The following is a 116560-nucleotide window of genomic DNA, read 5'->3' as shown; positions in this document are numbered from 1 at the left end:
CGTAGTAACGCCTCCGAGTCAGATAGCTTACTGAAAATCCTCACACCTGGATTTGTGGTTAACTGTGCTTCAGGATTCTGGGATCGAGACTGTCTGGTTCTTCCAGTTGGAGCACAGCAGCCTCTGTTCTGCTCTCCACGTGTCTGCCTTCATTTATTGTGTTGTAGCCATTTCTCCCTTCTCCTTCTCTTAGACATCCTCTCTTTAACCCATGGTCTAACATGTTCATCCTCAATGAAAATCAGGGAAGCAGTCATTTAGGCTTATGGGAGTAACTAGTTTACCTTTATTGTCCTGTTCGTATATTAGTGATACTTTTTTTTTCTTTTTTTCCCCCTAATTTTCTTGTGGCTGCGGTACCTTTCACGTATTTGCCTTAGCTGTCTTTTGGGTTCTAACTCTGGCTGATTTTTGGCAATACCTATTTGTGGCTTCTAGGATATACTTGAATTCCTTTATGAAGTGATTATCTTGCTATGTCAGAAGGCCTTCCTTTCTAATTCATCCATTTGTCTTCCTCTACCTATACCAGCTTTTCCAGTTCTGCTTTGTCTGGGATATCCCTTCTCTTCTAAAGTCACTTTACCTAGTTGTTAGTTGATTTACAACTGAGAAGAATGTATGTTACCATGGAGGTCCTGATCTCTCCACCACTTCATCCCATTCCTAGCACTTGCAAGCATAAAACAAGGACCTCAGTCTTGCTAGACTGGTCCAGATTATGTGGACATGGGTGCATCTTATAATGTGTGAGACTTGTACTCATCTACCAAGCTCTGCTTTACAAGTGAAGTAATTCACTGCTGCTGTTCAACTCATGCTAATACCTTGTCACTGACCAGCCCAGTGGCAATTCCTTTCTGCCATGGTGATCTGATGGGAATGGTAGCCCAAAGCCTCATCGTTTCTTTGAGAATCCATTGGCAAAACAAAAGAAACAAGAAACACAGGTAAGAAAATAACTAAAAATGTTTGAAACATTGCGTAAAGAGAGATTTGCATGAAACTGAAGTCAGAAAAATACAGTTTGGGTTCTGTACTGAACCGCCACAGGTTCTCATTATAAAAAAGAGCCCTTCTACCAAAGGAGGTTAGATATAATGACCTGTCAGTTGCAAAAAACAGATGTGCTTTGTTCCTTGCCGCTGAGTGATGCTTGTGAGATGTGTGTCATGGTCGGAGAGAGATCATAATAGCTGTGGTATGGAAAGGAAAGTGCTGGTAGGTGCTGAGTAGGCCTAATGCTGCAGGAATGCAGAATGAAAGGAAACCGTATAATGTAGTTCTGTCATTCTGTATTACGCTGGGTTCGCTGAGCATCTCGTTCCATCAGCAGTCTCAAGAACGGATTAGAAAGTTTAATTCTGCACCCCAGGAATCTATCCCTACAGGGGCTTTGTATGAATGGGCCTAAACTTCTCGTTCAGAGTTGGGGTTCTGGACAACAGCATCTACACTGAGTGTTAACCTTCGTCTGCTGGGATAGAAACTGAGCACTTGACAGGAACAAAGATCAAGAAATGTTTTCTCCCTATAAAAAATTTTGTTTCTGAAGATTTTGAATATAAGAGGCTTCTAAGACAAGGCCAGTTGGGTAGACTAATGGGCATTTAAAAATATATGACTAGTGTAGAGCAAGTGGTATTTTACTACTGTCATGGCGAGACCAGTGATTCTGAGAAGAATGTTAGTATTGTAAGACTGCTTTTATTCCGTGGCTCAGGTATATAAAATTGAACACGGTTTTCAGGGTGTAAGTTCCAGGAAATTCTTCACTTGCTTGTGTCTGTGCTACTTGTTACTGAGAACAGAACCAAGACCAAATCTCCATTATTTATAACATAAGGTAACTTATAGCATCAGGTTCTCCTCATCTGTCTGGTGCCTGTTCCGATACCAGAGGTCCTGCCTTCAGTAGAGTAGACCAAAGCAAGGATGTAGGACGTTTCAAAACCATCCTGGTCCCAGCATGTCCTCAATGATGGTGAGCAGGTCAGAAGCCTCGTTTCATTAAAAATGAGTGACAGCTTTTAATATGCCGGTGTTAATTCACCTGGGTTGCAAACAAGAAGGCTGCAAATGCCAAATTTTTCCTTTTATGTGTCCTTTGTGATCTTAGTAGCAGCAGTAGATGCTCAGGAGGAGAGCAGTCATCTGTCACGATTGACATTGATTTTCTGCCTCAGACGGCTTCTAACAGAGAAAGCTCGTAACAACACAAACAGAATGGGGTGAGCAAATGAAGGGCATTGTTCTTGCACATGGAAGATGGAGGCTGGGTTTGTTTTGATTTCTTTTAAGTGACTGACTTTGATTGTAGGGATGGGGCCAGCTTTCCTCACTTGTACACATAAGGAGTTTTACTCTTCCCATCAGTTTTCTGCTATTGCCTTCCATCACAGTAGCAGGAGGTGGTGTAGACAGAGGGATGGCAGTACTTGAAATGTGACAGGGTCTCTCCAGGGAAGCTTGGCCCTTCCTCAGCCTGCTTGTCCTCTTTTCCATGTTAGCTTTCACAGATTGAACACGAAAAGTAAAGCAACAGAAGTTGCTGAATGTGGAAACATTTCTATTTTCTCTCTAGGAGTATCAGGCAGAGTCTTTCCACTGACCTCAGGTGGCATTTGATCACGCTTTGGATGGTAACAGAAGGAAAAGATTCACATTAATCAATGTGTTTAAACTATGAGATACCGATTAAACCTTTATCACAAAGTCCAGAGACAGTTATACAAGGTGCATTCAATGTGTGTCTCTTGCTCTTTTTCAGTTAAACACTTACAAAGTGTTAGTACATTTCTCTCCATTTTGCTAATATGCAAGAGGTTTTACATGGTGTTGTTTCATTTCTACACTTCTTCCCATTTGCTCAGGTCCTTGTTCCTGAAAGAGTAAGTCCAATCTGATGGTGCTGCTGGGGTGGATGAGGACACCAAACCACGACCTGCACATATTTGCTGTATGAGCAAAAGCCCAGCTAGGAGATTGGCAGTAACCCAATGCCACTGCTGGTGCTGACCAGCCCTGGAAAGGTCAGTGAAATCTCTCTGCTCCACCTGAGATTTGAGGTCTAACTTGCTCCTAAAAATCATCAGTGTTATTCCCAGCATGATCAGTCCTGCTTTTGCTCTGACACCATCAACGACTTGTCTTTCATAAGATGTCAGTGTGTGCAGGAAAGACCTGGCACTGGACACAGCTGTGTCATGTACCAATCTTGTCTCTCCCTTTGATTTATTCTGAGGCCTGAACAACTCCTTCCAATTTTATGGCTTCATTTCTGCTTTGTAAAATGGGTAGGGTCCTTATCTACCAACCCGGTGGTGGTACTGTAGGGGTTAGTTTATTATGAAACACTTCAGCATCGTAAAGCAAAATGGAAATGATGGAGGTTCTTTCCCTAAATCAGAGGAGGCTGGGCTACAAAACTAAGTAGCTTGAGATCAGAAGATTGTCATACTCTGCTGTATCTTCAACATCAGAAAAGCTCCCAGAGCCGGAATTCTTGCAATTTTTAGATACTTCTCTGGGTAGGATACAGGAAGTTGGTTCACACTCCATAAAATCCTTATTTGTGTTCTACAAACTTCAGCAGTATAGCTCCATCAAACCATTTGAACTGATCCAAGGAAACTAAAAGCTAAAAGATGAGTTTCACCTTGCCTTGCACTAACAGGTATTGCTGCACATACAGCATTACGTGTTACATATCGGGTGGTACAAAGATTTAGTGCTTTTGCTGCTTCTCTCCCTCTTTTTCTTTGCACCGTCATTGTGGCGAGTGGGCGGGGTGGGGTGGGGGCTGGGGGAAGCACTAGCTGATGCAGTTCTCATTTCCGGGTATTTTTTACTTAGGTATTTCTACAACCTATTTATTGGTGTCCACCAGGGTAATATATACATGGAGACCTGTGTAAATAATTGTCACTTTCTGAAGATTCTTTAATTCCCAAGTGTCTTTTTGTTAGATGTAGCTAGAGGTAGCTGGACTAAGCAGAACATGTGACTGTCTTGCTCTCTAAAGGATTGGATTTACTCATGGAAGCGTGAGTCACTGTGCAGGATTCTCCAAGCCAAACCCATTCCTTTTACATTAACTGAATATTTACTCATTTACTTAGGAACTGCAGGAAACGGGATGCTCGGATAAATCACATGGGCAGAGAGAGATAGAAAGGCAGCCTGGTGGACAGGAACCACTATTCAGTCTTTGCCTAGCAAAGTCGCAAAGATATCTCAGCCGGTTCAGCACCTGCCTCCTACTGACTGCCCAAAGGAGTGTTATCCCTACTGCAACCCCACTGATGCTGTCTGCCTTCTAAACTAGCAGCAGAACTCTTACTGTTATTTAAGTTGTTCTTGAGTGCCTGGCAGGTTGCAGTAAGTGGAGACTTTCTATAAATTACAGTAGGGAGCCAGCGGGATATGAGAGGAGGGCTGCAGACCGCTGCCACTGCTGCTTGCCAATTCAAGAGGGTAGGCAGGTTCAGCAGCAAAAGGTCAGAGGCATGTCTCTATATTCCATCTGGAGCAGAGACCTCCTTGCCCCTATTTTAATATTCATATTCATTCTGCAGCTGTAAGTTTTGATTTTTCCAGGATCCCTTCTCAGCACACCACATGCCAACAAGCTGGTTAGCTCAGTGTAAAGAGCAACAGAGTCCTGCAAAGGCAGGTTTTTTACTGGTTCAGGCCTTTTGGGACACAGTACTTAATGACACAATATTGTCTCTCTCACAGTGAAAAGCGTAAGTAAATCCTCCTGTAAGAGGGAAGACAGCAAAGAAGATGGTATCAGACCCATCAAGGGACGTGGAAACAGATGTGGATGTTGTGTGGGTTAGCATATTTCAAGGAATAAAAGGAAGATGTGTTACTCAGGACAGCAGAGTAAGTAATTGATCCATCCTGTCTCATCCAAGTGTTCTCTTTCTCAAAGATACTTTTCCAGCATTTCAGACCTTGCATATCTGATTGACCCTCAGTGTATTCAAAGTGACAGAAGATTATGTATTCTCTCCCATGCCAAAATGACTGTGGCCAAGCTCTCATTTCTACTAAGGTCAAGGAAGTCCTAGAGAATGAAAATTTCATGAAGGACACACTTGAGCGTGGAAGATACCTGTCCTCAAAGCTTTCACTGAAAAAATCAGTGCTATAAAGCACAACTTTTGCACCTCTTGTTGTTTCCTGGAGCTTGTAAAATATGGCTTAGTTCCTGTAACTCTTTGTGGGCCCCAGCGAATAAAACCCAGTTCTGTACCTGGAGTGGGAAGGCCAGAGATCGAGACATAATCACATTCTGGTTTTGCACATTCTCTAGCGTATATGGAAGATGTGTGCACCTACAAATGACTGTATGTAATAAATGATTATCCATTCCCTGGGGAAGGCTGTGGGAGAAAGAATATGAAGCATAACTTGCAGTTCAGTAAACTTATCAATAGCATGGAGACAGGCAGCCAGTTGCTTTCATTTCAGTCCCCACATTTGGGCCACACCTGAGGCTCTTTAAGAGCTGCAACTGGCCTGGCTCGGCACTGTGCTGGTAACAGCCCTGAGGGGTGCCTTCAGCTTCTGTTACAGAGCTGAACTCTTCTGCTGCCCTCAGAGGGGAGGAATAACTTCACTGTCTCTGCACGAGGTACTCTTTTACATCTTTGTTTCTGTGATGGTGGTAGCTCTGTGGGTGAGCACAAAGCCCAGGGGGGCAGAATATGAGGGGCAGGTACTGTCCTGAGAGGTTATTACGCAGAGTTCTTAAATACCATCTATATCGTATGTACTACCAGGAGAACATGCTGCTGGAATGGAAATAGAGCTAGCCCCAGGAAAAGCTGATGTCTTGTCTTTTGGGAAGTTCTGCTCCTGGGCTTTTTAATTTGTTTTAATTTATTTTATAGGCAGAAAGTTGCTAAAGAAAGAGACTTTTTTTTTTTTAAAGACCAAGTTCTCCCAGCTCATGCTACCTGTTAGGGATTTATGTCATCATCTGGATATGCAGTAGCTTTGTTTTAGTTGGCTGCCATGGGTGTTCAGGGGCCTGCACTTTCCCCAGGGGTGCAGGGTTGTAGCTGGAGACATCATCCTATCCACAGCAAGGGTAGACGTGTGCATTGAGGTTAGATATAAGTTCAAGGCAGGAAGAAGAGGGTGACTTCTAATGATTTTTTAAAAAGCTATTTTCCTCCATATCTTTTTTTATTTTGAATCCCCGTGTTTCCTAGTTGAAACATGATACGCTGCACCATGACTCAGTGCTGAAGGTCTAAAAAGAGGCAGTGTTTCTGAAGGAAAATAAGACTAGAGAGACATGCAGCCTGCGTGGCTAACCAGCAGTAATCTCAAGCAGTAATCTGCTTCATTATGCAACCATAGAGAAATTATTAATGTACTCAGAGCAGGTATCAAACTGAACATCTCTGTCGGCAGCACAGCTTCACAGTGCAGGCGTTGTACAGACACACAGTAGCTCTCCTCAGCAAAGAGCTCACAAATCGTAGAGTCAGAGCAAAGCAAGGAAGTGAAAGTAGAACCACAGAAAGGCAGACTGATTACCAAATACGATACTTGTGTTATGGCGCTGTGTTTTTCCAAGAAATGTCGCACGAGCACAGACCCGTATTTCTATCAATTCACTTTTCTTATTTACATTCAAATTTTAAATAGAAAATGAAATCCTGCTTGCCTGCAAACTGCCAATGAATCATTTTCACAGTGCTATGCTAAGCCTGCAGTTGCTGGTTTGTGGTCCCTTTATTCCTGTGTTTAGGTGAAGCTTCACCAATATTTAGCAAACTCTTGCAGGGCACAGCCTTGCTGTTTTGCAAACTATGATGAATCTTGCTTAAAGAGGAGGATGTTAGGAAAGGGAACAAGAGCTTGACTTTGAGCTGCTATAGGGGCAGCCTTGATTCTTGCAGAATCTGTTGTTTCTTGACCTTGAATGTAAGAAGAACAGCATGCCTGTGTCCTGGGTCACAAATGCAAGGTACACCATTTCTCACTGGCACACCAGCCTCATGTTGATTTTCTCACAATTGTCCAGATCCAGTTGTATTCCTAGACCCTGTGCAGTTCTGTCCTTAAGAGGCAGTGTTTGAGCGCAGGTTCCCTTTTTGAAAGATACCAATGTGACAAAAAAAGTGAGATGCTAGGAGATAGTGTCATTGATTCTGTGCATGTATGCGCTAGAGCTGGATTTCTTGATGCTGGGTCCCCTGATCACTTCACTGCTGGTACATTTTTCCACCTCCTTTTTGCCAATTGTACATCATTCCTGTTTTGTACATCCTATGGTCTGTGTATGATTCACTGTGTGTTTGTGGGAGGTCTTTGAGATTTAATGCTGGGATGTCAGGAGGGAAAAGATACCAGCATGTTCCATCTTTCGCTCACTGTGAGGATGAACAACTTTTGGAGTGGTGACAGGGATGTGCAGTCCCTTGGTACACGTCAGTTCCTCACCATGTGGCAAGCCTTTGGACTGGCCCCTGGGGCAGTGGGGTTCACCCAATTCTTTGCTCTCATTCTCTGGACTGAAGCATTTGCAGACAGGGCAGTGCCAGACTGGTAGCAAAATGTCAGCATTAGAGTTTGTGAGGCATGGACAGAGCTGAGCCCAGGCCTCTGACCTCTGGGATGTGGTGCGGTGTATTTACGCATGCAGGCAGGAGTGAGCTCTGCTGCTTTCTTGTGGAATATCATTGTCTGCATGTTTGGCTGCCACCAGCCCAGGATTCTTTCATTTTTAATCTTACCAATTTTTTGTGCCCCCAGTGCATGTTGAACATACAGTATAATCTATATATTTTAACAAATGACTAGTAATCTGTCTCATGGCCCCTTTTAAAATATGCTCTCTTGCAACTAGAACATCTGGGCATTTGGAGTCAATAGCGTGTTATGTTAAAGAGACACAATTAAAATATATATATATTTTTTTTTTAAACAAGGGGCAAAAACAACCAAAAACCCTTGTGAACATTTTGTGTCTTGCATGAACTGACGGCAGTTAATTCAGTGCATGACCTCTGTAAGAGCTCTTAGGCATATAAGAGTAGCCAAAAATAGCTCTGTGGAAGGTCGGAGAAGACATCCCTTCTGCATACGGGAAAGCTTTGCACTTCTGACCTCAATCATCTATCTATATGGTAAGCAAGCAGGAAAGGCTGAGTATGAAAATGGTCTTGGTAGGCAGTCAGAGCCTGTGTGTTGTGTTCTTTATTCATATGAACATGCTGTCTGCCTTGGAGATTTTCCCACATGTGAAGCAGAGAAAGCCTGTCTTAACTTCCAACCCACGCTTCAAGGTGAGCCTAGCCAAATAAAAGCTGGATTCAAACTGTCAATAGATGAACAGCAGCAAGAGGGACCCTTATGTTTTAAAATGGAGCCATAGGCTCGCATCCAAGTGATTTTAAGCTTCTGACTGACCCTGGAGTAGGGAAGAAATTTCAGCTTGTCAGACCGAATGTTCTCTTTCTTTTGATGTCTACATGCTGAGGCAGAGTTTACGAGAAGCTTTTATAGCAAATTCCAAAGTCACTGCAGAGCACTTTAGTTATTGAACAGGCAAGAGCTAATGCAGGAGGGAAGGGCTCTGTATGTCTGTGGGTATTAAGCTCCCTTCCTCCCGCCCCCTCCTGCCCAAATCCTCTCGGTTAATCAGGTTATGTTTGCCCTATTTCTTCCTGGGAACGAGCAGAATGCAGCACCGATAGAAATGGAGGAAAGGAAGGAAGAGAAGGGCACGCTGAAAGCAAGAGTGGGTTGAGGATGCTCCAGAAAGGAAAGCTTCCCTTTGGCAGTGTTCCCAAGATCGCAGCAGGATGCCTGCGGGCTGTGGGCTGTCGCTGTGACCTGTCACTCTCGCTGACATGCTTGATCTTGCCTCCCAGGCCGTGTGCCAAAGGACACTGAAGGGGGCTTGCCTGTCAGTGCTCAGTCCGGAGGCATTGGTGGTCTCTGCAGCCAGCAGCCCCCTCCCCAGACTCTCAGCAGCCTCTTCCAGCTGAGAGCCCATGTGAGGGAGCGAATGATGTCAGGCAGAGCGAGTTCCCCCAGGGATGTTTGCCTGAAATGCGGTGGTTAATGTGGGGGTGGAGAGGCACACACAGACACAAACTGTGCACCGAACGCCTCTGCGCAGTGATAGAGCTTTAATTCTTGCTGCACTCATCCTCTTGAACGCATGGCTGCAAGCCACAGAAAAATAGCACAGATGGACCTGCCAGAGTAAAACGCAGCAATGAGAAACAGGGAGCCAGCACGCACACAGCCAGCATCCCTTGCCTGCTGTGCTTTTGTGTCAGGTTGTGCTGGTGAGTCCAAGCTTCCCTTAATAAGATGGAATTTATCTTGGAGTGCTGAGATCTGGAGGGGTCTTGGAACAGGCGTGTGCCTTGGAAATGCTCTCATCTCCAGTTTTAATGGACAATACCAGACTGGGAGATTGGGGACCAAAGCTCTTCTGTGACCAGTCTTTAGATCCAAAACTTGCAGCTGAAACCCTTCCTGAAATGTGTTTTTGAGGTCTGGGTCTGGGCAGGCTTAACCAAATACATGATGTCTTATGGGAGATGCAGGTGCAGTGACTCGGGTGGTTCTGGGAGACTGACAGACACTTTAGAAGGATGTAGACCTGCAGATCTGCATCTGCAGTCTGTGTTTTGAGGTTGAATTTATCAAAAAGCTCAAAATAAAACTTTTCTAGACCACACTGTGAAGCTTCAGGGAGTTTATGCATAACCCTACTTCTCTAATGCGCAGGTTCTGGCTCAGGATCAATTGATGTCAGCCTATGCTTGCATTTCAGGTCTGGCAGGAAGTGCCAAGCCACACAAGCGCTGCTTAATGCGGTCTTGGGTGCTGCTTTCTTTGCTCAGATCTCAGGGCGCATTGTTCCGCTGCGACGCAGGTATTAATTAGAAAAGATCTTTAGCACCCCTTTTTGCTAACAGCATGGATCAGGAACATTTTTGTAGCTCAAAGCCAGGCGAATGCTAAAACATTCTTCCGAAAACATAAATGCTGGCAAACGCAGACCTGAGCTAGTAAATCCTGGAGCCGTGACATGATTTTACACGTTTCCCAGTGCACAGCAGAACTAACTGGATGGCCACAAACTCCTCTTCCCATAAGAATGAAGACAGACAGGAAATGAACCACCAGAAACCGTTCCTTGGCAGGGGAGAGCTGGGGAAAAAGCAAGGCAAAGCAAGCCCTGCGCTGCGGTAGAAGCAGGCCTTGCAGGTGCCTGCAAGCCGCGTGGGGATCTCGGGGCCGTGTTCCCACTGCGTGGTGCTCACTGACCAGCGTGCCTTGTGGTGTAGGTCCAGGATCTGCCGATGCCCAAATGCAGTGTGCTGCCACAGCCCGATTGCTCATCTGCTGGTGCTGCGTCTTACAGAGACTTGCTTGGATCTCCTCTGCGCAGTCCCTCTTTGCAATAGCAGGGAGCAGGAAGGCTGAGCTGTTCTGCAGAGCTGCTCTTCGGTCGAACTGCGGCAGGCGGGAGGGGATGGTCACAGCATCCCTGCGCGTGAGGGAGAGAGCTGAGCTGTGCGAGGGAGGGCTTTGGTTCAAGTCGGCGCCAGGTAGGAGCCTGCCTTGCCAGCCTGTGCGTGGGAGCGCTGCCGGGAGCAGATGTCTGGCAGCCCTGCTGCTGCAGGGTTAGCTGGCTCGTGGGGAACTGCCAGGCCTGTGCAGGGAGGAGGGCATCGTGCCCTTCGGAGGAGAGTGGGGTGTGATGCGGCAGCCTGGAGGCTTCCCCAAGCACAGCAGAGTCTGACTTGGACCACGCTGCTACTCAGCCTTCAGAGATGTACCTTGTTTTCCCTCTGAGGATTGCCCAAAAGAGCAGAACTCTTAAATTGTTTGCAGGTTAATGGGAGGCTTTTTCTACATCTTTCTGATACTGCAGGGTGAAGTGCTGTCAGTCACACAAGTACACACACACAACTCATCTTCTCCCCAGCCCCCGGACTAGACTTGGGCTCCCAGAATTACATGACTTAAAAAACCTGGCTTAAAACATGGCTTAAAAAACCTGAATTTACCATCTGGTGTACTCCTAATTGTCTTTATGTCTTCCAAAACCTTAATTCTAAGTCAGGAGCTATTTTATTTTTTTTAATGAGAACTGTTTTGGTTTGTAACCAAGTTCCAGGACTCCAGAAGGTGGAGCTTTAAGGGAAGCCTTGGGGGGGTTTCAGCTCCAGTAGCACTGAAGGGAAGCTGAGAGGCAAAAACCTTAGTGGAGAAGATGGGCCAGAAGGCACTGAAAAGGTAACTCTGTTTGACTTGAGCTGTAGCTGGTGGAAATGGCTGCGTGTTCCAAGGAACTGCATGTTACAAATGCATGGCTCATGGCATGCAAAGCAGTCAAATCACGAGGTAATGACTAGACCAGTGGGAGAGGCAAGCAGGCAGTATAGGTTGTTAAATCATTAAAAAAATAAAACCACATGAAAAATCAACACTGCATTTTCAAGTTCAGAACTTGGCTCCCATAATCTGCTTTTACATGAGGAAGAAATTGGAAGTTGAAGGGTGAAGAGTCTTGAAAATATCTGCCTCAGTTTTAATTGCTAATAATGTTTTTGACGGGCAGTGGCTATACTGCCTCCAAATAGTGATACACTTGACCGTTTAAGACATTGGGCATCTAATGCATTGGAAGTCTGACTGTGCAGAAAGTACTGCTATCAAATGCCCATTGAAGTCAGGGTGCTGAAAGAAAATCTTTAAAAATGCTGATATGACAGCATGAATGAAAGATTGAATTTGGCACACCGTGTTTTGTCAGGGATCCATGGGTCTGGAGCTCATTGACTAATATCGGTCAGATAATTCTGATCTAAAATCTTTCATTCTTTCCCATATTGTTCTGCTGAACATATGACATGGAATTTGGGGAAAGAAGAGTAAAATGTTAAGATTTTAAAATGTAGCTTTTATAGCATATTAATGTCTATTCTCATATCTATTTCGAGGTATCCTATGGAGTTAAGGTTCTTGGAGCTTGGATGCTTCTTGACCGGACAGCCAGCGTTTCCCCTAACCATAGTCTTTTAAAGCTGTTGCATGGTATTTCCTTGAAGCTTTTTGTCCCCAGACAAGCTTACTGTGTTTGTTGCTCAAGCAGAGCAGTAAGTTGTTTGTTTCATATGGAATCTTGAATGTGAATGGGGGTGTGTGATAAAGTTGGTAGGTGCCTAATATTGGCTGATTCATTAAATAGCTTGGTGCATTTCTAGTACTTAGGATGCAAGCGGCTTGCTTTTGATAAAGCAGCTTTGAGAAATTCTTTGTGTCATACAGAGATGAACTGCTTTTCGTCTGATTTTTCTTTTTGAAGATATAGGACCTTCTAGTTTTGGTGAAACAAGCATTATTGCTGCTATCTCCATTGATAAAGAAATGTGAAAAAGAAAATTTCCATCGAGTATGGATGGTCCTGCCCAGAGCACCTGAAAATGCTTGTAATCTCTGCCCTGTAACTGGACTAAAGATGTCATTAAAGGCCTGCTAGATAAACAGTTGCGCAAGGCCTTTAATAGGGAAATTAGTTTGAACTTTGTGCTGACGCCATTTCCTGCTATTATTACATGCAAATAAATAAAGTGGGGGGAAAAAACAACATGCCCAAACGTAAGATCAGCCATTGGACTCTGTACTGCTTGATGGAGTGGCCGCAAACACACAAAAAAATATTTCAAAGTCAAGGATTTGTCTTCTGGGAGATGCTCGAAAAGGTTATCCTCCATACAGCTCTTTCTCTAGGGCTCCTTCTCTAGTTAACCAAGAGTTGTTGCATGCAACTTCAGCTCCTTTGGAAGAGCCAAACTTGGTCTCTCTTCTTCTCCTTAGGCAGATTTTCAACTACTGTGGTTTTGGAGATTCCGCTGTGCACGCGTGCATCCTTGCAGTGCAAGTGGAAGATAAGCTGCTTCTTCCTGAGACTTGACATCTCTCGCAATTAACCTGAGGACCTTCAGGGGTCACAGACATAAAAACATGGCTTCAGAGGAGTCATTTTCTATAAGGCTGAGGAGGAGCCCTTTTTTGAAGAGCTGAAGTTGGCCTTTGTTGATATCCCTTCTGCTTTTCATCCTATCCACTCTGTCTGCTATTGGGTAGTCTTAAGTATGGTGCTGGAAGTCAGCAATGATTTAAAAAAACAAAAGCAAAGAAACCTCTGTCAGTGACCTAGATCCAGTGAAGTTTTCCATTATTTAGATCACATCTTGCAGATAACGCAGAAAGCTTGTGTTTGGGAGAAGGCTCTCAATTTTAGGTTGAATTAGGTAATCGTCTCTTTAAAAAGTAGGATTATTTTAGGTAAAGACAGCTGAAGGGCTCCCTTTGACCACTGATACTGCTCTTTTGATTGCATGAATATGCTTAGCAGTTTATGGTAAACTTTAGAAGTGACACGTTTAAAATGTTGACCCAGTTTTTTGTTTTGTTTTTCCTCGTGCTGTTCTTTGGCAGGTGCAGACTCCAAAAGAGCCAAGCAGGCGGGGTGTGCAGCCTGCGAGGTCTGGGCCCTGTGCTGCCCAGTTAGACCTCAGCTCTTGCCAAGTGAGGTCAGTAGGAGGGATGACCCCGGGGTTGAATTTGTAAAGAACCAGCACGTGTTTTAATCCTGCAGATTCCTGAGGGAGTTGGATGCCCCAAAACTTGGTAACAAGCTGTACCAGACAGGTGGGGGGCTGCACACAGGCCTGCGGCTTCAGCTCACACACCTTATGCACAGTCCTTTAGAAGGAAGAGAGCTGCCATCACATTAATGAGCTGAAAATGAGAGTAACATGAAGTATTTGTCCAGTTTATTCATGCGAAAGAGTGAGTTGGCACAGCTACGCTGATGCCTCCTGGTGCTGCCGCAGGAACAAATCCCGGCAGAAGCTTGCTCCGTCGCTGCTGGGAGGCCAAAGCAGAAGTGGGGCTGAGCACTGAGGCCTGGCCGCTGGGGGCCTGGCATTTGTGCTGAGTTGATATTTTAGAGAAATGAGGCGCTGCCTGCTCTGGCAGTAGTGCCTGGCACTGGGAGGTCCGCAGGGCTGAGACCAGCTGTGTGCGCGTTAGCAAGCTCGGGGCAGGAAACAGGGGCAGCTACTGAGCAAACGGTGCTAAGGAACTGGCATCCACTCTGCGTGAGTGCTGGAAACTTTGCTTCTGCCTAACTCTAGTCTGCACCTGTGGACCAACACTCACTGGTGACTAGAGTTCATTTCTGGTTTAGTTTCAGACTGGGGATATCTGTTTACGTGCTCTTAGACCGTCATCTGAACCAAAACATGGTAACCAAGAACACTTGGGAGATGTGCTTTAAGGGTGTTCCTGATGGGAGTCCGATGCTAATGTAGATTCATCCAGGACCCAGGAGCTCACAGCTGTGCTGTGTAACACAACAATGTGTGCTTTAGAGGTGTCTGATTACAGCATCAGAGTCTGATTTCAAACAGATCATTACTGTTTATTTAAAAGGGAGGTATGTTTGGGGGAGAGCAATAATGAAATAATGTGCCTTCAGCTTAGGCAGTAACACAAGTGCTACAGAAGCAGAGCTGCCTTTCTAGGCCGTGCATTGCTGTGGTGGTGTTTCTTGCCTGCCCTGATCGCTGAGCAGCTGCAGGAGGTGGAGCATGTTTGCCTAATGGAAAGAGACTGGCTTCCCATTCTCAGCCAGGGCTGGAGGGGAGAGACCTTCCAGCAGGGACAGAGCACAAAATGTTGACGTTTGAATGCTGAGTTTCAGGTCGTGGCAGTGCTGTCTCCTGTGGAGTTAAATAGGAGTCTGACTAGGACAGAAACAAAACCGAGTGCTGCTTCTGATTATTTTTGTGAATTTTCTCCTCAATTCTGTGAGTTTTTCTGTGGTGGAAAAAGCATCGCGTGGCCCTGCTTAGAGACGTGAAGCACGATGCTCCTCCTGTCCTGTGAGCTGCAGTTTAAGCACAAGTGAATCAAGTTCTTCGGAAATCAGCCACTGTAGTGTAATGAGCAGCTTAACAATCCAGCACTTCTAGTGGAAGACTTCCTGGTCGCAGTCAGGGTTACTGCTGTTGAGACTGTCACATCTGATGTGTGTGTGGGCAAAGGTTTTGCAGAGCAACAGGACAAGTTGGAGCCCTTCTGTCTGCTAGCAGGGACCTGGTTCTGGCTGCCTGCTGCCAGCTGCAGCCTGTGCCTTGAGCAGAGCACCAAGCCTCCCTTGCCAGAGCCAAATCCAAACCAGTATAAGGCTGCAAAAGGGGCTGGTAATGCTGCAGTGTCTCACTGCCCACATGCGCTGCAGAGCCCCAGAAGTAGGGGCCGTGTACACCAGTGCCTGTGCTGCAGAGCTCCCGCTGCACCCTGCGGTGCCTGAGGAGACACAGGCAGGGGATGTCTGCCAGGTCAGCATCACTCCCCCCTTGCTGCTTGCATGCCTGCCTCCCTAGGGATACGCTGCTTCTGAATGTAGGCCAGTGCTTCATAAGCCTCTGTCATTCTTTGCTCGGGTACAGCAAACAGCTGCAGGGCAGAGAGGGGGCCTTATTTTGCACTCGGATGGTGTGCTGCGGTAGTTTGCTGAGAAATAGCTGTGCTCAGTGAGAGGGGTGTCTCTGGCTGCTCTCCAAGCACAGTCAAACACAGATACTGAGGCTAAGGAGACCAAGCTGCGTCTCTGGGTCTCCTTTCCTTCCATCCCAGGCAGCAGAGAAGCTAGCTGCTTCTTCTGCACCTTCTCCCGGGCTTTGCACATCGAGACGAAGAGCCCAAGATACAGAGTCTGGGCACTGGCAGTGCTTTGTCCCAGCTCCCAGTGCGCACTGTGCAGGGCTGCAAGGGAAAGTGGCCTTGGGAACCAGGCTGCCCACATTTTAGCAGGGGCAGGCAAGTCCTGGGCTGTCTTTGCTTTGGGATCATCTTCCTTTGTAGAGCTAAATGGGGTTTGTCCACCTCATGTGATATTCGGTCTAGAATTCCTTCCTAATACGTTTGAATGACATGAAATGCTTTGTGGGGGGGAGCATGCTGAAGAGGAGGGTTGTGTCTGAAGGGATTTCCTGGTGAAAATGGGTCTCAAATCCCTGGATAGAGATCCCTATTACTTTAGCTGAGTAGGGCCTCATTTAAGGATTGGATCTCAGGTCTGACAGCTGGTTCTTGTTCTATCACTCTAGGGTTTTGCTATAAAGTCGTGGTAATCACCTAAGAATGGTTATTGTAAAATCTAGCAGTCACTCCTGTGTTCGTCTTTGGACTGCTGTATGTGTTTGCTTTTGTTAAGGTAAGTTGAGGAGCTGTGCCCTAGGGAGTGGCAAGCCAGGAAGAAAGGCTGCTCCATTTCTGCAGCGCCCAGGATCACCTTCCAAGTATGAGGTCCCTAAATAAGCGCTCCTCTGTCCGCTGTGAAACAGCACTGGCCATCTTGAGAGACTGAGAATTTGGCACAGGGCAAGTGACATTTTAGTAAACGGGCTTAAACCAGAGGGTTGGAAAGGAGAACATCTGATCTCTGTGTTTTCCATAGCTCCCAGTGTGCTTTTAATCAAAGCAGATTCTAAATTCTGTCAGGTCTCCTGCATTTGGAGTCTGAGCTCTTTCTTTCCTGTCCCTTTTTTGAGGGACTGCCATCTTACCCCATAACTGCCCCCTTGCTGTCCACATCTGTGCCATGCGGAGCAGTGCTGTGCTCAGTGCTGTGCTCAGCCTGTGCGACCTGCAGATAGAAGAGGTGCTAGCAACCTAGGCAAGGCTTGGGAGTCTGAGCGAGCTCATTCCCTGTGGGCGCTCTTTGTCAGGCACTCTTCAGTTTAATTACTGAAGTGCAGGGCAGAAGGAAGTGTTCAGCACTGGGTGACATCGTGTCACCATACAGAGCGTGCTGGGAGCACCCCGGTGCCCATGCCACACTGCTGTAAAGCGTTCTTTATAGTGGGGTGCTTTGTGTGGCCTGTTTGTGCAAAACAGGATGCTTGGTACTTTCCAGCTGGGCTATCTGCTATCTGGTTCAGCCTGTGCAATCTTTGCCCCCGCCGAGTGCACACCCAGAGAAAACAACCAGGCTGATGCCCGCGTCCTTCCTGATCCCCTGCTGCTGCTGCTCCGTTTGGGGATCAGCTCGGGGCAGCTCGGGGCGAAGAGCACGGTGCCAGCACAGGCAGCAGGCAGCGCCCACGGCTCAGCCATGCCTGGGCTCAGGGCTTGTCAGTTGGGAAGCAGGTGACTTTACAGCTCGGCGCTTATTTCCCGAACTTCTTATCTGCAGAAGTGGGGCAAAGGTAGAAACGGGGGGAGTGCTCACCGGGAAGTGGGTGCTGCGGGGCTGTTGCATCAGAGTTGTCAGTTCTGATCACGGCACAGGCCACGTGTTCGACCAAGTCATTATCAGCGACCTCTTATCTGGGTCTGCCTGTCAGCTGGGGATGGGGAAGGTGGCAGGTTAGGTCAGGGAGGTGGGCGTGCTGCTGTGATGCACCTCGCTGTCGGGCTGGAGGTCCCACCTGAGGCCACCGCTCCTTGGGGGGTGCCTGGAAAGGGGCAGCTCCTGCCCCTGCCCCTGCCCCCCTGCTGATGTGTGGCCACTTCCTGGAGTAAAAGAAGGTGTTTGGGTCTTGTCTTTTTAGCAGAAGCACAAGCTTGGTATGCTCAAATCCCTTCCCTTTTTCTTTGAAACATGCAATCCTGTTGAGCTGATGGGGACTGGTAGTTGTAGGGCAGAAAAGACAGGGCATGAGCACTGCTGAGAGCAGGACACTTTCCCTTATGGTTTAGGGGCTGAAATGCACACCTGTGAGCGCGTGTAGGTTGTGTTGGTGGCTGAGTCCCAGGGAGGGGATACAGCAGGGAGCTGTGATTTCCAAGCCATAAGGTGCTTGGGCATGAGTGAATATTTGGGCAGTGTCGAGGTGTGGAGAAGGCATCGCTGTGGCAAAGGGATGGGGCAGTTGTGTGTGACAGTTCAAAGGGCCACAGCTTGCTCCAGGAAGGCAGTGCATGGGAGTGGGGTGATGGCTGTGGTGCTCTGAGGACACTGCAGGGTGCGGTAACTGCAAGAAGGTGACCTTGTGTCAGGTGGGGCCTGCGAACGAACTGAGGCTGGAGTGGGGCTGTGCAGATGCAGGCACTCTAGAGGACAAAACTGGGTCCAGGATTAGTTTTTTTTTTTTTTTTTTTTTTTTTTTGGCAGGGGACTGCCTTTGAAAGCTCCAGAATTAATCTGGGGTTTGTGAGGGCTGTGGGTGAGAAAGTAACAAAGCAGCCCTGTTAAAGGGGACCTTAGCAGGCAGGGAGGACAGGGCCTGTTCAGCTCCAGGCCAGTGTTTCCCTTGAGCATATGCTTATAGCTGAACTAGTGGAGCAGTCAGGCTTAACCAGGATGAAGGATGTGGGGGTCTCTGGTTGGCAGAGGGGTTTGGAGGGTTTGTCAGGGTGTTGGAGAGGATGAGGATGGTCATTGTGTGGGAAAGGCAGCAGCTCAGGGCACGTGGGCTGGGAAAATGCTGGCAAAGTGCCCCAGCTGCGTTCAAGTCATCTTTCACATCACTGCCCTAACTGCTGTGGCACTGGGCAGCCCAGCCGTGACCCTAAACCTGCCCTGAGGGCAGAACAGGGCTGAACTGGCCCCGTATCTCTTGTAGGGCATGGGGATGTGAACGTGCTGGCCTCTGTCCCCAGCAAGCTGTGGCTGTCTGCAGGGTGCCCACGGCCCCAGGCTGCAGGCAGGGAGGCGCCCGGGCTCCACTAGCACTGGGCTCAGCTCCGTTAGCCTGACCTGCTGCCAAAACCTGCCTTGCCTCTCGCCTCTTCCGCTGCACACAGGAGCCCAGAAGAGCCCTGGTGTGTTGTTTTCTATTTAGGAGGTTAGCAAGGAGCATGGTGAATTCCCTTGCTTGTAGCATTTCAGACAAGCACTTGGATATCTCATTGAGGGATAATGTGTTTGGAGGTAGCTGAGGGGAAAAGCAATGTCTTGAAAAAGATAGAGGAGTTTGGATTAGGTGACTTCATGGTTCCCCAGGCTTTTAAAACTCTACTGCAGCAGCGCATCTGCCATTAGTTACTGGGGTTTATGGAGGAGCACCTCCACTGATGACCAGTGATGTCTCATAGCTGTTAGGAACGGAACTTCTGCATTGTGTTTGGATGGTGCAGCTCTTGCTGCAGGGTAAGAGAGAGCCTGGGAACAAGAACATTGCATCTCACGCTCTGAAACTGCTGCAATACAAAGGCTCCAAATCCACTTAGGATGCTGCCTGCAGGTAGCAGCAATGTTGGGTAGGTTTTTCCCTAGAGAAAAATATGATGGATAGCGGCAAACTGAATCTTAGGCTTTCTGGCTGTCACCTCCCCTGCTTACACAGTGACTTTCTGGATAAGGCAAGTGTTTGATAGGAGCTTTGGCAAAGGATAAGGTAAGCTTTCTAGCCAGCACAACTTCTAACTTGAAGTGTTGTTAAGGATGTAGTTAGTGTAAATATGGGAAAATACTTGCAGCTGTAAAAACACCTTAAACAAGGGGGTGGGGAGTAAGTCACATCATGCTTTGTCACACTGCACAGTTGAAGATCACAGTCCTAAGAACTACGAGTATGCAAGTAACTGCTCGTAGGAATGGCTCCACTGGAACAATGTAGCTTCCCCTCGTGGCCTGTGCTAGAGCTCTAGTTGTGAGAAATGGCCCAGCCTTTTTTGTGGTGCATCTAAGAATTTTCATCTGCTGAAATTCCCAGGCTGCAAATAAGCTGAGCCAGACTTGTGTTAATATCTGCTTTAAGATATCCTGTCTCCATTACTAGCAAAGCTTGGATTTGAATGGCTGACAAAGCAGCCTGTGCAGCTCTCCTGGAACAGCAGCTGCTCTATCAATGTATGGAACAAGCTAAGTATTAATCCATGGAGACTTAAACTGGCTTTTGTATGAGCAGGAACAGGGGCACAGTAGTACCAGTGATGGTGTGAACTCCCCATGTAGCAGAAAAAGCTTTCAACCTCTAAAAATGAATGAATTTAACAGTAACTGTATTGGAACCCTGCGCGTGAGGGGACAGCTGAGCTAGCACTAAATGCAGCATTCTTTTATTTTAGACCTGTATAGACTGGTTGGGATTTGATTGAACGTCAGAAAATACACAGCCTAAGCACTAAAGAAGACTTGACTTTAGAATTAAGTAGGGTTTATTCTACAAATCTTAGATCAATGCCAATGATACAAGTTTTATGAATTCTCATTAAAAATACAAGTCAGTATAAAGATTCCAATAGTAATATAATGCATGATGATTCCGTTTCAAAACTTAAGGAATGAATCTGGGTTTTGGACCATGCTACAGAAAAGGGGAATATAACATAGGAGAAAATATTTAGTTGACCTCCCTTACTGTAGGAGGGGCCTGTGCCTTATTGCCACAATACCTGAAAAAGCAATATGAAGTGCATAGCAGCCTTGCCTGTACAGTCTCTAGGCAAAACTGTTGAATTTAGCATCCTCCTCCTTCTCTCCCACACAGTTCTAGTAATTAAGTAATTGATAGCCTGATATCGCACCAATAACTTAAAGCTATAGCAATACCACCCCCCATAATGATTGCAAACAGTCCTTTGAACCGTAAAAATCTTCTTGTGATGCACTGAAACTTTTTACACTCTGCTAAGCATTTTGTCCAGTGTTCCAGGAATCCTAAATACTGATTCAAGTCAAAGATTTAGTTCCATATTCCAAACTCTGGTCTATTCCTTTTAAAAGGAAATGATTATTGCAAAGCCTCAGTGCGGTCTAATACATGTGTTGTTCATAGCTTCAGGCACGGAATATAAATCGGACTTTCTTGAACCTAGCCCTCTGATATGATGAAAGCCACTACAGCTTTCTCTAAATAGTTGAAATTTGGCCACAGAATTACTAGAGTGAATGCTTTGGAGTGGGGCAGAGCGAAACTGCACTTGCTTTCTGGGAGCTGTCTGCACTTTTAAGAGTATTAGACTTAGTAAAGCCATACCCTATGCCTAGGTTTTAGAGAAACTGTTTATCACAAGAGGCAACTTTTGACAAGATGTGCACCTCTTCCCACTAATGCTGTACGTATACCTGTTAATGTCTAGTGAAGCTTTTACCCCGCCAAAAAAACATATCCCTCTTGCTGAGCCCAGTCACTTCTTGTAGCAAACCACATTAACATCACAGAGCAGGTATCATGCATCTATCTGCAAAAGCAGACAGGGAAACTAGGCTTAACAATAAGCATACATTTCCAAACAGAATTTGGGTGAGGACAGTGACGTTTAACTGAAACTCGGCTTTTATCATAATACAAAAATCCAAGAACACTGGATATACAGAAGCTGCTGGCTTCCACACATTAGTTAAAGAAAACCCCTTCTTGCATAAATGGAGCAGCAGCACAGAACAAGCACAGACTTGGCTGTACAAATACATCTCTTCTGCTGAAGGAATTTACAGGAGTTTTCCACCTGGAATCATACTATAATGTTTTAACGTCATACCAGTGGTGGCAAAACCTTAGCCATCATGCAGGCTAATGGGAATTTTTTCTGCCTTACAGAACACTGCTGTGCTTCCTTTGAATAAGTATAGTCACTGATTTGTCTTTGTAGTAAATGCCTCCTATATCTAACAGTCACGTTTAGTCAGAAGTAAAAAAAGCTCAGTAGCCCATCCTGGGCCTTAGTACAGTCAAGATGACAACAAAATACAAGGATGTAATTGAACTGCATATTATCATAGAAAACAGATTTACTCTGTATTTAAGTCACATTTAATACAAGACAAGTTGGTCTGAAATGGTGAACTGGTTCTATTTGGAACAAAGTATGGCACAGATTCCCAATAGCTATGGACACTGTGTAAATAACACATTTTTCTCTTTGCAATGATTATCAATTCGCCAAAAATAGTGTAACAGTCAAACGGGAAGAGTGAAGGAAAACAGATTTAAGGGAAGAAATAATAAAAAAGTCTAAATTGAAAATAAATGACTGCTTTTGTAAGAAACTTTATTTAACTTCATTTTTAAAAATGCATTCTCTCCTCAGAACAAATGCCACCTTAAAAAAAGATTGCAGTAGCACACGCTTGCACTCAAAGGAAAACATGCAAACCTGATGGCTGAAAAAAATCTGCATAAAAATCCAAGACTTCAGGCAAAAGTTTGCCCCATGTGCCTTCAGGGACCCCAGACCATAGACAGCTTTCAGTGCAATGCCTCTTGCTTCCAATTGGTGGGGAAAATATATGGCAGAAGCTTGTCTTCTGACAGCTACACTCTCCCAAATGTTTGAAGCAAAACCAGTTTCTGCTATATTTTAAAATATTGTTAAACGGTTGCAGGAAGTATAAACAGAATTCAATAAAATGTCAGAATCCAGTGAAGAAAAACTTTTGATTTCTACCCTGTGCCATACATTTCTTAAAAAAATTAGACAGAAAAACAGATTTTATTAATACACCCTCTTTAAATTTTTTATTTCTGAAAGCAGCTCTTTATGCAAATCATAAGCAGTTCCTGAGTAACTGCAGTAAACAGTGTCTTTTAAATATTTTTGCGCCTCAGCTCTTCTGTTTTGGTTCTTCCTTGTTTTTCTCCCTACTTTTCAAGTTTAATCTCAGTTCCTTTTTCAAAAAAAATGTGCAAGTTCAGTTAGCATCATTTCCAGAAGTCCACAGCTTGCAGGTCCTCCTGCAACAACTATAAGATCTGCACGTGTGCTAGGTTGTATTCCTATACCTATTGCAGATTTTGCTCTCAAACCTGTACAGCATGCATTTTCACGTCTTCTTCAGCATACGGCGGGACTGCCATGTATGGAATTTATTGTAGGCCGTCTGCAGCATCTCTTCTATATGACTTATCAACTGAAAGATTAAGAGGAGAAAAAAATAAATGTCTCAGCTACCACAAAATAGATCCCCTCCCCTGCCTTTGATCAAATAGATGCTCAGTTGGATTATTCCTTTCATTCACTCTGAGCGATCTCACCAAGATCAAGGAGGCATGCCAGATGAGGAGAGAAAGGACCTAGAAGCTCTATGCTAACTGCAGAGGTAGCAGTTCAGAGAGCTACTAAGCTGAACAGGTCCCAGGGACGTGACACTTGGTTCTGCTGTTTGTTCCGGTATTTAGTCTGTAACCACTTAAAGTCTGATATGGTAGGAGATTATTCTGAAGTAGCTCAAGTTCTACTTCATGATGGAAGTAGAAAGTGAAACAACTTGCCCCTTTCTGTTGTCTCACTTGAGCAATTTCCAAAGTTATAGCTCCAGACAAGTTTGTTGTCATTCAGCAAGGTAGCCAGGGAGAGTCAAGGAGAAAAGGCATACCTAACTTTGTACCTAATTTCCCTCTGCCAATTTCCTCAGTAGTAATAATAATAAAAAACCAAAATGACATAGGATAAGAAGCAGCAAAGCCACCATCCTTTGATAATTACGATTCACATTATCAATTATGTAATTAATATAATGTAATTAAAGTTAAGAGTATTTTTCCCTTACATTTGTGCTTAAATACTGTCTGCGAATCTTTTCTTGGAATGGGCAGAGCTTCGTCACCTGAAATCTTTCCAAGTTGCTCCTCATTTTCACAACCTGAGAGAGAGACAGAAACCAATGTTGTAACTGCTTGCACAGAACACCTTGTAACTCATTCTGGGGGATACTTTAAGTATGTACAGTTTGAGGAAGGAAAAACTCCTAAAACATCTTTAACTTAAAGCATATTTATTTTTGAGTACAACATGCCTGAAAATCCACTGTGGTGGCAAGGTGATTACTATTACTTGGTCAGTGACTTCTATAGATATTAACCAAAACATCTGTTTTGTTTTTTTTTTTTTGCTTCATGCAAAGACCGTATGGTGAATTTCAGGCCACATTTTGCAGCAGAAAATTTAAAATGGCTGAATGCAAGTTTTTAATCTTTGTGATCCACGTGAGGTCAGAGGTTGAGAATGGCAACAGAAAAATTGTAACAATCCTACCTGGTTATAGCCAGACAACCTTTCATTAAGGCAGCTATGTTCTAAAAAGCAGTGCATGTTTTGAAGCTGAGTGATTTTTGCAATGGATAGAAGGATAAGGAAAACTTCCTTGTAAACATTGTTGCAGACATTAGGTCTTAAAGTTGGGAAAGGGGGGGCTATAGTTTGTGTGTGTTAAACTGACAATGATAAATCTGCAGCTGGAAAACAGCTGGCCATTCTGCTGGAAACTAGAGCACAGTAAGTGTTCCTGAAGGGGGTTAAGAGGCCTACAGGGATAAGTATGATTTTAGCCAATAGTACTGAGTTGCTGAAAAAAGTCACATTTTACAGTGTTCTGTGAACTTCAGTTCTAGGGATGAGTTCTGTGTGTCAAGTTAATGATGGTCATTTTAAACCATGATCTGGCCATGTCTTAACCATGCCCACACTAGGAAGGCTCCACCTTACCTTTTCTTCTAGGAATGGCGTGTTAACTGGAAAGCAGGACCAGAAGTGTCGTAGCAGTTCCCCTACTGCCACGTACAAGTGTTTTAGTTCAGACTGAACGTCATTTGGCACCATCTCTGCAACGGGAAAAAGGCTTTGTCGCTTCACTCAAAACTAACATATGTAAAATGAGAATGCTAGGCTAATGAAGAAGCTTAGTAATATACATTTCATAGTAGAATGACAGAAAGGTTGGCTGGGAGGGAACTCTGAGGTGCCTCACACCTGAAGTAGGACAATCAGTGGTATTAGATCAGGTCAGCTGCTTATTTGTGGCTATGCACGGAAACTCATAATATTGAGGCAGATCTATAGCCAGGCTAACAATGGACACCATGCTTTAATCCAGAATTAGAAGTAATAATTAGAAATAATTGTTGTTGTTACAGCGGGGCAGTACTGACTGCTTCTGGGACCAGAGCCTTGTTCTGTTCAAAGCCCAGTGCAAAATGGGCTGTGAGGTGTATGGTGAATACTGCAAGCTAATGTAACTTCTAACTTTCCCTGCTGTTACATGGGCAATGAGAATAGTCACAGCACCTGTCAGTGATAGGACACACAGAAGACAAGAAGTTTAGGCAGGAACAAGAAGTTTAGGCAGGAACAAGGAACTTTCTCCCCAGCAGCGCTTTAAAGAAAAAAATGGCTACACTACTCAAGAACAGGGAGGGCACCATAACTGTAAACAGCAGGGATAAAAAGCACAGCCTGTCACTGAGAATGGCAGGAGCAGTCACTTGAACAGTATATAACAAACTTGAGGATGAAGCTGTTAAAAAGAAGGTGGTTAGGTTTGATGAAAAGGAGTTTAGCACCCAGTCTGTCAGTTGGGATGGGCAAGAAAGCCTTGTTACTGGCTTGCCGACTCCTTTCTGTTTATTACCATGAGAAATTCATACTTCTTCAACAGACTGCATAGTCTCTGCTGTCCTTCAGATCAAGTACAAAATGTGAACTAGAGAACCGTACTAAACCCTGCCTTGTGAGAACAGGGATTCATCTGCTGTGAGACTAAAGGGAAGGGAACTCAAGCTGGCACAAATGTGACAACAGGAAATAGAGCAGTTGAATGGAGATGGGAGAAGGAGGGGTTGCCTGTTTGCCCTTGTAGTCCACAAGAAAAACATCCTTCACAGGGAGCTGTGGATCTTAAATGCAGGCTGCAAAAAACCTAGTTCCAAACAATTACCTAGAACACACTTCTTTAGAGCTCTCCCAGACTATGCCTTTTATTTTCTAAAATCCAGGAAAAATACAAGAGTGCTGTGCAAGCAAACCCTTTAACCGTACAAGGACTTAGTATCGGGTGCATCCTTTATCACTTGCTCTGTAAAGTTCCGTCATTCACTTGCTGCAGCACTGGTACAGCCAGCGCCGCCCTCATAGGGTGCCTGGGTTGTTTTTTTTCTTGTTGCCATAACCAGTCTTACTCCAGCTACATGTTTCCAGAATTTCCTTTATCAGCGTAACATTCTAAGAGAGAGATGAAACAGCAAGCTGCTTTAAAAAGGAATAAAATGTGATTCAAGTACTATACATCCTAAGTCCTTACGGTTTATGGCTTGCTGTGTTCCACCCTGCATAAGTGCTCCTCCAGGTGACAGGACTGCAATAGTGCTAGTAGCATCACCACTTGAAAGAACCTGAAGGGAAAGAGGTAACAATTATTTCAGACCACTTTTTCCAACAATGTGTCCTTAAAATAAATTGTGTAAGAAACCTAATTGTAGATATAGTTGGGAAGATACAGTGGAAGCTCTGATGAAGAGTTTGTTGTACTGAAGAATTAAATGAGGTGGCTTTGTTAGCTCATGTTTTCAATGAAATCTCTCCAATTATGAACCAACAAACCTTTCCTTTACCTAGTATGTGAACTGGCTGCGCAGCTACTCCTACAGGATAATCCTCACAATACAGAGATGTGACACATTCACAGTTTTGACCCCTTTTCTTATGGCCAAATTTAAGAAGGGTAGTTCAGAAACTGGCTGGTGAGATGGCCATACTATCCTCATGCTGCTAAAAGTGAGCTTCTCTGCAGCCCATGCTTAAAAACAGATCCTACCTAAATGCATTTTGTAGCAAAAGACCCATTCAGTTATATGCCTGCTTACTAGACCTCCTAACACCACGATATCTTAATTTTCAGAGGGTGGCATCAATAATATTTGCCAGTATTCACGTTGCACGATTGTCCTGCTTTACTATTTTATGCCTTTACTATTTCTTCAGAACAATATGGTAATGGTAGAATATAACCCTGAGTATCAGCAAAGCTTCAACTGTCTTTTTTTCTTATTATTTTCTGTGTTTATATTTTAAACACAACAGCTGAAAAGGTATCACCTAAAGCTGTAAATTATGTTTAGGCCAAGTTAAAATTCCAGTAGCCAAAAGACAGAAAACTAGATGTTAACATTAGGAAAGGAATTTTGCTGAAAATTCTTCCATACCTGAGTTAGTTTGGGTACATATGCCTCCATTTCTTGCCTAATACTATGAAAAGAACTAATTATATCCTGACTGGTTGCATATTGCTGTGATTGAATTGGAGTTGGACCATGATAATACCTGTGAGAGAGAAAAGTATATTAATAGGAGTGTTGGTAAAAATGGAAAAAAATCATTGGACAGTCATTCATATCTTTGCAATTTTAGATGCTTTGCAACTGTTGACTCCACTATCTAAATCCTGTTTGTTGGCATGAAAAGTAAATGTATTGCCATGTGGAAGGAGGTTGGGTTAGAGATGATATGGCGCCAAAATAAGACGTTTCTATTGTTGAATCTGCGAGCGTCATTCTGCCAATGAAAAGCTACCTGTGCCACCTATTTTCCTCAGTTCTGGGAATATCATCATAATGGAGGAATTGACACTGCTTTTATTTGAACCTCAGCTAAACGAAGTTACACGCACATTTGGATCTGTTCTCCTTCCTGTGGTGTCACTCCTTGTCTAAAGTTACTGCTATGGTTCTTAAACTGAAGAGTCTAAAAAACAACTACTAGAAAAATACAAGACCAGTGGCCAGTCCAAACTATCCCAACAGCCCTTCTTTCCCCTGGGGGAGGGGATTTTGCTTGGAATTGTATATAAACACATGCTACACATGTTTTTCCACAGAGCTGCAACAAAGTGCTGAACCTTTAAGATAAGTCTGTTAAGATTTTCATAGAAATTATATCAAAGCCCTCCTAGTAGGTTTACAGAGGCTTAACAAGCTGAGAAGCAAGGTAAAATCAAACTACAAATTTAAATGGGAATTACTTGGAAGTTGGTTTATGCAGGAATTCATGTTTTGTTATTAAATTTAGCCTAAACACACTTCATTGCGGCACAGTGGAAACTAAATCAGCCGATTGTGTGCAGGCTGTGATGAGACCTGCTAGATAGAATATGCTGAAATAGCCCAGCATATTTGGTTAACTTACCTGTCAGATTTCTTTAAGTTTAGTGCAATAGTTTTAACGCTATTATTCTTTGCTAAATCTTCATATTCAATGGACTCCTGTAGTTTCACCTAAAAATAAACCAAAGAATTGTACACTTCACTAATTAGAGCACAATTTGGCACATTTACTGCCTTTTTTCTCTCACTTAACTGAGTTTATGTGAAAGGGCTAGTAACACCTTAATGAAAACAAAATTGGCCGGAATGGTTTGTGTCTACCCTCCTAAGGGAGGTATGCCCAGTACTGTTTTAAACGTGCAGCTTGCAAGTCTTGGGACTACTGCTTTTTCTGTAGATTCTGACCAAAACTCACAGTCCCCGACACTAGAGAAATTATTCTGCTATACATACATCATTCTTTTTTCTCTCTACTTAAGTCCAGCTATCTCCAGATTAACAGAAATAGTAACAATGTAATGGCTGGAGTACAAGAGTGTAGGACTAACACCCTAACAATTGCTCAAGATATTTGGTGACAGTAGAGCTAGAGCATTCGTGGTGAGAGGTGTCACCACAGTGGTGACAGACTTTTTCAGCATGGGTAACACCACAGGGGTAGTTTTCCTTTTGTAGGCTCCCACTCTTATGCTACTTTCTCATTCGTCTCATCATCACATTTGTTCTTGTCCTGGTCTATTTACTTCCTCAGTAAAAGTCTGCAGCTTTCAGGAAGTCAAAGCTGTTGACCACTGCAACGTTTAACAACTTGTGTATTTTACAGCCTTTTCTCACGACATATGCAGGTTTTGAGTCAGCTTGGCATTTTCTATTTTGGCTGTCAACTCTATCAAGGAGTATTCAGTTAGTTTTGTAGCAGTTATAGTACTTCTTCCCCACTTTGCAAGCTGCTGTTGTTCATCTGAAACAGGCTGTTGCCCTAGTTCAATGCACCAGGCATCACTACTCTTTCAGTTGAACCTTCCTCCAGCTTCTGACCTTAAGATGAAGGCTGCTGCATGCCAGTTCAATCATCCCCTCTATAAACATACACTTGACAAGTTAATATTGTCTCCTGAACACCCCTCTCTCTTTCATATGTATGTTTTCTAGAAGTGTTCAGGCAAAAAGCAAAAATACATCTGCACAGCATGGAAAGAACCTGGGTCCAATTAGAACAATGTTGGAAACTTGGCTTTCATGGGGCATAACTAAAGAGATTAACAGAACAGTACTTCAAGGTGTAGTTCATTCATGTTTACTAACAGACATATTCTATGCACAAAGCTTTTCACTGGCCCTCAATTGTTATTCAATATACTTTTAAGCAAAGCTAACTTACGTATTGTTTTAGATACTTCTTAAAACACATAATGAACCTTCAGCATTGTTTTAAGAGACAGCATCCAATTCCTTTCAACCAGAATTGCATCAGCTAACTATACCTTTTTCATTGGTGGTTGAAAGAAATCTGAATCCCTGGAGTTTCCATCCATACTGCTGGTCTCACTGTAATGGTCATTTTGTGCTTCTCTTAAAATAGAGAAACAGCATTAAAAAGAATCCACCTCAAAGGAAGTTTTAAATACATGCTAGAGACAAGGTAAATACATTTATTTCAAAAGTTCTATATGCGTCTTCATACTGTATACCAGCTTCCCCCCTTATGTCTTAACTTATAGAAGTTGATCTAGATAAAAGGAACCAATTCCTCAAATGACCCTGTTTGTCAAGGGGGAAATTCAACAGCAGGGAACGGTACTTCTGCCTCTCTGCAGAAATAGTAGCGTGCCCACAATGCAAGTGGGACACAGCAAAATCATGCAAAACAAACACTTTGCATACACACTGAGGCCAATCTTGTATTAGCAGAGCTATGGGAGCTCTGAAATAGTACTGTTTCAGAACGAGAGCTACTGTCTTGTCTCACTCTGAACTGAGGAACAGAAACACATATTACCCAGAACGTTATCTGAGGCCCACTGCTCATTCTGGGTGAGACAAGAACAATGAGAGGGAGCTCAGCCATGCAGAAGAAATGATTTAAATAAGATCTCTCACAGGTAAGGCCTGTAGGATTTTGGTACAGTAATAATCTGTTGTTTAGATGGTTGTCTATAAACAAGTTGTACCACAGACCTCACAACAAACCCATTTCATTCCTCTTCTAACAAGTTTGTCCACTACAAATATATGTAACCAGCTGATACCTTTAAGGCATGGTCAGGGACAGGGTGCTGCACTGGGTAAACCTCTAACGTGATCCACCCAAGTCACAATGTTCTTCTGCTTCTGCTTTGACCTCTTCCCATGCAACCTGCTATAGGAAGCCCCAGCAGGCCTGCTCCTGGAAGGCAGGCAATAGGAACTTCCTGTACCAGACCTCTCCCCCCCCGCACAGCCAACAGAATTCTCTCCTGCAGCCTTCAGCAGGGCTAGAGAGCTAAGGCAGAAACATCCTTTCCTTTTCTGTATCTGATTTGTATGATAGCAACCCAGCTAAAAATAGCATTTATTTCAGACAGCTCTGAAAAAACTGTATGAAGTAAAATGGAACCTAACGGTACTTTCATTTCTAGAGCCTAATAGTTCATTCATAAAGAGAGGCTGGATGAGGAACTGCAGATGTATTTTCCTTTTGGAAATTCCTTAAGGTATGCAACAAAATTTAGCTTTTAGACAACATTTAAACTTACTGTTTTCTGAGGCCAGCTGCAAGGACCATGGCACTATGATGATTAAAGCGTTTTATAATGGCAGCATTGCTACTTTCTCTAGCAGATTTTGAGGCATTTGATGTAGAGGCCACAGAAGCAACACCGTAGCCCTACAAAGAAAATAACACTAGTTACCTCCTCTCTCAAAGCCAGAGGGACCATTCTGTGTTTTCCATTGAGTCAGGAAGCCTGTGTGCCACCTCCTTGGAATTTCACTGGGTGATACTGCACCATCATCTGAAGCAGTGTTTTCTTACCTTCCCCCCCACCATCACCCACATGTGCTCTGAAAAAACTTCAAATGCTTGAACATTTAGAGGTGTCAAAAAGAGTCTTGAACAAGTAATTTTATAAGACACCTTGATCTGTTGTATATACAGGACTAGCTTTAAAAAAAAAAAAAAAAAAGGATCACCTGTACTAAACAGACAGGCACGGATGGCAAGTAAGAACTAGCGATTGTGTTACTGACCTCTTTTTAACTTCTTGTAGAACACCAGCAGCCCGCAGGCTAAATGACACCTGTCTGGAGGATGTGATAGCACTGGGAATTCAAAAAACCTCAAGCCTTAATGCTGGCAGTGTTCCCCAGTTACCAGGCGGCTGAAGGCAAAGCGAAGTAATTCCTCTTAAAAAGAGAGAAGTCTGGCTTTATACCCAGCACACTAAGGCAGGCATCTGAGCATAGGCTCCAGTTCTTCACACACACATAACTGTGTAAATGTTGAGCACTCAACAAGCACAGCAGCCTAGTAAGTGACCTGTCTTAGAATAAGCATTTGTAGTAATTTCAACAGGAGAAAGACCCACTTTCCCCTTAAATGAAACGATTTTTTTTTGTATTTTTGCCAAATACTTACTTCATCTAATGTTTTATCTTCCAAAGCTGTTAAATCTATCAGAGGGTTTTTTACTCCTTGAGATACCATTGTTTTTAACCCTGTATGAAAGAAACAAAAGACCATGAAAAAAACCAGAAGTAATTATTACACTGTATTTAACCTTTAAGGAAAGGCCAAAGGTTCTGTAGATGTCCAAATATCACCATGACTAGAACTTCCAACCCTTTTCAACGTTCCTTTCAAAATAAGCCATAAATTTGGAATATTATTGCAAAAGAGCAGCCTACTAATTACAGCAGCTTTCAACAACTTCTACACAACTGAACGCTGTTCTATATATAAAAAAGAGGATGCATTTAATATTAGTTGTATTAGTGGGAACTCGGAGGCCTTAGTTTTGTTTCTTCTAATTTTGGCACTGTATTGCTGGACCGTCTTGGGTAGAATGGTAGTTTGTATCTGGTGATAGCTTTTACTTGTGAAGGGTTGTGGGTTCCTAATAGAACGTATTTACTAGACAGAACATGCACCAATGAATGGTGTTAAATGATCTTATCTCTTCACATTTGAGGTAGGTTTGTAATCATATAGAAAAGTTTAATATGAAATCTTAAATATCATCTGACTTAAGCTTCTATTAAAATGACTGACAGAACAGGTAACAGGATCCACATTTGTCTATTGTGAAAAACTGATCCTACTACGAAAGCTATACCTGCTCTAAGTTGTGCACACAGCATGAAATGAAGGCTTATGTAAAGGAAGTTATTCCATAGTAACTGATGGCAGAGCATAAGTATGCTATCATGATCACTTATTTTTGGAATTTATCACTGATTTATTGTTGCCTGAGTTGTGATAAAGGGTATTTCTAGTACTAGCACTTCCCCATTTGTTTCAAGGAATGCATTTGCTATCAGACAGCCTAAGAATAATAAAGCTATAGACAACTTCCAATGTCCATCTCTACCTCTCACAGTTTGACAAACAAGATGTCCAATAGATGGACATGAGAACTCTGACTTGAGTTTTGCAAAGTTCACTAGCCATACCTCTTGATTTGTGCTCTATAATACTGCTAAGTTAACAGCCTATTGCAGAAAAAGAAAACTTACCTTTTTCATCCAGTTTGGCACATTCTGCAAAGAGGTCTTTTGAGCCTGTATTGAGTCTGTCCCGATGGAAATAATGAGACTGAAAAAATCGTGTCCAGAATTCCCTCTCTGTCATGTTATGTGGAACATTTTCTGCATATTTCATTTTTACTGTGAACAAGCAAGTAATGATTACAAAGTATTCTGCAAATCCTAATACAGTACTTTACATCAAAAATTCCTTGCTTGCTTCCTTGCTTTCTGTCTAGTGCTATCACCATTGGTGCCAGTTAAACGTAAGGGAATGCAGTAGTTGAACATCAGCAAACTCTTCTATGCCTTGCAATACTACCTAGTGCTCTGAAAAGAAATGTACATCACAGAAACCAGAATATTCTAATCTGAATCACACACGCGCGCACACATACGAAGTCTTATTTACCAGAATTCTAGTTATTCTCAGGATGGATCTAGCATTTTTAACCTAGAGCCAAAAGGAACCCTTATCAGGGTTCAGCATAGTGCAAGGGAAGGAACTGTCTCTTGCCCTCCTCTAAAGGTGGTATCATGGAGGGAAAAAAAATGACATGATCAGTAGGGGCGTATTATGGGAGCCAAGTAACTGCTTACAATTAAAAAAAAGTCAGTGCAACAAGTTGAAATGCTTTCATCTAATGAAATCAAGTTTTCATTTCAAAAGCATGTCTTAGCACATACTTCTTTCAATCCCTTCTCAAATTAAGGAAATAAGGCAGGGAAAAATCATCCAAAGAGACTAAAGATACAGTCCTTTATACTTACAGGCTCAGGCTTGCAATGTAGTCTTCCTGGAGTAAAATGGTAGTAAACAAATCTTAAATGAATGTATTTGTAATGCAAAGCATGATTCTTACCTGCAGGATATGTTCGAAATATGGATTCGATGATATCTGAAGTCAAATTGTACCTCAGACCATTGCAGCCATCTGTTTGAGGCCGTACATCAGCCTAAAAAAAAAGCATACAGGGAGGAGAAACAGTTTAAGTCTGAATTCCCTCTGTAAATGGAGAAGGAAAAAAAAAAGGCATAACTAAGTCAAATTCTGCTGCAGATAATCCTCCTCCTCCAGTAATACATAGCATATTTGATCATAAATAGCTATTTTTGGAGTGGTAAATAAAAGAGCACGCATTAATTAGTTTATTATACTTGCCACTTAAGGGATGATTCAAGAAGTAGACTGTAGATTTTAGAAGATGAAAAAGACCATCAATCAAGGGAGATATACTTAGTTTAATATAACCTTGTTCCAATGTAAGAAAAGGCATGTTTACTGTATATGCCCTATCTTTTGGTGTTCATTCAAGAATTCAGATAGTGAAGAATCAGTGATAACTTATGGTTGTTACACCTTATTTTCTTAAGCACTAAAAGCATCTCAGTATAAGTGATAAATAACATTGCATTTAAAAACTGACCGTAAGCCTTAGTCAGAACTTGTGAATTACAGTTCAGTGATCATTTTAGGAAGCTCTGCATCAAGCAAGCAGAGTCAGATTCTCAGTAACTGAGGAAAGCATATGCTGCCTTTTCTTCCTTTTCCTGTACACTTAAATTCTAGTTTTTAGTACTACCTTGTCTCTAGAGAAGCACTCATTCTCCAGATAGTTATTTTTAACTTGGATGAGAACACACACACCTAGAGATTTCTTCTTCACAAATGCAGTGTACACAAACTGGTTATTAATGTAACAATCAGTTACTTTAAGAAAGCTTCACTTTTTTTTAAGGTGTAAGAATAGTGCGGTGACAGAAAATCAAAACAAATTCATCTAACTGATTCAGGTATTTATAAAGGGAAAAGTGAGCATTTGTATAGCAGGTAGGCCAGAAAACAATTCCCATCTCCTCTTTCCCTCCCAAACCTTTAGCGTGTGCAAACAGTCGTTACAAAGGTAAAAATAGGATTCCAGCTAGCAAATCATAATTTGTATGAGTTTTGTTGCAGAAGTAAAAACACGTCCCTGTGGAAGGAATCTGAAGATTGTACCTAGATTACTTTCAGATTGCATTCAGATTACAAAAGCATTGAGATCTTACGAAGGGATAACATAACTGAAAGTTGGGGAAAGAGATAAAACAAGCTTTCAGATGTACAAGTTGTTCTTTGGCTAGCTGAAAGCATGTACCAGCTTAGAAAAACAAACACAGGGAAGGAAGAAGACTGCTTTGTGTGGGTGTCTTCGCGGCTTCATTTATGCACATGGATGTTGCAACAGACACTCTTTTATTGCATTAATTAATTGCATTAATACACTATAATCTAGTGACTAAGTTAATCATTTTTTCTGTTACATGGAAGACAAAGCAGCAGTATAAAGAGCATCTGCCTATTGCCTCTTTAAGGTTAAGTTCAATCTGAGCATCTTAAATTGACAGAATTTTGAGGTTGCAGATTTGCACAAAATCTTTACTTTTTTTCTCCCCTTTACACTTGCAATATTTTAACAAACAGAGAAAGAAGAACATTCAAGTATATGGGAATAAAGTATAAGAGCAGAAATCTTTCCCCAATTCGTTTGCTCTAAAGTGTTTTAAATTAGAGGTTCAACATACCAGAAATGCTGCAGAGATGCCCACATCCTGCTTACTAGGTGCTGCAGAATTATCCCCTGCATTCAAGCTTAAACGGTTGGCCCAGAATTCTTCAGCACTGATTACTTGGCTCACAACAAGGTCTTTATAGAGCTGAAACAAAACAGGATCTTCTTGCAGCATTCTGGTAAAAGAATGTATTGAATACAATTGAAATACTGAAGAATAAATCACTAGGATTTCCATAACTAACATGAGTTCACAAAAGGAACAGAAACTAACTCTTCTTTCAAAAAATGCTGTGTATTTCTTAATAAGATTGTGTAAATAACCAACCTCAATAACGATACTTGTCTCAAAAGAATGAAGAAAGGACTTAAAAAACCTTGAAGGAATAGCATTAAGTGCTAGAAAACAGTAAAGCCTAGGAAAACATTAATATGGGATTAATGTCTTGTCCTTAAATATTCTGTGAAGCTTTTGTGTCTTTGCATGCCCAAGACTAGAGTCTTGTGAACTGCAAAAGCACACTGACTCTTCCTGAACTACCATTACCAAAGTCTCGTAGTAGAAAAAGGGGATTTGGGCGCTGTCCAATTCTTGTTTAAAATCTTAGAATTTGGTAGTTACAGGTCTCTACTTAAGTGCAAGAGTACAGATAACAAAATATGCATGGCATAAGATAGCTTAAAACACACATGGTCTTGAGATTTTTTTTCATTTACATTTCTCTTGCTGACAGTAGGACCTTCACCACTTAGCTACTGCATACAGTGCAAGTGCTGCAGAAACGTTCGGTGTCACTACCTCCACCAGGGAGTAATGTTTACAGAAGTTAGAAACCAAATATCAAGCAAGTACCCTTACTATACACAATACAAAAAAGGTATGCACCAGAAACTTCAGTTATTTCATGTTCTCTTTTTCATGCAGCTGTATACCAATTAGGAGCCCACACTAGGTTATCTGCTGGGAACCATGCATGCACGCGGACAATTAGCCAATAACCTCAACAACCTTAAGCACGTTCCTCAGGGTCCTGGTTGTGAACAAAAAAAAAAATGAGGCATCTTATGAATACATAGCACATAGTCTAAGGAAGAACGTAGACAGATTGCAATTTGGACTGAACCAAAGTCTGTAGCAGCTCTGAGGACAAAGTAGGATGAGATAGAAGTGGTAACCTTCTGGGACAGGACATTGCTAGTATGTTCTTACCAAGGTTATTTTTTATGCTTTTTTTTTTTTTTTTTTTTTTTTACAAATATGGATTAGTAGCCATGACCACTAATTAGTGCAGCAGGAAATAATCTTAATTTGAAATAGCTCATTTAATCTTGGAATTTTGGTACATACCTCACCCCAAGTATCAATAAGCAGAGGAATGCCACAAGGACTCTGGATGAAGTACTGTACCAGAATAGGCTAGACTTTTTGGCCTCATCTGTTCCAAATTAGGCTAGTGAAGCCCCATCACTGGTCTTGAACTTTAATTGTTAAAAGAACAGACTAGAACAGTCTGTTCTAAAGGTTCTGTCTTTTCTGATTCTAGTTTTCTGTAACTAGAAAAGCTATTAATGCCACATAGCATAGTACTGTAAGACTCCATTTACAGCTACAAAGATTGAGAGCTAAGACTGTCCACCTACTTGGTGGTGTTACTGTTAGAAATAAGGAAGTAGCGTAAAGAAACCAGTATGGTAACAGTGCCAAAGTAGCCTGCACTACTGTAGAGTCTAGCTGTCACTGCAGTACTGAAAACAGTTCATCTCAGATTTGTCAGAGCTCCAGTGCAAGGACTCTTGTCTGTTTGGGAAATCCCTTTGTAAAGATCTAATCTGCCCAGTGAAGTCCTATTTTTTGGTTAAAAAATATAAAGTCTACCTTTAACTTAGATAAGTTCAAAGCTACAACAGTCTTTGAAAAGGGAAGCTAACAGATACGGGATTCACAGGAGATGCTAGTGAAAATCATCTGGGGAGTCACAGAGAAGTGTGCCCTAAGCCCACAAGGGCTGGTTTAAAACAAATATTTTATAGGAAAGGAAGCATATCTTAAAAGCCCTTTTAAAGAAGGACTTAGTTCCTGAAACTCACCTCTAAATTCTTTTTAGAATAAACATCCTGCTTGCCAAATAACAAACTACTACATGTCAAGTGAGATGTATGAAAAAATAGAGTAATTTAGTATAGTATATAAAAAACAGGAGAATATTTGGCAGGGGCAGGCAGGAAGGAAAGGGTTATGCAGGGAGGAAAAAAGCAAGCACAAATCAAGGAAGGTGAGAACTTCTGGAAAAAAAATCTTTCAGGCAGCTTTTCTCACTGGTACTTATGTACTTAAGCACACTAAAGAGACAGACTGCCAGTTGGGCACTTTCATCTCATAGAGATAGGTAACAAAGACTGGGTAGCAGCTGGGCTGGCTGCCTTTACACCTCGAGAATGTGTCACTGAGAACACAAGCACAGTCTCAACATGTTAGAGTTATATAAGTCCTGAGGAACTGCCTCTAAATTGAAAGCAGAGAGATTTTTACAAATGCAACATCGCAAACAACGTTGCAATACAACACAAGTTAGACAAGACTTATAAAACAAATAAAAACAGCTTTCAGACTCCTTTCTCTTTACCTGTTTTTCTCCTCAAGTTCTTTATTAGCTTTCCTTTTGAATTTGGGCAACAGTTGTTGAAGAAGATCCTTTACAGCATCTCGCTCCTTCACTGCTGTGCTTTCATTGGAGAAGTGAAAGTTGGTTGTGTCCCCCGCATGCAATACTAGCTGAAGCTGAATTTTAGCTTTACCTTCTGGACTGATTTTCTGGCCTAGATTACACAGAGAGCATTAATTAGCAACAGACAGTAAGCTTATATAAGAAACTGTCTACCCTAGAGTATTTGGTTATAAGCAGTTATCCACATCATCCAATTAAATGTCATTATCCTACGTGTGAACTCCAGCCATGCAAGTAGAACAGAGTCCTCCCCTTAAATTAGTTGGAACGCTGCACCTCGTCCTCTCCAAAACCCAGTATCCTTCAGCCACAGCTCAGGAGCCCAGATTCAGCTTGGTATTCACTACATTCTCTGTTAGCAAACTCCTGTGAATTAGCTTTTCATCACCTGGAGACTTCAACCTGGTACAAGTCCAGGTTGCTGCTGAAAGGTGACAGCCTTGTCACTTCACCCTTGCCCCTTCTTCCCACTGCCTCTCTTGCACTGGTGCTAGCGTTTGTGCAGCAGGCCAAGCCAAGGAACCGAGCCACTGAAAAGTAATCCCCCTTCTGTTTTTCCAGCTGGGCCAGCTCCCACAGAAGAGTAGTAAGAAAGCAGATGCAGGGTGGGGTAACAGGATGTTGACAGCAAAATATGCTGTTTTCAAGTGGCGTGCTGTAAGCACAGTTAGCCACAGTACTCCCCAAAGGTGATCCCCAGGTGCCTCCAAGGTGCTACTACACCCTAATGACTCATAAGAAAAAGCTAACTCCTGCTTCTTGTAACCAGAGGCTAGAACAACTAAGTTTATGGACGGTAAACAACTACATCTACGGATTGTTTTGTTATACTGACTTCAGCATAGTCCTGCAAATGGCACCCACCTAACTTCCATTCTTGGCCCCTTTCTCCAATGCAACCTGAAGACAGGAACCAAAGGTCACCCCTAAATCACGATCTTTCTTACAAATTTCTTATCCCACTTTTTTGATTTTGAAAAAACAAATAAGCGCGAGTCATCTAAGTTATAATGACTTATATGCCTGCACACTTTAATATGTAAGCTGCTTAAGTGTGTATAAGCTAAATGGCCGGATAAAACCTTCACAAAATTGAATATAAGTGAACAGACCTTTTAAACTTCTTGTCACATTTGTATTTCAGAAAACAGCATATTAGTTTTGATTCATCACACACACTTTTGATCATGCTGCAGTACTTGTATGTGACTTCTGACAGCAGTAATCACTAAAGCTTAACCAAGTGATGCATACAACATTTTAAAATTCTTTTCTGGCATTACAACACATGGAACACGAGTACTAATTGGAGCCAGAAAGGCAGCATAGAATAGACGTTTCCTGTTCAGTTTTGACTTGCAAGTACTCTGCTATTGCAACAGCAAACACTTATTGGGTGCGTTACAGTCAGGCCAAACTACAGAAGCTAGCACTTGTGAAGCTGTGGTCTCTTGGATGAAGATAAAACAGTGAGGTTCACTTTATATGAAAACTGGAACAGCTTTAGATGCATAGTTTAACAGACAACATGCCAGATAGCTTCTGTGTTAGACCGTGAAAATCCTATACTCTTCCTCAACCCTCCTCCCACCCTTCCCTCCACAAGCATATGACATAGATAATTTATGTTTGATTTATTGCAGAAATTTTTCAAAAGTTAATAGAAAGTGCAGTGTAACAAAGATCTGAAGAGTACAGAAGTTCTGCAATTACATCCTTTATCAACTGTTAAGCATGTACCATGGTCCTGACCACTGCTGCTATACAGAATAGCCTAGACAAAGCCCCAGACCCTTGCAACCTTCCTGAATTACCTACCAGTGTTTTATAGCAAATAAGCTTTGGACTGTATTTAAACATTTCTTGAAACACCACTTACTGAAGCTGGAATAGGAAAAGTCTTTACTTACATTTTATGTCTGCATACATATGGCTGACTGTGAAGCGGTCTTTGCCTTCAGGTGCCCATGCTATCCTTTCAGCCATAAGGTAGAGAGCCCCATCCTGCTTCTTCTGACGTACCTTCTTTACAATCAGTAACACTTCTTCAGATGATGTCGCCATTGTGGCTACAAGGAACTATTAAAAAGAGTAGAGTTGATTATTATCATCATCGCTTATCTCTTACTATTCCTGTCAAGGTATTACAACCCAATTTACTCATTAATGCCTACATCATTTTTGAACTAATGCAGATAGACGTGCTCCCCTGTGACAATGCAGTTAGCAAATTTATTTAGACAAAACAGTGCGAGCTACTTAAATAATTCACCTAATTATATTGCCGAGACTCCTCGTGCTCCCATAAAAGACCTGCACATCTTAAACTGATAACCAAGTTCTCCTATTTTAATGTTTCTTTACTGTTTTTTCAAGCTCGGAAGAAAACCAAAGCTACACAAGGAACACAAATTCCAGATCTCCTCTGGCATTTGGCAGCATTTCCCTTCTTCAGTACAAACAGCAGATGCTAAATCATTTCACAAGAGGGAGGGATACAAGGTATGTGAAAAAACAAGGATTTTCAGTTCTCCTCTGCACTAAAGATAACAGTCCAGTTACAGTCCTGTTCCTACTGTAGTGATTTTTGCCCAAGGCTTGAACGATATTTGGTATGCTTGATCCCAGCTGTCCAGTCTCCTATCCCCATCCCTCAGAGGGACTGGACTGTGTTATACCTGCTTCAAAAGATCGGGAATTTTTTCACTAGCCTCTCATCGACTAACCTTTTGATACATGACAGCAGTCCTTTTGCTACCCTTTTGATAATCTTCCCAGCAGTCACCATCCCTCCTCTTTTCAGGTTCACTCTACAGCCTTAAATGTCTCAAGAGAATATGTATGCCATAGGTATGTCTAGATTTTGTTAACATACTGTTGCACACTTATCAAAAAATCCCAGGTTTAGTATGTTTGCTGTAAACGTTTAGTCTGTCCAATTGCTGTATTTTGTACACCACAAACTTTTCTGTTGATATATAGAACAGTATTTTCAAAAGGCAATACACGTATTTTATGTGTTTTATAATAATGTTTGCTGGTGTCTGCATCAAACTTCAAAATTTGCAATTTGCATCACCTATCACACTAATAATAGGTATCACAAAATGACACTTCTGAGTATTGAAATTCAGATAGCAGTGTTTTTTTTTTTTTAAAGGCATCAGCAAGATAGGAGATCTTACTCTGACAATCTAAATAGTAGGACAGCATTCCCTTCGGCAAGTCAAAACCCATCATTGCAATGCGTTAAGTAAAATACTGTATGGGAAGATTCAATGGTAAACGGGCTCTGCACTTAAGCTTTGCTCATTTATCGCGTCACTCAGCCAAGGCTTCGCCCAAGACTTCAGTGATGCTGAGCTGAATGTGGGGGTTCACATCAGCACCACTGCAGCAGCCACTAGAACATGCTGTGCCACATTCAGAGCAGCCCTGCTAATACCGCTCTCTCAAGGAAAACTGCATGGCATAATTTCAGGCCTGTTTCCTAGCATAATCCATTACAGTCTCCCCAGCAGCATTATTCTCTTTCAGTGCTATTTGTGCTACCATTTTATGGAGAATTTCCTGTTGCAGGTCTGTAGTCTCTCATCAGCACCTTATCCTTACCGGAAAAAGGCAGCTAGCCACAGAATCCAATAGACCAGAAACCTCAATATACACAAGACTACAGATTTTGACGCTTTTCTCCCCTTGTTAATTTACAGTCCTTTGAGGTCATTATTAGCAAATGCAGTAGAGACAAAACCACAGAATGCAAAGGAATTAAAATCGTTCTGAACAGAAAGAAAAGGAAAGCATTTCCATAGTCAGGCTTTCTGATGCAAGTTGCTTTGCTTTTAACCATGCTATTTCACCCACCTACAAGCAGTCTTTTAACTAGGGAGGAAAACGATCAGCAGCTAGCAACTTCTCCTTTACAGACGCAGTGCTTCTAGCACAGTACCCTGCAGTGTGCAATCTGTGAACGCACAATTATCCCACAAGTGGCTCATTCTACCTTCTGGGAGAGCGAATGCATGAGCTTGCTGCCATTCTTATTTGTCACTGCTCTGCTTCCTTTTTCATGCAGTAATTTATGGTGGCAGTAGGATGATATGCACAATAAGCATTACCCAAAATGGAGAAAACCCCGAGCTGTCTTTTAAACAATACATCAGAAAGAGTAAAACAGAGTAATAATCAGGACTTACAAAAGTTACCGGCTTTCACTAATGAGAACAAGATGGCTTCTCTTGTTACAAGAAGTCCAAAATTCTAAAATAGAAATCTCACCCAGCTGCTAGAAAAGTGTGAGGATGGTCTCCTACTGACTGCAGAGGGGAAGGCGATATCCTCACCATGCACATGCAGGGAGCCAGTCACTTTCTCTTTTTTTTGACACTTAAGGCTTACGATGAAAAAGGGTGAGAGCCATCAATGATCTGCTCACGCCTGCCCCAATATCCTAACATCTATATTTAACAACTGTGCTGAAGCTTCCAGGAACCAGTACTGCAGATGATGATATTGCTGCTCAAAGAGGCAACAACTGCAACATTCCTAGGGAGAAATTCTCTTATTTTACATCTTTGACTGATAATTTTAATCTGCTGCTAAAAGAAGCAGTGTTGGAGTTGTTCAATTGCAGATTTTGGAAGACAAGACTTTTCTCTGGCTTAAGCATCTTCCTGAATAGGAACCAGACAATTTATTTGAAAATTCTGTAGTGACAAAGCTTTTAAAGAGATGGTTGGTAGCTCTGAAAACCATCTGGATAAAGGGGTAGGCCTTAACCCATGGGTATAACTTATCATCAAGCCTGTCTTGGGGATGTTAATGTCAGCTGCAATTTACAACTGGCAAGATCAATCAGGAAGCTTCAGCTTGGCGTAAAACAAAACAAAAGGTCCTGTTTGCTTATCTATGACTAACTCCTCCTCTCCCAGCTCTATGGGAATCTTAGAATCATTAAGGTTGGAAAAACCCTCTAAGATCAGCTGGTCCAACCCTCCCCCTACCACCATCATCACCCACTAAGCCATGTCCCCAAGCACCACATCCAACCCTTCCTTGAACACCCCCAGGGATGGTGACTCCACCACCTCCCTGGGCAACCCACTCAATGCCTGACCAGCTTTTGGAAGCGAGCACAGCTTTTTGGCAATGCCATTACGTTTCAACAGTTACCTTGCCTTTAACGCAGAGACTCTTCCTAACTGATCGCAAAGCCGGGAGCCTGCCTCGTAACGCCCCGCTGAGCGCTCTCCGTTACCAGCACTTGGCTCCAGCCTCCTCCTGCGGGGCTCGGGGAGGTCTGAGCAGGAACGGAGGAAACCTTTACACCGCTGGCTAACTCAGATGCGGGCAGGGGCCGGCAGCCGGGCTGTGCCAGCCTCACCGCTCGGTTTCCGCCGCCGCAGGGCAGGCCGGGCAGCCGGTACCGGCGGGCAGCCGGCGCTAGCGGTCAGCAGCCGGTCCCAGCGGGCAGCCGGCCCGCCGAGGCGCGGCCCCGCCACCCCGTCACCTCAGCGCGGGGCCGGGAGCCGCCGCAGCGGCGCCCTCGGGGCGCAGCCGCCACCGCGCCGGCCTGCCCCGGACCCCCGCCTTTGTGCCCCCCGCCACCTTCCCGCCGCCCGGGCTCGGTCCCGGCGGAGCCCTCCCGGCCTAACGCTCCCCGCCGGGCCGGGCCGCGGCCGCAGGGAGGGCGCCTGAGGGCCGCGGCCCCGCGATGCGCCGCAGCCGCGGCCCCGCCGCCCCCCCCAGGCGCTTACCGTGGGCGGGGGCCGGCCGGGCGCTAGGGGGGTCGGGCCGCCGCTGCCGGGGCCATGGGGCGGGCGGGGGGCGGGCACGTGACCGGAACACGCCGCGGAGGGGGGGGAGGAGGGAGGGAGGAGGCCGCGTCACGTGACGGGGGAGCGGGCCGCCGCCGCGCGGGCCCGGCGGTCACGTGGCCGCCCCCCCGCTCTCCCTCCCTCCTCCTCCCGGCTCACGTGACGGCCCCTCCCCCGCCGCCATGACGGGAGCGGCCGGAGGGGGGGCGGCGGCGCCGGTGCCGCGCCCACCCCGCCGCTCCCCCCCGCCCGCCGCGCCCGGCCCTCCCCGGTCCCCGCCGTCACCCGGCCCCGCGGGGCGCGGCTCCCGCTCGTCCCCCGCCATCGGGCCCGGCAGGCCCCGGCCGCTCCGCTCCCAGCTCGGCGCCGCCCGGCGCGGCGCTGCGGGGGAGGGGCCTCCCCTCGGCAACGGCCCGCCGCGGGGGGAGGGGGGGCGTCGCGTCAGCGTCACGTGCCCGGGGCCGCGCGTCACGCGCCCGCCCGCCCTCGCGCGGCCGGCGGCCCGCTCGCCCCGCCCCCCGCCAAGGGTCACGTGCCGCGGGGGGCGGCCGCTGGCGTGAGGCAGCGCGAGGCGGCGGCTGACGGGGTCGGCGGCCGAGGGGGGGGCGGCCGGGAGCCTCCCCTGCTCCTGCTGAGGGGGACTCGGGGCTGCTGCGGTCTCTGTACGGGACCCCCTGCGTCCTCCCTCCCCCAGTTGCCCTGCCTTTGGGTTTTTGGGCAGCGTACCCATACGGAACTTCTCAAATTCCGCAGCAAAAGTGCTTCTGGCTCCCTAACCCTCCCCAAAGGTAGGCTTCTGAGGGTTGGCGTAGGTACTAAACATCAGTGATAAGTGTCTACCTGCAGAACTTGGGCAAAGGAGTTTAAAACCGGGTGCATGTATGCTGTTGGTATGCTGAAGTCTAATGCTTCTTGAGCATTTTCCTCTTGTAATGGTCTCTTTAAACGCAAAAAATCTGTTGTAATACTAAAAAGTGGACTAATTGAGAACCTACCTTCTTTTTGGCAGGTGCTGCCAAATGCTGAAGCTGTGATGTACCCATGAGTGAGTACTGCCAGCCTTATGCATCTATGGCCTCTGTGCCAGTCATTCCAGACTCTTACAACCATGTACTGGCAGAGTTTGAATGTTTGGATCCGTTGCTTTCTGCACTCAGGCTGGATTCTAGTCGTCTGAAGGTGAGTTTGTGATGTTCATTTTTGTTATTCAATTAAAAAAGTTACCCTAATCATTTTGTTATTCTAATTAGCCCACAAGCTTCATCGTGTTCTTTGGGGGTTTGTGCATGCTAGCTTATGGGTGGTGTGCTATGGAGAAAGAAGAAGTGAAGACAGAATCCTGCTACAGTGTTTTCTTAATGCAACTGCAGGGTAAAAAATACAATTGTAGACGGTTGCTATCTTCTACAGCTTGTCTGGATCTCAGACGAAGCAATTTTAATTTCTTTAGTGATGGCTCTGCTGCTAGTGTTTGAGGAGTGGCACACAAAGTTGGCAAGCAATGAACTCTTTAAAAAGCAAACTAATAATGTAAAGGAAAGATATTGTACTTACTAGTGTCTATGTTCTGCATTATGATTTTTATGCCTTCAGTGCACGTGTATAGCTGTGTCGAAGAGATGGATAGCTCTAGGCAGCTCAGGAGGAGGACTGAATCTTATACAGAGAGATGGTTGGAAGCAAAGGCTCTTTCTTACTCATAAGGTAAGGGTAAAATATTCTGGACAAAAATATCCAGGGGAATTGGGACTGGGAAAGAGGTGTTTTCATGTTAATTTTTATTAAAAGAGTCAATAGGTATTTTCAGCTTGTTTAAATTGTCCAAATAAGGTAACATTTCAGACTGCTATGTGTTAAAAAGGGTTGTGGTACTGGTCTGTGTCCCCAGAGTGTGTGGTGTAACGTGTTTCATGAGGTGTGAAAGAAACTGCTTGAGAGGGACAGAACTCTGCTTATCCAATTCTTACTTTTAACAGCAGCAGCGAAGTTACCCCCTGAATGTATGAGTCAAAAGAAAACCCTCGAACATGTAACCAGAGCACCTAACGTGGATAACTACTAATGTTTGGGTATCCAAACTATGAACTACCTGAATAGGCAAAGGAAATATAGGCTTGCTTGTTTTTTCTGAAGGAGGTCAAGGAATAGGGATTGCTGTTCCTACCGCCCAATAGTGTTTCCTGGGAGCCATTGTTGTTCCCACTATAAAATGAATGCAACCATCTTTGGAGGTTGCAAACACCTTGCTTAGTTCTGGCAAAACAACTTCCATAGGTACAAGGACAGGTGACTGATTTCTGTGTTCCCAGGCTGGAGGATGAGCTGTTGATTCTCTTGATCCAGTCGTGTTGTTGGCTGCTTCTTCTTAGAGTAAGCTCAGTGTGTGCAAACAGAACCCAAAAAGCACCCGTATCACCACAAACTGGTAGCAGCTGTTGACATTAATCTGTTTTATTTCATAGAGATAAAAGTTGTGTTCTGGCAAAGGTAGTACAAGAACGTTTATTACCCATGCTTACTGCCATACTTGCTTTCAGGAAGGTGCCATTTCCCGAGTTGCCTGCTGTTTGCATGATGAAGACTACGTTGCTGTTGCCACCAGGTGAATGATGTACTTGGAAAGCCAAATGGCGGATAAATATTTTGAAGTAACTTCTAAGTTTCAGACTGACATCTGCTGAGAACTTGGAGGGAGGCAGAGAATTAACTGGTAGAGGCTTCAACAGAATAATTCTCTGTGTAGTTTGCTTATTCTTTTTTTTCTGACATAATTATTCTAGGAAGAAGCTGTATTCCTGTAACAAAACATCTATGAGAGAGCTAAACATGCAAAGTTATGATAAATGTATCCTTGAGACCCTTCAGCATCAGAAGAAATGTTTTCAGTGATATGGCAGAGTGAAATTTGTAGCTGATATCACGTTGTTTAAAATTTAAATGCATATTTTTCCTTATGCTTAGCATCCTTGCTGGCAATGCCAGCTCTGAGGTGGACTTCTTGCTTAGGTTTTCTATTTCTTTGGGATAATGCATTTTTGTCGCTGGTAAAACACTGAATGCCTTTAGAACACTTATGCTCAAGCTGTGTTTTCTTTTAAATGTTGCAGCCAAGGTCTCGTAGTAGTCTGGGAGCTGAATCAGGAACGTCGTGGGAAACCAGAACGGATTTATGTTTCCTCTGAGCATAAGGGCAGAAAAGTCACAGCTCTATGTTGGGATACAGCAGCCCTCCGTGTTTTTGTAGGAGATCATGTGGGAAAAGTATCAGCCATCAAGATTAACACATCAAAACAAGGAAAGGTAAAACGTCACATACTTCGGGATAAAGAGGTTCCCAGGGGGTGCTGTATGGATTTTTTTATTTTTCTTTTAAGAGATGTAGAACAGAGGAAAATTTCCTTTGGCTGTTGGGAAAGCAAACTTTCTGGGTAGCTTTGACTGCAAGAGAAACAGTCTACTGAGATAACAGTAGAAATCCTTGCAATTCCATACCCAAACCTTTTTAAGCTAATTTACTAACTCAGTGTAAAATTGTTTTCAAATCTTTAGAACTAAAAATTTTGTGTGATTTAGCAACACAGAGATGCTGGATTCAGACTGACTTTGCGCGGGTAGGTTCTGACAGAAATTTGTCGAGACTTCAGAGATTTGAGCAAATCCACAGTTCATCTTAAATTTGTTTGCTATGATCAAGATCAAGCATGGTCTCGTAGAATTCCCTTCGGTACAGGACAGAGCAGTATTAAAATAGTGTGTTTGTACTGGCTGAGCTTCTTCTTCTTGGAGTTGACAAGTATCCAAGTGCTCAGTTTTGGCATTTCTGAGCCTGGTGGACTCCTTGGACCCCTTAGACTCCAGGTGCAGTGTCAGCCACATGTTTTGTGGCTGTCAGCTCATCTGTCAGTCTGAGAAAGGGCAGTCACAGACTCTGATTTTTTCTGGGCTTCCTGGATCAGTATGAGAGCTGTGCATGTTTATCCTTCTTCTTAAATGTGTATTTCTTGGGCTCTGTCTGGATACTCTCATTCCTGAAGATGTGCAGTAGTTAAAACAAATGGTGGGTGGACACAAAGTTTAAACCAATTACACTTCGTGCAAAAGGCATGCACGTTAATGAATAGCAGCCTGATTTCTAGTCTTTCAGTGTTTCAAGTTTTATCATGACTAGGTCATTTCCTTCTCCTTTTAGTTGGTAAGATGCAGCACAACCTGGAAGTAGGCATGTTCCTTCAGGTTGTTTCCATCCCTCATGAGAGACTTCAGAAGGAAAATTGTCTTAAAAGTAGCAAGAACATTGCATTTAAAGAGCAAGAAAATCAGCTGTGGAAGGATAGGGGAGAAGGGCAAGACCCATGAAATATGTGCCTGCTTGGCCCTGTTAAGACTGTTGGATCTCAAATGCAGTGCAGTTTGTTCAAAGTAAGCAATTGACACCTTCATAACAAACAAGACAGCTTTAAACTGTCAAACATGGTGATTGTCCACTAGAAAATGGGAGCGCACTTTGCAGTAGTTTCTTATTCATAAGAAGTCTGTCTAGGACTCTGTTCTGGCACCCATGCAAGCTGAGAGACTTGAGTAATTAAGAGCATTTGAGTAATTCACTGCTGGATAATAGAAAAAGTTTGTGAGTGTATATAAACCACCTAAATCTGATGGATTTTTTTTGTGTTCAGTAATCCCTCAGATCTGTCTCTATAAGACTTGGCTGAAAGTACCCGTTGGGAGAATTGAGAGAATTGGCAAGTGAACAAAGCTTACAAAAGAGACCCTCGTAAAGTTACAAAAACACTCTCTTAAAAAAAAAAAAAAGTCTGTGTGTTGTAGGATAAGATTTCTTTTCTTAAAACTTTGGTAATGGAAAACTTCAGTAATGTTTTTGGGAAGAGGATGATTTAGATTCCTCTATCTCTAAGCATTAGAACCTTGTTTCATGGGGGAGAGAAGAGAGGAACTGCATTGCCTTGCTTTGTCTTAGGCTGTATATTCAAGTGTATGTGAGCCTTTTCTGAATTTTGCAATTTTAACTTAATGAAATAATCTTTATGCTGAACTGGGGCCCAGTATGCGTTTTTTTCTTTTTTCTTTAAACTGTAGGCTGCTGCCACTTTTGTGATGTTTCCCGTTCAGATTATAACCACTGTAGATTCCCGTGTTGTTCAGCTCGATTATTTGGATGGAAGACTGCTCATATCTTCACTTACACGTACTTATTTGTGTGATACAGAGAGGCAAGTTATGTTTTTCTTGTAAAATATTGGACTTGCAAGGCTGCTCTGCAACCAGGTGGGTTGACTGCAGAAGGCTTTTTTCAGCAATTGCTGAAAGAGGAAAAAAATCTCATGATCTACGGTTTTACTTAAACTAATAAATATCGCTGCACCCTGTATGTTATAAACTTTATGCAGGCTTCAGAATTTAAATTCTGCAATGAAGAAAACAAACAATCAGTTCAGCAGTTAGGATTTAGTATTTTTATTCTTCAAGAACAACATAAAATTAATTAGAGCCTTTGTTAATGCTGCCTTGACAAATGCATTTTCTTCACTAGAGAGAAGTTTTGGAAAATTGGTAACAAAGAGAGAGATGGAGAATTCGGAGCATGTTTCTTCCCTGTTGGAAAAAACAACGGGAATCAGCAGCCACTCATATATTGTGCGCGGCCTGGCTCAAGGATGTGGGAGGTGAACTTTGATGGGGAAGTGCAAAGCACGCACCAGTTCAAGCAGCTGCTCTCATCACCGCCTCTCCCTGTTGTTACTCTCAGGTAATGCATGAGCCTTACCGGTGATAAACAAGCTAGGGACCTCGAGACTAGCTGAGAAGATGAAATAAACTCCCAGTGCAGTCAAAATTTAATCCTAGCTGTCATCTTAATGTGTTTCCATCTAATAATGAAAACCAGTAGTTAATTACTTAATTAAAAATGCCAAAGCCTTGGTTCTGTAGGTGTCTCTGTGACTATAGCAGTGAATTTTGCTGTCATAAGACTATGTACATTTAAGCCAGGTTTAGATTTAAAGGATTAAGAATGTGATACTATTATAGTTATATCTTGTAATAGATCATTTTTCTTTACAGAATGGATCCTCACTGCATGACTTCCAGCTGCTCTCCACAATCTTTATCTTTCCCCAAGCTACTGTATTTGACGTGAGTGTTGGTTTCCTGTTGAAAAAGTAGATTTAAAAATCCTTTAATAAGTTGTGTATACTCCTAATTTGTATTATCAACTTAATGTTTTTGCATAAGAATTTTCCAAATATCATGTTAAACAACTGTCTCATTTGCTGTACTTTCATATATAAGGATGACGTTGGCTTACGGTGACTACTGCGATTAACTTTTGCCTGGTTAACATCTGCTTTGCTTGCAGTGAGCACTATGTCGTGACCTGGACGGAAAGAGGCATTTATATCTTTGTTCCCCAAAGTGTTCAAGTCTTACTCTGGAGTGAAGTAAAAGGTAAACTTTAAGAATCTTAGTCTGTAATGTAGTTTGTTACGTTTGTCATATCTGAAGTCCTTGTCTAACACAGAGCCTTTCAGGCTCCATTTCTACAGCTGGATTGCAGAACATTTATCAGAGAAATCATTTTTGTTGTCATCTGTCAGACATACCCTTGACCTAGTAACCTTCTCTCCACCCCTTCCAGCCAACTCCTCCCTCCATATTTCTGAGAAACAAAACCTGGCATAAAGTGAATCTTAAAATACAGTAACAAAATACTGTGAGGTAGTAACTAAACCCACAGTACTCTTTCCCCATTGCTGTTTATTCCCAGGTATCCCGTGAAGGATAAACTGCTGAAAGCTGAAAAAACATTTTTCTAACATCTGTCTAACCAGTGAATGTATTTGTCACACGAGTGATGCCTCATAAATAGTTATATGTGTATGGTTGTAGGCACAGTCCTACAACTGTTGGTGGTTGTCACTTGACTTCTTCCTTCTGTCTCTCTCCCACCTTTTGGTGTTAAGTTTCCGATGCCTTTGTCTTTGAGTGTTTGCACATAGCGTAACTATTTCCTTTGGAAACTGCTGAAAGGTCAAAGAGGTTTCCTGCTACCAAATCTTTTTGTTCTTTTTCAAAGCTAATAATGGTGCACCTCTCTCATATTTATCAGTCTTGGTTTCGTTTTTCATCCTTCAAAGGAAAAGGGAACTTTAAGTAGCTTAAATGTACTTTTGGATGCTGTCTAGAAATGCAACTCTGGAAAATTTTGATACTTGAATTGTGCTTTATAGTTGTTAGATGCTAGCTTAGTGCTCTTTAGTGTTTGTTCACCATACCACTTGTGCTACATGTATTAGACTGTTGCACATGCTTGCGCTCAAGGAAATAGGTTTTCACCTACCTTCAGGAACAAAAAGGAATCCTGACGAACATTGTCAGTCCTTAACATGCTTCTGTGCATCTGGTTTTGCAGATATTCAGGATATTGCAGTTTACAAAAGTGAACTGTTCTGTCTTCATACAAACGGAAAAGTTGTACGCCTCTCCCTTCTGCTGGTAGACCGCTGCGTAGATCGTCTGATAAGAAGAGGGTTCTGGACTCTTGCTGCCAGGGTCTCTTGCCTCTTCCAAAATTCAATAATTTCTTGCAGAGTAAGTAAATACCTTTTTGTAAATGTTCCATGTAACTCCGTTTTGTTCCTTATTCTCTTACAATAAGTTCCATGGGTTTCCAAGGTTTGTATTTTCAGAGATTTTAAGAAGTCTGCTAGACCTTATACTTTTAGTATGAAAATTAGCCTGCATATTAATTTTTTCATGCATGCATTAGAAATAATAATGCTTCTGTTTACCTGTGTATTTTTAGGCAAGGAAGAATTTGCCACTAGACAAGCTGGAGCATTTGAAGTCTCAGCTGGATGCCTCAACTCAACAGGATCTCATTTCACGTCTGGAGGAACTGATCTTGAAGGTGGAACCTCTAGATTCTGCGTGCAGCAGTAGGAGGAGTAGCATTTCATCTCATGTAAGTGTATTAGTAATGCCAAAAATGTTAGCTAGAAGTTTTATTTTTGTGTCTTACAACCATCTTGTTGCTCTCTTTGTAGATGAGGCTTTTGATTTTACTGTGTCTACTATAGGCGATAATACTGGTATTTAAAGTTACTTGGGGTAGGGAGGTATGAAATACTACTACTTGTGTTCTTTAGGCTCTTACACCCCTGTCTTTGTATTATTTTATGGCTAATGGTTGAGGTACGGACAAAGATAGATACAAAAAAGGCTTTCTCCACAGCTGAGTTTTGTACTTCGCCGTGCTTCAGTAAAGGTCATCTTGATTATAACTGTGGTCTTATCTGGTGAATGCTGAATGTCTGAATGTTCAGAGCTGTCCTAGCCCTGTTTTAAAAATGGTCTCACCCTGCAGCTCAAACAGAAAGCTCTAAGGAAAAAATTAAGCGTATTTTTAATACTCTTTTATACATAGAGCTGCTTGGCGTTGACTTCCCAGCAGTATTTCAAGAAAGGGGAAACATTCCGTAGTTAATACAATATGAGTTGCTTTCAATCTAAGTATTTAAAAAGTGAAGCTTAAAAACCAGTAACATAAATTCCATCTTGACATGGTAAACGAGTTTTTTACATTGGCAAATGGGAAAGTAAACTACGTGGACTGACCATGAGCCAAAGGTTGTACATGTGTCTAGAAGCAGACAGTGTTAGAGGATCCATAGTTGTGCTAGCTAGGTATGGTTTACTGGTAGAAAGAACATGGACTCATCTGGATGCAGGTAAATGGGGTGAAGTGGCTGGTTCACATACGAGACTAAAGCCAAGATATTTTTGTCTCGTGGTCTTGTACTGAGTATGCCAGTTGTTCCACAGGCTGCTTTCCTAAAAGCAATTGCAGTGTGTGTATCTTTATAATGTCACTGGACTATGCATTTAACAGCACGTGTGTCCTTTGCTGTTCTGGATCTGTCAGTAATCTGATCTTCCATAGGGCTTTCTCAGATAGTGAATTATGAAGTACTGTGAGGTTATTTCTGTTGGGATGGTTGTTTCAATTCATTGCAGGAAGTTGAACAAGGAAGTGCAACTCGAAAAACATCTGGCCCTTCTCCCTTGTCTGACAGGAAAGCTTCAGTGTCTTGGACTCTGGTATATATCGTGTTATTAGTCGAAGAGGCAGTCAGTCCGATGAAGACTCATGTTCTCTCCACAGTCAAACATTCTCAGAAGATGAGAGACTTAAAGAATTTCCTGCACACCAGGAAGATGAACAGGTGGAACTTGGTAATGTTTCTTAATGAAAATATGTTCTTCAGATGCAGTATTTATATATTTTACAAGAATTGATTTGCTCTGTGCTCTTATTTTCCACTATCAAGTTATCTATAATTAAATTTTCTGATTTGTTCAATGGAAACACAGTCACCCCACCCTCCAGTCAAACTCTTTCTTGAAACATTGGGGTGAAATACTGGCTCCACAGAAATGAACACATAAACAAAAGTGAGAAAGAATACAAAAGGTCCAGAGGGCTTTTCTCAAGCTGGAGTTTCACTCAAAATTTTTTCCCCCTCTGTGTGCAATTAATACTGAGACTGTCTTGGCTGACTATGGCAGTGTTAATTGAGCTTCAAATGAGATTCGTTTGATGTCCCTATCCTTCCAGTCTTTTTGGCTACAGGAAAGAATTTATTAGTCTTGTCTCTGGCGTTATGTCTTCAGGGAAAACAAGTAGGCTTAGGGGGAGTAGGCTTAGCTTTCTTGCAGGATTTCGTCTGTAAAGGGGATCACCTCTTACACATTTATACATTAGCATGGGAATGATATAATTGTTAATATCTAACATTTTAACTACTCAGGGAGTTTATTTCTTAACAAATACCTGTTGCTAGATGAAACATAGTGAAACTGTGTCTTGTTCTCTGCTCTGAAGAGGAAGAAACCTGGGATGATAAGGAGCTCGTTTAGTTCAGGGTGCGGTAGAGAGGCTTTCCATTAAAAAGGCTGCTCTTAGCTGTTGCAGAGATGTTTGAGGAGGAAGACAATTTGGATGCTTTGTTGGAGGAAAACCACAGTAGGGTGGGAGAATTTTTGCTTCTCTGTTTGTCAGCAGTGTGTCCTGCTGACTAAGGTACATGATGTTTGTAGCCCTTATGCTTACATTTGTCTCTTTACCTTTGTTCACCAAAAAAATGACAAGTGAGAAAATGTGCAGGAAGGATACAATTTCTAACATTAAAACTCTAAAATGAAGGGTCATAGTTCTTGAACATTGTGAGTTAAAACTTTTCTATCTGTTCATTAAGTGATAGCAGATTTGTTGATTGTTCCAAGGTAGAGAGGTTCTAGATGATTCCTGAAGCACATGTACTTCGTTTGGTATTTAAGAGCAATAGACTTATGAATGACTTCATTTTTTTTTTTGCTGTGCTGCAGCTGGTTTCCCTGATCATATTTACATAAGATGTCACAAGTTTTTAGGTTGCTAATTTGTATAATGAACAAAAGCAACCTTTTGGTCCCAGTCAGTTGTGACCTTGAGGCCTTATTGAGGGAGAGTGATGAATTCTGTTAGAATTTCTGTAATAGCACAGCATCTTTTCTTCTCAGCAGTGCAGATAGGTCTGACTGTTGCAAAACAGTGTCATTCTTACTCAAAAGTATCCTTTTTTTCTTCATCACACCCCTTAAAGATACAGTGTGCTTGTACAAGGAAATGACTAATCAAAACACCCTGTAGATACAGGTAGGTATATAAGAGTGAAGAGGAACTAGTCAGGGGCTCTGTATTTCCTGTGATTATTGTCAAAAGCCAGAGAGTTATGGGTTTAATTGTGTTTTGAAGTCCCTTCAAATAGGAGTGATTTACACCTTAACCATGATTTGTGTTTCTGTATGTTCAGATATAGTTTCCCTTTTAGGAAATAGGGCTGTGTGAATTGATGCATACTACAACATTTAATTTTCCTATCTGCTTAAATAACTGACAGTGGATTAAATCAATTTTTTTTGTCTTTGAAATGAACTGTAAGGTTATGTATAAATGGTAAGTTTTCAGACAGTTATTGCTGATTGTCATTTGCCTTGTTATAGAGCCTAAAGGTTTTAAGTCAGTAATAAAATGGTCCTTGAGACTAGGTCGTGCTTTTCTGTCTCCCCACAGTCTTCAACATGATATACTGAAGAATATGATTATTCCACGCAGATTATCTAGGAGTGAATTAGTGACTTGTGCTTTGTTTCACTGTTTCATTTTTGCCAGGCCATTGTTTCATGACTCTTTATTTCAATTCCATTTGTTAGACAACGTATCTCATGCATCTGTGGCGGTTGAGGCTGACCGGAGTGAGACTTTCCTCCCATTCAGTATTCCTTTGTCATTTCGTTCCCCATCTCCTCTCGTCTCTCTCCAAGCTGTGAAAGAAAGGTAAAACTTGCAGGAGGTTCATTCATCCATTACATCATTCCCTTTTATGTCCTGTGAATTTGTAGCATTGTCTGATTTAGTTCATACTCTGCTCCGCAAAAATGTAACACTTGAAATGAAACACTGGAGATGCAGTGAAGCTTGCTAGGCTATTTAAAGCTTTCATCTTGACTCTAATGAAGATACGAAGAGCTGCTGTAAGCTTCAGTGCAGCCAAGATTTCAGCCTTAGTTTTCTGAATGTTTGCTAAGAATATTTAACATAACCTTGTAAACTGTGGCTGTGGTTTGTACTTAGAAAGAAACTTACTCAAAATATTGTTTTAGAATTTAGCTTTTGTGCTACTTGGATTTCTGAATGATAAGGGCTTGTGGGCAAAAACTAAAATATTTGAATGGTGCTAGATATTACCAAAACACACTTGTGAAGTGTACTGTCTAGCTTGCCATCTTTCTCCCCTCATGCAGCACCTTTCAGTAAATCTAATGAATTTCTCAAATGTTCATGGAATAATGGTAGCTTATGCCAGGTGCAAGTAAATATGGTAGCATCCATTTTGTGCAGAAATCAAATTGCCTTTTAAAAACTCACTTCAACATATAAAGCAAATGGTGTTAAATACATAACTTAAATAATTCTTGTGAAGCTGATGTGTTTCTTAATCAAAAAGTTACTGCTCCATAATGACGGTTTGAATCATTACTTCTTCTTTAATCACTTAGGTATGTCAAATATATTCTGCAACAAAAAAACCATAGTTGATATCAGTAGTGTAAGTATCTCAGAATAGCTTTCAGACATACATGCATTGTTATGAGTTCTTTCTAAATCATAAGCAACTTTCAGGAGTTTGACTGTAAACAGTAATAGTAATTAGAACTTAGTTTTAAGTACCCTCTATGTTCTATTTATGATTAAGTAAAGTCATATTTTACAGTTACTTTTTTAAAGTTTCCCTATAATTCTAAAAGAAGGTGTGGTGGTTTTTTTTTTTTTTTTTTTTTAATGCTCCTAAACTAGTTCTTAGTCAGAAAGCAAGAGGCTGAGTTCTCTGTTCAGCTCTTGATAACATGGTTCTTCTCATGGTAGAAATGGGTTTGTGTGTGCTCGTTAGGATTTCTCTTGAATAAAATACTTGGGAGGAAAAAAAAAATCAATGACAAGAGAAGGATGTTTTTGGTGAGCTTTATAATCTGAAGAATTAACTTTGAGTGCTGTAAAACCATTTCTTGCTACTAAGAGGGCCATCGTTTCCTAATGCTTTCCTGATGCTTTATTAGCCCTAAAATGAAATGTAGCCAATTTGCATTTATTTGTGTACAAATATATCAAAATCTAAGCACTAATGTTAGTATGAGAGCCTGTTTTTTCAAGCAGCAAAAACCCCAAGTCTTAAGTACTTCAATTTTTGATTCTTTGTGCTGATATTACGGACCATGACTCAAGTACGAATTCTGAGCAGTTTCTTAGGGAGTTTTGTTCTCGTTGTCCATCACTGGTGAGATCCTTTTCTCAGAAGTTCTTCAGGTTATAAAGACATCTGAAACGATGGTTTGAATGGAAAGAAAGTGCTTGATTGTTTCAGTTGTGAACTTTGAATTTCACATGGTCAAACTTCTGACTTCTAGTGTTTCCAGCTTTGTACGCAAAACTACCGAAAAGATTGGCACACTTCATGTGAGTCCTGATATTAGAGGGAGGCAAGAAGCAAAGGATGACGAGCAGCAGCAGGAGGTGGCTGTCAGTCTTCTAGCATCTCCCCAGGAAGAGAGAGCGTGAGTGCAAAATCACGTTGTCTTAGCAATTGCATTTGCTGGGTGCTCTGAGGCTAGCAATCTAAAGAAAATGTACCGTTTCAAGGAGAACGGAGAGCTCAGTTTGTTTGTTTGTGTTTTTCCAGCTGCTGTTTGTTACTCTGGTGGGTTTAGCTGGTTCTTGCTGGCTTCTTACCTAGAAGCTGGTTCAGAGCGTTGGAGCATGCAGTCTCAGCAGTGCTGTAGTTACTGAATTGTAAGAATGTAGCGTATTCAGCAACTCTTATGTAGCATACCTGTGATGCCTGCTTGGGGTATGAGTCCAACAGTTTATGTCCTGCACTTACAGAGTGGGGAGTCAACACACTTTTCTCCCTCAAACCGTGTTTTATGGTACCTATAAAACATAATGGCTGTCCAATTAACACAGAGCTAAATTGTTTCATATTCCAGTAATTTTATAATGTATGGTAACTTTCATATGGTGTCATTATATTTTTTTATTTAGTGTCTTCAGAAATCTGCTGTAGTAAGAGCAGAAGCCATAATAAAGGCCACAGAATTATTATTATGGTTGTTCTTCATGTCCAATTCATCTGTAACTTTTGCTGAGCTGTTCCTTCTATAGAAATGGGAGCTTTATTTTTTTAATAATGGAATTAATGTTGTTTCCTGACAAATCTGAGGAAAATCCTCATGTAAATTATTAAATACAATGCTTCAGTGAAGGCTGAGATGAATGTGTTTTTCTAGATCAGAGCCACAGAGCTGCCAGCTTCCAGAGGAGGATCATCTAAGAGATCTCAAGGCTGCAACAACAGAAGCTGTGTAAGCTGGGCAATTTTTAGTGTCTAGATATGTTGGGCTTTAGTAGAAAAATGACTGATATTTTTTCACTACAAACATGTAAAAGTAATGTTGTAAGTGTCTATTAATGCTACCTGTAAAGCTCTCATTTTGGTTAATGATTTGTTTCCCCTGTTTAAAACCAAGCAAACCCACTATAAGCTTGGTTAGGACAAAAGGGTAACACTGAGGAATTATATCCTAACTACAAGCATGCTTAAAACAAACAAACAAACAAAAAAACATACAACAATGGCAAAAAAGAAAATCAATCACAAACACAATGCACACAAAAAAAACCCCACACCTAACAAAAATCAGTTCTGAAAGAAAGCCTGGGGAAATCAGGAGGTACTAACAGCAAATGCAGATGGTACAACTAGCCTAAATTCTGTTCGATGCATTCAAAACCACAAAAACGGCAGCAAACTGTAATTCAAGTTCAGGAGTATACTTTGAGTTGCACAAAACATATATAATGTTTCACTTTTGATGTCTTACAGCTGTGAAGCAACTTAACAAGTTTCTTTTTTCTACAGAGCCAAACTCCAGGATCCCCTGGTTTTGTTAGAACCACAGTGCATGAGAAGGGTTTTACGGGAATGGCTTGTCTATCTGGAAGAAAAATTTGGCAGGAGAGAGCATTTTGATTCCTCTGTTAGGAAGAGCAAGACTGTATGTGCTGAAGAACAGAGGGAAGTCCTGGAGGAAAACCTGCAAGTAAATCTAACTGGTGGAGACCTAGCAGAAAAAGAACCAAATAGTATCTTGGAAGACTACACTGAGAGTAATGATGAAACTTGTGAAAGCCAAAATGTATGTGAAAATAGTACTAATTTCAAGGGACCTTTGGGTGGCTGCTTTCAAATATCTCCTCCATGTGACCTAGAACCAGATGTTCAGAAAGATCTTGTGGAGCTGACAACTCTGTGTTTTGAGCTGAGTGTATTTTCTTGTGGAAATGGTGATTCAGAGGAAAGCTCTGATCAAGGTCTGCCACTAGCAGCTTTGTCGACCTTGGCTTGTAGGTTTATACAAAACTACTTCTTTCTTCTGGATTTGAAAAGACTAAAGCAGTGCATTATAACCACGTATGCAAACAGCCCTAATGTATGGGAAACATATATCGCAGGATTGAAAGGTAACTAATGAAAATTTTATTACTAGTAGACTGAGAGAAAGACTTTGTTTGGGAAGAAAAAGAAAATAAAGTTTGAAGATTCCCATTTATGCCTGCAAATTTTCCTTCTGTGGATATAGTGGGGGAAGGGGGTTGGTGGGTAGAAGGTTTTGTTCTGTTTTGGGGTGGTTTGCTTGGTGTTCCCCAGAAGGCTAACGTAGGGAAAAACTACTGGCTTCTAGGAGAGAATGGTATTCCCCTCACTTTGCAATTCCACAGAAACTACTTCTGAAGCTGTTAATTTATATGGAGCTTGTTGGTTGAACGGTGTGGCAGTTACAGACCAGATCTATGTAAAAGCAAATATATGCTCTTCAACGAGCAGAAAAATCTTGTGTAAAATCAAATATCTATAGAAATAAGGCAGAAGGTAGGAGATGGGGCTTCAGTATTTGCATTAGAAATGGAAGGCCTGACTTAAAGAGCATTGTCATTAGTGTGAAACAAGGCTGAATGGTCCCATGCAAGTGAATGGCTTGTGATCGCTTCAGACTTCCTTTTTCTGCAGAAATCCTTCTGACATTTTTGATTTCTCTTTAGTCTTATTGAAGTAAAGCTTCCTGATTATACTGGAAAACAGAACTACGTCTGTTCTCTGCATTCAGCTTCTGCTTTGTGTTTTCTTTTAAGAGTGACTTAAAGGCTTAGCATTAATTTGGCACTAACGGAAATCAGTCAAAGAACAGAATCTTGCTTTGATGGTTGGCATGTGGTGTTGGGCTTCTGGGAATTTGTTCATAATTTGTATCTTCATGAGAGCTTTAAAGTAATGTATACATTCCCAGTTTGCTCTCAGCTGGACTGTACTCGTGTTTGTAGACTGTTACCAACATTTCATCAGGATCTTGGTTTATGATGAATTCTGATTTCTGTGAAGTCAGTGACCAAACTAAAGTTTTTAGTTATTAATAGAAGCAAAACATACTATACTGAAAACTGCAGACCTGCATTATATTTAGCAAGCCATATGTCCTGCAGTGTGTTTTTGTTTTTTTTTCACAAGAGAAAAACTGCGTCCTCTGAAGTCCAAAGACTTCAGAAATGAGAAATATATCAAGAATATTGTTCCGTGCCTTCATTGTATCATTTATAACTGAAACTTGAAAGCACTGCCTCCAAGTGATGTTGACTTCCATGACATTTCATGACTTGTTCATTAACAAGTGTTCACTTGTTGCTACTGTTCTGAGGAAGTACAAAAGGTAACTTGTATCTCTACATGTAACAACAGCTCTGTGTGTGTTAAGGCAAAACACTGTCTGTATCTTGTAACATGTGCACTTATTTATTTCAGAACTAACTTGTCACAGTTCGGTTGCTTTGGCAATGGAAAATGAAGATATGTTGAAAATACTGAAACTGTTGCATGACCTGGGGCCCTGGGATGATGGCCCTCTGTTACTGGTACATGCTCAAAGGTAGCCAAGTCCTTTTTTTTTTTTCCTCTTCTCCATGTTGTCAGCTTGCTAGCAGGAATTGGTTTTGAGAGCTTCACACTTCATGAAGCTTTCTGGGAATCTCTTCAGAAGATCACCTTTCTGAAAATGGTTTTTGTTCTGCCTCTCTTTAGGCTTTATGAAAAATTTGGGGAAACAGCTCTTCGGCCCTTGATCAAGTTCCACCCCTCTATTTCACCTTCTGATATCAAGCAGCTTTGTAGGAATGATCCAGCTCACTTTTTAGCATATTTAGATAGCCTGGTGAAGTCACAGCCAGAGGATAAAAGGTAAAGGGAATAGAGAGCCTTTCACCTGTGTGCTGCCTTCATCACGCGGATGTGATTTTTTTGTTTGTTTAACCGTTTTGATATTTCTGTGCTTGGTGCTCTTTATCATTAGTTTCCAAATCATTCTGCCAGTTTTAGTTGGTTTCTCAGTATGGATTTTATTAGCTTAGGTGCTAGTTCTAATATTTTTTTTTCTGCAACATACTTTCAAAATAACCTGATATTTTTGTTCTTGTGCCTACTGTTCAGCATACCCAGGTTAGACAGTATTTAGGGAAAAAAAAAGCAAGGGGAATACAACCTCTGTCAACTTAATGGTTTTCTGTGGTTCCCTTCAGTTCCTAGGAACGTAAATGATTCTAGTTTTTTCCATACTTAATTTTAATCATGTTTTACTTTTTTGCTCGTGTGCAATTTTTACGTCTCCATGTATCTGGTATATTTAAAATCAGTATTTTTTTCCCCATGTGCTTTGTTTGGTAGGTCATCTCTTCTTAGATCTCTTCTGCAGCCGGAATCAATACGACTGGATTGGTTGTGCTTGGCAGTTTCTCTTGATGCACCACAAAGAGCAAATACTGTGGATGTGGAAGGAAATCCCAGGTAAAGCGGGGTTCACTAGAGGTTCTGAGTGCAGCAAAAAGCTGTTCTGCAGCCTTAGGTTTTATATGACACTTTGGATGTCAGTGAATCCTTGGAGCGTTTTGCATATTGCAGAGTTCAGCAGAAGCAACCAAAGGATTAAATAACTACCTGTAATACCTTATTGAATGACTGTTCTTGCTGAGACTATGCCATGTCTCGTTAATGTTCCTACTTCTATTTCATAAACCTGAATTTCTTGTAGAGAGAACTTTTTTTTTGAAGAAAACCATTAATGTTTTAAAACAAAAATTTTCTTTGTCTAGGCCACGATCACATTTGTTTACATGGGGCTACAGCCAGCTCATTCTGCTTTTGGTTAAACTCCCAGCTGATTTTGTTACAAAAAAGAAAATGGCAGACATCTGTAAATCACATGGGTAAGACGAAAGCTTGTTAATTCTTTATACTTGCTTAGTTGGTACTCTTACCCCAAAAAGATACAAATGAAAAACACTTACCTGCTCCTAGCTCGAACAAGTTTCACTCAAAAACATTTCCTGTTTTGAGGATGAATTTTAACAGTCCAATTTAATGCATCTGATACCCCTTGTGAGCCTGCTCTGTGATGAGCCGTATGATTGTTGGCATTCAAGAAATTCAGTTGCTTCTGTCTTCATTTAGTGAATATTTAATTATTGTTCATTTCAGTGTAGGATGAATATTTGATTCCTGGAAATTTTTACTCTGTTATTTAAGGTTTTGGCCTGGGTACCTTTTCCTCTGTTTGGAGCTGGACAGAAGAATAGAAGCCTTTACTAATATTGCTCATTTGGATGATCTGAGCCTATTGAATGAAGAAGATGGTTAGTGAATCTTAAGCTATGTATACCTTTCTGCAACATCAGAACTGCCCTTAGTCTCTACTGATTAAGTTTCTCAAAAGTAGAGTTAAGCTGTTTTTGTTGGTGGTGGGTTGTTTTCTTTTCTAATTTTTGAAGTGTTTTGGTAGCAGTTTCACTTGCTGGGTATACAGCAGCATATTTGAAAAACCGAAGTGAGAGTTATGCTCTTGCATCTTCACATGGTGTTTCATGAAATCAATAATTCTAGAAAACATTTAACATCTCAGGAATGTAGGGTTGTTTATCAGGAGTAAAAGCTAGGTTTGGAAGAATAGCTAACCTCCCCACGCGGCACAGAACTCCCCCCACTACACACGTTTATACACACACAGTTGCAACGAGCAAAGTATTGTCCCAGTAGCCTTAAGATGAACAAAACAATTATTTGTTTTTTGACTTGACAAAGCCTCAAATGCTGAAGTATTGCGAAGCTTTGCATATAGTTCAGCACTGAATCTTGACACTGAGTCAGTCAAGGCAATATAATTCTGTATGCAATTTGCTTGTTGATAACACTTGATTTTCTTGCATTTCTAAAGAGAAAAATAGAATAGCTAGCTTCCTTTTTAGGTATGGATCTGTTTAAAACAATAGGCTTGTAATAAACCTTGTTTTACAAACAACGTAACAAATTTGTTTTTGCATCTAGGTTCAATTCCAGAGACCATAGAAGAATGGAAGTTTCTTCTGCATCTTGCACAAAATCACAGCACTGTTTTTCACCAACATGGCCCACAGAATGGGAATGCTGCCAGCAATGGTAGCCCCAGCTGGCCAAACTGCATCACTGTGGAAAACATAGCTCTCTTATTAGCAAAGGCCATTGGCCCAAATCGTGCCTTGCCTCTATTGCAAGAATGTGGTGTGATGCTAGAATTGTCTGAGAGATTTACTGGAGTGTGTGAGATACTGAGAATTGCTGAGAAAAGACAAAGGTAAGATGATGCAGCAGCAGCAGCAGTTCTGTATATGCACACCATTTATCTTAGATCTTTTTGGTGCTTTAAAGTTTCTTTTCAGTTAACAAAAAGATAAAATACTTCACACTTTTACCTTGAATTTTAAACTCACTGAAACATGTTCTTTTATTTAAGAACTATATGTTATGCAATATAGGTACCTTAAAATGGGGAGACAAAAAGGAAATGGAAAACAGTACATTAGATATATGTGAAGGAGGTTCCGTGTGGAGAGTCTGATCTGACCCCTCCAGAGAAGGCATGCATGGTGATGTCATGATATCATGTAGTCATGTTTTTGACATTTGACAAACTGCTTTAAAAAACAAAACCATTGTTGTTAGTTTTTTTTAAACTGTTTAACTGTTTTAACTGTTTAAACTGGTTTTAAACTGTTTAACCTTTTCCTTTGTTTTTCTTGCAGAGCCCTGATTCAGGCCATGTTGGACAGGTGTGACCGGTTTTTGTGGTCTCAGCAAGCATAGAAAAAAAATGGGAAAACTTTGGGATCTGTAATGTGTATATTAAAGTGCCTCTTAAACTTTCAGGCTCTTAAAGAAGTGAACTTCTCCCTAAAAATTCAGTTGTATTGAGTCAACATCCATCTGACAGGTATTTGACTGGGAGCTGTTCACAGTTCTTTCTTATTCATTAGAGATGAGTTTTACACTCCAGAACTTCAATCAAAAGAACCCAGTATTTTATCTCAAAATTAAGCTCACAGATTTCCAAGATGAAATTGCCTTAATTTATTTTCTGAGTCTGCATGACTTAAGCGTTAAGGGTATGAGCCCCTAAGGATCAAGTCATGGTGTATAGATTTTTGTTTTCATTGTTTGCAGACATGAGAAGCCATTCCTGGGAAAGATTTAAGCATGTAATTTTTCATTTTCCTGTAAATAATACTTACTTTTTCAAGTAGCTGTAGAAGTACTTGGTGTGATATGTATTTTTTTCCTCTTAAATTATATGCACAGTTCTTACCCATTTGCAATTAATTATTTGTGACAAGTCTTAAAATAGTGAGAAAATATTTCTCAGGAGTGGGTTAATGGAAACCTGATGAAAAGAACTTACTAAATAAACTCACTGTTAAACTATAAGAGTGATATTTCTAAATTGCCTATATCTGCTTATGAAATATGAGTAGATTTTGGCTGTGATATTTCGACAGACCTCAGGACAGCAATATTCCACAGTGATTTTTGACCTTTTAGAAAGCAAGAGGACTACATATCTTATTCTAATATTTTCTTAAAAGCTGAATGTTTAGAGTATTTTAAATCAATGCCATCGAGCAAGAAATCTTTAAATATCTGTTAGAATACGAAGACTCATAAAATCACTTGGATTTAATTTCTTGTTTACAGAACTATGTTTTGTATGAGTACTGTTTCTGCACTTAATGCCTGTTTGAACAGTTTTCTTTTTAGGCTACTAGTTTTGACCCTTTTCACTGTCAGATTCTCACAATTTTAGCAGAAGGCCACGGTGTCTGATCGATAGTTGATTTTTGTTAAGTGTCATTTAAACAAAAAAAAAAACCTACTGCATGCATTAGAACAAAATTTTATTCTCTTCAAAATCTGTAACTTGGTCAATAAATGCCTTGAAAGCATTTCTTTATACAGATCTAAAACGAATCTTAGGTAGATTTGCAGGATTTATACAGTTCCCAAATAGTGCTTTTATTTTCGTCAAAACAGGACTATAGTAATACAGCTTTCAGACTTGGATGGGTGCAGTCTGACTCTTTCATCTCAATTGCAGGAAAGACTTTATTGTGGAGAGTTGGTTACTTCACTAGAGGAAATGAAGCTACAGATAGAGAATTAGTAGCAGGCTTTCATCTCTTAATACTGTTGCTTGTGGAAAAGCCAATAAGTAAGTACTTCTAAAAAAGAAAACTTTAAACATTTTAGGTTTTATATTTTGACATGGAAACAGCACAGATCCTTCCATCAGAAGCACACTGTGCCCTTATGTTACATTACAGTAAGACTGTTGGAGTAGGACCCAGGCACTTGCAGTATGTGGTGAGGTTAAACAAGTCAGATGATGTCAGTGTCTGCTTATCTGCCAAATGAACACACTGCTACCTCAGTGACTGTTAGGCCTAACTGTTTCATGCAGTACATCAAACCTTTAGCTGAGTACTAGTGTCCCCTTTCTTAGGGGAAGTTAGTTGGCTTTGTAAGAATATAGCTGACTTATCTCTAGATTTAACTGTTCTACTTTATTTGTTCCATGTACATTGTATACATAGCAGTCTTTTTCACTTCTGTGGAAGTTTTTTACGCTCGATTAACTTTTGTTGAGTGGTGTGTTTTTTTTGGCAATAAATCATAACTTTCCACTCAAAGTTTTTCTTGTTCTTAATTTTTTTGTTGTAGTAATCATACAGCTAATGTAACAGGAAGTATTTGTTAAAAGCTGGTATCTAAAGTGAGCTTGTGTCGATGACTTCAGTTAACTTGGTTGTCAATAAAGAGTAAAAGTTTACTTTTTGAAGAAGAGTCGGAAAAATTGCTGCTTCCTATTCTTAATGCATATGTTTTCATCATATATGGATAATGTGGAGGAAGTGTGATATGAAATGGTCTCATGTTTAGAATTTAGTTGCACAGAGCAATGCTATCATCCTAAGGCTTCCTGAAGGATCCCCCTTACCAGCTCTTCATCAGCCAGTTAAGCGTACACCACTGGTCGATTAAGCCAGCCTGCAGTGAAGCAGATGAGCTGTGGCTCGTCTGTTGTTCTGGTGACAGGTGGTGGCAGGGACCCTCGAGAAGTAAAAATCAATAAAGGAAGGCTTTGCCCTGGAGTAAGTGTAGCTAGCTTTTTTTCTCGTCCTCCTCAAAAAAAACAAAACTCTACCTGGCTCAAAACGCTTATTTCACCATTAGAATTATCAAAACCTACCAGGAGCTGTGTTTTATTTAAGGTAAACATATATATGTACAATCTGTTTCTTGAAGAGGGGCCATGTTTGCAGTTACTAAGTCTATAAGCCTGATGTCAATGCTAGTAATTATTGCACGGACCAGCATGGCAGAAGTCCTGAAGTGAATTCTTGCTTGAGTAAGCTAAGACAAGGCCATCTTCAGAGAATATGGAAAAACAGCATGTATTATTGTTCCTGAGCGGGGAATTCACCTCATACCATTTCCCAGTCAGAGGCTTATTGATTTAGATTGCAAAATACCGAGATTGCAGAATGACTGCATTTGTACATACTTAAGATTAAAGGACAGTTTGAGGGATAGAACTTCTGAATAGTGTTTTGTTTTAATTGCATCAGTGTGTATAAAGTCAGAAGACAGTCTCAGAGTGGCTCTTACATATGCTACCTTTACCTGGTGTGCACACGCAGCCTGTGCTTCAGTGCTAGAACAGAAGGGAATATTTTGCTCAAACACTTTTGCTTGTTGAGTGGCAGCTTGCCTATGTCTCTGTGAAAAGGAGCAGTTGTTGGCTGCAACTTTTTTCTGTGGGCCAAGGGCTGTGACTGGGAAGGCAGGCCAAGAGGAGACAGGAAAGCAGGGTTCAGGCTGTTACCTGCAGGAACAGAGTCAGGAGGATACACTCCATGATCTAAGGATATGCTCCAGCACCTGTCTTCTTGCAGTTATTCTCATGTTTGTGCTATTTGCAGAAAAGCTTGGTTTAGTGAGAATATGAAACATCAGACCAAATCATAAATCTCAGAAGATCCTTTTGTGCTCAAAAAATGTCTGAGCTCTTGTATGGAAAAGGTCCTTAGGTTAGGTCAGTTTTGCAGGTAGTGTTCTGTTACAGGTCCCTGGACACAGGGGCATATGTGAGAGTTCTAGTGAGTGAGCTCTATCTCAGTTTATAGGAATCATTTTCCAGTCATGACTTACTTTACTTTAAATCAAAACTAGAAAGGAAACAGACAGGGCTCTGCAGCCAGCAGAGAGAGAACTCAAGCTGACAGGTACTGGAAGGGGCATGAGTCATCAGTAGGATGTGAACAGAGTTGTGGTAAAACTTGGCACTCCAGTCCCTACAGTAACTGAGATGTTGCATTGGTAGACGTGAGGTTCATGGGTGGCAAGGGCAAAACTATGGCTCCCTGCTTTTTGTAAGGTTTCCCTTTCTGTTGGGTTAAGGTATAGATTTTCTTTGTCTCAAATAATTAAATTTAGAGGTATGGCATAAAAGAAAATATCTGTCCTTTTGCTCCAGGTCTGTCTTTGGAAAATGTCTCTTGTTCTCATTAGCTAAGTTTTTCTTTGGAGGAAGAAAACCAAGGAAGACAGCTGCTGGCACTTTATTAACCCAGTTTGTTATTGTACGTCTTTTACCTCATGCCCCTGCTGTTAAACTGCAACTGCTAATTAAGTGACAGAGTTGTGAATGGGGCAACAACACATACCTCTTCTGCACAGAATTTAAAGAAACTCTCTGGGGTTCAGACTTGTTAAATTGTGTATGAGAGCGCACAATGGGAGACATTTTGCTTGCTCACTCTAGAGCCTTCTGCAGAAGAAACGTGTTAGTTGTTATTAAAAGGGAAGCAAGCACCAAGCACTTTTTGAGCTGATCCCTAAGCAAGTTTGTGGGCAAACAAACTATGAACCATGCTGATAGGGCTTGACAGTTGATATGGCAGTCTTAAAAAATCTAGCAGAGATGTGGCTATATGGATTTGAACTTCCCCTTTGGTAGAACACTTACTACTGCATTAAAGCATCTCCTTCCTTTAGCCTCCTTGAGTCCCACTGAGCTGTTGTTGCAGCAGGATGGCTGAAAGTCCCTTGAGAGGAATCTGTGGGAGCAAGCAACGGAAGGACAAACCATCTCGGCCTTCCTCATGGTGGCACGAGTATGTGCTATCTTAAAGCATTACCAGCAAGAACATACATGCTCAGAGTTTGCTCTTAACTCCATTGTGAAGCAGCACTTCCATCAGCTCTGGGATCCATCTTGTCAGCCCAGCACCTAGCAGTTCCCGCAGCAGTTCTGGTAATGCAGCTGACTATTCCTTGCAGTTCCACACTGGTGGCTAGCTAAGCTCCTCCATGCTGCTCTCTTGCTCCCCATCCTTAAAAGGACAGGAAGAAAATAAGAAAAACAGCTCATGGGCTGAGATAAGGATAGGGAGGTCACTCACCAGTTACTGTCATGGGTAAAACAGACTTGGCGTAAGGGAAATTATTATAACTTATTGCCTGTTGACAACAGGCTAGAGCAGTGAGAACTTAAAAGCAAACTAAAAGCACCTTCCCCTCATCCACCCTCTCCTATCTCCTCCACCTTGAGTGGTGCAGAGGAACAGGGAATGGGGGATGCCGTCAGTCCCTAACGCTTTTTCTCTGCTGCTCCTTCACGGTCACTCTCTGCCCCTGCTCCACGTGGGGTCCCTCCCACGGGATGCCGTCCTTCCCACACTGATCCTGCGAGGGCTTCCTACGGGCAGCAGCTCTTTAAGAACTCCTCCAACATGTCTCCGTACCATGGGGTCCATCCGTCAGCAGCAAACTGCTCCAGCACGGGTCCCCCACGAGCAGCAGCTCCCCCCAGATCCCCTGCTCCTGCGTGGGCTCCTCTCCACGGGCTGCAGCTCTGGCCAGGGGCCTGCTCCTGTGGGGGCTCTCCATGGGCCGCATCCTCCTCCAGGCCACATCCACCTGTTCCACCATGGGTCTTTCTGCAGGCCGCAGGGGAACTTCTGCTCCAGTGCCTGAAGCACTTCTTCCCCTCCTTCTTCACTGAACTTGGTGCCTGCAGGGCTGTTTCTATGTTTTCTCACGCATCTCTCCCATCTGCTGTTGTGCAGCAGTTTTTTTTTCCACACCCTTTTTAAATGCTGTCTCAGAGGCCCAACCAGCGTCACTCACTGGCTCAGCTCTGGCCAGTGGCAGATCCTTTTTGGAGCTGACTAGAGCTGGCTCTGGTCTGACCTGGGGCAGCTGCAGGGCTCTGCTCACAGAGGCCACCCCAGCTCCCCTGCTACCAAACCCTTGCCACACAAGTCCAATACACTTGTGCACAGAAACAGACCCAATTTTGTGCTCCAAGGTAAATGCAGGTGATCAGGCAGCTTCCCCTCCAAGCTCTGTCCTGCACAAGTCCCCAAAAAAGTGTGACAGTTCAGTCAGCCATAACACTTCAAACACACAGAACACTTCAGTCCTTGAGGCAGTTTCTCAGTCAGCTTGGTGTGAGGAGCAAATAGTTCCACGGACAGCAAAGAAGCACCGTATACTCTAAAAAGTTGTGTAACAGGATCCATGAACTTTAGTCAGGACAAGGGCAGGCTTACTGAAATTCTGTGTTGAAACGAGTGGTGCTGGGGAATTCCCACCCCTGGGTATTCTGCCCAATTTCCTCTTTTTGGGGCCTGAACCACTTATAAATACCCTCTCTGAGAGCACAGGAGACAAGCTTCATCTCCTGGCTTTGCCTTTCTGGAGTGGTGAGTGATACTCTGAATTTACAATATGCATGCAATGTGTTTTTTTCTGGTATTTGGGAAAAGAACTAATGTCTTAATGTGTGGGACTTCTCTGTACTCATGAAAGGAGCTGCAGGAAATGCTGAAATGCAAGTGTCTGCTGTCCATCTGTCTTTGTTGAAGAATCTTGTGTTGAGCACAGAAGGCATCAGTCCTTGTGGGGCAAGAAGAGGGCTCGTGGGTTGGCTGCTAGCACTGGGTGGCTGCATAACTGCTCCTGCAGCTGCCTGGGCACGGTTACGAGTGCGATGAATGCTGTGTCAGAAATCTCTATAAAAGGTGCTCTAGAACTGCTAATCTCTAATTTTCTCACAGCTCCGTGTCGCACTTGGACAGGGAACCATGAGGCTCTGTATCTGCTTCGTGTTGCTCTCCGTTATTGTGTGTGCAAGTGCTGACAACCCATTCACACGTGGCGGAAGATTTGTCTTGGATGCAGCTGGAGGTAAGCTGCTCTGCTGCCACAGGTCTTTCCCTCAGGACCCCTCCCCGAGCATGGGTTATGTGCAGTCAGCGGGTGCAGCCCTCCAAGCAGGGAGGTCTGCAGCTCCAGATTAGGGACCCCTGCTGGTTGGTGCTGGGAAAGGGCCCTGGTCAGCCCCCGCAGGCACTTTCTGTTGGCAACTCCCGTGCAAAGGCCAATGTGGAGGAGCACCTCTGCATATCTTTTCCTCGGGCCTTTCCAAGCACAGCACAAAGGATGTGACAGGCCAGAGCTCAGGCTTGGGCGCACCCCTGCAGCCAAACAAAGCACAGGGACTGCAGGAATAGTCACTTGCTCATGGAGAGCTTTTTGCGGACAAGCTGGGTGCGCAAACCCTCTGCTGGTAAAGCCCCAAAGTGCAGCCGGTGCTTTCTCTGGTGCACAGCGTGGAACTGAAGGTCCACTGCCTGCTTGCTGTGAGACAGAGCTTCACCTGCCCCTACAGTGTCCCAGCTGAGCCGTGCAATACTTCCATGGCTCCATGAGGGTCTCCTCAAGGAGCCCCCTTTCTTCTGCTTTGCCAACCTCCCCTAGCTTAGCAAAAGAGTTTTCTCAAGGGAGCCTTGGGGACACATGGAGCTTTCTGGCCCAGCAGCAGCCTGTGAGCTTCTGGCTGAAGTGGTACTTGGCTGTTGCAGGGATGAGATTTTAAAGTTAACATCGCCTCTGTCTCTCTGCTTTCTTCAGGAGCATGGGATATGCTCAGAGCATACCGGGACATGCGCGAGGCAAACTATGTTGGTGCTGACAAATATTTCCATGCTCGTGGCAATTACGATGCTGCCCGAAGAGGACCTGGTGGTGCTTGGGCAGCCAGAGTGATCAGGTAAGGGAGCTTCTCTGGTTGTTAACAGTGAGTTCCTAGGGATCCAGGCATCCCAGTCAGAGTGAAGTCCTTCTTGACATACACACAGCTTTTGGCCCAGAAGGAGAGGGGAGGGGAAGCAGATTGTGCCTGAGCGAGCTGTCTCCACATGGAAAGGTGCCTCCCTTTGCACATTGCAGGGAGCCTTTCTTCTCTTCCCGAGCAGGCAGATTTATTATCTCTGCATTTTTGGTGGAAAAGCACTATTTTTCCTTGCTGGCTCACTTCCTGACATAAGTTACAGGTTCCATCACGGTGCTCAGATAAGGACTTAGCATGTGCGTGCACCTGACGCTGAGAAGTCCTGCGGAAAAGCTAGTGTTAGGCGAGTGAGGAAACGAAAGCGAAGCGATGCCTGTGCGGGGAGCTACGTGCTGGCTGGTTCACGGGGCTCCTTTTGTTCCCACTAGTGATGCCCGGGAAAACTGGCAAAGCGGCGTGAGCGGCAGAGGCGCAGAAGACACCCGTGCCGACCAAGAGGCGAACGCATGGGGCCGAAACGGGGGGGACCCCAACCGCTACAGACCCGCGGGCCTTCCCAGCAAATACTAACGCGCGCTGTGCCCCTTCCCCCTCCCTCATGCACCCCCAATAAAGAAACCGCCTTATTTCCTGAGCCCTGCTTGGTTTACACTCAAGTGCCTTTTTATGAAGGGTGGGGGGCCGGGGGGGACCTTGGGGGCCGGGGCGCGGGGAGCTCCGGGCCGCCGGGGGGCGCTGCGCGGCGGGGCCGGCCCGGGCGCCCTCTGGCCGCCGCCTCGCTGCTCCCGGGGAGGCCGCCATGGACCGCAACCCCTCGCCGCCCTCCAGCGAGGCGGAGGAGGAGGGCGACGCGGTGGGCAGCACGGTGTACAGCAAGCACTGGCTCTTCAGCATCCTCACCCGCCTCATCGAGGTGCGCCGCGGGGCGGGCGGGAGGCCGGGGCGCTGCTGGCGGTGGTTTTTCCGCGACCGAAGCGACGGGGCGCTGGTAGGGGTGTGTGGTGGCCTTTCCTCACCTACCGTCCCCCTCCCCCGGTTTCTCTCAGGTCATTAGCCCCGAGAAGACCGAGCCCAGCGTGAACCCTGAGGAAATCCAGACGGAGCTGGACGAAGAGATGGAGAACGACATTTGTAAAGTGTGGGACATGTCCATGGATGAGGTAGGGGCACCGCGATGAGTGACTGCTGCCGTGTTTCTGATGCTGCGTGTCTTCAGTCTAAATCCTGTCCCCAAAAGGCTGGGGAAAGGCATATAACTAAATGTGCTGGGCCAGCTTTTTGATGTAGGTGGTACTGCTGCTTCTCTGGTTTGGCTGACAGTGTTCTGTGAGTCCTTAAACAGGGCAGGTGTGGTGAACTGGTCTGAAGCAGGCTCATCGCACATTTCAAGACCAAGCAAGTGCTCTGTGTGCACTCCTTAAGCCCGGTACTAGATGAAAATCAGGCCTTCTGTTATGTCCCAGCTGCAGGGCCCTGTGCTGCTGTCTGAGGATACAGAGCAGGGCTATATGGGAGTGTAAGGGAAACAATTTGGTCTGCCTGAGCCACCCTCCGGGTGTGCTATGGGTTGCACAGTCCTTAGGGTCAGCTGGCGGCAATGGGGCCGTATTCACACCTGCTGGTTTTCTGTATTACCTGCAGGTGTCAAACTGAAGCCTGGAGTGAATAGATTCAGCAGCAACTCAGCTGCAACTGAAGTGAACTCAGCTTGTATTTAGCAATTTGATAACTGATGCTGTCTCTAAAATGGCATGTTTTTTTTCTAGCCATGTTAATGCTAGTAAATGTTTTTTCTGATCAATAAACAATCTTTTAAAGTTTAACTCACAGTGGCAATTTAACATATCTTTTTGGTATTTTTCTTAACATTCCCAAATTCTGGAACAAATTCTCAAGTAAGACAAAGATTTATTTGTAGTTCTCAGTTTAAGTGTTTCAGGTAAACATGGAAGATGTGTACTTCATTCCCAAACAGAGAACTAATCCAGTGATTTAATGAGGTGAAATGAGGAGCAGATTTCCATTTTTGTATGCTCTGATCAAGTGCTAATGGTAGTCCTTTCCCCCCCCCTTTTTTTTTTTTTTTAAATATATGTTATCACTGCTTGACAAAACAGTATTTGCTGAATTCTGCATGGAATTAGCATGCCTCACCCTTTGTTGAGATAGAGGAAAGAAAAACGAAATATGACTGGCTTGTTATAGAGCCTATCACTGGTATCTTTAATCACTGTAGGGGCTTGCTGATCTTCTCTCAGTGAAAAACAGGAATGGTGGTATAGCACATTATTAGTACTAATTGTTGGTAAATACTTGATCTCTTGTAGTGAGTTTGACGTCTCTGATTCAGTCCTTGATCTATGTGAAAGGGTTTGATTTGTATTTGGAAATTGTAAAATTGGAAAGTCCGTTTACTTTTTCATTCACTTTCTCCACAGGATGTCGCTTTATTTCTTCAGGAGTTCAATGCCCCTGATATATTCATGGGAGTTTTTGCCAAATCCAAGTGTCCTCGCCTGACTGTAAGTATGGGCTGTCAAAAAGCTGTTCCATAATAATAGCAACAGTAAATAGCTCTGTACCTGCTTTCCTAAATATCTCCTTCCTCCAGTTGCATTTTTGAATAAGTTAGTGGAACAAAGAAAAAACAAAATTAATTTGAAAAATGTTTTTTTGCTCAGCATTTTTAATATGGTCCAATCAGTAGGTATTTTGGTGATGCTGAAGGTATTCTATGTCATTATTGATGAAGGATTAAATGTATGAAACTTAGTTATAAGGCTAGTTATAATAATAAGTAAGGACTGGCCTGTTTTTTTCCTAATAGCTTGTTCTGTAATTACTATACAGAAATGGTCACGAATTTGTTTTGTCAGACTTACAAAAGTAACCTTAGCTGTTAGGAATCATTGGAAACCAGTCCTTAATGAACTTTTTTTTTCTTCCCCCTTTGTTTCAATGTCATTGCTTTGCAGCCTGAATTACATAATGCACTAGCATTTAGAAATTAAACCAGGGTTTTCAGCCTTACTCAGTGTTCTTATAACATGTGAAGTTGCCAGAACCTTTATGTCAGGAGATGAGTAGAGGCACACAGGCCTTTGAAAGCTCAGTGTTTTGTACTTTGAAAGTGTGACCAAAATTGGGAAGTCAGTGCAAATGGGCTGTCACTAGATATTGTTTGAAATAGCAGCTGCTAGAGTGCCTGGTGTAATTTGGCAGAGGTAGGAGAATGTTAATAAATATGATAACTTCGATTGATTAGGGTTGATTTCCAAGTTGCTGAAATTGAATGACTCCTAGAACATTCTGCATTAGCACCAGGCACCTGCAGGTGTTCTAGAGCTCCCTTTGTAGAAGTGTGCATCCTTCTAGTGACTGTCCGACTGTCTCGGCTTGAGTACTTTAATGGGATGCACTGCTCTTTTTTTTTTTTTTTTTTTTTTAGGAAGCTCATATTAAGATGTTTTTTCTTTAGGAGTAAGCGAGTATCTGTAAAGAGGAAAATCATAGGGTGATATTTTTGTTCTTAGGACTCCTTATTGCTTTTATAATAGTGACGCCAGATTAAGTTCTAAACAGTATATATAGACAATGCAAGCAGAGTTTCATTTTGAAATATACTTGCTTTTACAGAACATCTTAACTATGCTAAATATCAGAATAGTACTTCTCCTGAGTATCCTTTAGGCTAGTCTAACAGCATACCTTAGAAATATTGCCTAGAAATTGGTAGGACATATGAACTTGGAAGTCAAACTGGAAAGCATCTTTGAACCTTTCTTATTTTTGTCTTATGGTTGTGGAAATAAACTTGTGAACTGTGTTGCAGTTAGTTCATTATACCTTGTTTGGACTTTTCAGGAAATCTGTGTGGGAATATTGGGAAATATGGCCTGTTTCCAAGACATATGCATGTCCATTAGTAAAGATGAGAATCTCGGGTAGGTGTATATATATGTTTTATATGTGCTTTTCTGGACTCTCACAGTTATGGAATATACATTGTGAAAGGAGCTAAGTTTGCAGTGAAGGAAAGGAGCTTGCAGTGCCTTTGTTCACATCTTCTTGTCAAATCCTTACTGGTTGAGAAGTATTCAATGAGGAGAAATAGGATACAGAATATCGGGGTTCTTTCGTAGTCCCTAGTCAAGCTTCCGAATCTTAAATTTCTACATTTGGCAGTCTTGAAACGCTGGTAGTGCATATACAGTCTGTAAAAAAAATGGTTTTAATTTTAGGACGTGGCTGCAGCTATGAAATTAACCTTTTCGTATATTTTTGAAAAAGATACTTTTTACTAATTCTTACCTTAAATTTTCTATTTAAAGCCAAGTGTTATTGCAACGTTTGTGTGATTCAGACTCTCCAACTCTTCTGGAAACAAGCAGGTAGGACATCTCAGAAATTAATGAATCATTAATTTAGTTAAGCTGTGTTCTGAGGCCATGGGGGAAAAATTGACAAGTGGTCTCATTATTTCGATTATTTCGATTTTCCCATCCTATCCTTTTGTCATTTCCACTTTCGTCCTGCTGTGGGCTAGATTCCTGTTTTCTGTCACACCATTCTCATTATTTTGGTTTTACACTTGTAATGCTAAGATCAATGAATTGGCTTCTAATTTGTTAAATGGGCAATTCCTGCCTAGGTTGTTGTTAACTTGCCTCTCCCAGCCTGAGGTGGCCAACATTTGGGTTGAGAGAATCCGAGACAGCCCTTCAGTGTATGACTGTGTTTGCTTTATCATGTCAAGCTCTACAAACGGTGAGTAGCCAAAATGAGCTGAGAATAAGTGGTTTGCAGAAAAAATAAGAAGTGAATTATGCCATTTCAAAGACAAATATTTTCAATTGGGAGTAAAGAATTTCTTTAAAATAAAGTTAAACTCATGATAACTCAATAAGGACACCAAAATAAACTTGTCCAGCCTTTGCAGGGTTTGTAAATATATCTAAACCCAACATGCGAAGTGCACGTAGAGGAATAAGAAAGCTCTGTGGGGGAATTAAAACCAAGTCAAATAGAAGAAATTATTTGCACAGTAAAGGAAATGACATGATCCTCATTAAGGAATATGGATATGTCATTTTTGATCTTTGAAACAAGACCTAATTTAGATTATTATTATTATTTTAATCAGATATGTATCTTCCATTTTTAAAATTGCCATACTTGAGGAATGTGAATTGGAGGAATGATTCAGTTTCTCTGAGTGGCAGCAGAATACTGCACAGGCTTTGGGTATGCGGTCAATGGTAAAAAAAAAAAAAAAAAAGTCTCTCTTTTTTGTCATAGCACTAATTTTGAAAAAAAAAAAAAAAATCAAGCACCCAATCATGGAAACATTTTGAGTAGCATTTATTTCTGATGTCTACTCAATTGTAATAGTAGTTGTCATTTGTTTACAAATTGTAATACTTTAGCTTTTGGAACGTGCAAAATACCAGCTTATTTTTTTTAACTGATGTAATGCTCGTTCCAACTGAAATCACAGATCTACTTAAGTAAAATGCAGGTTAGCAGAAAACTGCATTAGGAACAAATCTTGGCATGTTTTATTTTGGAAGCAGAAGTTATGACTTTTCAAGAACTTGAAGTCTCTTTGAAGAAAAAAGTTCCTTTTTTATAATTAATTAGGTAGAATGTGTCAGTGGACTTGTCAGCAGTCCCTGTTCATCAAGCTCTCCACCACATTTATGCCCCAAAAAAGTAATAGGCACAGGAACCCATAGTAGATCATGAATGAAACTAGTATATGTCAACACTGAATTTACTCTGGTACTTGTGTATGTTAGCATTTTGTGAACTAATTTTTGCTCTTTTCTTGAATTTGGTACATTCTGTTGTGTGCAGTTGAATTGCTGGTAAAAGTGGGTGAAGTGGTGGACAAACTATTTGATCTAGATGAAGAGCTAATGTTAAACTGGATTAAAAGTGGCACGTGTCAGTCTGTGGGACCGTCTGTAGATGATTCCCCTGAAGAACTTCCAGATTTTAAGATTGTGCCTTGTATACTTGAAGCAGCCAAACAAGTCCGGTAAGTGAGATTTCTTTATGGTGTCGTGGCTGGGGAGACTTCTTGTAACCTTGTTAAGGCCCGTCTTTGAAACTCTTGATTTTTAGCAGGAGCTACATGGTTTGCCAGATCACTACAACACATGTGCTTGCACCTACCATTTGAAAGGAGCTAACTAGCTTGTTAGCAAAGAGCATGGCAGACTGCTGATGGTCTGTTGTGCATCTAAAACATGTAGAGAATGATGAGATAATTCAGTAATTTTATCTTTAACTTGGCTTTGTTTCTTGCTTTGTTCCGTGTAGCTCAGATAATCCGGAAGGACTTGATGTTTATATGCATATCTTGCAGCTCCTAACCACAGTGGATGAGGGCATTCAGGCTATTGGTAAGACACTTGCATTGCTACATATGATGGGCGTAAGAATGGCAGTAACTTCTAGATCATCAGGTATTTTTAATGGGGAGAAAAACAGTTCATGTACCTAGATTAAATTTGGTGGGTTTTCTTTTTTTTTCTTTCTCAAGTGCAGGCTCCTGATGGAGGAAAAGAAACTTGGAGTTTGCTTTATGACCTAGTTTGCCATGAACTCTGTCAGCCAGACGATCCACCGATCATTGTGCAGGAGCAAAAGACTGTATTGGCCTCTATTTTGTCGGTGCTATCTGCTATGTTTGCCTCACAGACAGAACAAGAATACATCAAGATGAGAAAAAGTAAGCCATACTTTTTTCTGTTCTCCTTTTTTAAAAAATATATTTTTATAATTGATATGGGGTGAAAGATGGTTAGTTTATTACTATTTTCTAGAGGTTAATTCAGAACACAGAATTCAGATACATGTTTCAATACAGTATAAGGCACCTTACTGGTGACTCAAAAAATCATAGCTAGCTCAAAGTTCTGGTACTGGATACTTCTGAAGAGTTATGGTAATGGAATCTGCAGATTCTGTTCAGTCTTCTCCACTGGCTAAATGCATGAAAACTGCAAAATCTGTCTTTGCTAAAATATGAGGTCTTGTTAGTCTTTTTTTTTTCTAGAGGGAAAAATTCTTTTCTTAAATCCATCTTTATCACTTTTACTTTTCAATCCATTTAGAAGTCTTTAGAATTACAAGTTTACCTTGGGAATGTGAGTCACCTGCAGCAGGAGGAGTTTTTTGGTTTTTTTTTATCAAATAGGATTATCTGGATGCACCTTTAACATGCTAGCTTCTCTTTTCCTTTTTAAAGGTGCTAAGTCTGACTGCCAGCAAGGTCTGGCTGCCTTTAGATTAGGTTCTAGTTTAGTATAGCAGAGAGATAGAAGTGGTGAGGGAATGTTGCGGAGAGCCCTGATCCTTACTTTCCCTGCCATTTCTGTAGCTGGGCCTGCACAAAGAATCTGCCCTCCCAGAAGGTGAGAAGTGGGTTTGTTTTCTTTTTGCTCGCAGGACTTTAGAAAGAATGGTGCTTGCTCTAGGTTATCACTAGAAATGCTTTCCTTCTATTCCTTACCAGCAGCGTATAATTTTAATAGGTACAGGTTAGATTGCAGTAAAGAAGTACTTGGTTTTTATGTTGTTCCATGTTTTTTTTAAGTCTTTGATTAAAAACAAAAACACTGTCAGAATATACATTCTTGTAGCTTTTGTATAAAATCTTCCCATCTGTTTCAAAATTCTAGTTCCTTGGTAGGATTGGGGGAAAAAATCAGTGTTAAACATTCACTTTCTTGTTACTTGATATCAGATATGCCTCTGATTGGGAGCTTGATTCGTATCTTACAATACATGGAGGGCTGCGGGAAGAGATCTGTTGATAACTCAAAGGAATCTGAACAAGAAGAGACTGGAAAAGGTGACCTAAACGAGGAAGATTTCCACTTGAAAATTTTGAAGGATATTTGCTGTGAATTGCTTTCCAATATGTTTCAAGAACTGACCAAGGTAAGAATAAACAAAGTTCTAAGAGGGATTTCAGCAGGGTGGGTAAGAAAAAAAAAAAAGTTATTAATTGGACGTTTTTCTGAGCAACTGAAATTGTGTGCTGGAAATTCATTAAGGAATTGATCAGAAGGTCAGTAGCAGTGTGTGTCAGATGGCAGGGACACAGGTTTTCAAAGGTATGTACCGTCAGGGCCAAGATTCTGTATATTAAATTCTCCAGGTGTATGTTGCCAATTCCTTTTGAATAGACCATCAACCCCTATATAAATTGATCTTCTCAGCTGGACTTTTTTTTTTATGGGAGAATTCAGCAGAAGAGACTTTTGAAGTGTCAGTTTTCACACCTTTTTTTATTAATGTCTGGCATTGTCTTAGAACTGTACGTTCTACTTGCTTGCGTTTTCACCTGTTATGAAAACGAAGTGCTGTAGCCACTGTGTACGCAACTGTGAGTTTTTCTTTGACAACTGCTCGTGACATGGTAGTGGTATTTCTCTCTTTATTTTCCAGGAAAATACATTAGAAGGACTAAACCAGGGACATTTAAATGAACAGACGTGTTCGTGTGCATTCCAGAACCTCTTGCCACTCTATTTTGCATCAGTGAGTATATGACAAAGTATATAACATGGCTAAAAAATACTACTCTTGCAAGGCCTTTTGGAGCCAGGTGTAAAACAGCATTAGGACAGAATTGCTTGGACACATGTAATGTACCACTTTAGACAGTCTTACCCCCCCCCCCCTTTCTGGCTTGCTTCAGCCAGAGCTTTGCCTCCATCATCAACTGATAAAAGGTCTAACTGTGCTGAAATGAATGAATGAATATCTCCAATTTTATGTCAGCTGAGAAGTTATCCTGTATGTTTTTGTAGAATAATTATATTCTGCATAGGAAGCTTTTCTTTATGTACTTTTACATGATAAAATAAGAGCTTGGGGAAGGCAATGTTTCAAATCTTAGACCAACTGAAACTGTGGAGTTGAGGAGGAAGCTATCTACCATAGAGCATTTTTCATTATTCTTTACGATGGCTACTGCTCGCTGCTGTGGCTGGGAAGATGGAGTAGAGAGACCCTTAAACTGACTATAAGAATTCTGTGTTCCATGCAAGTTAATGTTTTTTTGTTTGTTTGTTTGTTTTTATTCTGTGTGTGTGTGTGTGTGTGTGTGTTTGTTTGCGATTTTAATTCCAGGTGGAGAGTTTCCTTGAAGTTCTGCGTGAGGCTGATCAGACACTTGCTGAAAATCTAGAAAAACGTTTCCCAAGCCTGAAGGTCCACACCTAAGAGTGTACATGAAATACTTTCCTTTTTTGGAATGAAGATTTTTGACTGTTCATTACAGTGTTTCAGAAATCAGTTTTTCAGTAGATGTGAAAGAATGAGTTAGCCTCTGAACCAACAGGTGGCTTTTAAGAAATGTTCCAGTTAGCCCTGATTAAACTAGGGATAATCTGGTCTGCATGGGGAAGGAAACTGTTGTAAATTCAGTTCTGCACCTTCCATCCTGTTTGCTCTGGTGATGAGAGACTGTTGATTTCTAGTTGCTCTTCTGCGGAGTAGTGTTGTTTGAATAACTCCTGATCCTGTGCTTTTCAACTTATGTTGAAACAGCAGAATGAATGAAATGCACAGAGTTGTTCTTAATGTGATGATGGCATTTTCCAAGTTGCTGCTGGCAGAAGGAAAATTGATCAGGAAATCTCAGATATCCTTTGGCTAAGCACCTTCATGCACCTGATGAAAACAGAGTTAAATTACACAGATGAGAGGGGTTTTCTTTTTTTTTTTCTTTTGGATCACATCAGTACCTCGAGCAGGTATTTTAACAGATGTTTCATCCTGTACCTCTAAAATCTTTACCTGTCTTTGATTGAAGCCTTTTTTGCCCTGCAGCTCTGAGTTATGACACTTAGGCCCAGCGCATTTCAAAGGATTTGAGAATGTGGTTACCAAAGGTCTGTGCTGCAGCTTCCAGCCCTGGCAGCCAGCTACCCAAAGTTGAGAGTTGTAGGATGGGTTTGGATTTAATCCTTGGCATACTTGCAAACTTTTTGCTTTTTTAAAGCAGTTGGTACTTCAGTTTAGGAAGACAACATGTATCAGACAGTTCGTTCCTCATTCACATGTTTTATGAGCCATCTGTGAATGGCATTAGAAATGCCATGCGAGCTTTACTTTTCAGGGGAGTTAAGGTGCTAGGTCACTTGCAGTCAGTGAATTCACTGTGTACGGAGTCTTCTAAAATGCCACTTCTAATCACCTTACATTTTAACTACACTACATTGTTACATCCCTGCATGCAGTGCAGCTAATGTTCTTTCCTGTGTGTGTGAGCAGCACATCAGCTCCAGCTGTTGCTATAAATCAGAGTGTAAAACAATTGGTCTTCATCAGCTTTGGGATTTAAAGGAAGAGTGGAAAACAGAGCATAGGGAATAACTTAATAGCATTATGCACACGTTCCCTTGTTCCCCATGTTTTTTATAGGCTTAAATATTGTGCTGGGACCTGTTTTGTTTGCCCTGAGTTACCTGTACATGTGGTAAAGTACAGTATCCGTATGTGTATATAGCCTTTTCATCCAAACTTCTAGTTTTCAAAAAAGTACAATTTAATCTTTTCCTTGTGCTGCCAGAAACTTCTTAGTTGTTGGCAGGGGACTTAGAATTTAAAAAGTCTGACGTGTGTCACCAGAAAGAATTGCAGTGGTTTCTATCAATTTTTGTATGCTGTGTTTACTGGAGAAAATTGGTAACTGTGAATAGGATGACAGCATTTTTCCTACTACTTTGACATTTTTGGATATTTTCTTACACCTGCAGATTTGTAATAAAGTTTCTTTAAAAAAAACCCAACAACACTGTATGCTTTTATTCATTCCAAGTGTCAATTAAATTTGTTTTCTGAGCTACTGGAAATGTCTGTTGCTCTCTTGAACATGTCATTTTTAAAAGGAAAACTGAGCCTCTTCATACTGTCATTGTGCTGTAAAATATATTGTCCTTTATTCGATAATCATTTTAACTATTTCTTGTTTCCTGTGCTTGGCCGCTGTTGTGGTCTGGAAGTAAAAAGTCTCTCTCATCCAGTTGCTAGCTTTTCTGAACTCTGTTTGTCCCCAGATGTGTTGTACGTGTCTTTACAGTAGCCCACTACAGTTGAGAATTCGTTCTGGTTTGCATTTCTTGAGGTTTGGTGGTTTCCAATAGTGATTTAATGTACCAAGAAGGTGAGACATGATCTGTGTTGTTTATCTGTATTTGGTTCCTTCTAACTTACCATATACAAGTGCCCAGTGTTGGTTGACTGTTAAATGTGGTCTTGCTAATTACAATGAGTGGGTGAGACGTGCCATTTCCCCGATATTACTGCTTGAGTTGGATGCTACCTAATGCCTGTCACATCGTAGTCGAACAAGTGGACGATTTCAATGCGTGGCAAACCAACTGGGTCCCATCCTCCACTCTTCTGCAGTAGAAGAAGCTGTAGAAATTTTCATCGGCCTTGCTTTGGCAGAATGGTAACTCAAGTATGCTGGGAATGTTTGTCCTCAATAAGCATAGTGGAATGGAGACAGAATTCCCCACTTGCCCCACCAAACATCTGCAACCTGTGCTGCACGGGTGAGGCAGAGCAAGAGGTTGGTGCCAAATCATATGTATGCAAGGGAAATGTGCAATGTTTTTGGCATTCAGATGCAGAAGAAACCACTCATGGGTGTCTAATGTGTCTGGCAATGGTGCCCATGTATTACATCAGCCTGCCAGCAGAGATCTCCCTGAGCTTGTGCTTCATGAACATAATATGCCTGTTTAAACTATAAAGGTGTTTTTTTTTTTTTTTTTCTTCTTTGTTCCATCTCCTAGCCATGCTTTGACACTGGCTGGCAAGCCAGGTCTCTCTGGGTTAGTTGGTTCAGAATGGATCTATCTGTAAAATCAGGCAAGCAGTTTTCCTGCAGACCAAAGACCTGATTTACTTCCATAGCATCCCTCCTTAGTGGAAGGCACTTTTCTCTGCCTTGTGCAGAGCTCCAAACGAGAAGTGGGTATGCAAAGTGCTGGACTAAAGTAACAGGAGCCTGGTCCTGCTTAGACTGAGGTGGATATGAATGGTGCTACGAGAACACCTAGAAAGGAGAGGTAGAAATCAGACTGCAAGGGCTTATTTTAAATTAGGCTTGCTAGGTCTGCATAATAATTTCATTCAAAGACAGGATTATAACGTTATTTTAACTCCTGTTTTGTGTGCATCTTGCATCTTCATAATACATAACAACTGTTTTCTGATGGGATAAAGCAACATAAAACCAAATTAATTTGGTATGTGGGTTAAAAACCAGTACTAGAATGCTTCATCTGCTCCCTTGATGGTGTAAGGAGCTTGTTGCTGCTGTTCATGTCCTTGTGCTTTGCCCAATATATTTTTTTAATTTTTTTGTATTTTTAAGACCTGCCGCTTCTGGTAGACTAAACCATGAAGTTCTTTTTATATTATTCTGTATTCGGTCGCTCTGCTTTCTTCTTTTTCTGTCATTACACGTTTAGTTCAAGTATTCTTATAACTGCTATGGTGATTCCCTTTTCTATAAGATTGTGCGTTGCTGATACTGATTTATTATAACTACCTTGGTTGTAACTAAGCCAAACACACACACGTGCACACAAAATTTAAAATCTGTTTTTAAAAGTCAACCATCTTCATAGTTTATGATAGTGACATGAAAAGGTATGGTACCTTACAGTGTTTTTGTTTTTTGTTTGATTGTATTGAAAATCTGGGCTCTTGGATTATTTTGGATTACTAACCACAGATTATTTTGGCTGTTTACTGAGTTAGAGTTGTGAAGGCGGCAGCACTTCCGTGATATTTTCATTCAAAAATTTATTTCTGTTTCTAGAGCAGAATCACTTGGTCACAGCAGTTCCACAGCAAATCCTTTACTTTCAAAAAAAAAAATAAAAATCAATTTTTCCTTTTTAATGCTTGCTGTTTACTTATTTTCTGTTCTAGATGATGGTGAAATTCACATGCTCTGCTGAATTCAACGATAAAGGAAGAATCTGTTACACCTGAGGCAAGGACCAGTCTGCTGCAATACACAATTTCTCAAAAATCCTTAATGTGAAGGTAAAAAAAAAAAAAAAAAAAAAAAAAAAAAGCAGTGAGCAGCTGTGTGTTCGCTCCTCAGTCATGGCCGTGTGCATCAGTCATGCTGTTAGTGTGCCCATCAGTTGTAGCTGACAAGCCGTGTGCTAAGTGAACCTGACATGATAAGTTTGGTAAAATAAACCAGGTTATTTCCGATGGCTATGAACAGAGGTTTTGCAGTGGGAAATACAGTTCCTGTTCCTCCTTGCTTTCCTGATTCAGTGACTCACCTCTATAAAACAATTTTGTTTGGAACAGAATATAAGGCAGAGAGCTAACATCTGATTGGTGTGAGGAAAGGTTTGCTTCTGAATTGTTGTTGTGAAGAAAATGAACAAACCTATGGAAAACCCTCTGGGGTTCTTTGTGCTTGCTTGCTTTCCAGATCTTTGGGAGTTAGCTGTCTGGCCTCATGATGAGCAGCAGCAAAGTCTCAGAGCTGAATTTTATACAAAGATTAATGCAGACAAGTTTGCTTGAAAAGGTAACAGTGGTAGGATGCGAGGAGGAGTAAAGCAGTAATACTAGAGAAAGGGAAAAAAAGAGATGAAGGGATACTGGAGAAGGAAATAAAACAGAAAAATTATGACAAAGGGGGGAAAATACTGACTAATTGTGATGTTGAAGGAGAAAAGTATTAAATATCAGTAATAATGATAGGATTCTAGATTTGTCCAGGTGGAATATCTAATGTGTGGTCACCTATCAAGAAGGTGTCATGTTGATTATATTTTCTGTTTTCAAAGCTGAATCTTCTTTGTAGTTTTCCCTGCTTGCACAGCAACGAGACAAGTTTAAGGTGAAGTCCCCACAGCAGGTGGGCAGGCTGATGTTGCTTCATTTCCTCTGGTTTTGTTGGCTGGCTGAGGCACCAAGGTGCAGAGCTGCTCACAGTGGAGGGGAGGTGGTTTCAGGTGTTGTGTGCCCCTGCATCGCACACACCTTGTACCTGCCAGAGGTGAGCTCCAAAAGCAGAGCTGTGTAGGAGTGATGCTCGTGTTGCACTTGGCTCTGAGCAGAGCACAGCAGACTGCAGCAAACTCCTGGTTTTGATAATTTGTTGGGTATCAAGGGGCAGGTACCTGTTTTTACTTGAGGAGATCAAAACCCTGTTCAGTCTTCAACGCCAGGTGCTATGAGTACAAATCTTCAATTTTGTATTTGAATTCAGCAATTTTATAGGAAAACGTGTTTACCCCAAATTAAAAACTCTGTATGACCAATATATTCTACAGGAATTAAAATCCAAGCCTGAATGTTCATGATACTTTGTTCATGCACGTGGCATAGACGTGATGACAGTCTGCAGGTTTGTGCCTGTAATTACCATCGTCCTGTGTTGTTGGCACACCCACGTTTTTTTGTCCCTTTATCCACTTTCTAAGGAAATCTTAGAAAAGCAAATGCACCTTGATATCATTCTGTGTTGCAACGGTGGCTGTTATTTATTCTGTGCTTTAGGTTACGCAAACTTCATTTTAATTTTGCAGTGAGCTTGTATCAATATTATTTTTGTTGTCGTGCACATCGTTTTGGGTGACAACCCTGTTTAAAGAAGTTGTAACTTTAACTAGCCATCTGTTAACCTTTCAGAGAAAGGAAGTGCTTTTGTCAGTTACCCTAATGAAATCACAAAAATCATTTCCTGGTCTCCAGTTGTAGCTCAGTCATCCTATCTTCTGTCAATAGGAGGATATTGAAACATACAGGAGAATACACGCACACTTGAATCCCACCTTGTGATATAGCCACAGTGCTGTATTTTAGTGCGGCAAATTGTAATTAGCTAGTGATGTCAATGGCTTTTATTTTCCATTACACGTTCTCCATATTGCACAAACTCTCTTATTCAACATGAAAGAGTTTCCTCATCCATCGGGTAGGAAGGCTGGGAACAAGAACCATGGGAAGATCTCTTGAGTTCCTGCCAGCCTTATTAGTAAAGATTTTGATTTCATGAGTTAAGAGGGTAGAAAGGAAGGAAAATCACGTCAGCTTAGGTGGGAATAAATAAAACTGCAAAATAACTCCATTTCCTCCTTTGGGATGAGGCCACTAGAATGGCTGGATGGAAGGAGGAGAAACAGTGGATAGAAACATTTGGAGTAATGGGAAAGGGAAAAATGAATGATGAAGACATGGGAAATTGCCTATTGAGCTATGAACTGGTGTTAAGTCTGAGGAAAGTCTTTGAGGCACCAAAATGTGTTGGCACTGAGCAATGTGAGCTGTTTGTGTGGAGAAAATCCCAAGCCCAAACGAAGGGAAAACATGTCTGGAGCCAACCCTTGCGATGGGGGTGCAGGAGTGAAAAGAGGCTTCCCTGTGTGTTTTACTAGGAGGGATGATGGAGTCAGGCTGCTTCCAGATACATCCCTCTGAGCTTCGCTGGGCTTTAGCTAGACCTAAGCATGTGCCAGTTGCTCTCTTGTAGTTACGACCACCCCTCTGGTCCAGGTGTGGGTTTTCTGTAAAATAAAATGGTCATGGTTAATGAAAACTCAGGTAAGAGTGAAAATGTTGATGTTCTCACCCAAAGCAAGAGACTGAACAATTGTGTTGGAAAATAACCGCAGGGCTACACCACGGTTGTCAGCTTCTGCATTGGAAGAGCACTTAATACTGCACACACTGCGTGTGGCAGACTTCTTTTTTTTCCTTCTGGTCCATAGTGTAATGTTTGAGAGCGCTTTTTGGAAGGAGCTGCTGAATGCGACATGGCGTGATGTGGGTGCCCTTGCAGGGAAAGGAACTGCTTTCATGATCTAACTAACCAGTTGTTCTGCTGATTCCTGAGTTTACTCAGACTTAAAAGAAGTAAATGTAATTACATTAAACAAAGCTTTTTCCTTCCCACACGTGCTCTGGTCCATTTACTGCCTCTGAGAGACAACAGCAAGCTTATGAATAACAAGTGCAATCTATTTTTATTTATTTTTTTGACCTGTGGCAAGAGGCTGACAGGAGAAACATTATGCACAGGTGCAGAATGTTTATGGGATCAGAGGAAGAGGTTACAAGGGTGTTTGAAAAGTGTTTTTTGAATGTGTTCTTTGAATGTAAATCTCTATGTTAAGTTGTCAAAAAGATAAAACTGTCAAGATTTTAGTGTTGCCAGTTGCAGCTCAAGATCATTTTGACAAAATGTGGCATTGTTTGATCTGAAGCCTTGACAAAACAGAGGAAAAAGATAAAAGGGTTTGAATTCAGTTCTTGGCTACTCCAAAGGCTTCTTCTATTTAACTGCCATAAGGTGGGTAACCTCTCAGTGTCTTGTGACATGGGTTCAGCAGCCCATTGGGATTCAGTGTTTTCCTGCCAGCCAGGAGTGACAGCCTGTTCAGCTGTACTGCTCAGCTATCTGCCTGTCTGTTTTTGAGAGCATAATCACACATTTAAAGTCATTTCTGTGTCTGGCCACAAATGGAGAGTGCCACGTAAAAACACAGCCTTGCCCAAATGTGGGCCTTCTAGAAATTCATTCTAGACTGTACCTTCTTTTTTGTCTGCATTAATGGGGTAAGAGAAAATAGGTGGGGTGAAAAAGCTCAATTAAGTCAAATACCAAAGCTATCTAATGCCTTTTGTCCTCTGGAGCAACTCTCCCATCAAGTTGAAAGCAAAGATGATTAAACACAATTTGTTCTTGACTAAAAAGTAGGTTTAAGAAAAAGCAAATGCTTTCCCAGGGAACTTGCCAGATATTAAAAACTAGTTTGACTCATCTAAAACAAACTTTTTTCTCCAATCTTTCCACTCTGAAAATTAGTACTCTTTTTGCCCATCCCTAGCTCTCTTCTATTTAATTCCTAAAGATAATGTGAATAGGAGAGAGATTTAGTGTTTGTCAGTTCACTAAATATACTACTTGAATTTCACCAAGCTCTGCTTGCACAAACACATCTTTGTTAAACTTTCTTTAGCCTCTTCTGGTCTACACTGGCATCCTCTTGTCAATGCTCACAGTTACGTGCCTGCTCACAGTTTACCACCCTAATCTTTTTTCCATTATTCTGGTTGCTACTTAGCTAATGCTTTTATCCTTGAATATTCTTATCATGTTGTATTTCTCTGAAGCAAAATTTTGCGCCAAGTGTTACCAAAAGCAAGACTCTCTAATCAGACAGATGAAGCTCATTAGTGGTATATTTTCAAAGAGCCTTTTTTTGATGCAAACTAATTAATTTTGACCCATTGCAAAATTGTCCTAACTGTAATGGGAGCTAAAATCTAATAAGATAAAAGAAACTGAGATGGAAAAAACAGCCGTCACGAGAACACAGCACGATGAACAGCTTCTGCTAATCTTGGAAATGATGATCTGTTTTACAGCTCTGAGGCTGAACGTTTTACAATTGCCAGTGTGTTTGAAGTCCCTACGGTGAATTGATGGTTTTACGTTGCTGGTTTTCATCCTTAATGCAGAAGGTAATTGTGATTTAATTTACTTTGTTCATGCTGACCAGTGGTCAGTGTTAGTGTTACGACAGAAGCTGCCCTCCATGGTTTGTTCTGCTGTGTGAACAGGAGCATTGCAGAGGATGGGGAGGGGTCTGAAGTGCCTAGGCTGAGGACAGTCCTCCAAGCTCATTTCACTTTGAAACTTGAATGGACCATTAAAAACAAAAAATTGCAAGGAAAGAAAAATCTGGCCACATTCTCAGTTTCAGAAAGGCTGGTGGTTGTTTTCAGCAAGGAGGTGAAGAGAATACAAAAACCTGGTTTAACAATGTCTTTTGATTGGTTGGACCTTGGAGTCAGTTCTTGACTTTCCTTGGCCTTCCTGTGTTTTAAGATGTGTGAAAAATATTGATTACAGTCTTCCTGCTTCTTATTTTCAACAAATTTAATGTCAGGTAAACATCCTAGATGAATATGAACACGGTAGATGATACTGGAGCATGCTCATGGTAAGGCTGTGCTGTCTGAAGTGCCTGAAGAGCTCTCTTTCTATTTTCTGAGTGGATCAAAGCCGCCTGAATCACTTTCTGAGCTGTGCTTACTCATATCATTAGCAAGTACAAAGCTTTCTCCTTCGTTAGCTTTTTCCACCTCACTTTGAATGCAAAATATGTCACTGTTATACTAATTGGGCCAACAGGCTGAGGTTAATAAACACTCAGGTGCTTCTCTTATCGGCAGCCTTATTTATGCATTTGACTATTTTGCTTTGTGTTTGCCTGTGATGTGAAAGAATTGGATAACTCTGGAGGTTTTTAAGTAGAAATGATAAGGTAGTAGAAATAGCGCTAACGGGGTGGTTCTTCAGTGACCAGAGTGCCTTTTGACTACACTTGTTAAGAGATGGAGAAGTATCAGGACCTGGTCAGAAGTAATCCCTGGCTTTGGTTCCCACCTCACTCTGCAAGCTGCTAGTAGCTCTTGTCAGTGCTGGTGAAGTTTCCTATGGCTTGGAGATGCTCTGTTCTCCCCTTTTTAGGTGCTTTGTCCTTCATATCCAGGCAAAGTGTTTTCAACCCTGTACTCTGAGCTCTCTGCAGAGCCCTCAGCATCAAGAGGCTGTACAGCCTCCCCTTCCTTGCTAGGGGTTCGTCTGCTGGGGCTCATGGGCAGCCTTGGTGCGGTTTGGCCGTGTAACCTCAGCTCAGACAGCTGTGAAAACCGCCGTGAACCTCCCCTTCTCCCTTGCCTGAGCTACGTGGCAGGTTGTAGATCTGCAGATCAGTTTGTCAGGTTTTCCACTTGGCTTTCCCCAGCACCGGTGGATGGCTTTGGCTGGACTGAGGAGTAAATACTGGTTGCCCCAGTTACAAGGGGAATTTTTGCTGACCTCTACAGGACCAGAGCTCTCTTGCTCCCTGCAGGTTTAAGTTGAGGTCACTTGGCCAACATGGAGCAGATTAAAAAAAGAAATACACCTCCAATAACAAAAAGTAGCTCTTTCAGTATTTTGGTTTCCAATCTGACATCAGTTTTGTTTGTTGAATGTAGCTGATAGCAAATTAGTGATATCATTCACTGGTGGAAAAAAGTCAGAATGTGCTTTCTCGCCTGCATTTTTGCAAGCTTTTGATGAAAGGCTAGTTAAGGTGTTGTTAGGAAACTACGCCTTGTTTGCTCCAAGCAGCATGTAACTTCTATCACTTGTGATTTTATTTAGCTTTTATCAAAAGAAAAAATATTAACTGCCTCAATTGAAAGGGCTAATATTATTTCTTTAAACAGTCCAAAGCAAATATATAAACAGTGAATGGTACGTTGGCTAGATGTGCTTCAGTAGATTTACACAGCATCTCTGGCTTTTCTAAATAAGCGTGCTTACAGGCTGTTGGTGTTACAGCTGGCTGCATCACTCTGAGTGGTAATTCATTTAATTGGTTCTTGCACTTTTCATTGGAAGAAGATATTTGTAAATGTTTTCAATACTTGCATAATTTAAAGGTTTCTGGATGTAATCCACCTTCTTCTTTTGTTGCTTTTTAACTGCTTATGAATCAAATGCTTCATTATTCAACAACGATTTGGTAAGGAGAGTTAACTGATGGCTGAACCCTGCCTAGTAGCTGAGTTATTGCACCAATGCGTCAGATGCTTCTCAGCACTCGCGCAGAGTACAGTACATGATGCTGTCGTAGCCTCACGCTGATGAAAGGTTGGGTGAGTGTCTGTTGGAAGAATGGTGGTTCACAGAAGAAGGGGCCAAATAGAAGAATTTCCCTGTTGAAAGCTGGGGCTTTTGGATCTGTACATCTTCAGAAAATTTGAAAAGCTCTTGCATTTGCAGCTGTTTAATTCCCTGTTAGGTAAATGAACTAAAACAACATAATTGCAGGTTATCTCCTCTAAAAGAGGGAAGTCAAAGGATGGGAGAGTGAAGATTAGAAAGTGAATGGAAGCAAGTGATGCTGCTTAGGTGTTACAATCAGCGCCTTATAAATATTAAAAACAAATGGGAGAAAATGAGTCAGATTTTCAGACAAGCAGATTTTAGGCATCAGGGCATCCATAAAAATGCAGGCAGAATATGAAGAAAATCTGTAAAAGCTGCTCTGAAAAAGAACCTGACCAGCAGTCATCTTCAGGATATGACCTAGGATATCTTCAGGATATGACCTGTCATAACTCTGTCCATTTGGTATTAGTTCTGGCAAAAGTAAGATACTTTAAATCATTTCAAACCATGTTCATCTTCACTCAACCTTGCAACTTCCACAGTGCTTGCCTAAATCCACGTGATTCTCAGACATAACTTGTCTGCAGCAGTTAATTAACAGAAAGGCAGAGGGCTGTAGTTAGCATTTGCAGTAGTCTGTTCTGGAGAGGTAATTATGATTAGGGCAGACTTAGTATTAAATCGTATTAAACCTGGTTTGTTCAGGGATGTAACACTTGATAACTTCTTCAGGAGGAAAAAAAAAAAGGTATAAAGTGGCTACATGGCCTCAAGGAATTGCTTCTGACTGGGAAGGCAAGTGGCTGGGCCAGTGAAGTCCAGAGGATGTCTGAAGAGGTTTCTATGCCAGCAGTGATATGAAATTTCTGCACTGGAGATCAGAGCACTTCCTCCTACCGGGCAGGGAGAAGGGGTAATTCACACTGGTGACCTTGATGAGATTGAGAAGACTTTAGGGCTCACTGATTCTCTCCTTCAGTCCTGCAGTGTTCAGGGGGTTAATCTCATCTTTCAGCAGAAGATGAATATCTCCGCAGATCATTCCCCTCCTGCCTTTCCTTGGCTCTTGCCTCATGAGTTGTGGCAAGCTGTGGTTTTGTTGAACAAAATCACCCTCTGACTCTGTCTCTCTTTTCCCTAGCACTAAGGAACTGGAACACTTGGGAACCTCTTTACTACATTGTTTTTCTTTGCTTTCGTTTTCCTTTTTTTTTAACCCCCCACAGACCAGCTTTCTCACAAGGTTGGTGAATACAGGGCTTGTGCTGTGTCTGGAAAGATGTAGCAGGTTAATTGAGTCCCTACTTCTTTTACCTGTGCCTCATGAAGAGGAGCTGTTCTAATGGCGGGAGGAAAAGAGATGTAGGGCAGAAGGCTTATGTTGGTCTGTTTCACAGACAGGAAAAAAAGTCTCTTTACTGTTTGTCCCTCTACTGAGGTAAAGGTCTGGAGCTGTGACTGTTCTTAATACTTGTCAAACTAAACACTTGTAGTGCATTTACCTACAAATGGGTATGTGCAGCCTCAGCACCAGTGTCTGGTTGCAAGCTCTGCTCTTTGAAAAACAAAAAAGAATCTCACCAGGTCCTGGAGGAGAAGCCCCCCCCTGGATTAGCAGCCCGGCAGCATGAATGGAGTCACGACCTCTTATGGAGCCACTTGATGGTCCTGGAGCTGTGAAGGACCTGGAAATCAAGGGACGTCTCACTTAGAGCTGCATGTTGCTGAGAAAAGGAGGATTCATTTAACAGGAGGAATTATGAGGGGATAATGTAATTGAAAGCCAGCTTGTGTAGCCTTCATGGTAAGTGTTAGCACAGTTGCTTGGTGCCAATGTAACAGGTTTCACAGCAGCTGTGCTGGGCAAAATGTTGCTTTGCAAAACATATGATCAGCTTGACCCACTTTTGAGCAGGGTCAGACCTATACTTGATCCTCAGACGCCTATCTGTCTGGAGGGCTTTGTCTGTATGAGAGGCTATGTGTGAGAAATCTCCTGTGGGCTTTTTTTAAGGAAAAAATAATCACCATATTGCCTTGCCTCTTGTGAGATGAGAAAAGGGCTGTTTCCCTGCAGTACCTGTGCCCTGGTTTGTCTCTGTCCTTCACAGCTCCTTCCCACTGCGGTGTCCCTTGAGACTTCCGACATCCTGCTGAAAATTTTTGGCCCCTCTCTGCCTCAGTGCTCCCACAGACCAGATCTGTGGCAATGTTTTCTGGGTTGCTCTTTACCCGTGCCGTCTCCTCCCAGGAGCAGCACCTTCACACATAGCTAACCTCTTTGCGTTGCACTCCACACTTGACTGCTGGTAGCTTTGCTTTGCCATATTGCCCTTCTCTGTGAGGAGAGTCAAAGCTTCTGTTCTTAAATGGTAGATTATGCTGCCAGCTTTTGGGAGAAGGTAGAAGTGTCCTGTTGTTTGTGAAAACCCAAAGAAGCAGTTCTGCTTGTAACAGAGTGATAGTTGCCTGAAACTGTGTCACCTTAAAACCATGAAGATCCAGCTTTTGGGTGAAACCTTTTAAATAGTTCTACCAAACAACCTGTGCCTTCAGAGGAGCTGGAAACCAACCCTGCATGGAGAGGAGCAGAGCAGGCTCCAGTGAGCACCCAGTGAAGGCAAGCTGTAATCTAGTCAGTTCATGCTCTGTGGTTCTGCCCTTTCAGATGGCAGGCATTGGCTGTGGTGAGCAAGCACTAAACCAGTGAATTAGGTTTAATCAGTTCCCCAAGATTCTGAGCACCCACATTATCTCTTTATGTAATTAGTTATTTTCATGTTGGGTTAAATTTCCTTGGCTGTTACTGTACTGCTTTGCATTGTAGGAACAGTTAGAGACGAAGCTGACCACAGACTCTGCAGAGTTAGGTATGAGGGAAAGGATGGCCAGTGTCCCAGAAAGCTCCTGCTCAAATTGGAGATGACAGGGCAATGCAGGGATGCTCCTCTCTGTTTGTCAGACTGGGGTCTTGGAGGTAGGAAGTGCCCTTAAACCTGGTGGAGCTGGAAGCTCAGGTTATATGCCCTCCACGGCTCTTGCATGCGTTGAAGCTTGTGTGCTTCTGCTGAGTTCAGCCTCGCCATCTCGCTGTGTCCCCTTGGACTGTCCTGTGCCCTTCCATGTGCTTCGTGTCTTCAGGTACCTACAGGTGGGAACCAACCTGCTGCTTCTCCTTCCCTGTGGGGAGAGAGGCTCTCAAGTGTTTGGGCAGCTGCAGGTGGAGGCAGGCACCAAAGCAGGTTTTCGGAAGTGTTTGTATCACTGGTGTTTCTCTGAGCACCTTGACAAGCATGGGCTGTAGGGAAGGATGTCTGTGTCCCTTAACACCAGAACAGTCCAAGTGGATACACCAAGGATAAACAGGCCTTTCCGCTGTATCTAGTGAAAGCACGTAGTGTTTGAAGGAGAGGGAAAAGCAGATTTGATTAAAAATAATAAAAATCATTTACAGCTAAAGCCATCTGAGCTCTGTTGTCTCTTTAGAATTTTATGAGGGATGAACTCAATATTTTGACAAAAAGAAAAAAAAGAAGGGGAGTTTGAACCTGGCTGCCATCAGGTAGCACTGGATACCCAGTCTGAGCCCAGGAGATCACCAAATAAAAGATGCTTTCCTGCAACCGAAAAGCTCTAGAGGGCTACCTGGAGTGCAATTCCAAAAAAATCGTATGCAGAATGGCATGCTAGTTCTTACTTCTGTGTTTGATGAGCTAGGGAGACCTGACAGATTAGTCATGGTATCGTAAATATCTTACTGTGCCCATGTTTACACATTGATTATTGATATCAGGCTCTCGTATGTTTAAGATTCTGTGTAAAGATAATATGAATTGTTTGCTTTTTGAGTCAGTGTGTTTGATGGGGAGATCTGTTCTGCCAGAAGGAAGTGAAATGTCTGTTGTAGACCTAAGCCATATAGTGAATAAATACTGCATTTTCTTTATGAAAGGGGAAAATTGAATCATCCAGTCCCAAAATGGATCCCATTCGCAAACCGGAACGAGTTGGCTGTTCCAGTTTTGCTGTTCCTTAGAGCCATGCTCTTCCAGTCCCATGCATGTGTGGAGGGCAGAGCTGTTCACCCTCGGCTCTGCTGGGGTTGCTCGAGGGTCGGTGTGTGCTGCGCCGGGGGGAGCTGAAGTCCCTCTGTGTTTCCTGATAGCCATGTGGGCTCCCAGTAGGGGTTCCTCCAGCTCAGGTACAGGCACTGAAGGTGTCTGTGCAAGAACCACGATGTCTGATATGGTTTGGTGTCAGCCTCATCAGTGTAATTTGTCGAGTGCTTTACACCGGTGTCAGAGAGCTCTAGCTGGAGCCAGGCTTTCGGGGGTTTTAGGCACTGAAGAGAAAAATACTGAAGATGGTTCAGTCACTTGAGTAAACTAGGGGGAAAATGGTTGTTGCTGACTTTGAACCTTTCTTTGACAGCCCGGTTTTTAAGTAGTGTAACAAGCCCGAGATCTGCTGGCACAGCCCCGTGCCCCACACAAACGACTCTCTGCCGCCGTACCCCTCGAACCTCCACAGACTGTTTCGGCCTCTGCTGCCCGGCACAAGCCCCCCTTCCCTTAGCGCTGCTTTTTGGGGAGCTCCCCGGCAGCTGAGCCCGCACCTTCGCCCTCAGGCGGGCCGAGGAGGGCGGAGGGAGGAGAACCCGCACCGCGGGCAGCTTCCAGCGCCCAGCCTCTCCTCAGCCGCTGCCCGCCGCCTTCCTCCCGCCTCCTCCTCCTCCTCCTCTCCTCCCCCGCCCGGGGGGGGTTAGGGCCGGCTCTCGCCCCCTCCATAAAGCAGGGCCGGTCCCGTCCCGTCCCGTCCTGTCCTGTCCTGTCCCGTCCCGCTGGGTCATGCAGGCCTTGCCCCGCCGCGGGGGCTCGCTGGAGGCGGCGCCGTGCCCGCGGGAGGCCGGCGGCCAGGTGAGGGGCTCGGGGGGCCGAGAGGCTGTGGAAGCCTAAATTTCTAGCGGGAGTTGAGGTAGAGCAGAGGAACTTGTGGGCTGAGAAGAGGGGTAAGGTGCGGGTCGGGAGCAGCTGCCTGGGGCACTGCAGGTTGCGCTCTGAGCGGGCTCTGGGAGCCGGAGAATATGGGATAAAATCAATAGGTAAGTACCAATTCGCTGGCTGTAGTTAGTGACACCGGGCGGTTTAACGAGCCGGTAGCCTTTCTTGCAAAAAGCAGAAGGCTTTAAGGGAGCGAGCTTACGCGTGAACTTGCCCCGCCGTTCCCCTCAGAAAGCGGCACGGGCTTGGGTCTCTTCGGGAACGGCGGGGCCAGGAGCACCCCTGGCATGTGGAAACCTTCCCGGTGAGGTGACATCGAGTTGCAGTCACTTACAAGATCGTGTCTTCGTCCTTCCCTGTTTGCAAGTGTGGGAAAAGGACGGCGAGAAAGTAACCAACTGCTCAGGAAGGGAGGCAGGAGGCTGGAAAATGCTTCTTGACACTTTTTCTCAAGTACAAATAACAACAATCTGTGTCAAATATGTACTTAGGAGTTTTTGGACTTTAGTTTACAGCTCTAAAATATAATTTCCTTTAAACAAATATGTTTGGATGATTTTAAATATTGACTATCTGCTAATATAGAGAACTGAACTGCAACATATAAATGCTAAATATCTATCCCACAGAGAGTATTTCAGGGTGGAGAGGTGGAGAGAAAGGGAAGGTGATTGCTGTGGAGTCCAGCAGCAGTCATTTTTAACTAGAAGGCACCCAGATAGCTATCTGAGTAAAAGCTTTAGAGCGCTTCTCCTGTTGGTGTATTTTCATTGACTTAAGTCACGTAGATGACAAGTTAGTTTTAGCAATAATTCCTACCCACCATATCTAAAAAGCTTAAATGTGATGCCGTAAAGGAAAAGTGTCAGGTACAATTAGAGCTGAGTTACTGGAACAGAATAAAATGAAACAGGAGGTGCAGCTGTTGGAGGAGAGGAATTATTTTTGCATTATCATTTTCCCTTGTCCTGTACCAATAAGGTGGCGGTGTTAACATAGACCTGTTTCCAGTCTATTTTTGTATTGAAAGATGAAAATTAAAATTAGTTTAGGACTACAGATGCAAATGGTGTGCATTTGGCATTGTAGGCATCTGGATTTCTCTTCTGCAACTTTTTCAGATTCATCTTAGTGGTCATTTTCAGAATTTAATGTAAGAATACACTGCATAATGTAAGAATACACAGCATTTTTTATGCTTTCTTTGTTGGTTCTTAAAAATATTACTTTATCAATGATGTTGCCCAGTCCTAAATACAAGGTTAGTTGAACAAGCAAAATACAAGATCAGAACTACAAGATTAGTCTTCAATACGTGTAGTTTTTCCAAACTGTGCACCTTATAATATTACCTGCAACTGTACCAAATCTCATAAGCTGATCTTAAGTCAGTGATCCCGAATGTGGAATCAAGCCAACGTGCTGTGTATAAACCTTATATAAAAAAAACAGCCTGATGGTTTATACCTTCAAAGACCACCATGTGTTTGTAATAGAGACTTTTTTGCTTCTACAGCAGTATCATCTGAGTGGGATTTGGCTTACTCAAATAGCAATCTCTGCACTTGAGAAGACAACCAATAACTTATACGTGCTTGGGGGGCTATTAGTTTTTTCTGCTCGGAGTAGCCCTGCTCAGTGCCTGTTCCTGGCTCTTGTGATGCTGAACAGATGCTTGCTAAAGCGAGCTGTGAAACCTGCAGGCTGCTGGGTCTCAGCACCGCATTCAGCAGATAATTTGGTACCTTGCCTCAAGTTGTGGGAGATCAGTGGCTTTGCTGGACCAGAAGCAGTGCGCTGGACGGACACTGTTGTCCGAGCTCATTGTATAGTGACAGCTTGTTAGGGGTAAGGACCTCATCAGAAACCCCGTGAGGGTAGCGATAATACATTAGCATCACGAGACCTCTTCCAAGGGTCTCCACTTCTGCACCCCAAAGAGCTTGCAGCCAGTAACTTCCTTAAAACCTTCCTTAGAGCAGACTCAAATGTTTACCTTGTTGTAGATCCCTCAATTTAAAATGAAACTAATTTAGTTGTTTTGTTAGGCAGATTACCTTCTTAATCTGAAAGATAAATGGGAATGTTTTTGATAAAAGATACGTAAAATCTGTGCTTTTCTTTAAACAAATCTATACTAGGTAGATACCATTTTAAAGAAGTAAAAGTTGGAGATAACATAGAAGGGTATCAACAGAACTGCGTCATTTTGACTGTGTTTTTATTGTTGGTTTTTCCGTTCCCAGGTGAGTCGGCACCAGATAATCAGATCTTAAACACTGTGTCAAATCAAGAAATAATTCCAAGTAGCAATAATATGCCTTTGTTTTTCCTCTCTGCTCCTTCAGAAACCTTTTTTTGTTTATTTTTGCGAGGTTTGAACACACATGAGACAGCCTATGCTTCTAACCCTTGTTTGTTTGTTTGTTTTTATTTTGCATTTTCCACATTCTTAATTGTTCCCATATTATTTCTGTTTATGGCCTGGCTACATATAACTAAGAATATGCTCTGCGATACCTACTGATTTCATGACAGTCAAGCGTGTGATCACTAGTAGTCTACAAAACTACATGGTCCTACAGTGTAGCATGTCTGAGAATTTTCAGTGTGAGTTGGGTGTTCATTGTAAGGATTTGGCATGTGAATTAGGGGAACTGACTAACAGAATAGCTCTGTTACATGTGGCTAGAGTGGGACTGTGTTTATAGTCAACAGATTCTGTTCAGCACAACATTTCAACTCTTTAGGTTTTGTCTCCTTTCTCTATAAAAGTAATGCTTTATGGTTGTGTAGTGAGAGAAAGGCAATGATTTTTCAGCTCTGATTTATAAAAGCATGATCCGTCTTTTCCTACCTATATCCAGTGGATTTTGAATTACTCCCTTTACCAATATTCATCAAATATGCTAACAAGTATTTTTTTCAACTTACTATTTCTGCTGACACGTTATAGCCTGCCTTTTTTCCCCTAAAAATACCAACACCTGTTATAAACAATACTTTGAAAACAATTTTTGCATGCTAGAGAACTACTAAAATTTTTTATAAAATCTTTCAACTGAAAAAAAAAAAAAAACAACACACCAAAACCCCTTCTGAATTTCATCTTCAGCCCACAGATTCTGTGTGAACCTGATTTTATGCCTGTCATTATATAGTGACTTATTTGGCACCTTTCTTTTTTTGGTTGATCAATCAAAGTTCAATATTACTCCAAGACAAACTGAAATGTAGAACTTCATACTTTTTGCACTACTAACCATTCAAAAAATTTCTTTGCATTTAGTTAACTAAGTCAAATTACACTATGATTGAAGATAATAAAGAGAACAAAGACCATGCATCTGAAAGAGGAAGAACGGCCATCATTTTTTCCCTGAAGAATGAAGTCGGAGGACTTGTAAAAGCCCTAAAACTTTTCCAGGTGTGTAATAATTTCATTTCTATAGCAGCTCTATATTTTTGAATTTTAAATGTAGTTTCGGAACACACTAGAATTAATTACATCAATTTATTAAGGATGTGATTCCTAACATGGCTCCCACTTTGCACCCAAAATTATCCATGAAGGTAAATTTATGCCTCAGAAATTAGATGTTGGCTTAAAGTCTTCACAGACTTTTCTGCACCTACTAAAGATTAGGAGAGATTCTTCTTTTTACTCCATGAAAGGGGATTGGCACTCATTGTTTCTAAAGCATTTAAGAATCAGACCTGAAACACCTGCTGACTGCGGGTACACACTTGGATGCTGACCTGCTGCCTTCAGTGCCATTGTTACCCTGCTGGGCTGGACTGAGGGTGATGGCGGTACTCCTTTGATTGCTGGGCAGGTATCTTGCAGGGAATATGGCAGTGTTGCTCTGCTCTGTCATCTGGCAAAGCACGTCTAGGCTAGGGGTTCCTGTATGCTCCTTATATAAGATGTATGATTAATAATTAAAAATAAAAAGAAAAAAGAAAAGTGAGGTTTATGCCTGGAAAACTACTGTTTTTAAATCCCTTGCTTGTGAGATAATTATATGGAGACTTGACAGGCATCGTTATGAACTTCCCCAGACCAAGTTGCTGATCAGCTTCTTATGGGAGGGATGAAAGAAAAAGGTCAAGGAATTTAAACCTCCCTACTGTGTCTTTTTCTGCTTCCTCAATGTAAAAGAAACCAAAAGAACACAGATTCCTTCATTTTCTTCTCAATGGGAAGCTTTTCAAAATCAAACTATTTCCTTACCACCAATAAGCAAACTGTCATTAGGAGATCCAAATAACTAAAATAAATTCACATAGCTGGTAAATATTCTGTGGCAACAGAATATTTTTTTTTGGAATAATGACTTTTTAGTCAATCAGTTTTAGTCAATCTGTTTGAAAACATTGCTTCTTACAAAACAGGAGAAGCATGTAAATCTGGTGCACATCGAGTCACGGAAATCCAAGAGACGAAATTCTGAGTTTGAGATCTTTGTTGACTGTGACAGTAACAGGGAACAACTGAATGAGATCTTCCAGCTCCTCAAATCCCATGTCAGCGTTGTCTCTATGAACCCAACAGAACATTTCAACGTGCAGGAACATGGTAAGCATGAAGGGCAGTGCTGGCAAAAATGCACAAAGAAAGACATTATTGCATTTCTCAGCATGTTTGAAGTTTGGTTAAGGTGTCCACATCTGCATTCATATAGTGTTTTCCATGGCTAGCTATCGGGTTTGTGCTTCTGTGCTGTCAGTGAATGTAGAGTGGTTGGTGCGAGTGGGGGCTGCGTTGGCTGTTGTCCTCTAGAAATACTGGCTGCTTGTTTTCTGTTTTCCCATCCCTCCTCAGCACAGCACAACCACTGTAAGTGGGAGTCCCTGCACCAGCAGAGACCGATGCAAAGGCAAAGCCTGAATGCAGGGCTGGGCTATGGCCTGTGCACCACGGTGACAGAGCTGTCATACTGACAGGCACCAGTTCAGTTCAGGTTCTGGGGAGAGTGGGAGAAGTTCTTTGCAATTTCCTCGTGTAGCTCCTGACTTAAAAACTTTTTTTTTAACCACTTTTCATCATAAATGGTTACTTATGTCAGTGTGAAAGAAAAGGTGCCTTTCACTTTTGGGATGCTTCACATCCTGTTTGCCTTTGCTCCTAGTTCAAGAGATGCTCAAAATTCAGGGAAGCACAAAGTCAGTCCAATGTATTTCTCAGTCACTGCACTTGGCACAGGCTGGTAGGCAGGGAGGGGTGAGATATAGTGTCTTCTGGATAAAAATTGCTCATTCTAGCCCTAATTAGGGGAAATCTCAATCTAAATACTTCCTCTGTCCTTTTTAAGAAAATTAAAGAGCATAGGGAGAGAAAGAAGTGCTTTGGTTGTTGTAGTATGTTAACAGCTCCAGCAAGAGCTGCGTAAAACTCTTTAGCTTAAAAAAAAAAAAAAAGCTGGGGTAAAACTAATTATGCATCTCTAAGGCTGCAGGACTAAAATTGCCTCCTTCTCTTCCTCTTCCCCAGCAAACCCCTCAGCAAAGCCTGATGTTTCTGGGACATGTAAGCACAGAGCACTGTTTCTTGCCCAGGGTCAGTAAAGCAGGATAGGAGGACTCCAACTTACTCCTGCTCTGCCCAAGGACCACATGCAAATGGATTCTTGGCTCCTTTGCCTGCTTTGTGCCCTAAAAGACTGGCATAGCACTGCGCACAAGGAGGCCTTGCTGAGAAGGAGCCTCTAGATGCTACCCTAACATTAATAGTAGTAGCAAACCCGTGTTAACCATTTCCTCCCCTGGTAGATTTGGAGTCCGCTGTGCTCTGTAGGCAGACTGGCAGTGACAGAGGAGGAAGTGTGAGCTGTAGGCTGGTGCCAGATAGGCAGTGGACTCCCTTGTCCTATTCATGACCCTTTTAATTTATAGATTTCGCTTGTAACCGCCATAGCCATACTTGAAAGTAGCATTTCCTCCCTCAGCACGCTCGCTGTTATTAATAAGTTTGTGGATTCCATGCATTCCCTAGACATGGAGAATGTTCCCTGGTTTCCAAAGAAGATCTCAGATTTGGATAAGTGTGCAAACCGAGTGCTGATGTATGGGTCTGATTTGGATGCTGACCATCCAGTAAGTATCTTCCTCCCCCTGTGCCCAATCCTTAGTGGAAAGTACCTTGTGGAACTTGCTTCTAAAAAATGCAGCTTTTCCTCCTCCCTATCCTTCCCCTCAATGGTGTCTCTGTGGGTCTGAACACCTTCTTGTGGGGGGTTCGCTTCTTTTCCTAGTACAGGCAAGGCTGTCACTGGGTTTAGCTCCCATGCCTTTCTGCAAGGCTTACTCATGTGAGGACTTTGGGTCTGGGCCCTGAGTGGTTGCATAAAAATACTACAGAAAAAAAAAAAAAAAAGCTGTCACTAGACAGGCTTGGTTCCTCCTCTTTCTTTCTTCTTTACTATAAGTGGAGCAAACAAATTAGTACTTGCACTGTACAAATGGCCAATTTGTTCTGTAATTTGGAATAATCAAGCAAGTAATCAATTTTGTGTAAATAGTGATAAGACTAAAAGGAATATTTGTCTATTGAATATATATTGTGCATGCATAAAACCTCTAATCTTTGCGTTGAATTGGTGTATTCACTTATTTTACAGTAAAAAAAAAAAAAGTTTCACACGACAGTTCCTGTCCTGTCCCCTCATTCTTACACAGCATACTTTTATATTTCCCATTGAAGAAATGTCAAATGTCTTGTTTTAAATGTATTTATTTAGTACAGCTTGAAAGTTCATTTAACTTTTCTTTTTCTTCCCTCCTCACCTTCCCTCAGGGTTTCAAAGACAATGTCTATCGCAAGAGACGAAAGTATTTTGCAGACCTGGCTATGAACTACAAACAGTAAGCTCAACTTATTCCAGAATAAGCTTCCCGAATACTTTGAAATAATAGCAGAGTGGACTAGCAGGAGCTCACATCCCTGGGCTCTGATCTCGCTGAGATAGACTTGGCTCAGGAATCAGGGCTGGAGGGTTGAAATGAAGGCAGATTAAAAGGTGGATCTAGGCCATTTTACAGCTTCCTGGGTCTCCGATCAGTCTGAGGATCAGCTCACAGCTGCGCAGCTATTGTGGCATCTGTGGCAGTGCTGATCCTTGGACCGGCAGCGTGGGCTTCCTGCACTGTGGTTCATTCAGGCCCTAGGTTTGCTCCCTGCTTCTCTGGAAGTGCGTGTAGCAAGAAGAGGGGGTGGGCAACACGTTGCACAGCTGCCTGTGCCAGCATATACATACTACACCAGGGCAGATGGGTCTCCTTTGTGATGAAGAGGGAGGGGAGGCAAAAGTCAGTATAGAGCCCATTGACCACTAAGTGTAAACTCTCTAGGCAAATGTTAATACTTGAGTTTTATTTCCTGGTTTAAAATAGTGCATGTGATGCACAGATAAGAAGTCTTCTGCGAAATGAAATTCAGAGAGCTTCTTTCTTTAGAGATGCTGCCTGGGGGAGGGAGCTCTTAAAGCTGTAAGAGTTTCGTAGCCCAGTGCTATAATTTTTTTCTGAACATGATTTTCTTGTTGCTGTTGCACGTGTGAATTTAGATGGCAAGTTCCTCAACTGGGAATGACCTAGAAACACGGGGTGTCTAGAGCTCTGCTGCACTGTGCATTAATGCAGCTGGCCACCAGCACACAAGCAGTTACTGTTGGTGTGTTGTCAAGTTTCCCTTCGAAAGCACCTGCCATGCTGGTTACCTAGGTGGCAGCAGAAGCAATGTGTTGACACTCAAGTTGCTTTCAGCAGGCTTTAGATCACAGCTTTGACATAATCTACTTTAATCAAGATCCTAAGGGCTAATTAGGAGAGATGAACTACAATTACTGTGTTCAGACAGACACTTGTCTCCTCTGCATAGAAGCATGATTTTTACCTAATGTATATTTAGTTGCTTCCACTCATTGTGTTGCTTATTTAGGGAATTATCTTGTCCTAAAACAAATAAAGATAATGGAAAGGAATTGTATACAGGTAGGGGAAATACTACAGGGAAAAGGATGCATTCTCAGCTCCTGAAACTAAAGGTTTTACCGTTATTTTAAATGTTATCCCTGGTGTTAAAACACCTAAGAAACTGTTTACAAGACTAAAGCTTTCAGACCCCAGTGAGGTCAATGTAAAGAATCCTATCGGTTGATTTAGGTGGAAGAGAGAGCAAGCCCCTTAGCCTAAAAGCTCTTCAGGGTGTAGACCAGATATCACTGTGTATTTTGCAGCGTAGCGAAGTCTTAAACCTGACCAAGTGTCACAGCCATATGAATGTTAAATAATAATAGTAAGGAAATGAATCATCCGTATAAGCCTTTTATCAAGGCATGTCCTTTTGTCCTCTTCTCCTTTTAGTGGTGACCCAATTCCCAAGATTGAATTCACAGAGGAGGAGATCAAGACCTGGGGGACTGTATACCGAGAGCTTAACAAGCTTTACCCAACTCATGCCTGCAGAGAGTACCTTAAAAACTTGCCCTTGCTCACCAAATACTGTGGGTACAGGGAGGACAATATTCCCCAGCTGGAAGATGTGTCCTGCTTCCTGAAAGGTAATGTATTAATTTTCTTAAACAAAAAAGGAATTAAAGTCCATTGCAAATCACACTGCTGTTACATGGGCACCAAAAATGATCCTTGGTGTCCTGGTGTTGGCTGGGAAACCCAAAAGTGAAACATTTGCTTGATTTAATTATGGTCTTTCTACCAACTGGATTTTAATGCATTGTGTCCTGGATATACAAAAACAGTGATGTCTGGGGGCAAATGTTAGCTATAAAGAAACTCAGGATTGGTTAAAGCAATACATAATTGTATTGTGTTGGCTGTAGACATAAAATCTTAGTAAATCCTATACAGGGATAGGGACATTTTTATTACACGTTGGCCATTCTTGAGTTTAGGTCTAATTTTCTAGTCAGGCCTAATTTTCCCACATGCTTTTGAGCCAAAGTAGCACTGTGGCATTTACCCCAGTTACAGCAGGGTTGAGAATATTATGAAGTTCTACATTAAACTAACGTACGATTTCTCCGTTCCTTTTTAGAGCGCACAGGTTTCACCATCCGTCCTGTTGCTGGGTATCTGTCACCCAGGGACTTCTTGGCAGGATTAGCATTCAGAGTTTTTCACTGCACGCAGTATGTCAGACACAGCTCGGACCCTCTCTACACACCAGAGCCGTGAGTCATTTAATCTCGGGGTACAATGAGATGTGCATTTTTGAATCTTGCTGCATGAAGCCGAGCTACTGAAAAGCTGTTCAAGAATGCCAGCAAGAAAACTTATTTTTAAAGGTGCCAAAGACTCGGTCTTCATGCTGAATGTAATGATGTTTTGGCATGCTCAAGTGCCACCTTCAGAAGTACGGGATTTTCAAAAGCACAGCATGTTATTGGAGAACTCCTAGTGGTGTCATCGTGGGCAAAGTTAGTTTAACATTCAATTGCCTTATAAATGTGCAGCTTGGATCGTAATTTTAGACATCTTCATTTGAAAATCTGAGTTTATGTACTTTTGTAGCGCTGGTATGACCTGTTTAGTTGCTTTCAGCTGAACTTGATTTGATACTTCTCTGTCTTTTGATTCCATACTTCTCTGTCTTTTGGTTATTAAAGTTTCACATGAGACGTTGTATCTGTTTAGTGGTGTTGCTTTTTCACTCTACAACAAAGAAAGATGATGAGGTTTCTTGTTTTTTCTCTTTTCCAGTGATACCTGCCATGAGCTCCTAGGCCACGTCCCTCTTTTGGCTGAACCCAGTTTTGCTCAGTTCTCCCAGGAAATTGGTCTTGCATCACTTGGGGCATCAGACGAGGCTGTCCAAAAACTGGCAACAGTGAGTGTTTCGGTGCCCAGTGATCCTCTTTAAAGCTTAGTGCTTTACTCAGCTGATTGCACTCTATCTAATTAATTTGGAGAGTCATGTCAATATTAGCCATGCCAGCTGCTAGACCTGTTTCACAGGTTCTCAGTTTTTAGAGCATATAGCAAGTTTCCGTGCTAGGAAAAAAAAATAAATTAAGGAAGATGTGAGTGGTATTTTTCTTCACTTGGCTATCAGATAAGGATGCCACTTCTGGGGGTAGCTCAATTCTTCCAGCTTGAAATTCGATAGTCTGATTCATCTGATAAATAACTTTTTTACTTCCAGGAACGTGGTTCAATGATTTTAAATGTAATCTGTTTCTTTACTGTGTCAAATGAATTAAAACAATATGATCTTTTCATTAACTGTGTTGAGCACTAGCATTAGATTTTTTTAGCCAATAAATTCAAATAATGTAAATTAATCTTACTTCTAGATAACAGTTTCTAGATGCTTTGGCCAAAATATTATGAAAAATAATTGGTGCAACTTTTGAAAGCCCTCTCCTCCTCCCCTCTCCCCCTTCTCCCCCCCTCCCCCCCCAATTGTAGCTAGTGGTAAAATTTTTGCTGTCTTCAGTGGGAGCAGAATTAAACCATCTAAGAAAATACCATTCCTTGCCATATACCTGCAGGAATCATGAAATCCAGCAAACTAAATGTTATTTTTTTAGAACACTAAACAAATGAGGAACAAACTGTAATGGGCTGTTGTTCACCAAGGTCCTCTCTGTCCAGTGGTTCTTTTAAACTGAACCTGTCATGTCATAACAATATTTCTCAAAAAAATATTTAAATTTCCATGATCCTACTGGGATTAACAACTTCCAGCCTATCTGGGTGAACTATATTATCAGACTTTCTTATTAGAAATGTGTGGTCCTGTGGTTCTTCACCCTTCCATTCAGGTTCCTTCCCCTTTCTATATCTGAGAGTGATAACCGAATGATGACTGTATGCCATTTGAAACTGTTTGACACCACCTGCAAATAGAAATGCCCCCATCTAGCTCACCGCAGCATCTTTGCAGAAGGCTGAATTATTTTACTCCCTTCTCTGTTTCAGTGCTACTTCTTCACTGTAGAGTTTGGCTTGTGCAAGCAAGAGGGACAGCTAAGAGTTTATGGGGCTGGTTTGCTCTCTTCAATTAGTGAGCTCCAGGTAAGAATATCCACTGCTTATTTCCCTCTTTTCTTTGCTCGTACCTGATTATTATTGTCACTGTTCTGCCATTTTTTATGAGGTATGATTATTATTGTCACTGTTCTGCCATTTTTTATGAGGTATAATTCTAAAAATACTTTTAAAAAACAAAACAAATCACAACCAGCTCCTCAGTACCTACTGTAGGGATGAATTTTAGGTGAATTCAGTGTGGCATTAATTACAGGGCAGTGTCCTTTTGGGTGCATGCTGAGCAGCTCACGTGTTGTTCTCAGAAAGCATCGTATGACAGGTAACCGTCATTCTTAACCTTAGGTTCCAGGTAACCTATTTTGAGAATAAGACCGCTGGTTTAAGCAGATTCTGAAAATATTGCTCGTGTTTACAAAGCAGTCTTGTGTTTGAAGAACCCCATTTTTGATCCTTATTGGTGGAATATGACCCTTCAGAGTTATTCAGTTCGTTAAGCTTAAAACACTGTTCAGCTGCAGACATGTTTTAAGAAGCAACGCACTAAATATGGTCCCACGTCATCTTTTTTTTTTTTTTAATTCGCTTTTTGCTTCTTGTCTTTTTCCTTACGGATTCTTTTGGTGATGATGTTCCTATGACATGATAACGCATTACGTTACCCAGCACTCACTCTCTGGCAGTGCCAAAGTCAAGCCTTTTGATCCAAAGGTCACCTGCAAGCAAGAATGTCTCATTACAACTTTCCAGGAGGTTTACTTTGTTTCTGAAAGTTTTGAAGAAGCAAAAGAAAAGATGAGGTACAGTTTTTCTTCACTGTTTTGTAGAAGCAGGTTTGACTTCATGCATCTCTCAGCAGCATCATCAAATCTTTTCATTCTTAGCACAGTTTTATACTTACCTTTCCTGGGGCTGGAAAGCTGAATTTAATATTTGTTTGGTGTCTCATGTACTGGATGGAAGAGATGATGAACTATGTAGTAATTATAATTATTGAATATAATTATATGAACTATGTAGTAATTATAATTATTATAATTATATAATTATCACAAAAGTGGTTTAGAAAAGTGGTTATTGATACTGATTGCACACAGAGGATGCATTTGTCTTTTGTTTAAACTCCCTCTCTTTTTTTACTTGAATAGAGAGTTTGCAAAAACCATCAAGCGCCCATTTGGCGTGAAGTACAATCCATATACTCAAAGTGTGCAGATCCTGAAAGACACCAAGAGCATTGCCAGCGTGGTGAATGAGCTACGTCATGAGCTAGACATTGTCAGCGATGCCCTCAGCAAGATGGGCAAACAACTGGAAGTTTAACATTCCCATCATCAGTGTGGTGTGCTCAGCAACTCTTTTCTTTTCCCCACTCTTTTCTTTCTAGGCATGTAACGTGCTGTATGCAGAACTTTCCTTTACAAATGGTAGAGTGAATGGCCCATAAGGATAATCACTTTGTTTCTCTGTTTAAAGTCACTTACAGAATGTATTTCCTCCACCTCTATCCTCCCTGGATAAAAAAGTCCTAGTGTTCCTTTTCAGAAGCTAGCAGAGGACTAGAGAAATCACCAGACTGGACCACAGCTGTTGGCTTATGAGGCAATCATAGAATAATTTGGTACAGGGAAATGTCTGTCTGACTCTAGTAGTCTATGCTGCTAATTTTACAGTAGTGTAGACTTTATAGCATTGAAGTTATAGTAATCAGTGCTTCTATGCCTGTGCTATTAAGTTTAAAACTTGACTACGATCCAGGCATCAGGACACAAATAGCTGGAAGCTCATCATCATAAAATGGAGGGGTCAAATCTCCTTTTCAAAGAGATCATTTGTTCCCCTAAAGAATTGCAACTGTACTGATTAGCATCTTTCTAGTAGAAGGCAGAGATACAGAGCTGTTGCATGAAATCCTAATTCTGCTTATTTCAAGAGATTTGCTGTCAGCTCAGACTCAGGATTTTTGTTTCTGTCCCTGGTATTGCACCTGAGGGAAGACACTAAGGAAATATCATTTGCCTTTTTCCTCACTGAATAAATATAGCCAAGATTATAGCAAGCCATCAGGTAGTGACTTATCGCAATGCCTAAAACCATTTCCAAATTACAATTCAATATTCAAAATGGCTTCACAGGACTAAGTGAAGCCCACTTCTAAAATGGCTCTCATTTTAAACTTTGGTGTTTAAGTTCTTAGTTATGGCCAAAGTTCATGGCTTTTTTTATAAGAATAAACATCCCATTGACAGCTCAGTCATGTCATTGACCTTGCAAGCTGCACAAAGATGGATTTAGTTTCTTCTTTGCTAGGCCTGAACACCTGTATTCACCATCAAGCAAATGATAACTGAAAGATACAAACATTTTATAGGAATCAGTGTCCCACAGTAGTTTCAAGCATCCTGTGTAGCTGTACAGAGCTGCACTGCCTGCTGTTTCTGCCACCCTGTCTATGAAATGAATTTATCTGTATGGGGAATGATACATTTGAATGGAAGATCTGTGATGTGGAGGGTGTATTTTATATCGTGCTAGGCACTGATTCTTCATATGTAGCTCTACAGAAAAGCCACAGTTTGCAACTGTGGATGTCACTGTGAAAATCGACTGAAATTGCAAATGCACTGGAGATGTTGATCCAAGTCCTTTGGGAATTGGAAAGGACTTTGGAGAACCTCTCTGCTTGATAATGACTTTGTTTCATATGTCTTCTGGTAGGCTGCATCTGCTTCATAAGCAATCACCGGCCCTATCTTCCCAAACACACTCACTGTTTATCTAGACTTGATTTAATTTTCCTGTGACTTTATTAATCCACTATTATTTTTTAAAGAATATTTTGGACATATAGAATTGTGGTCTACAACATTTACAGTTTATGTCACACTTTCAAATAGATTTTAGATGCTTCCTCTTCCTGAAGAAGAACCAGTCTTTGAGCAGTGAGGGAGGATGTACTGTCTGCTTCTGTGATAACAGTTAATACTCAGCTGCATTTTAAGAAATGATTGGATTATTATGTTGTTGAAATATAGATCTGTGTTACTACAAGACTTTACCTGAATTATGTATTCATTGAGTAGGAAACCTTACATGTCCTAAATTAGCACCTAATTTCAAATACTTTGGAAAAAAACAGCAACTGTGTCTTTATTTGCACCCATGTAACAAAAAGTGTAAGTACTGCTAAAAGTAGTAGAGAGAGGATGTGTTTTCACAGTGTTAACACATATGTTTGGCTTCACACACCCAACCTTTCTGCCTATGTGTAGAGCAGTGACAATTTAAATATTTTTAACTACCGTGGAGGCTTTAACTGTCGATGAAATAAATAGCGACACCCTGTTGGTGATTAGTAGGAGCAAATAAACCTTTACTTAAGCACTGTAGCATTCCCTTCTGACTAAAGTTTTGTGTATTTACGCTCTGATTCGGCTTTTCTGCCCCCGCGCGTTCATTCCGCGGGGAATGTTATATATTTTTGTGAGAGGTGATTGGGGCGGGGGCGAGTGGGTCCCCCCCTGAGGCGGCGCGCATGAGGCGCGACCGTTACCCAACGGCCGCCCGCGGGGGGAAACGGTCCGGGGCGGCTCGGGATGAGGCGGGGCCCCGCCGGAGCCCGTCCCCGCTCCGCCTCTTTCTCCCCGGCGGCTGTGGGACGGGACGGGACGGATGTGTGGCTGCTGGCCCTACGGCCGCGGTGCTGCTCGCCTGGGTAGGTGGGTGCCGAGGGCGATGCGGCTGGGGGAACCGGGCTCTGGCCTGCCGCGAGATGGCGGCGCGGGGCCGGGTTCGTGAGGTGGCGGTGGTGGCCCCGTCACCCGGCCCCGGGGGGGGCGGGTCCCGCCTGCTTCGTATTTTGTTCCGCCGCTGTGGGAAGGATAACGGTGGGTAGCTTCGTCCCCACGGCCGCCGTGTGTGGCTCCGGGCTGCCCAGGCACCTGCCTCCTTGCCGCTCCTGACCGCGTGCGGGTTCCTCGCAAATTGTGAACTAAAACCAGAGCTTGCGAGCAGCCTTCTGAGAAGGACGGTGGGTCTGTCGTGTGGTAACGCTCCAAAACTGACTGCCAGACAGCGACTGGATCAGCCTCTCGAGCTCAGATCCCGAAATCTCACCCACCTGTCAACTGCCCAGCCTGATGCTTTTGCCTCAAGTGCCTAACGCTTCTGTAGGTACCAGATATTTAGTGCGGAAGGTGCCCTTTTGAGGTACACCAGGTGCTGCGCGGGAGGGAGCAGCGAGCAGGGGAGCGCAGGCCAGGTGGGTTAACCCCCACTGGGCCGGTGGTTACTGACAGTCCGCCCTTGTGAACAGAGGTTGGAATTGGACTCTGGTCATCGAATAGAGCTAGAAGTGGCTAAGGCATCCTCCGACGTGTTACCACATTGTCAGCAGTGGCTTTGTGGGATTGGTTTAGCTGATTTTGTTTTGTTTTTATAAACACGTGGTCTATTTCCATTTTGCCCACTTTAACTTAAAAGAGTTTGTTCTGCTTTCCTCGCTTAGGTTCCAGAATAGGGTAGCGTGTCTTTCTCATCTTATTTTGGGGGTATACTGCTGGAAAGCATTGGCATGAATAACATCTTGGTGATGAGTGGGAACCATTTGAATTAAAATTAAACAGGTGGGGATCATTTTTGATAATGAGGCTTTCTGCCTTAGTAGCTATTAGCCTACAGTTAGTCTTATTGTGATATATTCCAGCATGTTTCTTACAACAGTGGGGTTATAGTGGCAACCTGAGTGGCAGCAGATCTAGGACAGTCATTGTCAGTAATTCTGGGGGTCTTATGAGACAGCTGCAGGATTGAAGATCCCCTTTTGGGGGATTTTCAGGAGCAAATACTGGCAGGTTAACCTGTGACATGTTCCTGATGAGCAGGGCTGAGTGTATCTCTTTTTGTTAACTTTTTTTTTTTTTTAACTTGTCTTTTTATTTATTTATTTGTGTGTGTGTGTATTTGAAGGGTGCAAACAGCTATGGACATCTTGGTCATAAAGAGGATGTGCTGGTACCTCAGTCAACGAAAGATGTTTCCTGCAAATGTTGAGACATTAAGAGCATTACTGGAGGAGGGGGACATTCTGCAGTTATCACTGGTAAAAACATTGCACTTGCAAGGAATGTATGACAGAGCCTGAAAAAAAAAAAGTGTTTCCCTGTTGATTTGGTGCTGCCACCTATCTTTTGCTTTTGTTTCTGAGCTTAGCTGCAAATTCTTAGTTGCAAAGCAGTTTCCTCCAGTGCTTGTTAATATTTTGGGGAATTTCCTCTGTTTTGTTTATCTGTGGTTATTTAATGGATTTGCGAGGACAATTTTTTTTACCTGTTTCATATAACAGCTTTTCATATAAAACTGTCAATTTTCCTGTATTGAGGATGAGGGGGGAAGGAGTTAAGTAGGAAGTTATTCAGTCTTGAGAAGTTGTAGTGTAAGGAGCGGAAAATAGTGTCTGGTTTTTGAAGGGTTCTGCTGTGGGCTAATTATGGGAAAGAAGGGATACAGAGAGGTGTGAATGGTATGAAACAGTTCTGATAACAGGTTCCTGTTTTACTATATGGATTGTCTCCCTTGACTTTATATAACTGTGCTTATTCAGAGATGCTTCTTATGCATCAGAAATAGTTCTTTCTCTTTTTGTGTGATAGCAGTGCCTAAAATGATACAGTCAGCTGTCCTTGTCTGTCACAGGATCTCATGGCCTATAGACTTCTCTTTTTAGTCTGTCAAGTGGATGTGATTTTATTTTATTTATTTATTTATATTATTCCAGGTGCTGGAGAGCTCTTTGTGTGTGGCCATAACAAAGAAGGGCAGCTGGGACTGAATCACACAGAGGATGTACTGCGTTTCACTTTGTGCACTGCCCTGTCTGGCTTTCATGTAAAAGAAGTTGCCTGTGGTTGGGATTTTGCAATCATATTAGTAGGTAAGTCTGCCTCTGTAGGAGCTGGGGAAAAATGGTGATGTAGAGAACACACTGAAAGTTCCACATTGCTATTGCGTGTGCAGTGCACAGCACTCACAAGTTTTAAGCTACTTGCATTGCAAACTAAGTTAGTCCATGTTTCTTGTATCACCTTGAACTTCAGACCTTTACTGAACATGATATGTAAAACCAGAAGCCTGTGTCCTCAGGGGCTTTGGAAGAGGAGATGCTAGGTCTTTTTTGAGTTGTTTCACTGTGATACTTTTGCCTGTTGGAATGTTACGGTGCTTTGCTTTTGCTCACTTATACACTGATCAGACTCTAACACTTTATTTTGCAGGATTTGGCCTAGTTCTGTCCTGTGGGTCTAATGCTTTTGGACAATTAGGAGTTCCTCAAATTTCAGGTCCATGCTTGACTCCACAAAAGATTGAGGTAAAGATCTAAAAGGAATTGTGCTTTATTGCTCTGAATGTTATGCTTCTTACAGCAACTAAAGGCCTGGTGACCTCGGTGGGCTTTAAGCCAGGCCCTTCAACTGCTTTTGAAGGAGTCTATCTGATGAAATAAATTTACAAAGTAAAGGACCAAAGATGGTAATTGACTCAGAAATGAGAAGCTAAGGTTGCTTTCCTTGTTGTATGAAGAAGTTGCCCACTTGTTATGGAAAGCTGTCTGTTTCACTTGTGATTAGAACAATTCATTAATGCATTTGGATGACATCTGCAGAATGAGTCTGATGCTCAGGTGATGTGAAGTGATATTAAAGCTAATGAAACCATCCAACTTTACTTCAGCTGAAGTTTTCCTCAAGTTTGTAAGAGACTAGATATGTTTTGCTACCTGGAGTTTACTCATACCTTTGCATACCTTGTTCAAGGCTTGTGCTTAACTGTTTGAATGATGCCTTGTAAAACAAAATAGACTAGCAGTAATCCACCCCAGAAAAAATAAACTGTGTGATAGAGTTCAACAAAATTAGTGATGTCAATTCTTCTGATACATTGCTCTTTTGCTTCTTGTGCACTTCTGTTTTTTAAGTATGCGCTATTTTTCAGGTGCATTTATGACTACAAATTTCTTTCCCACAGTGAGGACCGTAGTATTATTTCCTGGTCTTAAAAACCTTTAGATAAAAGCAAGCTTGGTCATTCCCAAAATAATATCAGTATGGGAAAGTGTGTAGCTGCAGGAAAATCAAACTGAGAGTATATACTTTAGTTATGTACTTTGAGACTAAGATTAGTTTTACTTCTGCATGTAAAGGAACTAAAAAGTACATTGACTCACTTCTTGTTTAACCTCCAGTATTTATCAAACAATATCAGCTTCAAAGGAAATAGAGGAGGAATGGAAACAGCTACCTGCTCGACGTCACAGGCAACCCCCCTCCCTACCGGCCCTGCCTCCCCAGGTGCCCATACACAACAGGTTTTAGGCCCTGGAGCTTGAGAGACTGGTGGGTGAGGATGAGGTGAACAGTCTACCCAGGAGGATGCCTAGGGCAAGGAAGTCACTCCACGCCTCAGGACTGCCTCCACTAAGAAAGAAAGAAGGGTGATCGTTGTAGGCAACTCCCTTCTCAGGGGAACAGAGGGCCCTATTTGTCGACCTGACCCTATCCGTAGGGAAGTCTGCTGCCTCCCTGGGGTCAGGGTCAGGGACATTGCCAGAAAGCTTCCTAACCTGGTTCGCCCCTCTGACTACTATCCTCTTTTGATAGTCCAGGCTGGCAGAGATGATATTGAAGAGAGAAGCCTGAAGGCTATCAAACGGAACTTTAGGGGACTGGGACGATTAGCAGATGGAGTGGGAGTACAGGTTGTGCTTTCCTCCATCCCTACAGTGGCAGGGAGGGGTACAGGGAGGACTCAGAAAGCCCACCTGATAAACAGGTGGCTCAGAGGCTGGTGCCAACACAGAAATTTTGTTTTTTTTTGACCACAGGGTGCTTTACTCGGCACCCGGCCCGCTAACTGCAGATGGGTCCCACTTGTCTCAAAGGGGAAAACAGACGCTAGCGCAGGAGCTGGCAGGGCTCATTGAGAGGGTTTTAAACTAGGTAGGAAGGGACGGGGAGGGAACAAGGCTCGTTAGAGGTGTGCCAGGGGGAACAATGTCAGGCCTGGGGGAGCAGGCAATGGCCCAGCTGAAGTGCACCTACACTAATGCACGCAGCATGGGCAACAAACGGGAGAAGCTGGAAGCCATTGTGCAGCAGGCTAGCTATGACTTGGTTGCCATCACTGAAACGTGGTGGGACCACTCCCATGACTGGAGTGCTGCAATGACTGGCTATAGGCTCAGAAGGGACAGGTGGCACAGAAGGGGTGGTGGTGTGACTCTCTATATTAGAGAGTGTTTTGATGTTGTGGAACTCTGCGGAGACTGAGTCTGGGAATGATAAGGATGAGTCCCTCTGGGTTAGAATCGGCAGGAAGGCCAATAAGTCAAGCATCCTGGTGGGGGTCTGTTACAGACTGCCAAACCAGGATGAGGAGACGGATGAGGAATTCTACAGGCAGCTGGCAAAAGTTGTGAAATCATCAGCTCTTGTCCTCGTGGGGGACTTCAACTTCCCAGACATATCCTGGAAATGCAATACAGCTCAAAGGAAGCAGTCTAGGAGGTTTCTGGAGAGCATGGAAGATAGTTTCCTGACGCAACTGGTTATTGAGCCTACCAAGGGAGGTGCCCCGCTGGACCTTCTGTTCACAAACAGAGAAGGACTGGTGGGAGATGTGGTGGTCGGGAGCTGTCTTGGGCAGTGTGATCACGAAATGATAGTGTTCTCTATTTTTGGCGAAGTCAGGAGGGGGACAAATAAAACTGCTGTCTTAGACTTCCAGAGGGCAGACTTTGAGCTGTTCAGGACACTGGTTGGCAGAGTCCCTTGGGAGGCAGTTCTGAAGGGCAGAGGAGTTCAGGAATGCTGGGCACTCCTCAAGAAGGAAATCTTAATGGCTCAGGAGCGGTCTGTCCCCACGTGCCCAAAGACGAGCTGGCGTGGAAGACGACTGGCCTGGCTGAACAGAGAGTTGTGGCTAGAGCTTAGGAAAAAAAAGAGGGTTTATGATCTTTGGAAAAGAGGGCAGGCCTCTCAGATGGATTATTAGGATGTTGTAAGGATCTATAGGGACAAAATTAGAAAGGCCAAAGCTCATCTGGAGCTCAATCTGGCTACTACTCTTAAACAAAAGAGTAACAGAAAATATTTTTATAAATACATTAACACGAAAAGGACTAAGGAGAGTCTCCATCCTTTACTGGATGCAGGGGGAAACTTAGTGACGAGAGATGAGGAAAAGGCTGAGGTGCTTAATGCCTTCTTTGTCTGTCTTTAGCGGCAAGACCAGTTGTTCTCTAGATAACCAGTACCCTGAGCTGGTGGAAGGGGATGGGGAGCAGGATGCGGCCCTCACAACCCACGAGGAAATGGTTGGCGACCTGCTACAGCACTTAGATGTACGCAAGTGGATGGGGCCAGATGGGATCCACCCGAGGGTACTGAGAACTGGCAGAAGAACTGGCCAAGCCGCTTTCCATCATTTATCAGCAGTCCTGGCTGTCAGGGGAGGTCCCAGTCGACTGGCAGCTAGCAAATGTGATGCCCATCTACAAGAAGGGCCAGAAGGTAGACCCGGGAAACTATAGGCCTGTTAGTTCGACCTCAGTGCCAGGGAAGCTCATGGAGCAGATGATCTTGAGTGTCATCACGTGGCACTTGCAAGGCAACCAGATGATCAGGCCCAGTCAGCATGGGTTTATGAAAGGCAGGTCCTGCTTGACAAACCTGATCTCCTTCCATGACAAAGTGACGCACTTGGTGGATGAGGGAAAGGCTGTGGATGTGGTCTACCTTGACTTCAGTAAGGCTTTTGACACCGTTTCCCACAGCATTCTCGAGAAACTGGCTGCTCTTGGCTTGGACTGGCGTACGCTTCGCTGGGTTAGAAACTGGCTGGGTAGCAGGGCCCAAAGAGTCATGGTGAATGGAGTTAAATCCCGTTGGAGGCCGGTCACTAGTGGAGTCCTCCAGGGCTCAGTACTAGGGCCAGTTCTCTTTAA

General features: G+C 42.4%; 5 protein-coding genes and 1 long non-coding RNA gene across 10 annotated transcripts; 5 read left to right on the top strand and 1 right to left on the bottom strand.

Annotated features, from left to right (window-relative positions):
- Positions 1-21733: 21733 nt before the first annotated feature.
- On the bottom strand, positions 21734-43741 carry GTF2H1 (general transcription factor IIH subunit 1). Of its 2 annotated transcripts, none has more exons than XM_050710939.1 (15): positions 43591-43741; positions 39745-39913; positions 37733-37925; positions 35122-35284; positions 33419-33512; positions 32547-32696; positions 31450-31529; positions 30569-30699; positions 29318-29405; positions 27916-28004; positions 26937-27054; positions 26036-26126; positions 24445-24560; positions 23510-23602; positions 21734-22870 (listed from the first exon to the last, which is right to left on the bottom strand). In XM_050710939.1, the coding sequence occupies exons 2-15, from the start codon at positions 39896-39898 to the stop codon at positions 22784-22786; spliced, it is 1647 nt and encodes a 548-aa protein (XP_050566896.1). In that variant the 5' UTR covers positions 39899-39913; positions 43591-43741; the 3' UTR covers positions 21734-22783. The 2 variants fall into 2 exon arrangements, with proteins under 2 accessions (XP_050566896.1, XP_035395264.1); XM_035539371.2 differs by lacking the exon at positions 43591-43741 and adding an exon at positions 43007-43324.
- Positions 43742-44186: 445 nt separating this feature from the next.
- Positions 44187-65820, top strand: HPS5 (HPS5 biogenesis of lysosomal organelles complex 2 subunit 2). The gene is made up of 23 exons (XM_035539370.2): positions 44187-44438; positions 44660-44829; positions 45244-45354; positions 46188-46252; positions 46758-46950; positions 48748-48881; positions 49202-49417; positions 49732-49803; positions 50027-50115; positions 51080-51258; positions 51473-51631; positions 52743-52902; positions 54922-55045; positions 56674-56820; positions 57553-57627; positions 58185-58786; positions 60120-60243; positions 60396-60551; positions 61035-61154; positions 61460-61573; positions 61893-61999; positions 62688-62973; positions 63422-65820. The coding sequence occupies exons 2-23, from the start codon at positions 44692-44694 to the stop codon at positions 63480-63482; spliced, it is 3432 nt and encodes a 1143-aa protein (XP_035395263.1). The 5' UTR covers positions 44187-44438; positions 44660-44691; the 3' UTR covers positions 63483-65820.
- Positions 65821-69371: 3551 nt separating this feature from the next.
- Positions 69372-71443, top strand: LOC118244403 (serum amyloid A protein). Of its 3 annotated transcripts, XM_035539368.2 has the most exons (4): positions 69372-69439; positions 69794-69923; positions 70650-70788; positions 71238-71443. In XM_035539368.2, exons 2-4 carry the CDS (start codon positions 69821-69823, stop codon positions 71377-71379), a joined length of 384 nt encoding a protein of 127 aa, XP_035395261.1. In that variant the 5' UTR covers positions 69372-69439; positions 69794-69820; the 3' UTR covers positions 71380-71443. The 3 variants fall into 3 exon arrangements, with proteins under 3 accessions (XP_035395261.1, XP_035395262.1, XP_050566895.1); XM_035539369.1 differs by lacking the exons at positions 69372-69439; positions 69794-69923 and adding an exon at positions 70207-70305; XM_050710938.1 differs by lacking the exons at positions 69372-69439; positions 69794-69923 and adding an exon at positions 70322-70563.
- A 111-nt stretch (positions 71444-71554) lies between these two features.
- Positions 71555-81675, top strand: SAAL1 (serum amyloid A like 1). The gene is made up of 12 exons (XM_035539642.2): positions 71555-71722; positions 71856-71969; positions 73248-73331; positions 74674-74753; positions 75141-75200; positions 75461-75576; positions 76666-76849; positions 77134-77216; positions 77357-77545; positions 78563-78759; positions 79270-79362; positions 79957-81675. The coding sequence occupies exons 1-12, from the start codon at positions 71609-71611 to the stop codon at positions 80047-80049; spliced, it is 1407 nt and encodes a 468-aa protein (XP_035395535.1). The 5' UTR covers positions 71555-71608; the 3' UTR covers positions 80050-81675.
- Positions 81676-98845: 17170 nt separating this feature from the next.
- On the top strand, positions 98846-107883 carry LOC118244570 (tryptophan 5-hydroxylase 1). Its single transcript, XM_035539641.1, has 10 exons — positions 98846-98977; positions 99946-100129; positions 101546-101646; positions 102347-102414; positions 103915-104111; positions 104606-104741; positions 105271-105397; positions 106492-106587; positions 107227-107360; positions 107709-107883. The coding sequence occupies exons 1-10, from the start codon at positions 98861-98863 to the stop codon at positions 107881-107883; spliced, it is 1335 nt and encodes a 444-aa protein (XP_035395534.1). The 5' UTR covers positions 98846-98860.
- Positions 107884-110194: 2311 nt separating this feature from the next.
- On the top strand, positions 110195-113463 carry LOC118244417 (uncharacterized). Of its 2 annotated transcripts, none has more exons than XR_007708316.1 (4): positions 110195-110275; positions 111529-111661; positions 112337-112492; positions 112833-113463. It is a non-coding gene; the product is annotated as an uncharacterized LOC118244417 (long non-coding RNA). The 2 variants fall into 2 exon arrangements; XR_004777533.2 differs by having other exon boundaries at positions 110224-110729.
- The last annotated feature ends 3097 nt before the right edge of the window (positions 113464-116560 follow it).

The sequence above is a fragment of the Cygnus atratus genome, chromosome 5 (assembly GCF_013377495.2).
Source record: "Cygnus atratus isolate AKBS03 ecotype Queensland, Australia chromosome 5, CAtr_DNAZoo_HiC_assembly, whole genome shotgun sequence".
In the NCBI taxonomy this organism is placed as follows: Eukaryota; Metazoa; Chordata; class Aves; order Anseriformes; family Anatidae; genus Cygnus; species Cygnus atratus.
This window is presented reverse-complemented; position numbering and strand designations above follow the sequence as displayed.

Bases quoted from the DNA above. Each gene is read 5' to 3' on its own strand.
- GTF2H1 (XM_050710939.1), bottom strand. From the start codon at position 39,898: ATGGCGACATCATCTGAAGAAGTGTTACTGATTGTAAAGAAGGTACGT. The intron at 30,700-31,449 runs GTAAGTATTTGG...TTTTCTTTGTAG, and splicing joins AAGATAAAACATTAGATGAA to GGCTACGGTGTTGCTTCTGT. The intron at 26,127-26,936 runs GTATGGAAGAAT...CTTTCCCTTCAG, and splicing joins ATGTACCCAAACTAACTCAG to GTTCTTTCAAGTGGTGATGC.
- HPS5 (XM_035539370.2), top strand. From the start codon at position 44,692: ATGAGTGAGTACTGCCAGCCTTATGCATCTATGGCCTCTGTGCCAGTC. The intron at 46,951-48,747 runs GTAAAACGTCAC...TTTAAACTGTAG, and splicing joins ACACATCAAAACAAGGAAAG to GCTGCTGCCACTTTTGTGAT. The intron at 51,632-52,742 runs GTAAGTGTATTA...CTTGTCTGACAG, and splicing joins GGAGTAGCATTTCATCTCAT to GAAAGCTTCAGTGTCTTGGA.
- LOC118244403 (XM_035539368.2), top strand. From the start codon at position 69,821: ATGAGGCTCTGTATCTGCTTCGTGTTGCTCTCCGTTATTGTGTGTGCA. The intron at 69,924-70,649 runs GTAAGCTGCTCT...TGCTTTCTTCAG, and splicing joins TGTCTTGGATGCAGCTGGAG to GAGCATGGGATATGCTCAGA. The intron at 70,789-71,237 runs GTAAGGGAGCTT...TGTTCCCACTAG, and splicing joins TGGGCAGCCAGAGTGATCAG to TGATGCCCGGGAAAACTGGC.
- SAAL1 (XM_035539642.2), top strand. From the start codon at position 71,609: ATGGACCGCAACCCCTCGCCGCCCTCCAGCGAGGCGGAGGAGGAGGGC. The intron at 73,332-74,673 runs GTAAGTATGGGC...TGGACTTTTCAG, and splicing joins CCAAGTGTCCTCGCCTGACT to GAAATCTGTGTGGGAATATT. The intron at 74,754-75,140 runs GTAGGTGTATAT...TTCTATTTAAAG, and splicing joins AGTAAAGATGAGAATCTCGG to CCAAGTGTTATTGCAACGTT.
- LOC118244570 (XM_035539641.1), top strand. From the start codon at position 98,861: ATGATTGAAGATAATAAAGAGAACAAAGACCATGCATCTGAAAGAGGA. The intron at 100,130-101,545 runs GTAAGCATGAAG...TGCATTCCCTAG, and splicing joins TTTCAACGTGCAGGAACATG to ACATGGAGAATGTTCCCTGG. The intron at 104,112-104,605 runs GTAATGTATTAA...GTTCCTTTTTAG, and splicing joins TGTGTCCTGCTTCCTGAAAG to AGCGCACAGGTTTCACCATC.